Source organism: Podarcis raffonei, chromosome 10, assembly GCF_027172205.1.
Source record: "Podarcis raffonei isolate rPodRaf1 chromosome 10, rPodRaf1.pri, whole genome shotgun sequence".
In the NCBI taxonomy this organism is placed as follows: domain Eukaryota; kingdom Metazoa; phylum Chordata; class Lepidosauria; order Squamata; family Lacertidae; genus Podarcis; species Podarcis raffonei.
Window position 1 is genome coordinate 33,236,360 of NC_070611.1, and position 144,179 is coordinate 33,380,538.

At 41.8% G+C, this 144,179-nt stretch overlaps 3 protein-coding genes across 5 annotated transcripts; all 3 read left to right on the forward strand.

Moving 5' to 3' along the window:
• The first annotated feature begins 5,868 nt into the window (after positions 1 to 5,868).
• RAB21 (RAB21, member RAS oncogene family) lies at positions 5,869 to 18,813 on the forward strand. The gene is made up of 7 exons (XM_053405540.1): positions 5,869 to 6,253; positions 10,747 to 10,806; positions 10,953 to 11,060; positions 11,448 to 11,511; positions 12,346 to 12,400; positions 15,082 to 15,170; positions 16,975 to 18,813. The coding sequence occupies exons 1-7, from the start codon at positions 6,086 to 6,088 to the stop codon at positions 17,112 to 17,114; spliced, it is 684 nt and encodes a 227-aa protein (XP_053261515.1). The 5' UTR covers positions 5,869 to 6,085; the 3' UTR covers positions 17,115 to 18,813.
• A 3,042-nt stretch (positions 18,814 to 21,855) lies between these two features.
• TBC1D15 (TBC1 domain family member 15) lies at positions 21,856 to 50,936 on the forward strand. Of its 3 annotated transcripts, none has more exons than XM_053405095.1 (17): positions 21,856 to 21,976; positions 27,292 to 27,390; positions 27,582 to 27,656; positions 29,045 to 29,183; positions 30,233 to 30,443; positions 32,414 to 32,507; positions 32,933 to 33,130; positions 33,218 to 33,346; positions 35,017 to 35,120; positions 35,225 to 35,319; positions 37,514 to 37,630; positions 38,166 to 38,266; positions 38,893 to 38,992; positions 45,808 to 45,905; positions 48,144 to 48,260; positions 49,043 to 49,129; positions 49,548 to 50,936. In XM_053405095.1, the coding sequence occupies exons 1-17, from the start codon at positions 21,953 to 21,955 to the stop codon at positions 49,749 to 49,751; spliced, it is 1,992 nt and encodes a 663-aa protein (XP_053261070.1). In that variant the 5' UTR covers positions 21,856 to 21,952; the 3' UTR covers positions 49,752 to 50,936. The 3 variants fall into 3 exon arrangements, with proteins under 3 accessions (XP_053261070.1, XP_053261072.1, XP_053261071.1); XM_053405096.1 differs by lacking the exon at positions 21,856 to 21,976 and adding an exon at positions 24,609 to 24,628; XM_053405097.1 differs by lacking the exon at positions 27,582 to 27,656.
• A 2,747-nt stretch (positions 50,937 to 53,683) lies between these two features.
• Positions 53,684 to 112,621, forward strand: TPH2 (tryptophan hydroxylase 2). The gene is made up of 11 exons (XM_053406431.1): positions 53,684 to 53,863; positions 61,357 to 61,509; positions 63,986 to 64,169; positions 64,274 to 64,374; positions 67,804 to 67,871; positions 74,098 to 74,294; positions 77,060 to 77,195; positions 81,853 to 81,979; positions 108,450 to 108,545; positions 110,768 to 110,901; positions 111,015 to 112,621. The coding sequence occupies exons 1-11, from the start codon at positions 53,759 to 53,761 to the stop codon at positions 111,187 to 111,189; spliced, it is 1,476 nt and encodes a 491-aa protein (XP_053262406.1). The 5' UTR covers positions 53,684 to 53,758; the 3' UTR covers positions 111,190 to 112,621.
• Positions 112,622 to 144,179: the final 31,558 nt, after the last annotated feature.

The following is a 144,179-nucleotide window of genomic DNA, read 5'->3' on the forward strand; positions in this document are numbered from 1 at the left end:
CATTCCCATAATGATGAACAATAGTAGTGCTGAGGAGATAGATACGCAACTAGCTAAGTAAAATTCTCCATAGATATCTTAAACTGAAACCCCTAGCATTCTAAAGCAATTTATGGCATTGTGTGTCATTGGCAGCCTACTTCTGATAGCTGTGTTTCTCGTCTGCTCAAGGAAACTTTCTTATTTGCAGATCTTTGGTCCTTTGTTGTGTTCTTGGATCAAGCTGACTGGCAGGAGAATAAAAGCAGGTATGCCTCTGCTTCTCATTACTAGAGATGTACAGATCTGTCAGTTTGAGTTTCTCTCATCTTCTCATTCCCCCCAATCTTAAATTCGGTTCCCTACATCAGTTTGCAATTTTAAAAAAAAGTTATCATGAAGATTAATCAGTATTTAAATACTAATTTCTCCTAATATATGTTTGTATTCAAATTTGCCTAATATGCACATTTTCACCAAGCAATTTCCCCTATACTAATGTGTTTTTTGTTATTTTCACTAATACATGCACTTTATCCCACGACAGTGGTACCTCGGGTTAAGTACTTAATTCGTTCCAGGGGTCCGTTCTTAACCTGAAACTGTTCTTAACCTGAAGCACCACTTTAGCTAATGGGGCCTCCTGCTGCTGCCGCGTCGCTGGAGCACGATTTCTGTTCTCATCCTGAAGCAAAGTTCTTAAGCTGAATCACTATTTCTGGGTTAGTGGAGTGTGTAACCTGAAGCGTATGTAACCTGAAGCGTATGTAACTCGAGGTACCACTGTATATGTGCACTTTTGTACACATTACGTGGCTGGAGAAATGCATTGCAAAATTCAACAAAACATTTATTTGCAAGGATGCCTATGTTTCAGTTTTCATACTGTTTTGGAAAGTACAAATTAGGTCGGCTCACCTTTAAATGCAGATTGAATTGAAATCCCCCCCGCCCCGGAATATACACTTGGGTTCTCAACCAATAAATAAAAGTTATTTAACCCATCTAGGGATAATGTGATCAGATTTATTTTAAAGCCCTATTTGACAGAATCTAGTAGTATACCACACTTCGTTCTCTGCTTCAGGATGGCAAACTTGATATATGGTGTGATTCCGGCATATTTGCGGATATTCACAAATACATAGGGAGCTTACATACACATAGAAGATTTATAGAATCTGGCCTACATGTGGATGGGAGAGGCAGGGAGCATCTGAGGTATGGCAACCTGCCATGTAGTGATCTCTGATGATCCACTCAGACTGCCACAAGGGCACACGGCATTGTTTTGCTACCCCTGATACACAGGATGAGTTGCAGCACATGTTAAAGATTCTGGCAAAGAGGGTTCCTAGAAAACCAGCTACTATATTTTCTGATGCCAGGGCCAAAGAGACAGCATTCAAGGCTCAAATTCCAGCCATGTAGCCATTTCATCTGGAACAGAACCTGGTACCATTTCATGTACCTGGAACAGAACCTGCCTTTCGAATTGCAGACCTAAGAAACTGTGAACACTGCACCCCCTAAGCTGAACAACCTTAGAATGTTCTCCTTTTATATGATTCTCCCCTCTGTCAGGGACTGGTAGGGCACTGAGGAGAGGGTGGAGGAGGCAGTGGGGACAGAGGCTGACCCACGGGAAGGGGGCAGTGATTTGTGGGGTTCTGTGCCTCCTGTGAGGCAGGAATCAGAGCTGGGGGGAGGCGAAGAGTCTGAGCAGGAGGAATGGAGGATTAGGGTCAGCAGCCGGGACAGGAAGACGGCAGAACGCCCAGGAGCAGAGGAAGAGGTGGTGCCTGAGGGGAGGCTCAGCAGAATCTCCTCTGTCCCCCAGGACTGGGAGGGGAAGTTTGAAGTGACAGGCACAGCGGCAACTTCCCTGTAGGAGATGTTGCAGGGTTGCTTACGCTTGCCCTGTCAGACAAGGGTACTTAAGTTTGGGTGGAGGCATGGTTCTACTGTTGCTCCAACAATCCAGCTCGGATGCCAGCTACTTAGGCATCAGAAGTGTATGTTCTGTGCTTTTTAGGAACTACTGTTAAGTGTGTGCTTTGTCCATAAAGACTTAAACTAACACCCATTTGTCCTTGGTCTGGGTGTGCTGAGGACACATTTCCCCACTTCATAGCCATTTAGTCTTTACAGACCCAGTACCCCACCTCTACCCCCCAAGAGATGTAGTGGTGGGGAACCTGTGGCCCTCCAGATATTGTCATCTTAGTTTATTTCCTCTTCCTTATCAACCCCTTTTCCTTTTGTGTCCCGTCTTTTAGATTATGTATCTGAGAGCAGGGACTATCTTACTACACGTAGTTGCAAACTGCTCTGGTCGCCTGTGTTTGACTAAAGAGCAGATAAAAATGCTTTAAATAAAATAAGTGGCTTTTTAAAGATCTACAAAGGCATTTGAGCACTTTCCTTGTTTGTTAATGCATTTTTTAAATTAGAGATTTAATTATAAAATGCAGTGTCTCTTTCAGTAGCAATTTGTCCATATGTAGCAAAGGGAACATTTTAGATTGCTTCTCAAAACGCATTAGCAACAATGCAGCGCAAAGGCAACAATATAAATCAATTTGCTTCTCCAGCTGACAGAGCACCTGGCTGTTCTATCTAACCATATTATTTAAAGGTCATTCCTAAAAATGGATTCTTCGCAATCTGTTTCTGGTCCTTAAGCTTTGAAAATGGTTCTGTGATGAATGACTTTCATTTAAAATAGATGGGTCTGATATAACTGTTTCCTTTGTTTCTATAAGCGTGAGTATAGATATATTGCTCTAGAAAGACGAGTCGCTGTGAGCAAGCAGATGCAACTGCTTACAAGCTGGGTGTTAAAGCTGTGCAAAGTTAGGGTCTGATAAACCTGAACCTTAGTACGTAATCCAAGGGCCAGGTCTTAGCTCAGAAGAAACTCCTACTGGAATTTATAGCAGAAGGTACAAAGTAGTCTAAAATGGTTGGAAGAAATGTACTAGTGAGGAAAGCAGAGAGGCAGGCAATTCTAGTTCTACAAGCAAATTCAGTCCCGCCTCTTCTCCCAATAAAAGCAGCTTTGTACTAGCCAGATTCAAATCTCCTATGCTGCCTTTCATGTCTACCAACTTAACTGAGCTGCAAGCATTGCCTCCAACCCGCCCCCCTTAAGACACAGCCAGGTTAACATGGGTGAAGGCACTCCTTGAAAAAGCTGTCCCTAAACTACTTAGGGCAGGTCCCAGTCTCCTGCCTCAAGTTGTGTGCATGCATGGTCCTCCTTCAGGAGGAGTATAATTCCATCCAATATATGTTGTATCCTTTGATCCAGATCACTGCCTCCCTGGGACTTTTAGATGCAAATAAGAGATCAAGATGCATGTCATTAGTACTGTTTTCCCCAGCAGTTTCAGGCAGACATTAAATAGCACTGGGTCCGAACCAGAGTCCTACAGCAGCCCAAAAACCATGGAGCAAAGCAAAAGTCTCCTCTTCTAGGACCATACTTCTAGGACCACTGCAATACCATGCTACTTACCGTATTTTTCTATGTATAACACACACACCCCGTGTAAAACACGCCCCCTATTTTGGCGGACTCAAAATTAAGAAAACGGGGGGAGATTGCCCCTGTGTATAAGACTACCCCCCTTTTTAAACATTATTTTTCAGTAGAAAAAAACCCCTAGTCTTATACACAGAAAAGTACGGTAAACTCAATCCAGCTACATGACCCAGGAGGGCACAGTGCTGCTGAGAGGTCCAGGAGAATTAATAAGAGTTGCACTCCACCCCCACCCCAATCCACTCCCCAGCATATAATATTAAGGCAGTTTTACATCACATGTGTTTCTACAGGGCAGGGGTGCCAACTTGAATAAAATATGGGGGGGGGGGAGGTAAATCCCACCCCACATCCCATGATGTGGTGTATGCACACTATTTGAATGGCAATGCCCATCATCTCTGGGGAGGCCTGGCCCTCTCAAATATTTTATTGGGAGTCATTTTGGACGCACAGCTGTCCATGGAGGTGCAGGTTAATTCTGTGTCCAGGGCAGCTGTCTACCAGCTCCACCTGGTACGCAGGCTGAGACCCTACCTGCCTGTGGACTGTCTTGCCAGAGAGGTGCATGCTCTAGTTATCTCCTGCTTGGACTACTGCAATGCGCTCTACGTGGGGCTACCTTTGAAGGTGACCCAGAAACTGCAATTAATCCAGAATGCGGCAACTAGACTGGTGACTGGGAGTGGCCGCCGGGACCACATAACACCGGTCCTGAGAGATCTGTATTGGCTCCCAGTATGTTTCCGAGCATAATTCAAAGTGTTGGTGCTGACCTTTAAAGCCCTAAACGGCCTCGGTCCTGTATACCTGAAAAAGCATCTCCACCCCCATCGTTCAGCCCGGACACAGAGATCCAGCGCTGAGGGCCTTCTGGCGGTTCCCTCATTGTGAGAAGTGAGGTTACAGGGAACCAGACAGAGGGCCTTCTCGGTAGTGGCGCCTGCCCTGTGGAACGCCCTCCCTTCAGATGTCAAGGAAATAAGCAGCTATCTTCTCTTTAAAAGACATCTGAAGGCAGCCCTGTTTAGGGAAGTTTTTAATATTTGATGCTGTATTGTCTTTAACACTTGATTGGAAGCCGCCCAGAGTGGCTGGGGAGACTCAGCCAGATCGCTGGGGTATAAATAATAAATTATTATTATTGTTATTGTTATTATTGTTATTATTATTAGTGAGACGAAGCCCCTTCTAAGAGTTGGCTCCTATGCAAGAGGGCTTCTACAAAACTTATCATAGGATTGTGCCATTTATCACAAAGGTGGGTGACAACTGGTGGATTCCGGATCAAATTCGGCTTGAAGTCCTCCCCTTGCCAAGTGCAGAGATCTTGGGTAGTGTAGGAAATAGGAGCAGATGGGAGCAGTACAGGCGAAGGATTTTGCTTGCGCCTTCGAAAGCAAGTCCTAGGCAAATCTAACTGCCCACACATTAGCAATCAGGTTCCAGCAGCAGCATCTTTGTTTGAAGTAGCGGGGGGTCCTCAGGATCGAAATCCCAAAAGCCGCTTCTGAAGCTATAACGATGAATCACGAGAGCTTTCCCTCCAATCCCCTTGTCGCCGACTTCAAATTAGTGTTGGAATCAACGTCCGCATCGGGACAGGACTCCTTGCTTTCATCTACTACATTTATTATCAGGGCACCTTTCTCAGTAGTTGATGCGCGTTTTAATCTGTTAAGTTTTTGAAAGTTTTTCTTAATTTTTCTTTATTTTATTCTTCCTTCTGTAAACCGCTTGGAGGTTCTCTTTACAGTCAAGCGGTGCAATTTTTTTTTAAAATGAAATAAATCTTCAACGGCCTCAATCCTGCACACCCGTACTTACAACTGCGCCTCGTTACAATCAGCTGGACTTACACGGAGCAAGCGTGTAGCAGGGACCAGGTTTCAGAAATGCAATACACGCGCGCACACCCCACTCTTCCCCGCCATTTTCCCCAGGCCAGACGCCCAACGACGTTTACAAGGCACTTCAGAGGCTTGACGATCTGCACAGCGCATAGCGAAGCATCAGTTTCTTCCTCTTTCCCATCAGCTGGTGCTGCCGGTGGCACATTATTATTATTATTATTATTATTATTATTATTATTATTATTATTATTATTATTATTATTATTATTGCATTTATAGATTCCTATTATTATTATAAATCAACGTGACTGAAGAGTAGCTCTGCCAGGACGATGGGGCAATGTACCGCCCACCCCATGGAATTCCCCGTCCGCGGATCCTGCCAGAACCCCTTGAAGCTCTTCTCCGGCCCCGCCCCCGGCTGCTTCGCCCCACCCACAATTCTTAGGGCCGCGGCATCAACGGCGAGCGTCGCGTGACCGCACGTCGCGTGACGTAGGAGGAAGAAGGCGACGCCATTAGAGGGAGTCAGGCTGAGGCGGCCCCCCCTCCTCCGGTAACAGGGAAGTGGGTGTCTCTTTCCTCCGGTGTCCTCGTCTCCTTCTGCGCGGGGCCTGCCTTCTCTTCGCCGCCTCCCCACCCCCTGCTAGGAGAGGAGCGGGGCTGCGGATGTGAGGCCGCAGCGTCGGCGGCCACTTCGCTGCGGATGGCGGCGTCGGCGGCGACCTCTGGCGCGGGAGGCGGCGCTGCCGGCGGCGGGAGAAGCTTTTCCTTCAAGGTGGTCCTGCTGGGCGAAGGCTGCGTGGGGAAAACCTCGCTGGTCCTCCGCTACTGCGAGAACAAGTTCAATGACAAGCACATCACCACCCTACAGGTAGGTAGCCCGGCAGCAGCAGCAGGAGGAGGGGCGGCGGCGGCGGCGAGAGGCCGCTTCGGGGGCTTGACCCCGACACGCTCGTCTGAATGCGGTGACGCTGCTGCTCCACTTTTCCAGGCAGAGTTCTCGCAGGCTGCCGGGTCGAGGTTGCGTTTGATGAGTCCTAAGGGTGTGCACGCCTCGGCGGGGCTGTCACTTCTCGGTTATACGGGACTTCAATCTCTTCTCTTCCGAAGTGAGGAGTGGTGCTTTTAGGGCGTGAATGTGTCGCAGAACAAGCCGCGAGCCTTTTCCTACCACATCTAGCTCAAAGCCAAATAGTGCCAAATAGCTAGTAAACAATTTATGGTGATGTTGATTCACAGGGTGGCCCTCTCTCCTCTGAAGGGTATTTTGCGTTATCTCTTGTGATGCTGAAATTTGAGTGAGAACACATGGAAGCATAAAAGTTTTTTTATTGTGTGTGTGGATCTTTGGTGCTTGACAGATTTATGGGCACTTGTGGAATCCTCTTTCTTTTCAGGTACTAGAAGTATATTTGATAAGTGGATTCCGCTTCACAAAAGCTTATGCCACAATATGTCCCTTAGTCTTTAAGGTGCCCCACAAGAGCATGTGTTTCTGTGGTGCAAACAACTGGCAAGGAATATGAACACATTGCATGCTCTATATATACTAACTATATATAGAGCAGTGTGTTGTGAAATCTAGGAGCATTGTATGCATAGTTGAACCTATTTAAATCTAGTCTTCATATAGGTTACAGTGGATTTTTAAAGAATATATGTAGCCAAGGGACACTGAACAAGGCTGCTTACTTGGTGGCTGAGTACCCCATGCACTTCCAGAATCACTTATAGAAATGATTTCACATGTCACATGAACAGCGTCTGTAAATCATAAGTGCACCAAACATGTGAAATGTGTTTTCCATGGTTCATAATGTGCTGTTCCAGTTTCTTTGAACAAAAGTAACTTTTGTGGAACCCCCCCCAAAAACAAACAAACAACAACAACGACCCAACAACAACCCAAAGATTTAGTAACTGTTCCTGTATACTATCTTGTTACAAGTATTTGGGGCAAATGAGAGCAGAAAATGAAATAGTTAAAAGGAAGGTCAATGCAATTGTTGTTCTGAAATGAACACATCCATTTCAGAAGGTTTAAATCTGATTAGAAGTTTATTGATTCTTTAAAAAATCACTCGTTTTAAGGGGCAGGGAAACTTGCTGAATCATAGTCCCAAGTGTAGTGTTCACCAGATTTCTGTGTTCCTTTGAATTTAAACATTTTGCGTCTTGTACATTGACTCATTAGTTTGTGGTAACTTAGTTACAGTACAATTAATGCAAGATCAAACCTGTCACTTAAATTACTGTGAAGTCATGAGTTATCACAAGATCCACCATACTGACAGTGGTGGTTTTTGAAGTTCACTTCTTAGAACTAACTTGTGGCCTCCTTCTTTTAAAAGCAACATCTGAAGGTAGTACTGTAACTTTGTAGTGTGCTGCTTGCGGTGAGTAGCAGGGAAACAAAACTATTTATATTTGCTTAAATGCTCCTTCCAACACAGTCCTGCAGGTATGTAGCTTCTGCGTTTCCTGTTGTTAAGACTGGGAGGGAGGGAAGAGGGACAGGCAGCTGTGTCATGATTCAGTGCTATTTCCCAAGCAAGGGAACATCCATCAATCCAGTATTATGCGACCACGTAGTCTCATATTACTCTGTGATTAATACTAGGAGCAGGGGAGAGATGAGTGCCCAGGATAGCTTGGTTTCTCTGGTTAGGGAAATACTGTACATCTTTTGCACTCTCCTTTGACCTAATATGATTGAATTTGGAATCATACATTAATTATTGTAGTTCAACAGCTGTGTTTGCTAGTCAAGACCTAGGTAGAGAGAACATAGAAAACTGAAAGAGACACGCTACTTATTTTCCTACTGTTTTTACTTCATCAATTTAAGAACCTAAAATGGTTTATGTATAATTTGGCATATAAAGCTGCACTGTGTGCTATAGTTACTAAATGTAAATGTCATGGTTTTAGCGAAACATTAACTGTAAATATGCCCGGTGTTGGAGTGTTTAATCATCTGTTGGCCCATGTTGTAAGCTGAGCAAGAAAGACCCTGCTGTTGGTTTTACCATAAGTGGCTGTGGTCTGTTCTGTGGTGATGCACTTATGGTACCTAAGTTGTGGAACTGTCTTCTGTTGCAACTTTCTTTTACTAAAGGCACAACAATCTTTTGTTCACCTCCTTCTGATGCCTGTAAAAACAAACCTGTTGCTTCTGACATTTCAGGATAAATGAGCTTAGGGCAGGTTTGCCTACTGCAGGAACTATGTTCTGTTGTAATTTTGAGTAATGATTTAGTGTTGATTGATAGGTTGTATTTTTATTGGAATGTTTGCACACTGCCCTGATAACCTTCAATTTTAAAATACAATACAGTCGTACCTTGGATCTCGAACACCTTGGCTCCTGAACAAATCAGCTCCCGAATGATTGAAACCCGGAAGTGAGTGTTCCGGATTTCGAACGATTTTTGGAAGCCTAATGTCCAGTGCAGCTTCCGATTGGCTGCACTGCAGGACGTTCTTGCAGCCAATTGGAAGCTGCACCTTGGTTTTTTAACAGTTCCGGGAGTCAAGCAGACTCCTGGAATGCATTCTGTTCACGAACCAAGGTACAACTGTACCAAGGATGAAATGGCGAGTTACTTCAAGGCAGGCCTGGCCTGGGCAGAGGGGTGGGGGAACGGGGTACAATTGCCCTGGGCCTTGAAGGGCTAAGCTGGCCAGAGGGCCCTGCCAGACTTACACAGTCATGCCAAGAACACTCTGTGTCTCCCAGTAGACCGGGAACTCCTGCCCCAGCCTCAGATAAGTTCTGCACAAACCTGCCTCAACATACTGCTGTTGGGTTTTTCCATTTGAAGAAAAGGAGTGATGGCGTGGTCAACAAAAGGAAACTTATATTTGGGCTTAAGTAATATTATCTCTAGAAGCAGCATGATCCACAGTAATACCTTCCGCAGCACTTTACACACCAAACAATAACTTTTATACAGTTAAGGCCCAGGGTATAGTCTGAATAAATATAAGACCACCCAAAAAAAGCAGGATATAAATATATAAAGCAAAAGTACCACCAGTCTACAATAGAGAGGAACTGTAATTAACTTTTTAAAAAAAAGATACAAACTGCTGAAAGCTGTATAAAAATTATTATATCACTCACCAATTCCTTTCTGGAAAAATGGAAGAAAATAGCTTTTTGGAGATGGGGAGGAGGCAGAGACTGAGATGGGGAAACATTTTTTTCCATCACAGCTCCAGCAGCATACCTCATGTGTACATACATGTGTTGAGGCCCCAAGATAGGAAAGGCCCGTGGAGTCAATTGTGAACTGTGGGCATCTATCAAGTACATTTTGTTCGGTCTTTGGAGTTGCTTCTAAGTACCATATTTTTTGCCCTATAGGACGCACTTTTTCCTCTCCAAAAATGAAGGGGAAATCTGTGTGCGTCCTATGGGGCGAATGCAGGCTTTCGCTGAAGCTTGGAGATCGAGAGGGGTCGGTGCGCACCGACCCCTCTCGCTCTCCAGGCTTCAGGAAGCTATCAGCAAGCCTGGGGAGCCCGCGGGAGTTCCCACAGGGCTCCCCAGGCTGCGGATAGCAGCCTGCCGCCTGGAGCGCGGGCGCGCTGAAGCAGCGCGCCCCGCGCTTCAGGCAGATATCCTTTTCTCCTCTAAAAACTACGGTAGGTGCGTTTTTAAAAGCTTGGGCTTCCCCCGCGGCTGGGGGGGGGGGATAAAATTTTTTTTCTTTATCCCCCCCCCCAAATTAGGTGCGTCCTATGGGCTGGTGCGTCCTATAGGGCGAAAAATACGGTATATTGTGGAGAAACCAAGCTTTTAAATGCATGCATAGCTCTTAAAATTGATGCTCCTGATTGCATTTTGTTCTTGGATAGCTGTACTCTGATACAAAATGTTAAAATAAGTTTTACCATTTGAGCTGATTTTCTGTGCTGTTACTGTTACCTGTCTTCATGTTATGAAAGTTTCATAATTTACTATTTGTAAGAAAACTGTTTACTTCTTTAAATACTTATATTGACTTCCATAAAAGTATATTATGGTTGTTAACAGTGAAACATAAAAAAATGAATAATAAACAAACAGAGCAGCAATCAGGTTAGGACAAACTTGGCATGCTGGTATTAAATATAAGCAAAGGCCTGAAAAAAAAAGTTTTTAGCAATACCAAAAACTGGTATTGTTTGCCTTGCCTTTAACATATGCCTCTTGTTCACTATATTCTATTTTTGCAGTAGATAGATATCTTTATCTCATTGTAGATAATGCATTGAGTGTACTTTTATGACTGTAATTCTGCTGAATTTCTTCAACACATCATGAATCAGTTTTACTTTGGCATAAGGTATTTAATGTTCATATGTTCTTTATTGTAGGCATCTTTTCTAACAAAGAAGCTAAATATTGGAGGAAAAAGAGTAAACCTTGCAATATGGGTATGTGTTTATTGATTACATTTCTTGTGTGTCTAAAGATAGAACTCTGTTTATCATGCCAAAATATCAAGGCGTATCAAAATAGCACTGACTTTAATTTTACTAGCTTAAAAAAGAACTAACATAAATGTATTTGCTTCATGCAGGATACAGCAGGGCAAGAAAGATTTCATGCACTGGGTCCTATTTACTACAGAGACTCTAATGGAGCTATTTTAGTGTATGATATAACAGATGAAGACTCTTTCCAGAAGGTAACTATACCCTTTCCATTGAAGAAGTAAACTCAAAAGCTTCCATGTTGACCAGATCTTCTTGAAACTAATACTGTAATCATTTTTATTTTTATTTTGCTATGGAAATGAGTACAGTGTAGGACTTGAAGAACTTTGGTACCAACTTGGTTTCATGTAATGGTTGTGCAACTTACATAAAATCTCTTTGAGCTGCAGTCCTATACACTTACATACCTGCTGAGTAGACAGGGATAGGATTGCTTTCAATGTAGGAAACCAGGCAAGATGGGAATTTCTACCTGCTTGTATTTTACTGTTAGATAGATTTATGCTAGATTCTTTTCTGTCCTAGTGCTTACTATAATCCTGAAGTGAAATAATAGAAATTTCTTTTCATTCTTGCAGGTAAAAAACTGGGTCAAAGAATTAAGAAAAATGTTGGGAAATGAAATTTGTCTATGCATAGTTGGTAAGCTTTTGGTTTTCCACACCTTACTTTATGACTAGGGGATCTTGTTCAGTTTAAGTGCTAATTGTCTTTTAAATTATTGTGCAACACTTATCAAATGGCTTCTCTACAGCTTCATAAGGGTACACAGTTGTGTTTACTATTGCACAGTAAAAAGAAACTATATTTGTGCACCTTAAAAGTGAAGTGATAGTAAAGCAGAAGGTTAAATGGTGGTAGCAATAATGTGAAAAGCTTCCTTGAGCAAAAGATGACACATTTCTAAACATTTTGTAATCCTGATAGGGAATTGTTTCCTAGATACCCGTGTCCAAGAAAACAATGCAAAACCTCTTTGGGAACATGATACAATTTACTTAGTATTGCAAATGTTTAGATTGGTGAAGGATTTCCAAAAGTTGGATTATACTACAGGTGATACTGACATTTCATGTAAAAAAACTTCAGTATCTCCTTAAAACTGCCAACCACTGTTGCATTAACCACAGTTTCCTGTGGAATTGCAAAAGTGAGCGCATCTTGAAAAGTTCTTGCCTCTACAGAGTGGAGGAATGTGCTTTTTGCTTTTTTTAGCGGCAGTGTAAAGGGCTGCAGAAAGGTCTTGAAATCTTTCTGTCCACTCCCACTGCATAGCAATCTCATAAACAATCTTGGATGGTGTGAGGTTGTTGAGCTAAAGGTTGTTAACTGGCTAACAATTGGGTGGATGTAGCAGCAAAGACGCTAATGTCTCATGGGCTTGGAAATGGAAAAAAGAGGCTAGAAATATTGAAAATATTGAGCAGATGTGCTTTCTCATTTTTTGGACACTAAGAAACTTTGAATTCCTGACAGGTAACAAAATAGATTTGGACAAGGAAAGACATGTCTCTATTCAAGAAGCAGAAACGTAAGTTGAAGTCTCAATTTTAATAGCACTTGAAGATACTATCATTCTTTTCCCAGCTGCACTACATTTGGTGTGACTCCTGTTTTTCTCAGATTTAAATTTCTGGATTCCATGATATATTTTTAAAATTATGTTGCTGGTTGTGGTGAATCATCATTTTTTTCAACAGATTGCTGCAGTCCAAACTGCAAGTACCTGAGAATGAACCCCATTGAATTTAATAATAATAATAATAATAATAATAATAATAATAATAATAATAATAATTTATTTGTACCCCAGCCGGAGTCGGGCTCAGAGCAGCTAACGTCATATAAATAATACAATATGCATAAAAACAATCAATCAATTAAAATGCATCCCAAAATTAATTCAAATAAATTAAAATTAAAGTTAAAACCAGACAAATGACAATCCTCCTCAGGTTAAAATTGAAAGCAGTTAATACTTGTCAGGACCAATATGGCTGACTTCTCAGTAGAAATGGTTAGTAGAAATGGTTAGGATTGCCCTGTAAATTATTTTAGGCTTGGCTTTGGTGAATGTTTAACAGCAACGCAACAGCCCATTGGTTTTCTGTGCCCAGGCATGGCTTATATTCCTTTATAGAAACATGGGATGAAGTGCTTTAGTTCTTTTTAATTTTTTAATAAGGTTCTTACTTACTTTTCATGGTACAGAAGATACATTTTGAGTAACAATAGTTACAATAGCAAACAACAAGCAACTTGTCCCAATAAAATTACAAACTTTGTCATGCTATGTAATAAAGCATGACAAAACATGGATTACTTTAAAAGATCCCACCACATTTTCCCGTGAGTGTTGGGTGGAGTCTTGCCACAGTATGGACAATTTATGTATTCAGTAAACATTTGCCATATGTTATAAAAACAAACAGGAATTGTTTTGCCCTTTGCCTCTCTGACCTGACATGTTAATTTCTCAGCAAATGATACTGACCATAAGGATTCCTAGTTCTTGAGACTACTCTCTCCCTTCATAATACATAAGGGTGCCCTGTATCTTTCTAATTGCTCCTTGCACTCCTTTTCTTTGCTAAGCTTCTGGCAGTTAAGCCCTTGCACATGTGTGACTGCTCCAGGTTCTGGATTTCCTTTCCAACAGAGGTCTATCTAGCCCCTTTTCTGATTTTCTGCCAAAAGGCAAAACCATTTTTTAGAGTAGTCATGGGCCTGCACAAGCTGACTTGTGTAGCCACATGCTATGATTTGTTCAACTGCTTTTACATAGTTCTTAATCGGTTTTATTAATGTGTTTTTACCTGATTTTTGCATTTTGCTATATGTATTTTTCTTTAGGTTGAAGGTAGTGGTGACTACACTATGGAATGGGGCTTTGGCTCATGCAGTGGGACTTCCCCTTTCTTTATTCTGCCTTCAGTGTCCTGCATTCCTTCCAAATTCTGCTTTATATGATTGGGGGTGGGTCCAAAACTGATCGGGGAGGAGGTTTGAAAGGGAAGTCCCTTTGCATGGGCTGGTTGGGTTCCAGCCTTTGTAGCTTACTGTTAAGCCACTTTGAGAACCATCTGGTGGAAAGACAGTTTAACAAATAGCCTCCATATTAATTAACTGCAACTTCAAACATAACACATACTTACTTACTGCATTTATATCCCATCATTCTTCCAAGGTGGTGTGCAAGGAGAGAGTCAGTGTGGTGTAGTGGTTAAGAGCAGTGGACTCGTAATCTGGTGAACTGGGTTCGCGTCTCCGCTCCTCCACATGCAGCTGCTGGGTGACCTTGGGCTAGTCACACTTCTTTGAAGTCTCTCAGCCCCACTCACCTCACAGAGTGTTTGTTGTGGGGGAGGAAGGGAAAGGAGAATGTTAGCCGCTTTGAGACTCCTTCAGGTAGTGATAAAGCGGGATATCAAATCCAAACTCCTCCTCCTCCTCCTCCTCCTCTTCTTCTCCCTTTCCTCATTTTATCCTCAACAGCAGCCTGTTGAGGTAGGTTAGGCTGAGGGACAGTGACTGGTCCAAAGTCCACTCAGTGAGTTTTATGGATGAGGGGTGATTAGAACTGCAATCTTCCAGCTGTTAGTCCATCAGTCTGAGCATTACATCACATTGGCTCCCAAATTACTATCATGTTGGCATTTTCTGTCTCGAGAGACAATGGACTGAGTCTCTGGGGGTGAGGTCAAGCTGCCGGAGAATCACAGCACCCGCTGTGGTTGCAGAGACCAGTAACTTGTAACTGCTGCCTCCCATGTTGTTTTTGCTGCAATAGCAGCTCTGAAGGGACACCTCTGGAGCGCAAGCCTGGGCAGTATGTATGGAGGTCCTAGGGTGCCCAGATGACAAGACACTCTGCCCCCCTCTTGCTGATGTGGTCCAAAGGAAAGCCGAGCAATATATTTGGCACCAGCTTGGCTGCAGGAGTTACTGGAATGAGGCATACAAGATGCCATCCAACCGTCTTAAGGGACTCCACGTCAGATTTGTGTAGGGTTTACTCTTTTGTCTTTTCTTCTCCTGAATATGTCCTGCAAGGCTACTAATGTCCATATATTTCATCTATTTCCTCTATGCTGGATACTGAAGGAAATCTAAGTTTTATACTTAACTACAACATTCCCTTAAAATGTAGAATGATGTTTGAAGATTGCTATTGTTTTTTAGTTGGGAGCTAAAGGCTTTCCTTATTTCCAGGTATGCAGAATCGGTGGGAGCAAAACACTATCACACATCAGCCAAACAGAACAAAGGCATAGAAGAACTCTTTCTTGACCTGTGTAAAAGTAGGTTATTTTGTGTTGAGTTGCTAGTTATGTTACTGCTGTGAAATTGGGAAATTTTAATTGCAGCTCAAGTGCAACCAGTATTAAAAAGGGCTACCTGGTATAACTTGTGTTTCATAAACATTTAATCTATTTAGATGCAGCTGGCACAGCATTTCTGTCCAGATGGATGTTTTTCCTCTACATCGGGGTGGGGAGCCTCCAGCACACAGGCTAAGCTTGGCCCACCACTGGGTCAAACCTGCCTATCTGCCAATAAGCTATCACTCTGAGGGGAGGGGAGGTAGGCTGATGGGCAGAGCAGGGCAGGGTTTGATTTTGCATTGACTGTGCATGTTGGCTTCCCTGCTGGGAACTGGTGTACACAGCAAAATCACAGTAGGATTTAATCTCTGCTCATCAACTGACAAGTGGAGATTAAATCCTGCTCATTTTTGCTGTGTGTGCCTGTTCTTCTGCTGATGTCAGATATTTCGTTTTGAAGTCCTGACTGTTGGGACTGCAGAGTGCAGTGCAAGGCTATTTAAAAGCCCTTTTGCAAACAGCCATAGATTGCTGTTTAAATCTCTCACTTTTGGAAATCTATAGAGCACCATGGGGCTTTTTGGAAAAGAGCTTTCAAAGAATCCCATGTTGCACAATAAAGTCCTGATAGTCAGGGCTTCCAAGTGCAGCAGCATCTGATGCAACTGTGACACTGGGTGTTTAATAGGTGGACGACCTTGCCCACTTGCCCAATTTGGTCTCCAGGAATGTGGAAATAAGGATCTGGCCAGAAAAGATTCCCTACCCTTGCGGTACATGAATGTTAGTCGCTATGCAGTTTTGAATACTTTTGCACATTGTAGGATTTTATTGCATGTTAAACTCTTAATTGGCCGTCTTTCTCTTAAATAACACCTGCTGATATGGTTGTACTGCTTAATCTATACATCTGAGTTCCTTAAAGGTAAAGGACCCCTACTTAGCTGGATTCTTGTATTTCTATGAAAACTACATCTATGTTAAAATGTTGAGACTTAAGTTGTGTTGTCACCTCTTGGCCCAGGATTTTTTAAAAAATTGTGCTGGATAGTCAAGTTTTTCAAAAGTGGAGGTTGGCAACTTCTTGGGTAAAATTGCCCTGGGCTACAACACTACATTCTACATCATAGAACATTCATATTTGAGTTACTGTGTCCCAGTTGGATGGTGAAATTTTCCTCTGGTATGGTATTGTAAGTAATGCCCAATGGACACCCAAGTCAAAGCCTGAGGATTTTTTTGTACAACCAACAATACTGAAAAATTGTTGCTATACTCACTGACAGGTGGGACTGCTGGTGTTGAATTATCTATGGCTAGTGATCTCCAGTAAAATAGTAATCTACCGGTCCCATTTACTATCTCAGGGTAACAAAATGCATTTTTAATTGAATAAATTTGTAGGTAAACTTGTGAGCTATTACTGCATCTGAACTTGTACAACCTCCAGCAGCCTAGCTGCTGAACCTTATGGATTTAGAATTTGTTACGCTTTTGTAGTAGATAGTCATGATTAAGTTGTCCCATTCTTTTCAGTGGACCTTCTCTAAGCACGAGTTAATCTGAATCCAACCCTTTATCTTGGCCTAAGAACGTACTGGGCATTTAACATTAGCCTTCCATTTATAAATATTAGGATGGCTAGCTTGCAAATCTGTCAGAAGTCTCTCGCTGCTGCTTCTTCTGTAAAACATTATGAATATGCTAAACTGAACCAGTGTGACTTAAATTGCTTTTATGAGTGACTAATCTAACCTAATGCAATATCCTTCAATTCTAGGAATGATAGAAACAGCGCAAGTCGATGAGAGAGCACGAGGCAATGGTTCCAGTCAGTCAGGAACTGCAAGGCGGGGAGTACAGATAATTGATGATGAACCAGCAGCTCAGACCAGTGGAGGCTGCTGCTCATCTGGATAATTGTATAAGACTGTGTATCTTGCCCCTTAGTGAAGACTGCCGTATTCAAAGTCTCATTCTTTATCAGTGGAGAATCGGAATTAACAGTATTCAAAATCATTTCTAACAATTCAGTACCATTAAGTGCTAAACTAGTGGAGTATGTGACCAGAGAATTGGCATTTTCTACAATGGTTAACAAAGCAAACCAATGGCCTTTTTACATAGTTCTTCAATAATGAATAATATTGCATGTGGGAAAGACTTATGGCTTCATTTATATTTTAAATGAGATCATTATTTAATAACTTATATACACTATTGGAATGAGACATTTTTTGCAGCCCTTTGTATTTTGTGGTAGATTGAACTGTTATCACTTCAAAATTGCAAATTGATTTCTTTTTAATTAGCAGATACTGAATACTATTTTTGCAGGGTTGGTGTCAACCTATAACTGTCTGACTACTTTGATATATTCATTCTGTACTCCATGCTGGTAAAAATAAATTGTAAATTACATATTAAATATTTTATCTGCTTTTACAAGTGCAGGTGCAGAAATATGTACATTAGTCTTGTCAGTGATTATGAAGTGAGTAACAGCTGGTGAAAAAGAAACAAATTTCATTATTGACTGCTCACTTTTATTCTTGCTAGATTATGTCCATTCTTTTTGCTTGTTCTGAAGTTCACATATTTTGGGAGAAACTTTCTGGCAAGTATAGGTCTCTAAACACATAAGGTCTAAACATCTAGTTAGAATGTTGTGATTTGCTTCTACACTTGTTTCTTCTAATAGAAGTTTGACATGCCTAAAATATTGAACTGCTTTATAGCTGCTTTTGTCACACAAGAATTGAATCTTACAAACTTGGCTGCTTCCATCTGATAATCACTAAGCAAGACCTGATCACGAAACTTCTGTTCTTTTATCCTTGCTTCTTCTTGTCAAGCTTTTCTTCCAGTTAAAGAAATGAAAATAAGTGAAAAATAACTTGGCTGCAACAGTTTTCTTTGGGGGGTTTTTTAATAGGCCATTTAAATTGGAAAGAACACAATGTGTTTTGTATCAGCTTTGTTGAAATCCACTTGGTTTTTGAATAGGAGAAATTACAAATAAGAATATAGAAAGTATCTTCTGAAGGGACAGCGATTTGGAAAATAACCTGGAACTGTTCTTGTATTGGAACTAGAAGAGTAAAGCTAAAGTAGAATGCTAAAGAAAATTTCACTGAAGGTATTATTTGGTAAATGGGTATATGTTGGTGTGGAAATGGAGTACATGGTTTAGCCTTAGAAAACTGGCTTGTGTGATCCTCATACTAATGTCACGTGGTGCTTTGAATTTTCAGTAGTGCAGTGATCGTTATTCACATTCAAACCTAAAGATAAAGGTGCACTGAGAAACTTGATACCAACCTTATTAACTTCACTCTCCAAAACCTGGCACATAAGCTTTAAGGATTAGTCTTCTAAAACATTGCATGGATTTATTATCTTTCACAAGTTGTATGAAAATCAGGTGAGGCTTATGAGAAGAAACTAGCTGCCACACATGGCTATAATCTTATTTAATATGTACATTGTACTCTGTACCCTTGACCTTAATTGTAAGTTAGATGATCTGTTAAAGTGCATCTGTTTAGTTTGGTTACTGTGACTTAAACCATGTGCTGCTGTAAGCTACTCTATCTTCATTAAATATTCATATTTAGTACCTTTTACTTACAACTACTTTTCTCTAGTGGATACTGTTTAGCATGGTAGTAACAAAATGGACATAGGCTCAAACAGAGAGAGATCTGAAGTTTTTTTAGAAGGTAAGGCTTCTTTCCGCCAGTTATTTATTTGCATTAAAGTTAATGACTCTAAAAATTAGTCTTTGGCACTTGTAACTATCTCAGATCAAACTGCAAAGGAGGACAAGAAATTAGTGTATCAGTCTGAAAATCCTATGGTGGAAGAATAATTCCAGATGATTCAAGCAGCACCTTCCTGCTTCACCAGTCACTTAATTTTGACTGGGGTTTGGGAAGTCTTTGTAATCCTGAAGGTAGTTAGATCTTTAACAGAAGCAGAACCCACCTTCAGAAATCTATTTTAGGTACAATTCTGAGCCACCTAACATAACTGCACCTTGATCCTAGTTTACTGCATTCTTGCTCTCCTTCAGCTGGTTGGTGGTGTGAGTTTCATTCAGAAGCATTTGTCAAAGCTTATCAGACTTGTCCACAGGAGTGTTGCATGAATTTAGAAACCAGCATTCCCTTTATGTTTTGACAAGTGCCAGACTTTCCAAACTCAAACACAGATGAACATTGGGTAAGACAAAGTTGTGGGTTCATTTAATGGTTAGATTGATTAGATTTTTTCATTTTACATACTTGTAGGGCTTCCATGTAGGAATGCGCAGTAACACTTTATTCCATTAATAATAATAATTTTAAAAAAATACTATTATGCTTTCCATCTGACTGCCCCCCCCCACTTCATTACCACCACTGAGAAAGTCTGTTCCCATGTTGGCAAAGGTGATAAAAAAGCTTTTTTGCCTGCTGTCAAAAACAGAATGATGGTGCAAAGAGTGCCTCTTTGGGGAAAGCATTCCATAAATGGGGAGCCACCATTGAGAAGGCACATACTTGTGTCACCAACCTTGGCACAGAAAAGGGCCTCAGATGACAAATGCAGGGTCCAGGTTGGTTGTCCCTTGGATTAATTATTTTTCCTAGAACTTTTATTTGTTTTTTTAAATGTCAGTATATACCAAATGGGGGCTATTCAAAGGGAACCAACACTAGTTCAGATTAATTTAGTTACTGCCAGTTCAAATGTTTACTCCATGTTTACTTTTCATTTTGTATTTTTTGTTTCGTTCTCTTGTATTTGTGCATAGCGGTCAGGGGGTTGTGGTGGCATTTGTCACTGCAAAAATAGTTCGCTTGTGCAGATTCTTAACATATTACAATTGGAAGGAAAAATAGAAGGCATAAAGAGCTCTGTCATGCATGCTTGTGTGAAGTAAAGACATACAGAGGGGTAATTGAGTAGAGCATGGTATATTAGAGTCCTAGTGGCGGGGCTGAAGTGAAATGAATCACCTGTTTTTCCCACTTCAATACACTGTTACAGAATCATTCTGAAACGAATGATTAAGCACTGCCTTGTAAATTAGGGCAGGTCCTAATAGAAGTGGTTAAGTTCGTACTTGATTTTGTCAATTGCTGTCTGTTCTGAAATGAATTTGAGTCTCTTCCTCACTGCACACTCGTGTGAAAGTGCATGAACTATAAGTCCATCAGACATGCTAATATGGACGAAAGTTGAAACCATATTCTAGAAGAGATCTCTCCCTTTTAGGAAATAGAGATAAATGCCATGGCCACAGCCATTGACCTCATCAGCCAGAGTGCTTGGCTGATTGAACTCTGGACATTCATACTATAGTTGTGTAAAAAAAAAGAAATAGAGTTTACCCAAATGGCTGCTATAAATGACAGGATAATTACTTCAAGTTATTATCAGCTAAGAGCTGTAATTATTTTCTAGTTGAAAAATAACAGTTTAGCAGTGTCAGATTCACTAATACTCCATGCAAGATTCTGCAAGACCCTTGCACTTCTAGCACTTGTGATTAATAAAGGGGTTGTTTAGATGTACATTTTCCAAGAAGGTGGTATGGATTTTCCCACTGATGTGCAACTTCAGTGTGCACTTACAATGCACACACACAATAGGTGCTCTGTATGAAGGCCTGGATCTTTAGATGCTGATCTTTAACGATGTAAATACATGCTCATTGATTTACTGGTAGGTACAGTGCTTTTGGGTCTCACCAGGACTACTGAATGGCCAAACTGAGGGGTGTGTGATTGTGGTAGCTGTGTGCAGCAGGAAGAGAGTGCAGAGTAAGTCTTATAAGAAGAGATTAAGAGATAACGAGGGTCTCACACTGAAAAGGATAATAGCATGCGATGTGGTTTGCAGTGTCATACTGGCTCAGGCTCTTGCCTGGTACAGTCACCACATTGAGCAAATCTTTAGGAAACAAGCTGCCTAAGGTGAATGGCAGGTGCCACTAGTTAACAGCTTATGACCATGCTGCTAATATTTAGCGCAAGGCAGAGAGAAAGTGAGTTGAAAATATTTGTTGTTCTGGGCACCCTAGATGCATAGTTTGTAGGTTTTCTTGCCCTCTTTTCTCTCTCCCTTTCCATCTTTGCTACATAGCCACCTGTCCCTGGCACCTGCCAACTGTAGTTGCAGTGGCGATGTGGGAGGCCAGGAAGCAAACACCTCCAAAACTTATCTTCAGGTTCATATGGATGATGCAGGTGGCTTTTGAAGGCAGCATGGACCCAGGCCATTAATCAGGCCATTAATCAATTAAAAGAGGGAAACCATTACCTTTAAATGGAGCCTGGAAACAAAGAGGCAACCCGAGTAATCAGAATAAAATCCCAGTAATAGGCAGGGATCACCTCACTGATACTGGAGAATGTGTGTGGCTCGATGTTTCATAGAAAGCACGGAATTGCTTCCAAAGCACGCGTGATAAGATCGCCGCCTTAATACGAGCCACACTTTAGATCCGCCTTAAGAGGGAACGCCCACACTTCACGTCATCCAATCGAAGACTCCCTCCGCCGCCCGGATTCATGGTTTTCTCCCGTTCGGCAACTTCCGTCAGTTTCCGCCGGTACCTACTGCGCAGAACCCTTTTCTCCTTTCCTTCTCCCGCCTTCCCGCCGCGGTGCGCATGCGTCCCTCCAAGGCGGGGCCGGGCGGGGAGTTGTTGTGGAGCTGCTAGGGAGCACGTGAAGAGAGCAACGTCATCATAAACACTCGTAGCCAACATGGCGGCTCCTGGGAGCGGAAAGGTAAGAGGAAGGGAGGATGAAGGGAGCTTTTGACCCGCTGTGGGGAGGCAGTGGCGGCTGGGAGGGTTCCCTGAGGGGCTCCGGGGGTGGGAGAGGCTGCTTCTCCCTTCGCTGACCCCCAGATACTGCACAGTTGACGGGGGCGGTGGGGAGAGAAGGTGGGAATGACTCGGTGCTCCTGCCTGGCGGTGCGGGGAAAGGCCTTTGGCTTGGCTGGCGGTGGGCCGTTAGAAAGGGGGGGGGGGGTCTTCGGCGGGAGGCGGGCTGTTTCTTAACCTGATTGGCTGAGAGAGGTAAGATTCTTACACGTGGAATTGGTAAGGCCAGGGGGTTGTGCTACTGCGCTGAGGCTGCGTGAAGCCCTCCAGGCTGGAGGTGGCAGGCAACGCGGGTTTCCTCGGAAGAAAACATCTCTTAAGGCTGAATAATTTACACAGCCTTCGCTGCCATTCCTCCTTTTACACTTTTAAATTATTAATCCTGTTTTACAAGATAGCCGCTTTACACCAGCCTTCCCGGAGAGGGAAACTGTCCAAACCTTTTGCTGCTTTCTCACTTCTTGTACTCTGTGTCCAAAAGAGGAGTTTTTTTGTTTTTGTTTTTTAAAGCCTATTAGGAAGCCAAACTAAATCGGTCTTGTGTCACTAAAAGCTCTTGAACTACTGTTATCAGGAACCAGCTGTTGCGTTGTTAAAATTTACTGTGGTTGACATTTACTGTCAGAGTGTCATTATTATTTTCTGGTAAGATGATTCATGAGGTTAACTGGCTGTCTTGTAAAGTGAAATGCTCTTAAGAGGCAGGGCAGTCAAGAGTGCAGCTGAGAAATATGGCAGTTTGATGACCTGGTGGTGATTTTAATGTCAGGATGTGAAACACTGAAGGAGCAGGGGCATTTTTATAGAAGGTAATCTTTCACTACAGTGGTGTACTTTTCACAATGATTGCTTTAACAGTGTGATTTGGAGAAGGGACTTAGACACATTTGATATTGCATTTCCAAGACAGCATTGAGACTTCAGCACACTGGCTTCCATATGTTAATTACAAGTTATATGGAGAGGTACTTTCTTTCATTTATCATAAATCTACTCTAATTCACTTTATTGTATGACTTGTAAGTTCTGGTATTATAAAAGTGAGATAAATATATCTCCACTTCCTCCATGCCCTGCATTATTTTATAAACTTTTTTAATGTTCCCCATTATTCACATTTCTCCCAAAACTTAAAAAGCCCCAAATTCTTTAGCCTTTTTGATGGGAAACTGCTTCAGGCTCTTGACTATTTTGGTTGCCATGTTCTTCACTTTTTCAATTATTATTGTGTGCAATTGTGGTCTCAAAAAAGGATACAGTATTCTAAATGTGGCTGTGTATTGGTCTATATAAGGTATTGAGATATGGCTGTCTTGTTTTCACTTCCTTTCTTATCTGTAGCATGAATTTCACCATTTAAAAAACAAACAAACTACTACTGCTGCACAATGAGTTGTCATTTTTGTTGAGCTATCCACCACTAACCCTGGAACTCTTTCTTGGTCAGTCACGCAAAATTCAGACCCTCTCTGTTGATATGAAGTTAGGATTTTTGTAGATGTAGATTGATAAAGCTGTGTATTTCTGTACTTAACCCAGGGGTGGCTGGTGCCCATGGTATTGGTGGGGTGGAAAGCAGGGAGATTGACAGTAGGTGGAGCCAGAGCCAGTGGCCGGCAGAGCAAATTCTAGTTTGCTCTATCCTTCCTGCTGAATTCTCTAAAGCAGTGGTTCCCAATTAGCTAATTACTGAGGATTCCCTATTTTTCAAAAGCTAAGCCACAGACCCGCTACTTTTGAAAATTTTGATAACTCTATGGTAGTTACCTGTGCAATGCAATTTTTTTGAAGAAAATGTGGGATGGCCCCTAATAAAGAATTTTAGGTAAAAAAAAAAGACCATAAAATTTGCAGTTAGAAGTTCTTTTCCGTTAAAAAGTAGAGAGCAAGGGGAAGGGATCCCTTACATTTTTAAAATGATAAGCATGTGAACCTGCCCTGTGGAGCAAGCCATTTGCGCTCTCTCCCCCCTCTAATTGCAAGAGCCCGAAGAAACTGTGTCAGAGGTAATCCCAGCTCACTTGCCATCCAGCAACTCTTTCACAAGTTTTCCCCTGGCAGCAAGCAGGCACTGGTTGCTAGCAGAGGCTGGGTGATCCATGGATCACCATTGTGGCTTTCACTGTGCAATTAACAAGATAAGTGAGTCCCTGGCAGGGGATGGTGCCGCGGACCCCCAGGGGTCCCTGGACCCCTAACTGGGAACCACTGCTCTAAGGGCAACACTGAGGCTAAGGAGAATGAAGATCATAACCAGTGCCAATGAATAAGCTGGACCAGTCGCAAGTAACAAGGTAGGCAGGTAGGGCTGGCTAAGAACAGACTGAGTTTGGCGGGGCAGTGCCCCTGTTGCCTTAATGAATCAGCCATGAGTGACCTAACTCTTTAAGACACACAGAGGATAGAAAGGATTGTACATGTTTCCTAGTGAAAAACCTTTATCCAGGATGTTATATCGGACCATTGCCATACCTAATTTAACATGAGGGAAATTATAACAGAAAAGTTCATTTTCTTCAGGGCAGCAAGACTGAAAAACATGGGGAAGGTACAGGTATATGTATAATTTAGTTTGCTGCCGCAAGGCCAATTTTGTATTGGACTTTAATTTTACATTACCTTTCCTAGCTCTTTGTACGTACACCTTTTTTCCTTCTAAATTCCTTGAGGCATGCATGCTTCCACTCTCAATTGTCTTGTAATCTCTGCCTGAAATCTTGTGTATATTAGCTGATTAGTGCCTTGTGCTAGAGAATGAAATTAAAAAGTAGTCCCCTACATTTTCTTTGTTCGTCCCACTATCCTAATAACGACAAGTTTAAGCGAAACTTAATTCCTGTTTACTGCATGAATAGTTTAATTAGCTGATATATTTGTTCATATGCACCCACCTACAAGTGCTTTGATAGTGTACCTACCTGAGCAGAGGTGCAAGTGAATTTAATAAGAACACTAAATTAATAATTGGTCTATTTTGAGAAGGCAGCAGAAGCTGGCTTTTCCTTCTATCACTGTTACATTGAAACTGCCGTTCTGGATTGTTGCAGTGATTCATTTTGTTCTGTTTTGTTACACAAAGTATCAGTGTAATGCTTTCGAAGGAGAATAAAGATACTTTTGAAAACAGTTGTGACAAATAATACAGTTGTGGTAACGGTGAAAGCCGAGGCTGCCTGCTTCAAAATTTGTAGAATTTGTGTTTTTAATTTGCTCTGTTTGTTATTTTTTGATTTGCTACATTTTTATCCTTTTCCTGAAAGAAGCTTGAAGTGGCATATGTGGTCTTTCACTCCCAAATGTATTTTATTCTTGCCTTGAATGAGTTGGGCTCAGAGACAGTGATTGGTCAAAGTGACCTTCATAGTTGAGCATGCATTTGAGCCTTCCTGTACATTCAAAGTTAACAGTATGTATGTTAATAACTTTATAGGACCAACTGCCAAGTCACATGCAGGCAATAAGCAAGTTTCTGAGTTATGCAGATTTCTTCCTAGGCTGAAAATTTTTTTTGTGTGTGTGTGTGTTTGTAGTAGGCAGAAAGCTGGGGCTTTTTGCAATGGCCCAACAGGCTCTCTTTGGGATGCTTTTCTACATAGGATAGAGGTAGCTCCTTAGGAAGAAAAAGAGTGGGATACAAATTTAATAATATAAATAACAGTGGTACCTCGGGTTACATACGCTTCGTGTTACATACGCTTCAGGTTACAGACTCCGCTAACCCAGAAATAGTACCTCAGGTTAATAACTTTGCTTCATGATGAGAACAGAAAACGTGCTCTGGCGGTGCGGTGGCAGCAGGAGGCCCCATTAGCTAAAGTGGTGCTTCAGGTTAAGAACAGTTTCAGGTTAAGAACGGACCTCAAGAATGAATTAAGTACTTAACCCGAGGTACCACTGTACATTGTATTCTTGATTTTTTTTGCATTTGTTTATTTAGGAAGAGTTGCATTAATTTTTGTTACAGGCTTCTGTTCAGTTTGCTTCAGCAAAATTATTTCTTTTATGTCATAGTCACTCACACACTCAGTAGTCACTCACCTGCCTTCCTTCATTATCCCCCCACCACATCATCTTTAGTTGTTGGTTTCCTGGTTCAGATATAAGCAACGGTCCAGTGTTGTATGCACAAGCAATAGTGACCCTTCGACTCAAACACTTCTTTACGCTGTCTCCTCCAGTGTGGTCATGAGGAGATCAGAACACCTGCTTATTATTTTAATTTATTCAGAGCTTGTGGAACATTTTTGTATGAAGACCAGTTGACCAGGAGGACTATAGCCAATACTGGGTAGAGCCAGAGACAAAAGTGAGTGGAATTTGGAAGATTGTACAGTTTCTCTGCCATCCCATCTTTGCAGTCTGCATGAAGTTAGTTTGAGAGTTGCATATTTTCTCATAGCCCCAGGTTTACATTATGGGTGTTTTAACAAGCCAGGACAATAAAATGTGGTTTGATCCTGGGTTGTTTGAACAAATGATAGCTTATACCTAATTGGAGTTCCCTGCAGTTTGAACATAATGAAAAATGATGATTGAAGTAGAAGTGGATGCTTCTGATGTCATTGATTGACTGAGCTAGAGGAAGAGAGGAATTTGAAAGAGGAGTTTGAGTCCAAGGCTTGTTGCTGCTTCTACATATAACACTAAATCTATAACACTAAATCTATAGTTTGTCTGAAAAGCGACCAATTCACCCACACTTTGCCTGCCATTTATCCAGTATTGGTTTCTCCCTTTGTGAATGAAGGTAATTGAAGCTGATGTAGTTATTGATGCATTAATATTTTGATATTTATTTCTCTGTTCCTGAGTTCTAATGCAGTATTCATTGCAAACATGTAATTCTGTTTAATTTCCTGTCTGGATCAGCATATGAGGAGGCATGACCATAGCCTCTTGTAACAGAAATCCTACCCAGTTTCTTGCATGATTGTGTCACATATTGAGAAGAACAGGTCTTGTCACCCTAATTCAGAAGTGGGGAACCTGTGGCACTTTAGATGCTGTTGGACCAAAACTTCCATCACCCCGACTATTGTCAGTACTGGCTGTAGCTGTAGTAGGAGTCCAACAACATATAGAGGACCACAGGTTCCCCACCTCTGCCCTATTGGAAGTCCCCAGGTCGGGTTGGACCTGCCCCCAGAACCAGTTCAGGATATCAAATTGTCAGAAAATGCTTTTAAGAAACAACTTTGCTTAACTTTTTTTTTTTAGGTTGTATATGAACAGGAAGGAGTTTTCATTCACTCCTCCAGTGGAAACAGTGATGATCAGGATTGTTTGTTATCTGGGATACTGAGAGTCATAGAAAAGGTATTAAATCAATATTTTGTGTGTTATGTTTCTTGTGACTTTACCTTATGCCTTTCTATCCTGCAAAGACATTGTCTTACTGACCAAAATACATAGTGTGCAAAGTAAATGGAGGCTATTTTTGTAAATAGAAAAAAGTAAAACCTTAATGGCATTGAGTCACTTGAATAATTGCATAATTTGTGTTGTAGGATACTGAGGTGATAGTAGATTGGAGATCACTGGATGATTCATTAGATTCGTCTAATATACTATATGCTAGAAAGGTATGTTGATTACTTGCAGCAATCTTTTTTGAAAGGTTTGGAAAATTGATTTTTAAAAAAGAAAAACAAAATCTTCCTTTGATTCTCAGAAACCATAGCTGTTACATGGTAAAGTAACATAAAGGCCTAATTGTACTTTCTGATTGTGGGGTACAGGATCCATAGATCTTTGATCTGTTTATGTGATGGATGCTTTTTAAAAAATGCTATTATTAATATTGGTACATAAAACTGAGTGTATTGGTTGAGATCCATCTATTGCAAATGGAAAATATACATAACTAAGAAATGGGGACGAGACATTTATTTGGCTCAAATGGCCTTAATGGGGACCATCAGTAAGAATGGAAGGTAGGTTATGACCTGTACAGTACTTTTATGCATTTTTTAGTATAAAACTATTTGAGTAATATGTTGTATGTTCTCTAGATAGTGATCAGTGAAAGATAATCAATCCAAATCTGTTGCTTTAAATTACAAACTCATGTTCCTTGACTCCACCAGAAATACTGTTATTTTGTCCCAATCTTCCCCTCCTAATTAGGATAAATATGATGGTGGTTCTTGTTTTTAAATTTAATTTAATAGAACTGTCAAGGCAAGGAGTATGCCGTTTTTAAGTTCTTTAATTATATTATGCTATGACTTCCCCCGTCTAACTTAAGAATCTGTATACATGACATTTATCATGTTTTCTCATGCTGATCTTACCTCTAAACTAAAAAATCCCAATCTTTCCCAGAAGGGTAGTTGCTCCGTTCTCTCAGTCACTTAGGTTCCCCCTTTTGGAATCTTTTCCCAACTATAATCCTTTTTGAGGTGAGGAGATAAAAACTGTGCACAGTATTCCAGGTGTGGTTGTTATACTATAGATGTGTATAACAATATTGACAGTTTTACCTAATGATCCCTAGCATGTAATTTGCCTTTCTTACATCTGCTGGACTGTGGCTTATCATCTTCATTGAGCTATCCCCCATGACCACAAGGTCTCATTCCTGGTTAGTTGCTACCAGTTAAAACCCTATGAGCATATATGTGAAACATAGATTGTCTGCCCCAATGTGCATTACTTTACACATGCTTACATTGAATTGCATTTGCCTTTTCCCCCACCATTCACCCAGTTTGGAGAGATCCTTTTGGAGCTCTTCATAATTCCTTTTTAACCACCCTGAACAAGTTGCTATCATGGGCAAGCTTGGCTAATGCACTACTCACCCTTAATACTAGAACATTATGAACAAATTTAAAAGCACAGGTACCTATACTGATCTTTATAATTTTTTTTTATAAAAACAACAACAGGAAAATTTTGGGGGTGTCTTTTTTTATTAATCACTAGCTGCAAGTGAAACTATTTTTGATTGTTTCGATATCTTATTTAGGATTCCAGTTCTGTTGTTGAGTGGGCACAGACTCCTAAAGAGAAGACTCCACGAGGAACAGAACATCCGAACAGTTATGAGGCAGAATGGGATATGGTCAACACAGTCTCTTTTAAAAAGAAACCACAGTCAAATGGAGGTAAATGAAGAATACTGTGTATAATATATATATAAGCTATTCCAGTGGATGATCCCAGACACTGAGGTTTCTACATGTGGAAGAGACCACTGGGTTGGGCCCCTTTCCTTGCGCAGCTGAAAGCTGCAAACCTTTTGCTGTGCTTGTGGAGCTCCTCTCATCTGATAGTACTCATCACCTGTCTGTGGTGGAAAGGTGGGCTTTAATGCTCTGAAGCGGGGTGAATTTGTGTAAAATAATGCACTCTGAAAATATTCCATCTGTAGCAGGTAATGACCGCTCCCCACATCAAATGGGGGGCACCTTTTGTGTGGTCGCGCGCAACCCCCCTGGACCTATGCGGCACCTGGCAGTACAGCCTGGCTTCGCCTCCCCCCCAGCCGGACACCTGGAGGTCTCTGCCAGTTATCCTATCCCGGCTGGGGAGGCGTTGCCAGGAGATTTGGCCAGGTAAGGGGAGGACCGCCCTGCCCACACAATAGAGGGTGGAACTTACCTGGGAATTCTCCGTTGGCTCCAGAGCCAGCTGTGCATGTAGCATACTTCTTCTTTTTTGTCTTTTGGGTGTTAATGTTATAATACAAACTAAATTAGTGCCGGTGCTTTTCTAATGACAGTTCTTACTGTATGTCTTTGATAGGGTATGTGCTATTGGTTCGGCGAGAAGCGTTGAATGAATAAATACTTCAGAATTTGCAGATCCTAGTCAAGTTACATAGGAATATATCAACTGTGTTTTACTGTCAGACCATTGCTCCATCCCTGTCCATTGAGATAGAGAGTAATGGACATGATTCCCCAAGATCTTGGGCAGGGGATTTTCTTAGCCTTCCCACTTTAAATTCTTTCACCAGAGAATAAGCCTGGTGCTTTCTGAAGGCATACCACCACAAATAGTGGTGGAGCTAGCCACACTGAAGGATTGGATGAAATGTGTGCTACCATGATGTTAAGTGCACTTATTCTTGGAAGTAGTTTTCATATATTCCAGTGCTATGCATTGCATATTGGCTTTAGATCAAGAAAATAACATACTTTTTCCCCATTAGATGCTGCTGTTCACACAAATGGAGAGAACAAGTGGTCCTTCCTGTTCAGCTTAGCAGATCTAAAGTCCATTAAGCAAAACAAAGAAGGAATGGGATGGTCCTATTTGGTATTCTGCTTAAAGGATGATGTTGTCCTCCCAGCTCTTCACTTCCATCATGGAGACAGCGCCTTATTGATTCATTCCCTTAGAAAATATGTGGTGCTCTGTGAGTAAGTATTCATTGTGAGGAGTCTATTTGGTCAGTTATTCTAGCTTTACTGTTTGCATAGCCATCATAATGAATTGATCAACTTTTTTTTTTAAGCCAGCCAGTGAATAAATAATGCTTCTAGTCATAGTTTTTAAACCCATCAATAGGCTCAAGTTGTGATTTTAAAAAGAAATACTAAATTGTAATTATCAAGCACAACTCTGCGAAGAACCTGTGATGTTACTACAGGATGCATTTATTTATTTATTTATTATCTGCCCTTCACCCTAACGTCCCTGAGCAGGTTACAATATTAAAAATATACACCCCAAGTGTCAAAAGCTAGGGTAAAAGGTGCATTTTTAGTTGACATTTTGCACAGAAACTCATACATAGATGATTTTAAGATGACAGCCCAAGCTATAGCAAGCAGGTAACACTACATATGGAAGAAAGTAGTGGCAGGTACAGAATCTCCTGAAATACTAAATTCTCCTTCTGCTGGCTGTCTACAGTAGGGAGAAGGTGGGATGCAAAATAGAACACCCCAGCATTCTTTCTCCCTCTGCCAAGTGGCTGTAGCTAGCAGAAAAGCTGCAAGGAAATCCAAATGCAGCGCTTCTTAGTTTTCCAAGAATGGCAGCTTAGTTCACTTCTCCAGATGCTGGTGGCCAGGCTTCTGTAAACAAAACATCCTTATTGTAAAAATATCCTATAGAGAAGTCACTGCAGCCCTGTAGCTGCACTAGGCTTGAATTTGCAATTGACCAGGCCCCTAAAGTCTTCCCTCTCTTACCACTTGCATCTCCTAGATCTGACCCTTCCTGCTTTCAGGACTAATCTCTTCAATGATATTTCTCTGTTGGCTCTGCTGGATCAAAATGAGTGATCCAGGTAATAGGGAATAAATAATTTCTTTTGGAGACTGGTAATAAACAATTCACCTACGATAAGCTCTCCAGTAGTATATAAACCTAAGATTACAGTACCAACTAGTGAGTGGTTTGAGGGGAAGAGGGAATTTCTGTGATGCCCTGAACAAATACAAACCTAGGCCATTGGCTACTAACAATAAATATCTGACTGACTGAGATTGTTTCCTACATCTTGTATTTAGTCCCAGACCATGACTGGATATCGTCTAACTTCTCTTAAAAATATACTCTAAATGAGTAGGCATTTTCTAGTTGGCACTCAAATCTGACAGAAGCTTTTTTTAGTTTCAAGCAAGTAATGCCTAATTAGAGAATTGAAGTATACAAGAGAGTAAGTAGGATTTCAAAGTTTCTTTTTAAAGACTCTGAATTCAGTTTAATATTACTTGAAAAATATTTCCTTGGTACAATATCGTAAATAACTGCTCATAGCAAATAAAGGGATGCTAATTTATTGTGAATATTACTCAGGATGAGTTTAATTAAAATGGAAGTATCTTTAAGAGGTTTTCTTATTCTGATGGGTTAGCTAAGTATGACGCATCACAACCTTTGCTTTTTGGGCTGTATTAGCAAACCTCAGTTCTGGTTTATTAACAGCCGTGTCATCAAGACTGATTATATCGCCTCTTCTGACTTTAAGATGCAATCTGTTGTTGAATTTCATATCCTCTGGCACAAATGCTGCATCCTTCCATGCCAGCACTGGGAAGCGATAGCATTTATTAAAAGTCTTATCTTTAATAACAGAATAGGTGGTAGGTGTTCCAGGTAACAATGAATAAATGTAATGGTGTTTTGTTTCAGAAGCTAGTAATAGTGAATCCAACCAGCTAATTTCCTGAATAAGCCTGAGGTGGCAATCAAATACTTTCAACTTTTTTAATAGTGATGTCTTCTTTCCGTATATTTCTGTGTGCACATGCACACATATAATCCTCTTAAAATATTGCACAATGAATTCACTTTTCTCAAATGTGATGGCTATATTGTTGAATTTCCCAAAAGAAAGACTCTGATTCTAGAAGGGAAAATAGTTTCTTTTTGTTCACAGATCTCCACAGGACAAGAGAATTCTTGTGAACTGCCAGAGTATTTCACAGTCCTTTGAAAATCTCCTTGATGAACCAGCATATGGTTTATTAGAGGTTTGTGTGATTTCCTATTTGTTTAATATTCAGTTTAATATTCAAGATTTTTAAATGCCCAATTCTTGAAGGAAACTAAATTTCAAACCTGGGAATTTTCATGCTGGCAGATCCTTATTTTTCTTTGCTATGTTTTCTGTACAAAATGAAGTATGTATTTGATTTATTTTTAAAATGTCCTTATCAGTATCATGCCCTTCTTCCCAGTGGGAACACTGAACTGGTGAAAGAGGCTGTAATGCATTATTTTGGAGATGCATTTTTTTCAGCTTCCTGTAGCCTTTTGGACACAACTTGTATCAGTTATTACTCTTTGGGCAGCTTGCTTTTGAAAATTAATGTCGTACTATCAGAATTCCCCCCCCCCCCAAAAAAAAATTTGTGTGAGCCATTTCAGAATTTGTTTACCCCTGTGCTGTTCTCAGAAACTGAAGACTGATCCTTACACAGCAACAATGGGAAGATTTTCGAAAGTGACCAACTATATATTTGATAGTTTACGAGGAAGTGACCCCGCAACTCAGCAGCGGCCTCCCTCAGAAATGGCAGACTTCTTTAGCGATGCTATACCAGGCTTGAAAATAAATCAACAGGAAGAACCAGGATTTGAAGTCATTACACGAGTAAGCATTCTTGATAGCGAGGGTGGTTTTAAGATACAAATTAGTGGATTGGTAATAATTTAACAGCTTTTCTGGTGCATATTTTAGATTGATTTAGGAAAGCGACCCGAAGTGAACAGAAGACAACCAGTGTCGGTTGAAGAATGGACTAAGAATATGGATTCTGAAGGGAGAATCTTAAATGCTGACTCCATGAAACAAATGATATTCAGAGGGGTAATATCTTAGAATATCTCTTTAAAAATTGTACCATATTTGCCCAAATATAAGCCGTACCCAAATATAAGCTGCACCTTTAAAATTCAAGAGGGAAAAGGAAAAAAAGACAATACCCAAATATAAGCCGCTCTCTTAAAATTCCACAGGCACTCACACCTGTTCCGTTATACCGTATGTCTGTTTCAGCAGCGATATCATAAAAGCCAATTTTTGTAAGGTTACGAATTTAAGCCGCACTTTAACTTTTCACAGTCGGAATTTGCAAAAAAAAGTGTGGCTTATATTCTGGCCAATACGGTATTTGATTCCTTATTGCTAGGACAGTAGCTAGCAGGTACATGTATTTGGTTATCCCTCCAGAAAAGGTTAACTGAAATTCTGACTCATGCAAATAGCAATACTCCGAAGCAGCTGACCATCAAATCAGGGGTAGCTAACCTGTATTCCTCCAGAAGTTGTTGGATCCCGACCCTCACCCACCCCAGCCAGCATGGCCCATAATCATGGATGATAGGAGTTTTAGTCCAACCACACAGCTAGCCATGCTTGTTATATAAACCCTTTAAGTTCTGTTTTGAAAGCAGTGATTTCACGCCGTGGATTTCTAATGCCGTGTTTGGAGAAGCTCAGTACTTTTCATGTGTGTCGATACTGCCAATTGCAGGACTGGTCCTTGAGTGGCCGATACTGAATAAGGCAGAGTTATGTGAAAATACGTTGGAGTGAACAATACATAAATAAGAATTTAGCAAATAAAGAATGCAAATCTTTTAGGACAGAAATGAGGATGTTCTAGCCTTAGTTTAAGGTTTAAATGAAGTCCACTATGGCCTTAGCTTTTTACTCCATAGCCATTGATAGAACATGGGTGTCTTGAAGGAGTTTGCCCTAAGGCTGAGATGGGGAACTCATGACCCTCAGGGTGCTGTAGGAGTACAGCTCTCCTCTTTCTTGACCATGCTGCCTGGGGCTGATGGGAGTTGGAGTCCAGCAACACCTAGACATTACATCCTTGTGCACAGTGCCACTTGCCTAAATCTTTTCTAGATGGCTCTAGGTAAAGCCAAATAGAACTACCTTTAGAACTTGTTGGAAATTATTTGTAATGTTTTAAGATTTGCCTTCCCACAGTGACTTCAATTTAACCTGTTATAGATATTTTGGAGTAATGGCTTTAAAAGATAAATGGTTTCAGTATTTACACTTAAAGCTTTCAGATAAAGTTAGAAAATGTAAGTTTCTGTCTAAAGACCTATGAATCTGCATTTTAATAAGATGTGATATGAGAGGGAAGGAGGTAGGGAGCTTAGAAAGGGGGGTGATGCGGAAAAACATGTAATTTAATTAACCTCCAGGTTGATAACTTCAGTTTTTTCAGTGCTACGTTTATAAACATAATGCAGAAAAATATTAAGGTGGGGAAACAAACATAAAAGGTTAGGTCTTAATGAGCATCCTAAAAAGAAGTTGAAGAAACTAGGTGATTTCACAGCAGGGGAAAGAACCCCACCCCCCAAAAAAATATAATGACCAGAGGAAATCAAACGTAGGAAACAGTAGCAATAAAATTAGGTAATGTTAGCTTCTGCACAGCTACAGGATTTGAATAGAGTTGTTCTTATAAAGCACCTGATGTTGCCATTGCTATTTTATTATGTTCTGCTTAGGGCCTTTGTCATGCTTTGAGAAAGGAAGTTTGGAAGTTTCTTTTGGGTTATTACCCTTGGCACAGTACTAGGGAAGAAAGAACAAATATACAGAAAAGGAAAATGTAAGTACGGCTCCCTTAAAACAATGTCATAATGTGGAGTAAACTTTGCATACTTGCAAGACAACTGCTTACGAATATCATTACTACTATCATTTTTTCTTCAGAGATGAGTATTTCAGGATGAAGCTTCAGTGGAAATCTGTCAGTGAAGAACAAGAAAAAAGAAACTATAGATTGAGGGACTACAGAAGTCTTATAGGTAATTTTAAGAAACATAGAAGGCAAAGAGATATGTTAGTGATAAACTTTTACTCCTTTTTTAAAAAATTGAGGTGACCTCAGTTATCCACCATGTTTGTTAGACATTGTTTCTGTAACAAAATTATGACCTGTTAGGTTCAGTGTGTTAGGATTCATGGCTTCTTTCTCTTCCATGTCCTCCACTGTGAACAGAAGACAAATATAATAAAAGGATTAATAATGAATAAAAATGAGCCAAACAAACAAACTCACCATTCTTTCAACGAGTGATCTCAGGGCTGCCATGAAACAGTGTATTTTAGTCACCAAAGGCCTGGATAAACAGGAATGTTTTTAATTTCCTCTTGAAGTCAGCATGCATGCTGTGCAGCCATTTCTTTTCTGATCCTTGTAGTTGATGCAATTTTATTTTGCTGCTGACTGAAATAAATGAAAGCTGAGTGTGTGCTGAACTTGATTTCACTTTAAATAAGTTTCTATAGGTTGCTGACCATATGCTTTAGTAGCCTGTTATAAACTAAAACTAACATCAAACTTCATTATTCTCTGCTCTAACTAGCAACAGCAAACATTTTAAATGCTTTATAACATTAGCAATAACTCTTAAAGGCAAGAGGGAAAGTTTGAAACCAGAAAGCTAAGTTGTATGTTTAATGTGCATCACAGCAGGCATGCAGTCACACCAGTGTAAGAAGCAGAGTAATATTTTTAGTTTAAAAGCAGCAAAAAGGGAGGAGCATCTAACCTTTTTCCTTCTTGCTGCTTTTCCAAATTTCTTTCCTTTAGCTCCTACTGACAATCATGTATTTTGCTACTGAAAGCAGACACACATTCAGAATACTAAAATTGAGCTTGGAGATATACGTTTGAGGGAAGAAATAGCTAATGTCCTTGCTATTGGCATTTGAAGGCTTTTTTATTTTTTGCCTTTTAATACAACACAAAACGTATTAGAAGTGTCAGAGTTGAATGTAGACAAGAAGCTTTATTCTCCCGTAGCTTTACTATAATGATCTTATAGTTTGCACAGTAGGGTACTTTGCTCCTGCCCAGTCCTTTTTGCTGAGCTAAACCAGGGTTAGGCTTAGCATGTAGTCTAAGGCAGGACTCATGGTTGAGCACACTCACTTAACCACAAACTCTAAAGTCCTGGTTTAGCTCAGCACAGTGCAGCAGTACAAAAGGCAAGAGAGGAGCAAAATGGCTTCAAGATCCTCTCTGTGTCTTCACTTGCTTCTGCGGTTTGGTAAAGCATAGCTAGGTTTGATTCACACAAGAAGCTTAGTCAATGCATTTTAACCAGATTCTAATAGTGTGTGGAATGTTACAGTAGCATAAAACTATACAGTATATGCTCAGAGACTAAGCAGATAAACCAGGGGTCGGCAACCCAAGGCCCATGGGCCTCAAGCGGCCCATGGGGGTCGTTTAACCAGCCCAACGACCCCCGCCGCTCGCTTGCTCAGCTTCTGTGAGCTGTGCTAAACAGGCACGGAGCAGAGGGGACCGCCTTCCGCAACGGTGGCCAGGAATGGAAGTTCCTGCAGCCACTCGAAAGCTGCACATGCCTCCTCCGCGCCAGAAGGAGCGCTGGAAATAGTGTTTGCGCATGTGTGTGGCCACACTGCAGGACCGTGAACTGGCCCAAGCCACAAAAATTTGCCGACCCCTGAGATAAACTAACTCCTGTAGCAATTAAAGAAACATGGGGAAATGGAGTGTCCTAATAAAACATTCTCATGCTAAACCAAGCAATTAAACCTTAAAGGCTTGATTACATATCAACTCCTCACCATTAAATTTAATGTAACACCACATATCTAGTACATTTGAGTGACGTTTTACATTTAACATATCTCAAATAGACTCTGCCGTGTGTTAATTCAATGAAAATGTTTTACATTTTAATCAGGAGGTTTCTATAAAAAGTATACCATTTTCTAAGTGTTTGGAAATCTGCTTATAAGAAATCATCTTATTTGAGACAGGAAGAATTTGTCTTAAATACTCTTAAAAGCTGCTTTAATGCATTTTAAATGACACCCTCTGAATTTAGTTGTCTTTACTAGGCACTTCAAAGCTCAGCACAGTGTTTGAGAAATTGGAAATTTGAAGAGCATCCTGCATTTTTTAGATATAGGCTTAGCAGAAGCTGTTTTGAAAATGTATTAAATCTGTGTGCTGTTTTTCAGAAAAAGATGTAAACAGAACAGACCGAACAAACAAGTTTTATGAAGGTCAAGATAACCCTGGGTTGATATTGCTTCATGACATTTTGATGACCTATTGTATGTATGACTTTGATTTGGGTAAGTAGGATTCTACTTATGTATGTGTACTACTGTATCTGATCTAGTGTAACTTATTGTAATTACCCTTCAGAGAAGACTTGATGTACATTCTGTCTTAGATGCCCAAATTAATTATGTGTTTTATCCTTGGTTGCAACACGTGGGACCTGCAACAAACTTGTTTAGTTTCGGTACTTGTGTACTCCTGATTTTGGAAATCAAATAAATGTATCAAAAAGTTTCCATTGCTCGTATGCTTATTTGAACAAATACCATATTTTTCCATGTATAAGATGCCCCTCATGTATAAGACGCCCCCTATTTTGGGGAACTCCAAATTAAGAAAACACCCCTCAGCACTACCTGTGTATATGACGAGCCCCAATTTTAAACCTATTTTTGCTTAAAAAACAAACACCTCGTCTTATACATGGAAAAATATGGTAATTTAGGAAGAGGATGGGAGAAACTAAATACAGCAGTTACTTTTCAATCTTTTGGGTACAGTTTGCCACATATCAACAGTCCTCTCTCTCTCTCTCTCTAATGCAAGGCTATGTTCAGGGAATGAGTGACCTGCTTTCTCCGATTTTATATGTGATGGAGAATGAAGTTGATGCCTTTTGGTGCTTTGCATTGTACATGGATCAAATGGTAAGTCTTTTCATCTTCATTCCTGTTGTTAACTTCAATTACTGTTTCAGTGTAACTTATTTCTGTAACTTCTGTTTATCATTAAACTTTTGTTAGCAATTTATGTAGCATTTCTCTTGCAGCGTAGCAGCAGATATATAAGCAAGAGATGTATTTTCCATAATTATAAAGATAATGCTATGTTTCAATGTTGTAACCTGCCCTGGGACCTAAGGGTGAAGGGTAGGTAAATAATAATTATTCTTGGCATCTATCTGTCTCGAGAGACAATGGAAGAGTGTGCCTTCAGGGGGTAAAGTCAAACTGTTGAAGAATTACAGTGCCTGCTGTGACTGTGGAGACCAATATGAGAGAGACCTATTTTATTGCAGGTGGGGCAGATGAAGGTGTCCAGTCTCATTGGACTCCAAATTATTCTAATTTGCTTAATTCAATAAATTAAAATTATCAAATCATATCTGATCTTGAAAGCGAGCTGCATGGAATGCTGTTAGCATCCCAACAGGACCAAAATCACATTAATGTTTAGTTTTGTTATTATATATTTGTTTTGATTTAATACTCACCTTGGCCCTCATGTAGAATAAAAATATTCTAGATGCTGTTTCAATTTGTTTCCCATTCAGCACCAGAATTTTGAAGAGCAAATGCAGGGTATGAAGACACAGCTAATTCATCTGAGTACTTTACTTCGCTTGCTAGATAGTGGATTTTGCAGTTACTTGGGTATGTATGACAGCTCAGAACAACTTACCACTGATGATGATGATTATGTTTTTCATTTACACCTTTCCCCATTCTTATACAGTAGTTCTTTTTGACTTCCCACCCAGCATTCCATGACCGTTCTTTTTACATCTTGTTTGGCTGCATGTACATTATTTTTTTCACTTTATTTTCCACGCTTTCATGTCTTTAATCTTGTCAGCTGTTGGTCACAAAGTTACCTGGAATTTATATTTTAAGTCATATTTCTGTAAATATTCCCCCAAGTACCCCCACTCACTTCTCATCTGTTTATCATATTGAGTTCTTATTTTAGTTGTCACACTGGCTTCTGGTTTTGCCATGCAAAGGGAAAGCTGTGGCTCATTGCTCTCCTTCCGAGGGAAACCAGGCTGTCATGGAAGTGGGGGGAAAGTGTGGGCTCCGCGTTTCTGTTGAGTTTCTGTTAATTGGTTCTCATGGGAAACTTACAGATTCTGGCTTCACACAATTAACTCAAGGCAGTGTCAATTTACTCTTGGCAGAAAGCCAAGGTCAGCTTGACCTAGAAACTACTTACTCTGATTGGTTAACGACCAGCACTCAACTCTGTTATCTAGGGATTGCTAGCACAGTGTGATGTGGGGTGTGTTAGGAGTAGGAGTGCTGTGTGTGGTTAAGAGAGAGAGAGAGAAAGAAAGGATTTATTTTGCTTTGTTTTGTATGCAGAAACTCTGCTGGTTTTATTTTTTCCTTTTAATAAATCCTGTAAATAGTTATTCTGAGTCTAGCTGACTAGTCATTTCCACCTCAACTAGCTTCTTCGCTGTGCAGGAAAACTCTGCTACGTTTGGGCTAAAGCCATTAGAGCTATGCCTGACACTTCAAAGTTCCATGAGGTTATGGGCATTGTGCTGCCAGCCTGAGTTGCGGTGGTGTCAGCATCAACGGCGTTGGTTCCAGTAGTTCCAGAAGTTGTTGTTCCTGTTGGTGCAGCAGATGGACACTGGCTGGTTCCTGACTGTGGTGAGCTGGTGACGCAGTGGACACAAGGACAACAGCTGCAGCGTGTGAGTGCTGGGTGCTGTGGTTCCTGTTTTCTCTCTCGGTGGTTGTGAGTAGCTGGTTCCGGGTTCCAGGGACATCGCTCTCAAGATGGCCTCACAACCAGTTCAGATGGCTTTTGAGCGTCTGAATGACTCCAATTACTTGCTGTGGTCGGAACGCATGCAGGCAGTGCTGCAGAGGGATCGTCTCTGGCAAGTGGTGAGTAAGTTTCCTGCGAAGCCTGATGATGACCTCGATAAAGACCAAAGAGCAAGGGCCACAATTGTCTTGGGGCTGGAAGATTCCCAGTTGCCGTATGTGAGGGGAATCAAGACAGCTAGAGGTGTGTGGCAAGCACTTAAAGAACTCCATGTGCGTGAGACAGCGGTTTCCAAGCTGTTCATTCGCAAGGCATTGTACAAGGCAATGTTACAGCCTGGGGTTACAATGCAGGAACACCTACACAGTTTACAGTTAAAGTTTGCTGCGCTACAGGAAGGAGACTGTGCATTAGACCAGCAGGAGAAGGTGGCTATTATTTTGAGTTCTCTCCCGGAAAGCTGGGATAATTTAGTTTTGTCTCTAGAAGGCATACAGGAGCGTGATTTATCAATCAGTTACGTTACTGGGCGTTTGATTGAAGAATGGCAGAAGAGGCAAGAAAGGTCGTTGGCTGCAGAGGCTTCTACAGGCGGGCGGTTTGGAAGGAGTTCTCATGCCGTGCCAGGGGTGAAGCAAGAGCAGCGTGCCGGTGAGGAGTCTGCGTTTGCTGTTAGGCGTTGTTTTCGATGTGGGTCTTCAGCGCATCTAAAACGGCAATGTCCTGAGTTGGTCAAGTCTCAGTTGCCGGTGCAGAAGCAGAGACGAGATCAGCAGCAGCAGCAGCAGCAGCGTAAAAAGAAATTCTTCAAACGAAAACAGTCGGCTCAACTGGTGACCGCCGAGGTCAAGATTGCTGATGAGAAACAAGCTGTCTGGGTGGTCGATTCGGGAGCGTCTCGGCACATCGTAAATTCAGATGAATTGTTTGTTTCCAAGAACTCAGCACAGCGCAGCCAGGTGGCTCTAGCAGACGGAAGTACTTCCGAAGTGATTTCGGGGGGTACAGTTTTTGTTCCTTGTCTTCATGAATGCCTGCAAAATGTACTTTGTGTGCCGTCATTAAGGAGCAATCTGATGTCTGTAGATTGTTTGCTAAAAGCTGGGTTTAAAGTGCATTTTGAAGGAGACAGTTGCATTATTAAGAAGGCTGGTGAGATTTTAGGCACTGCTAAGTCAGAGGGAGGCTTGTTTTGGCTTAAAGCAGGATCTCAAGTTGCAGCAGTAGTCAGTAAATCTCAGCCTGCAGTGAATAACAAAGCTATACATGACAACTGTGTGCACTTATTGCATAGGAAAATGGGGCATGCTTGCTGGAAAAGTGTACTAAAAATGTCTGAATTGGCTGATGGGGGTGATTTAAAGAGTTGTAACAAGTACCTTGATTGTAATGTTTGTAAAAAGGTTAAAACCCACAGAGTCTCTTACCCCAGAAGTGACAGAGTTAGTGAGTCACCGCTACAGCTGGTTCACATGGACGTAATTGGTCCATTTGCTGTAAGCAGGGGTGGATCGCGTTTTTCACTAACAATTGTGGATGACGCCACACGTTATTCTTGGGTTTTTCCCATGAAGAATAAGGGTGACGTGTTCACTAAGTTTAAAGGCTGGGTGGCATCTGTGGAAAGATTTCTGTCCACTAAACTCAGAAGGATTCAGACGGACAGAGGTGGCGAATTTATGTCAAATGCTTTTAGAGATTGGTTACAAAAGCGTGGCATTGGGCATAGAAAAACGAACGCTTTTCCCCCAGAGGAGAATGGCGTTGCAGAGCGAAAAAACAGATCTTTACAAAATATGATGTTTGCCATGCTTGATGATGCTGATTTGCCCATGTCTTATTGGGGGGAGAGCATGCTCACCGCGTGTTATCTCCAAAATAGGCTCTTTCATCAAACAATAGGTACAACCCCGTACTTTAAATTGTTTCAGAAAAAACCCAAAATTGACCATTTGCATGTGTTTGGATCAAAAGCCTGGGTGTTAATTCCAAAACAAATGAGGAAGAAGGGAGATCCTAAGACTAAACAGTTAGTGTTTGTGGGTTACCAGGAGCTGGGAAAAGGTTTCCGCTTTGCTGAAGGGACAAATGGCATTGTGATCTCCAGGAATGCCAATTTTTGTGAACATAGTGGCTGGGAGAGACTACATGCCAATACTGAGGTTTGGTTTGAACCTTCCCAGGAGCTTCATGACTCTGAAGGTAAACATAGAGAATCAGAGTCTGAGGGGGAGGAAAGTTCAGATAAGAGCTCTCAAGAAAGTGGAGTTGCCCAAAGACCAGTTGTTAAGCAACAAAAGAGAGGTCGTAGTTCTGAGGAGGAAAGTGGGTCAGAAGAAAAATTTTCTCCCAGAAGATCTAAAAGACAAAACAAAGGAGTGCCTCCGGTGCGTTTTTCTCCAGATACTGCAAATGTATTTAGTGTAATTGCAGAGCCCAAGAGTTTTCAGGAGGTGTTAAAGTTACCAAAAGAGGAGGCAGAGCTCTGGGAGCAGGCAATGGAGGAAGAGATGTCCTCTCTGAATGAGCACAAGGTTTTTACACCAGTAGCAGCGCCTGAGGGGGCAAAGATTGTAGGCTGCAGGTGGGTGTACAAACTTAAACCTCTGGTGACAGGAGAGTACAAATACAAAGCTCGTTTAGTGGCTCAAGGATACTCTCAGAGGCCTGGAAAAGATTATGACGAGACTTTTTCCCCTACTGCTAAGGGGGACAGTGTAAGGCTGATTTTAACGCTTGGTGCAAAGAGAAAACTCCTGTTAAACCATTTTGATATCCAGACTGCATATTTACATGCATCAATATCAGAAGACCTGTATCTAGCCGAACCGCCTGGTTATGAGACAGGTTCCAATAGAGTGTTGAAATTAAACAAAGCTCTATATGGTCTTAAACAGGCTGCAAGATCTTGGAACAAATGTTTCCATGAGGCCTTAGTGTCATTTGGTTTCAAGCAGAGTACAGCTGACAATTGTGTTTATGTACGTGGTACAGGCAGTGATCAAGAGTTTTGTCTGATTTATGTAGATGATGTATTGTATGCTTGCAAAACAGATAAACAAACTAAAAGGTTTGCCAAGCAATTGTCCAGTAAGTTCAAAGTGAAAGACTTAGGCCCGGTTAGGACATATCTAGGGTTGGAAGTGTGCTGGGCCCAAGATGGCAGCTGCCTAATTAGTCAGCAGAACAAAGTTAAACAACTACTGACTACATACAGGATGCAGGATTGCAAAGGGGCAGTGGTGCCTATGGATCCAGGTTTCATAAAAACACTTCATACAGACGAGAGTCCTGAATTTGAACATCCTGATGTATATCATTCTGTGATTGGAAGTTTATTGTATCTAGCACAGTGGTCCAGACCTGATATTAGCTACGCAGTAGGCATATTAAGTAGATTGGTCTCAAAACCCACACTAAATGCCTGGAAAGGGGTAAAACAAGTTCTGAGATACCTCAAACAGACAATTGGCTATATGTTACAATTAAATTCTTCAGAGGATGAAATGTTGAGTTGCTACTGTGATAGTGACTGGGGAAATTTGCCGGATAGAAAATCTGTCACAGGACTGGTCATAATGGTCGGTGGAGCTTTAATCAGCTGGCGGTCACGCAAGCAAGACGTTGTAAGTGTGTCATCAACGGAATCAGAGTACGCCGCGTTGAGTGAATTGTGCAACGAGGTGATTTATTTCAAGCATTTGTTAACAGATTTAAATGTAAATTGTGGAGAACCAGTACAAGTTCACATTGATAATCAAGCTTGTATAACCTTAAGTAAAACAGAGGGTTTCAAATCGCGTTCCAAACATATCTCTGTAAAATACCAAAATGTACGTTGCTGTGTACAAGACAATGTAATCACCTGTACTTATGTATCAAGTGAAGAAAATGTAGCAGATGTGTTAACTAAACCATTGGCAAAGGTAAAGAACAAACGAATGTGCAAGGGTTTAGGTTTGCTGGAAAAATAATCTCCTACATAGGTGTATTTGATGTTAATTGTCCAGCAGAATCTGTGAGGGGGTGTTGAGTTTCTGTTAATTGGTTCTCATGGGAAACTTACAGATTCTGGCTTCACACAATTAACTCAAGGCAGTGTCAATTTACTCTTGGCAGAAAGCCAAGGTCAGCTTGACCTAGAAACTACTTACTCTGATTGGTTAACGACCAGCACTCAACTCTGTTATCTAGGGATTGCTAGCACAGTGTGATGTGGGGTGTGTTAGGAGTAGGAGTGCTGTGTGTGGTTAAGAGAGAGAGAGAGAAAGAAAGGATTTATTTTGCTTTGTTTTGTATGCAGAAACTCTGCTGGTTTTATTTTTTCCTTTTAATAAATCCTGTAAATAGTTATTCTGAGTCTAGCTGACTAGTCATTTCCACCTCAACTAGCTTCTTCGCTGTGCAGGAAAACTCTGCTACGTTTGGGCTAAAGCCATTAGAGCTATGCCTGACACTTCAAAGTTCCATGAGCTTCAAAAACTCCAGAGCTGAACTGGATTTCCTAAAGAGCTCCTGCAGCGCCAGAGGGTCTCCCCCCCCAACCACCTTTCACCAGGGGAAAACTTACCACTGTTCTTATCTAAAATCTAGACAGTGGCTGTGTTGGCACGCCCTGTTAAGTCAGACTTTCTGGCTTGTTGTGGTTTACTGAGAATGAGCAGCAAGTGCATGCTGCCCAGTTGCTCCCACTTCACGCCTCTGACATGACCACAATAAACAAATCAGGAAGCATTGGTTTCACATTACAGTGGCACCTCGGGTTATAGACGCTTGAGGTTACAGACTCCGCTAACCCAGAGATAGTACCTCGGGTTAAGAACTTTGCTTCAGGATGAGAACAGAAATTGCGTGGCGGCAGCAGGAGGCCCCATTAGCTAAAGTGGTACCTCAGGTTAAGAACAGTTTCAGGTTAAGAACGGACCTCCAGAATGAATTAAGTTCTTAACCTGAGTTACCACTGTATATCTGAACCAGGGATCCATGATCAGCAAGCCAACAACAAGCAATTTCTTCAGATCGGCTCATGATCATGGTTCAGATGTATTGGCTTCCTGGTTTGTTCATCACACTTAAGCCAGAAGAGGAATGGGAGCAAACAGGCAGTGTGCATTTCCAGTAAACCAGAGCTTTCGATTCCTGGTAAACACAGTAAGCCAGAAAGTCTGACTTGGGACATTCAAACACAGCCAGTTGCTTAAAATATGTTTCCTACACCAATTACTTTCTCAATTGTTGTAAAGAGAGTTCTCTGCTGTTTAGATACTGTTTCAGTCTTGCCTGTCCTCAGTTTTTAACCCTTACTTTCAGAGCCCTTTCGGTAGCAATGATTAGACTCCCACTAACAATTGATGTTCAAAGAGAGACTTGACTAGGGCCACAATCTCTCAGCCTAACCTACCTCACAGCCTTGTTGTAGGGATTCAGTGAGAAGGGAGAGAACCATGTGTGCCACTTTGAGCTCTTTGGAGAAGAAGGTGGGATATAAATGAAGCAAACAAATGAAATTACGGTCCATATTTTCCTCAGTTTTCCACCCCAATAAACTCTAGAACAGACTAACTTTTTGTAAGCAATTGTAGCCAGCAAAGCTGTTCGATGTATTAATATATTAAACATACTTTAAGTGATTCACAACCAGCATTTCTGTCAAAGATTTATTCATGTTCTTTTTTAAAAACTGTTTTAGAATCTCAAGATTCAGGATACCTTTATTTTTGTTTCCGGTGGCTTCTAATCAGATTTAAAAGAGAATTTAGTTTTCAAGATATTCTTCGCTTATGGGAGGTAAGAAATAGCTTTTTATTTTAGCACCTACTGCCTAAAATGCTGAAAAGATGGTTCTGGAGGAAAATACATACAATTTAGCTAAACTGAATCATGTTAAAGCAATGTATAAACAGTGGCATCTAGAGGTGGTAAGACTGTGGCCATTGGACCTTGAGTCTGCCACCTGGCTGTGTGCCTGAGGAAGTTCATAGTTGACCAAGAGGGGAGACTTATCGTCTCTGGTTTGCTCTTAAGGTATGCGGGTGGCACTGTGGGTTAAACCACAGAGCCTAGGGCTTGCCGATCAGAAGGTCGCGGTTCGAAGCCCCGCGATGGGGTGAGCTCCTGTTGCTTGGTCCCTGCTCCTGCCAACCTAGCAGTTCGAAAGCACGTCAAAGTGCAAGTAGATAAATAGCTCCGGCGGGAAGGTAAACGGCGTTTCCGTGCGCTGCTCTGGTCCACCAGAAGCGGCTTAGTCATGCTGGCCACATGACCCGGAAGCTGTACGCCGGCTCCCTCGGCCAATAAACCGAGATGAGCGCTGCAACCCCAGAGTCGGTCACGACTGGACCTAATGGTCAGGGGTCCCCTTCACCTTTACTGGAGGAGCATTTGTAGATGAACTAGTATAATCCCCTGCTTGGTGCAAAAACTCCAAAGTTGAATTTAGATTAAAGTTTAATTTAAAAATTAAAGAGCCATCCGACAGATGATTGCCCTATCTCTGCTTGAGGACCTCCAGAGAGGGAGAGCAGTTTGAAGTTAGCACCTTATTCCTCACAACTGTTATGTTTTTATTCCTATTCAGGATTTTTTCCTGCATGCACACTGTCTTATAAGGTGCTATTGAATAATAGTTCACAAGTTCTCATTACTATCAGCACCATGTAAACTTGTAAAAATGCACAAAGCATACCAGGGTGAAAGGAAATGTTTCTGCTTACAACAGGGCGGCTAATCCATGGGCCATATGTGCGCTCCCCATGGCATCTCAAGAATCCCCTCCACCATTTGTTATCTTTAAGATATAATAATGTGTTATGGTGTTTTAATTGACCACTCCGATGGGTTCCACACAATGGTGCCAAAAGGCTTTCTGTAGGTCTCCCCACAGCCCCCTCAAATAAATAAATTACAAGTAATGTTTAAAATTATAGGTCCCTGCTATGATACTGTTATGCCAAAATGTTTTTGGCTGTTCCCCAAATTTGTCCATTAAATTTCTAAAAGATATTTATTGCTGCCACTCTTGTGGGTTGGTTATGAATCAGTGCAGCCCTTAGCCCAAAGAAGACTAGCCACACCTGGCTTATAGCTCTGAATAACAATCTTAGGACCCACTTAATTGCTCCAATACTCCCTGATCTGCTACTGCATGGGTCTGTCACTTTTGCTGCCACTAAGAAGGTGACTTGCCCAGAATATCAACTGGTAGCACCGGACCCAGTTTCCTGGCAAATACAACCTAGTCACTGTAGGCAGAGTTTGTATTTCCTTTTTTCTGAAGTATAGAGTGTATTTCCATATTCCAGTTTTAAGAGTCCTGAAAACTTACTTATTCCTGAATAATTCTGTTAAGTCAATCAACCCATTTATTCCACTGCACTTTTAATACTACAGTCCTACCTTGGATCCTGAAAGTCCTGGAACGTGGATGTTTTGGCTCCCGAACGTCGCAAACCTGGAAGTGATTGTTCTGGTTTGCGAACATTCTTTTGGAACCCAAACGTCCGATGGGGCTTCTGCGGCTTCTGATTGGCTGCAAGAGCTTCCTGCAGCCAATCAGAAGCTGTGATTTAGTTTCCGAACGTTTTGGAAGTCGAATGAACTTCTGGAACTGATTCCGTTCGACTTCCAAGGTATGACTGTACTGGTTTTCTGATCCTGATTTTCAGTGAGGCATGAAGATCTGAAGGATCCACCCAAAATATCTGAAATTCATTGAGGGTGACAGATGCTATCAGGGCATAGCTCTACCGTTTGTCCTTGTCAAGATCTTCAGAATGTAGCATGAAATTAATTATAGTTATTAAGCAAGCTATTATGTTTTTCTGTCTAGATAATAGTTTAATTAGCTGGCAACCTCTACTGAAATATATAATAAGTTAGAAAACTATTCCCCCCCCTTCCTCTGATGTAATTGTAAGTTGCCAGAAAAATAAGTGTTTGGGGAAACTGTTAAAACCTTTTAGTACCTTACACTTGTGGTATCATGTTCAAGTTATTGATTCATCAGCAACTTCAATATTCTGCTAGGTAATGTGGACAGACTTGCCTTGTCAGAACTTCCACCTTCTCATCTGTTGCGCTATCCTTGAATCCGAAAAGAAGCAAATTATGGAGAAGCATTATGGCTTCAATGAAATACTGAAGGTATCTGTTGCATGTTACTCTAGATCCAAATTATGTTCTATCCTTTGTTTCCTGTATTTGAATACTATTAGCATTTCATTATGCAATCTTTATGTGAGATGGAACAAATGTTAATTCTCGGCCACATTTCTACTGTGATGAAAGATGCTCAGTGTAGCTTAGTTAGTAGATCTTAGTAATTTATTAACTCATCAGGTTGAGAGAAAGTAATATGAAACAGAGTTTTCATATAGCATATAGACTGGTTGTTTGATTTTCAGAGCTAAGAGGACTTACTGTTTATACTGAGGCTGTTTTAAGTGCTTAATTGGTGAGGTACCCTAGATTAGAGGATTCCAGTAGAAATAGGAAGCTCCAGTTGGACCTAGTAATTTGGCTTCAGGTTATGGTGTGAGGAGAGGCCACACACAGAAACACACAACAACCCACAATTCAAGACAAAACTATCCTAGAATACTGAGGATTGTGCAGGAAGATAGCAGTCCCTTCGAGACTTTTTCTACTCTTCTCAGCATCACTGCATAGAGATGGTGGTTTTGTTGGGTGGTTGCCCCTGAGCCTGGGGAGGTGCAGTGCTGAGGAACTACAAATCCAAGTAGCAGACATAATTTACATATTGCAATCTTAACCAGATGCTAATTATGCGCGTGTATTAATCAAGTTAGCATTTCTTTACTTAAGGTTATGCTAACACTAGGAGCCAAATTTCCGTGGCTCAGAAAGCTGTGCATTTAGCGTGACATCCTTGGTTGCACTTCGTCATTCTTTTTGTTCCGTTTTAGCATATCAATGAACTGTCTATGAAAATGGATGTTGAAGACGTACTTTGCAAAGCAGAAGCCGTTTCTATGCAGATGATAAATTGCAAGGTAAAAGTCAACCATATTTCATGAGCTTTGCATAAACAAATGAGATTTAACCAGGTTAATAATTATTGAAAGAAACCCTTTACGGTGTGTGTCGCCTATGATGCCTTCGAATGAAGGGCGGTATGCAAATTTAAGAAGTAAATAATGATGTCATAAACTGCTGCAATACTCAGAATGGTACTGTGCCCAGAGATAAAGTGAAATCTACCTATACCAATTTTAAAAGATACGGATTTTCTAGTCATCCTAGAACTGCTTATTGAACATCTTTTCCTTCTAGAATTAAGAAAAGGCATATTTTAGCTCAAACTTACATGCATTTAAGGATATGCTTCTTGTGTACTTAGCATGTTAACTTTAAAGAACAGCAGCAACAACTTAAAAGAGCAACCTGTGCCACATTTTTTCTTCTTCATAGGAATTGCCTCAAGCAGTCTGTGAGATCTTGGGATTAGAGAACAGCGCTGCAACAACACCAGATTCAGACACTGGGGAAGATGAAACTGCTGGTGGAATAAGTCACTCTGCACTAGCCTATCCAAATATCTCCAAGCCTGTTGCTGCTGCCAATGGAACAAGTGAAAGTATTGAGCAAGTGACCCCCACTGTGCTGACAGATTGAATCTTGCACAATTATTTGTCTGCATTTTTGAAGAGACACTTTATTATACCTGTTTTGTTTCTTTCAAGCACTTGAGGTGGATATTTAAGTTTTTGTTTTGATTAAGCTTTAAAGATTTGGAAAACAGATCATGTACTGTAATACTCTTACATCAAAGCTTTACAACATCACCTAATTATTTTTGTAGTTTCTTCTACCAAAGTAGCCTTCCCCCAGATAACATTCCTTAATACTTTTGTAGCCAAGTGCATTTTTTTCCTTTTTGGTAAAATGGAAATCAGATGAATGTGAATGGCATGGAAATAAATGCTTCTGTATCACTTTTGCTTTGAGAAGTCTTGAGCATGGATGGTTCTTGGATATCATAAGATTCAAAAGTCTTCTATACTATTTCCTATGTGAAAAGATGCTAACTTCATAAACAGTGCTTTGTAAATGAAAGGATTATGTCCTTTCTCAAATGTTTACAAAAACACTTGTTAAGTATTTGTGGTTGTTGAATGTAGATTTGCAATGGAGATTTACATTTGTGCAGTTCCCCGATCTTGAATTTTGTAATCCAGGGGGTTGGCTGAACAGTACATTTTTACATTTTAACACCTCTACACTTATACATATGTATAAATTAGTTACATATTCAAACTTGTGAGTATTAAAGGATAAATCTATTTTTGACTAAGTAAACTTGGCTTTTCATTCAGGCAATTTTGACCAAATTTTAATACATAACTGTAAACCTGCCTATTTTTGAAAAATCTTTTTTTCTTAAGGCTATATTCAGGTTCTGAATTACTTTTACAATGGCTTTCTCGCTTACTTAACGAATAACGTTTCTTTGCTGAATAGTATAGTAACTGATTTAAAAAAATCGGCTTCAACTGCCTTTATGCTAGACTACTTGATTAAATAAAAGCAGTTAAAAATAAATGCAAAATACTAATTATGTTGGGTGTGTTTCCCTCATGTAGTTCTGCATAAGCTCCCATGGAGGGCACAGATAGAACGGAAGATTCTTATGGCGGATTGTGCCCATTGTCCTTAATAAATGACTTACATATGAGAAAACTCTATGCTTATATGAAACCATTCTTTCCATTTTTATAGTAATGTGGGATCTGACATAGATTCAGTTGTATTTGTTCCTGAGAACCATTGTACATATTATGAAATAAAATGCAAAAATTACTTAATGTTTTTCATTTAAAACAATTAAGAGAATCTTGTGTGGGAAAAAGCCTTCCTAGATTTCAGTGATTTGCACACAGATTTCAAGTATACAGTGAAGAGCTATCTAACTTTCCTCTGGCAGAACACTTTGCAGTTGACAGGTGGCAAAAATGAGGAGAGAGTTGAATCGTCTTGTCCCCTTCAAATCATTGGAATTGTGTATGCAACCAAACACTTCCGTTTGGGTGATTTCAATAGAATTGCATCATGTTTGGCAATGTGGGTTCCTGCTGAAAGTCATCTTTATAAGGCAGCCGCCTAATCTGAGTATTAACTTGAGCGTTCCTGGAGAGGTCACAGCCCTGGTGCAGACAACATCCAAGCCAAACCATGACTGGACTCTAGGAATTCCCCTGTGTTTGCCAAGTCATGTTTTGGCTTCGCCTGGCCTGTGAATTAGGCTAATCAGGGTAGCTGCAGGAGGAGCGGAAGGAAATTATTATGTTAAGGGGTGACAGTTCTCTCCCAGAGGTGAATTCATCAGCATGTGGGGGAGGGATGTGATTTTTTTATTCTTTTTTTTTGCAATTCTTTCCTCTCCTCTACAGCACCCCACAACTCTTCAAAATTAGGTTCAGAGGGTGTGGGGGCTCTGGAACAGATTTAGGGGTGTTCATGTTTCTGTGGGGAATTGCCAGAAATTGCTTCCTAGTGTTTGTGATGGATTGCTTTTCTCAGATGTCTCTTTCTGGGGTGAAAACCAAAATCCCAAATGAGTTAAAAGCAAATGTTGTATATATGGACTTGGTCACTTTAGAAGAGAGTGGTGAGTTGTTGCTGCATGAACATGAAAGAACTGGCGCAACTTTCAGTTACGAGCACATAAATCAGAAGGTGAAATCTCTTCAGTCCTTGGCTTTAATATCACCGGCGTTCTTATCTTTTATCAGTTAATAACTAAAGAGCCCATTCTGCAAATGCCAACAATTCAAGGCCCAGCAGCTGTAGGCTTTCATTTCCTGCTTACAGGAAATAATTTTTGAACCACTTGCCCCTGTTCCCTCATAGAGCTTTGGCATTTGCATTATGTTGTACACAGAGCATAGAATAAAATACCATTTTATGATACTGAGAACTTCACACAATTTAATGGATATCTACATGTGTTACTGCTGGAAATGGGGAGAGCATTACATGGTGTGGCTTCCATGTGTATGCATGTATGTATACATCTTTAGATCTTAGTTGTGATTTTTTTTAAAAAAAGTTTTAAGTTTCAGTAGAACTGGTGTAAGTTACTTTCACAGAAATGTGCTAGACACTAAGTGTGACAGCAGGTTTGGGAGCTTCTAAAGGCATCAGCAAGCATTTTTATGCGCACAGTAGAGTTTATTTTAATTTTATATTATTATTTATTGAAATTTATAGTCTATCCTATTAAAACAGTGTGCAGGATGGTTTTCCTCATTAAAAAAGATCATATTCAACAAGATAAACTTAACAGTCATAAAAGGTAAGACATCTGTTGCCAGTAATGTGAGAGGCAGTTTTGACAATTTCTCCCTCCTGTAACCTTCCACACCTCTCACGTTTTTCTGGGATCCCCAAGGCCTCCAGAGCATCCTTTTAGAGAGCTGCCAGAGGGGTGGGGAATGAGTAAAAATAACCTTTCCTCACCCCCAATCCCTTCCAGACTGTGTTACATTTATGTCAATAATGGAAGGTAATTTTGCATGGTCATGCTTGCATTATAACTGATAACAATTTACATTTCAGGTAGCCTAATCCTAAAGTAGTAAAAGTCTGCCATTGGTCTAATAATGACTGATGGCAAACCTCTATATCCCCCTCCCTTTTTAAAAAATGTCAATTTTCTCATTGACATACTGAAACTATCATTTGTAGCCAGATCATGGCAAATCAAGCTGGAGAGGTGGTGGAGAAGCAGCCTTGTTTGTACAACTTCATCATTAATCTTCACAGATTAATTGAATTGACCAGATCAATTGGTTCCTAAGAGCATTTGGAAGAGCGGAATATAGCTATCGAGAGTGCCACTGTGAAAAGCAGCAGACAAACATAATGCAAATTGATTTCCCCTTTCATTCCTTTTGTAAAATATCAGCAATCTTTACTCTGGGATGGAGTGATCTGGGTGATATGTTGCTTGTTCGTGGCAGCATCAGATATAGGCGCCCCAGCTTGCTTTAAATAGCAAACTCCAGTACCAACGGCAATCTTCGCGGAGCTCTGGCCCAATGGTGGCCAGTGGCTTGAATTTAATTAATTTTATAATGAATGATTTTAGAGTGTTGTTTGTGTTGTACTTTTGTACTGTTTTATTGTTGTTAGCCGCCCTGAGCCCGGCTTCGGCTGGGGAGGGCGGGATATAAATAAAATTTATTATTATTACTATTATTTATCCAAGTTTGTTGCACTGTCCTCCTTCAGTAAAGAAACACATTGCCAACGCTGCAATGAGTTATTAAAAACATTGCAGCTAATGTTCAAAGCTTATCAACTTCTGACAAAAGGAGCATCTGGAAGAAGCAGCCAGCAGCCTGGGATTGCTAGTTAATATCCTGCGTTTGGAAGAGAGCACGGTCAGTGTGTGGAAAAGAATATTTCCCTGCCGCTGTGGGGCTTTAAAGGTGCCAGCTCTAGCGAGGCTCTCCTAATCAGCCTTCCATCAGTTCTTGCCTAGGCGTATAAAAACCTTCACCAGGGGGGAAATCTGAGATTGCTCCTTGTTCAGCACCAGGAACTGGGGACAGCTCTCTGCAGGCAAACCTGAAGCCCGTTTCCCCCTGCTGTGGAGAGAGAAAATTGCACAGGCCACTATGCAGCCAGCAATGATGATGTTCTCCAGTAAATACTGGGCAAGAAGGGGCCTGTCTCTGGATTCCGCTGTGCCCCTGGAACACCCACTACATGGCAACGTAACTGTAAGTATCATGGGCTGCGTCAATCTAGGATGAATAAATCTGATGTTTAAGACAGCTTTGGGATTTCCCAGCAACTTTTTGGAACACATGCAGGATTCTTCTTTAAACAGATTTGCTTGCTCAGGCTACGGCTATGCTGGGTTGGCAGTCAGTTTTCTCCCCCCCCCTGTCCGCCAATCTCATAGCTAGCTCAACCTATTTACACACAAGTAATCAAGAAAGGATTTTATGGGAAACAAGCCTTTGCAGGGAGGAGATGTATCTCACACACATCCTTTGAGGGACTTCAGTTCTGTGCCTAGATACAGAATTTAATCCGCTTTTGTGCTGAAAGCTCACTTGCCTCACCTTGGGATTTGCAATATCTGCTTGGTGATTTTTCAAAATAATTTTTACTTGTGAAGTCTAATTTTTTCTCTTATGACAGCCTAAGGCTATGATCCTAAGCACATGTGCTCAGAAGAAATCACATTTGAATTAATGAGAGTTTCCTCCAAGTAAAGCTGATGGAACTAAGGTGTTAGATTTATTTCTGAAACCAGTAATACCTACAGAAATTCAAAGGGGTGTGTGTGAGAGAGAGCTGTCCTGGTTCAGATGCAGTGATATGTCATGCTTGATAACTGTTGGCCATCACTGGTGATGTCATTTAAAACCAAAGTAAATTTCTGAATGATTTAGAGCTATGTGGACATAGCTTTAATTCTGGAATGAGAAGGGAAACTATTTTCAGCTATTTCCCCTCTTCATGGCAGTCTCTGCACAGCCTTAATCTGCTTGACAGGGTTGGGGCTTCTCTAGCCGAGCAAGACCATTAGGTACAACCCAGTGTCTCTGCCATAGCTCTGCATTCGAAGGGTAATCAATCTTTCCCTGCAATGAACCTTTCTTTGGGATTTCTTTTTTCTAAAAGACTGGTGAATATTTGATGGCGACAGCAAAGCAGTCTCCTGCAACAATGAACATGCCAATAAATGTAGCAAAAATACACAAAATGAAGAACAAGGTGTTAAATGTCTTAATCTAAGTGAATTCTGCACATACATACCTGTTATTAGAAAGCAATTGAATATAAGAAAGTCCTTTCTGTTATCAGGTGTTTTTTGTTTGTTTGTTTTAGGAGATACTCACATTTTGTGATTCAGATCTTGGAAAGGCGTAACTTTTTGATTGTGTCAGTGATTTGTTAGTAGATGTATATCTTTTGTAAATGGTCCTGCAAACATATAATCTAGTTTGACCTTACGTTTGTAGCTTCTGCAGCAGTGATAACCAGTGTCTGGAAACTTCCTAAGTAAATGCTTAGATATGTTTCCTGCCAAAGCAGGAATAATTTATTCCTTTGTCAGTTTTATTTGGTGGCAATATCACTGGGTACACTTAAAGAGAGAGACGTACAGTGGGTCAAATTCCACCATTTCATTCTGTCAGGGATTCTTCAAATGTGATGAATTTCTATCTTCCACACAGAACACTTGTGTGCATGAAATAATGAAAATCATTCTGGTTTAGCTGCATATGCTGCTGGTCCCCCTGAGGAGCCACAATTTGACACAGCATCTCAACATGCCTACATTATGTGCACATGTAGCAGAATAGGAAAATCTCTTACTAGTGAAACTGTATTGTTGTCCTTAAGCCAATTACAGTAGCCACAGGTTCTTTCAGATTCCACTTGAATGGAGATGAAATTACGCAATGCCCGGTCAGGAGTTTATGAACGGATCGTTCTATTTTAGAACATTACCATAACACACGGAGCAGAAAACAGATAATAAAATGATCTATATTTTATGTAGATCATGTGTCATCCCTCTGGGTTAGACAGGGGACAAGTCTTTTTACCACAGCACCAGAAAATGAAGCTAGATCTGGTCTTCAAAGACACCCAACATTGTTTCTGCTGTTTGGTTTTGCAATGGTGGAGAGCAGGGAAAGAAATGCCCGGTGTTCATACTCCCCCCTTTAATGAAGGTTTCTCTCTCTGCTTTTATACCTTCCTGATTCTCTCACCTGATTTCAGTCCTGGCTGGTTCTTTTAGGCTAAACATCAAATCAAATATCTTTAATACGGTCAGTGACCAGGAAGCAATTTATAAAAAATATGACATTAAAAGTAGTATTGTGCTACAAATAACAGTAGAAATATGGCCAATTTACAGAATTGGTGCTTATATTTATGACCAGGTTTCGACTTTTAAGGTTTTAAAAATTCAATTCAGGTGTTGCTACTGTTTATTATCGTTCCTTCGATGTTTACAATTTGAACTCCGTTGTTGACATCATTGCTCGTCTTATTCTTGTTGCAATGTAACAGTACTTTGCCATGGACCTGTTAATTTCGGGCTAAACATCATTTACAGTCGAATATATACAAATGTCAACAGCAATTTCTCCTAGCAGCAGCTTTCACATGTGGCTTTGAGCAAGATGTCCTGGTAGGTTTAGGCATCCTGGTTGCCCCAGACATGACCTTCATCACACCTGTTGCATTTTCTATATGTCACACCACACATAGTCATTGTTTGTGTAGTAGCTAAATCATCTAAGTTGCGGCAAGTTCTCTAATTCCCAAGGTGTTTCCTGTGATGGGGTTCCAAGAGAGTGAGCATTGACCAACTTCACAGCATGTAGAATATCTAACTATATATAGACAGAAAATTTCAACCCCCCAGAGTCCCTCTGATATGGCAGTTTCTGCTTAGATCCATGTTCTCAGATTCTAGGGACTTGTTTCAGTCTGAGGGTTTGGGAAATCTAGCATTGTTACACTGTCATATGTAAAAGCATTTCCCCACACAGTATCTTACAATAAATCGCAACCTGTTTAGGAAGTTTGTCATGGTTGATGTGGCCCTGAGAACCCTTTGATTAAGTGTTTTATCTTGTTTGCTTTCGTTCTTTGATTATACTTGCAATTTTCTAACAATTAGCAATTGTAGAGAGTGGCTTTCAGTGTATTAAGGCTTTTTATCTACTTCACATATTAGTTGTCTCATACATTAATGTGCATTCATTGACTTTAATAGAAACAACCTACTGAGTGCCCTCAAGTTAAATGAAGCTGAGTATCCCTATCATCTTGCACTAAAGAGTGCTAATTCAACATATCCTCTCGTCACAATGTGAGAATAAATACACAGTGGAAAATAAATAGGCACAAAGTAGGGGCGTGTGCTAAGCAAAATATTCAGCTGGAACACAGATTTGGCGCTTTGGAAAATGCCCCTGTCCAAAGCACTTTGGAGACTACCTGATTTGTCTCAGGGTCAAAAGCTGTATCTGTTTCAGGAAAATGAAGCTTTATTCCCATCCCACTTATTATTATGGGGAAAGATATTTAAAAAGTTGTAACTTTTTCCATTTTGGCAGAATTAGCTGAAATCTACAGGCATGTGGCCCTTTCAGAGGGACTAAAGCCTGCTGAGATAGACAAATAGATCCATGGGTATTTGTGTTGGTCATCTTTAAGATTTAATATATTTATATATTAAAGCCCTTTAACTTTTCCATATTGGACAGAATTGGATGAAATTTGCCATAGGACAGGGCAGGAGGAGATCAGAAGGGGATGTATCAAAAACATGGAGTTCATCATGGTATGTGTGACTGTTCTAGGTGAAGTCACACCGCCCACAAAATAACAGGTTTGCATCCTGTATCTGCACCCGCTCTTTGGAAGCCATCATCAGTGCTTTGTATCAACTTTACCTGATATATCAGAAGTGATGCCTCCTGCAAAAACCACAGTTATACAGGCCCTCATAACCTCTTAACTGGTAGTGTAATGTAATAGGTGGGATTGTCCTTAAAAGCAGACCGGAAACTACAGTTTGTCCAGAATGTAGTAACCAGAGTAGTGGAGCATGTTACACTATTGTTGTAAGAGCACCTAGATTAAAGCCTAGTATTTAAAAGCTTTAAAATCTCATATAGTTTAGACCTGGGCTATGTGTGAGGGAACTTTTAGAAGACATCTGAAGGCAGCCCTGTCTAGAGAAGCTTTTAATGTTTAATAGACTATTGTATTTTAATATTCTGTTGAAAGCCGCCCAGAGTGGCTGGGGAAACCCAGCCAGATGGGTGGGGTATAAATAATAAATTATTATTATTTATTATTATAACATCTCCCATATGTGCCTCTTCGCTCCTTGAATGAATCTAGCATCACAATCTTGCAATCTGGTGGGCAGTGGCTGTGCTTTTAATTTGTAGGAACACGGGGGGTGCTGTGGTCTAAACCACTGAGCCTCTTGGGCTTGCCGATCAGAAGGTCAGCGGTTTGAATCTCTGAGACAGGAGTGTGCTCCCGTTGCTCGGTCCCTGCTCCTGCCAACCTAGCAGTTGAAAGCACGCCTGTGCAAATAGATAAATAGGTGCCACTGTGGCAGGAAGGTAAACGGCGTTTCTGTGTGCTCTGGTTTTTGTCACTGTGTCCCGTTGCACTAGAAGTGGTTTAGTCATGCTGGCCACATGACCCAGAAAGCTGTCTGTGGACAAACGCCGGCTCCCTCGGCCTGAAAGTGAGATGAGCGCCACAACCCCATAGTCACCTTTGACTGGACTCAGCCATCCAGGGGTCCTCCCCCCCTTTTGCCTTTAGTTTATGGTACAGTGGTACCTCAGGTTAAGAACTTAATTCATTCCGGATGTCCGTTCTTAACCTGAAACTGTTCTTAACCTGAGGTACCACTTTAGCTAATGGGGCCTCCCGCTGCCACCGCCACACAATTTCTGTTCTCATCCTGAAGCAAAGTTCTTAACCCGAGGTACTGTTTCTGGGTTAGCGGAGTCTGTAACCTGAAGCATCTGTAACCCGAGGTACCACTATATAGTGACTAGTAGCTATGTTATGCATTAAAAAGAGCAGCAAGCTCTTGTTGTGAGTGGCAATTCCATCAAAGGTGAGGCTGAATTCTCTTGATCTGCTAAGTAGTGTTCCCCTCATTTCTAAAATTTCCTTCCAACAAATCTTTGACTGCGTGGAATATTTCAGCCATGTAGGCATGCCATTAAGCTCTGTTAGGCAGGCTTTGAATAATTGTATCACCACGAATTTCACCATTTCAGTCTTTCTTGTGTCCCTCTGACTAATTAAGCAAGGTCCTGACCTGCCCCACCATAGCTTCCATATTTAACCTGAAGAGTTCCTTCTAGCTTCCAGCTATAGGCTGCTAACTCTGAAAACACATTTAGCAAGTCATCCATATGATTAAACAATCACTTCATTAAACGTTTAGCGTTAATTGTGTTTTAATCAAAGCAGGTCCCTCAGGAAGAGTACTCAGTGCTGAGGACTTGACTGTCAACAATTCTGCATTATTTTGACATCACTGAGGAAATGATCCCCCCCCCCTCAAACAGCTATATGATTCTATGTGGAATCTCATTTTCAAGCAAAACTGTTCTTCATATATCTTCCAAGCGTTACTTTTAAGGAAACATGTCCCAATCAAACAAGGGAAATCTGTGAATAGGTTCAGGTTCCTTTGCTGGGTTAGGTCCTGCACAGAAAAAGGGATGCTTCAAAATCCACACAAAGATTATTAAACGGTTGGCAAAGAGAAGCACCCGACAGAAGTAAGCACAATAACATTAAGAAAGAGTCTGCAAGATTAGGCAAATGGCCCAACTAGTCCAGTATCTTGTCCTCGCAGTGGCCAACCAAATGTCTATGAGAAACCCGAAAACAGGACCTGAGCACAATAGCATTCTCCCCATTTGTGAGCATAAGGTTGTCAATGGCTACTAACTCTGATGATTATGTTCTGTCTCCACTATCTGGGTATCAGGAATGAGCCAGCTCCAAGTGAAGGTTTTCAGCCAAATGCAGAAAGCAGCCAGGAACAGGGAGGCTTTGATGTTAGTCAGATAAGGGAGAGCTGGCAGCTGCAGAATTTGGTTCTTCCTGACCTTGACGGGCTGATAAGACAGTAGCTGACAGCAGGCTAGAACACAGCCAAAGCTCGCCGGAAGCTCAAATAGACAAGGAGACTGTCGGAAAAGGAAGAGGTTGGCACTAATCCAATCTCTCTGAGGAGTCGGTGAATAGGAGGGCTTCTAGACAGGAAGCAAAACAAAAGACACAAGGGGCGTTGGTTCAATATATTCTGTAGATACAGGAAGGAATCTTCAGAAGGGTCATCTTGAGTAATGGTGCTGGAGGCTTTGTTAGAGCCGTCTGGAGCTATCTGTTTGTTTTTGCAATAAATTCTCCTTTTTAATTATCTACACTTACTGTGTTATCAAGCTGGGAACCTGGACTCCTGACACCGAGGCAGTATGCTTCTGAATGCCGGTTGCTGGGAGGGGAGAATGTTGTTCAGCTCAGGTCCAGGCCTGCTTGCGGGGCTTCCCAAAGGCTTCTGGCTGGCCATCATGAAAACAGAATGCTGGACTAAATGGGCCACTGGTCTGATCCAGCAAGCTCTTCTTATGTTTGTATTTGATTCCAGAAACTTGTATTCATAGACACACAGTGGAGGTAGGACAATGTGGTAGGACATTATAGCCTTAGGCTCCATAAGGCTACATTTCTATTGAATCTCTGCAAGGACGGCGAAAGATATATTGAGTATCTATGGAATAATTTGGTATTGTTTAACCCTTTTCACCTGCCATCTCCTCTTCACTTAGGATCATTAGAATTTAAATAAAAACAAAACTATCATAAATATGCAAGGCAGGATTGTTCCAGAGGGATACTTCTAAGATGAAGGCAAAACGCAGATAGCAGGCATCTCTCAGGGTTCACCATCCACTGCAAAAGGCCACCTTGCCTCACAAATCTCGTTAGACCATTTACCGATTTTCCATGCTCTAAAGAGGAAGATCTTTCCAAACTCCAAAGCCATTACTAAAGCACAACTATTTTTTGTATTTAAAAAATCATAGCTAGTCTTTCATTTGGCTTATCCAAAATGTCGCCACTTTCCTTTTTGACAAAAAGGGCTGTAAAGTAACCTCTAACCTTCACCCAAAGCCCCCCCAAACCCCCCCCCCAGATGTGGAAATGCTTCAATGGGAGAACAAGATATAAAAGTGCAATTTTCATTTCCATCCAATAATAGGTAATCAAGCAAAGGTGCAATCATGAAATTTTGTGATGTTCTATGTGTGACTCACATTTGAGTTTATAATGCAGAACTCAAGAACCATAGTTGTTCTGCAAAGCTTGTGAAGTTTGATTTCTCATTGGCAGAAGATCTAAGCCGGAGTTTTATTAAAGAATTATAATAACCAAAGTTGTAGCAGTAGGATAACATGCTCCATGATGCTATTTCATTGATCTTTTCTGAAAGAGTAATCATTCATGTCTGCTTGTAACCTGCAATTCTTCTCCTGAGCACACCTTTCAAAAGGGAAAAGAACCTCTCTTGTAGGAGATATCTAAATACTAAAATCAAGCAAGAACAGTCTGCTTGAAAGGAAAGCTTAACATTTTCTGAGGAGTGCACAGAAACCCTTCTATTTTGCAATGTGTTTTCTTTCAGCTAAACAGAACCAGTTCTGGTAAAAATGATGATAAAAAGGACAATAAAGGTGCAAGCAAGAATGAATCAACATCAGAAGGAGGAAAGACCGCTGTGGTGTTTTCTTTGAAAAATGAAGTTGGTGGCTTGGTGAAAGCTCTCAGACTTTTCCAGGTAAAAAAACAAAACCATCTTTTTAAAACAGGTGATTGGAAAAATCTATTGTGTGGCTCTATTATGTGTTTACTTCAGGCCCGGCCTTCCCATGAGGCAAGGTGAGGCAACCGCCTCGGGTGGCAGGATCCACAGTGGTAGGAGACCCAGCCTCCAAGGAATGCATTTTTGTGCTGCCGCTGTGGTGGCATTGATGGCTGTGGCACACTCCTTGGAGGCCGAGTGCGCTGCCTTTATGGCAAGCCCCCTCACGCCTATAGGATGTGCTGTTGGTGTCTTCCCTATCCCCTAGTTCCCGGTATACAGCTTCACTCCCCCCTTCTTCCCTGGTGCCCCCTGCTATTTTGTGGCTTGCCTAGCATGCCAAAATATATTGGACTGGCCCTGGTTTATTTAAATCCCAAGACACTTTGTGTATTGATAGCTGTTAATTTGAAGCTTGAGCCAGACAAGAGGAAGAAACTGAAAGATCATAGTCTCAGCTTGAGGGTCTTCCTGGACCCAGTGCTACCCTGGGGCCAGTAGCTAAATATGTCGTTTGCTGACTTCACCTAGTGCACTGGCTGCAGCCTTTCTTAGAGAAACACAGACCTGGTTCCAGCCCTTTCATGCCGTAGTTATATCCCAATTAGACTACTATATGCGAAGATACCTCTGGAGTTTCCAGACTGTCTCCAATTGGTACAAAATGCAGCTGCTGAAATTTTATAGGGCCTATTGATTGGATCACACCCCTCCCTCCACTGGCTACCAATTTGTTGCTGGTCTGAAAGCTCTAAAGTCAGGGGTCAGCAAACTTTTTCAGCAGGGGACTGGTCCACTGTCCCTCAGACCTTGTGGGGGGCCAGACTATATTTTTTTTTGGGGGGGAATGAACAAATTCCTCTGTCCCACAAATAACCCAGAGCATTTTAAATAAAAGGACACATTCTACTCATATAAAAAACACGCTGATTCCTGGACCGTCCGTGGGTCGGATTTAGAAGGTGATTGGGCCAGATCTGGCCCTTGGGCTTTAGTTTGCCTACCAATACTCTAAACAGCCTGAGAACAGAATACTTTAAGAACTGCCCCCTTCCACAGGAATCTACTGGATTGTGAGGTTGACATTTGAGGCCTAGCTCTTTCCCTCTGATATTTGGTCAGCAGGTACAAAGGTGGGCAGGCTCTGTAGATTATCTCAGGTGTCAATATCCTCCTGGTGTCAATACACCTAGCTCCATCACTGCCCTGAACCCCCAGCCTATCTGGCAGCAGGTCAGTATGTCAAGTCCAAAGACGGGGGGTCAAGCCACATGAGCAAAGTCCAAAGGTCAGGAAACACAGTCCAGGGTCAATCCAAGTAGCCAAGTCTGAAGTCCAGCAGTCAGGATACAGTCCAGAGTCAAACCCAGGCACAGTCCCAAGCCAAAGTCCATTAACATGGGCAGTAGAGCAGACACAGCACCTTAGCTCTGCTGCCCTTTCATACTTTGCATGCTGATTGCAGCACCTGTGCTTGATGAGACATGTTTCCCTCACCTGTTCCAAGCCTACTCCAGCTGAGGAACCACACACCTACTCCCAGAGCTAGCAAGCTCCACCTGGCCAGCTAGGGAGCTGGGCTGTGGGCTCTTGCCTGGCTCAGCCTTCAATAGCACCCCTCTTGCTACTCCCTATGCCTCAGAACCCACCTTGTTTGTGGGGTATGGCGTCCTCTGCCTCTGGTGATGGGTCCTGCTGCTCTGGTTCCTGTGCACTGAACTGCATTCCTTCACCATCCTCCATCAGCCTGTGAGTACCTCCTTCGCCACCCCCTGCTTGCCGTGGTGTGTCCCAGTCCTGACTACACGCCATGATGGGATCCTCTTCCTCCTCCCCATTGCCCTGCCAGTTCATGACAACCATTAGTAACTTTTTCACATGGCACTTGAAGTGAATATGTGAAAAAGCAACTACTTTGTTGCAGAACAGAATATTGTTTCCATGCTCTTGATGTGGCTGTTTCTTTGTAATATGTTTATGAATGCTATTTGGAATGTTATCTTGATTATTGCTGATAGCAAAGTGGGGTAACATTGTTCAGTTAGACTAAAGTAGATTGCAATAAATACTTTTCTTGTATCTTCACACTATTTCATTTCTTGTCCATTAATTTAACTTGTCTATAAATTGGGCATTGAGTAGTATAATTTTTTTTTACAGTGAACACCTGTTTTATAAGAAATGGCCATGGTAAATCACCTTTAATTATCCTACAATAGTTACAGTTTTCGGATATCTAATAAAATGGAGCAATTAATACAAGCATAATTTTACAGCACACTTATTGAACTAAAAATAACAAATAAGTAATTTAATACAGATGAAGGATTTTCTTAACTCAAATGCCTTTATATGCACATTAAACTACATCCTGTTCAGAACAACCATTAAACCACTTCTCTTCTAAATGAATTCAGTGAGTCAATGAACCAATCTTTCGTTCTGTCTACAGGAGAAGCATGTGAGTATGGTTCATATTGAATCAAGAAAATCCAAGAGAAGGAGTTCAGAGGTAGAAATTTTTGTGGACTGTGACTGTAGCAAGAAAGAATTCAATGAGCTCATTCAGTTGTTAAAGTATGAAACGAACATTGTAACTCTGAATCCACCGGAAAACATCTGGACCGATGAGGAAGGCAAGGCTATTGTTTTCTCTTTCAAAATTTATCTTGAAATTAGCAAAGCTTTGTGAAGAAGCAGTGAGAATCTGATGCCTCCAATCACTCTGTATTTCCTCCAGAGCTTGACTGTGTTCCTTGGTTCCCCAGGAAGATTGCTGAATTAGACAAATGTTCCCAAAGAGTTCTAATGTACGGCTCTGAACTGGATGCAGATCACCCTGTAAGTGTTCAGTAAATGCAGCCAAGGTTGGTCAAGTAAACATTTGTGACAATTTGATGATAAAGAACTGAACTTTCTTCTTCTTCAAGTAATTAGAACTATTGCTATAATTAACAAATTATTATTAAATATTATTATTCAAAAGAACTTAAGTAGCTTAATTTATATCCTCTCTTTCCACCAAATGGCACCCAAGGCAGTTCCATAACTATCATTGGAAGAAAATACAAAATAACAATGGAATAAAACATTACAGAGTTGTTATACAGTGCATTATGCAGCCCATGTTGTTTTTTACTTACTCCTGTTGTAGAAATGATAAATTGCTTAGGATGAGATACAATGTCTTGTTGGCAAAGCCAAGCCATGAGATGTACAATATAATAGGCAGTGGTATTTTCCTAGAACTGGATGCATTTTTTTATTAAGTATGCTTGATCCCTTCAGCTCATTTCATAACCATGACGCTAATTCCAGTAACATTCACTGAATGCAAAAGGGCGGTGGGTTTCTTTAGAAATCTTTTGTGACAACGTATGATACGGAAGATATTTCAGGAGTTTCCTTGAACCTGCCCCTTTGCAATGACAGTTTGTTGCATGGGCCAATGTTGTAGAATTTGTTGTAGGCTATCTAATTCAATTCTCTGCTTGATACTGGAAATCCAGAGCTGTCAAGCTTCTGCTTGGAGTTCTCCAGCAATAAGAAGTCTACCAGCATCCTAGAAAAATGGTACTGTTGTTGAACTGCTTTTAGAAGGAACATAGGGAATGATCTTTTACTGCAGGGATGGAGAAGCTATCACCTTCCAGATGCTATTGGACTGAAACTCCAATCAGCCTCCCATCAGCATGGCCAATAGCCAGGGATAATGGGAGCTGCATTCCAGCAACATCTGGAGAACTACATGTTCCTCATCTATGGTCTATGCCAACTGACAGTGGCTCTCTAGAGAGGGATTTAGACTGGAGTCATTCCCAAACCTACCTGGAGATGCCAGAAATTGACCCTGGGCATTTGCTCTACCGTTCTTTCCCTGTTCATATTCGTACAAAGTTGCTTCTAATGTTCAGCTGAAATCCACCATCCTCTACCTCAAGTTCCTTAGATCTAGCAGGAAACAAGCCATTGCCCTTTTCTGCTTTCTGAGGACTGATTCACCACTCTGATTTGTCCTGCCACCTGACGCACTTCACTATGACAGACTGATCCCAAAAATATTCAGCTAATGCATTTCAGATTAAGGTGCAAATCCACTCAGGTTGTTTTCATGGTCTACAACTTCTGCTTAAAAGAGATGCTTTAGAAGACTTGGGATAGATCTCTTCTGCCTGCTCCCCACCCCTGCCAGCTATTATACTGTATTTTCAGTATGACAGAGCTACACAAGGTATCGCAAAATAAATAAATAAAAATGACAAACTATCCCATTGCTCCCCCCCTTTTTTACCTTTTAGATTACTTTCCCCCCTTTTTAAATGGTGCATATAAGTGTTGCTCTCCAAAATCACCCGAGTACTTAAAGTCATGCCCACTGCTATTTCACTTAAAGAATATAGATATTAAATGAGCATTCCTAGCGGTGTGGGAGGGGAAAGAAGAAGGTAATTGAAAAGCTGCTCACACTCTGGGAGATAATTATGAGGTAGAAATCATAGCATCCTTTAGGCTCAGCAGGAATGCAGCCTCCATGCAGGTTCCTTGTGTTTCATCCCTGTTTTTAATACGGCAGCACTGTTCCAGCTCATATTTCACACACACTGCAAGGCCCACGTACTGCCAAAAGCCACGACTCCAAAGCTGGGGGAAATTAACCTCTTGCCTTGCCTTTTTTCTCTCTCTCTTCAGGAAGGGAAGTCTGCTCCACTTAACTGTGGGGAGGAGTTGCGGTGGGCCACATGGCCACCCACTCTCCTCTGGGGGCGGGGGACAAAGTCCCACTTTGCTCGGAGGATCCTGGCCTTGTCATCAACCAGCCAGCCAATCCCCTGGCTGGGGATGTGTGGCCGGGACCCATTTAAGCAGAGACACGAGCCGGGGCGCCCTTTCTGCTCTCAGCTGGCAAGGCTATCTGCCGGACTTCAATCATCACATCATAGGGTGCACAGAAGTGGCACAGAAGGTGCACATGCTGGGTGGCCGGGTGATTGTGCACCCCACCATTGTTTACAGCAAGATGGCCCTATTTTGAGATGATGGTGTACACCTTTCCGATTGGGGAAATGATATCTGGTTGGCTGATATTGCAGAGGGCGTGAAGGATTGGTTGCAGGTTTGAGGGTATTTGGCGGTGAGCCTTTGGGCTCTTGTGGCGGTTAGGCATTGGGTGACCTTATGATGGGGAGGGGAGGTGTGGACATCACCTGTCCCCCCAAGCTTAAGGGTATTCTGTTAAAGGAATCTTGTCCGAAGCCGGTGTGGATCTTGTCCGAAGCCAGGGGCGGGGCTAGGGCCACGCCACGACCCCTGTGGGAACCCTGGGGGAGCTCAAGTTGGTTTGCATCAATGGGGCTCCCCCTTCCGGTGGTTTACCCTTACCGGACTCCCTGCGCAATGGGCAGGAGTCAGATATAGTCAGGTCTGTGCTACATGGGTATATGGAATGTTACATTGTATGTGTGCTGCTTGTGCACTGACTATGAACAATACACTCATAAGGCTCTCTGTCTTGCGCTCTCTCTCTCTCTCTCTCTCTCTCTCTCTCTCACACACACACACACACACACAGAGAGAGAGCAAAGTACTAATAAAGGCAGACATATAATTCATACCTATCCTGCTGTTGACTAGGAAATACAGTATAGTGCTGCATTTTGATGTGTTCCCCGCTCCAAACCAGCTTTGATCTGAAATAAGAAAAAGAACAATATAACTGCATTTTAAGCTGGTGATGTGTGCATAGTCTTAGTCAAGTTTTGTTGTAGTAAAGGGCTTCTTCTTGTACATCTTGTTATGAGTTTGTGGATGCAAGACACCAATAATTCCTGCATTTACTAAGTGTTAGAAGTTAATCAGGGCTTGGAGTATCAAGATGGGCTGCCAGACACTGAATTTAGTAGCGTCAAAATACAGGCCAAACCAGTTTTTTCCATGCTCAGGAAATCACCTGGATGAAGAGCCATCATGGAGAGCAAAAGAAAGGTGATTAACAAAGCAAGTTTTATATATGGGTACATAAACCATATATCATAAAGACACCACAGTCTCTGCTGTGCCTCATTTCCAAAGGAAACGTGAACCCCTGGAATCTCTTGCCACTTAGAGATTGGAGTGGCATGTAATAATATCATTATGTTTGCTAACTGTTCCACAGATGGCATGAATTACAATATTAATAAGCGTTACTTTAGAAACCACTTTGATTATTGATTTTTTTCTTCTGTTGTTAATTCACTTTGGTACGCATTCATTTTCTTTTATCTGCTTTAGGGATTTAAGGACAATGTGTATCGGCAGAGAAGGAAATATTTTGTCGACGTTGCCATGAATTATAAATAGTGAGTACAGAACTTTGTTTGTTGTTGTGGAATTGCTACTGATTCAGAAAAAAAAGGACACCATCTGCTTGGGTGATAAACAAGCAGCAGCCATGAGGAGTGGCCCATTTACACAACTGAATTGGTAGGGTGAGCATCTAAACTGGGCTTATTTGGAGTTGAGCTGTGGAACGTAGGAAATTGACTTCTACCAAATCAAGCCATTGTCCACTTGAATGCAAAGGCTGAGCTCTACCACTGAACCACAGCCTTCTCCTTGACACTTCTGGTCATCACTTTATTTATTGATTTGTTCATCTCAGAAATGGAGAACCTCTCTGTCTGGCTCTCTCTACTTGCTATACTCCTCCTAAGCCACACTCCTGCTTTGAAACTTCCTTGAGAATTTTCGCCTAACTGGCATGTGTCCTTGAACTCTCATAATGCTTCTTGCTTGCCTGGTTGAGAGAGGTGTGTGAGGGCCAGGGGAAGGGGAAGAACAGTGACCTCCCTGCTCACTCCCCCTTCATGCAGTGTGTGTGTTAACTCACATAATGGGCTATGTAAAGGTCAAGTTAACAGAAAGTTAACACCGGGAATTAAATGACTGGCAGTTTGTTTGTTTGTTTGTTTGTTTGTTTCATAAGATAAGAAGATGTTAAGGATCCTAGTGTAAACAAGGGGATACCAAAAGTTGTAAAACAAGCAAAATACTTTATGGTATGACTAAGAAGTTAAAAACTAGTATGCAGCTTGCTTTCTCAAAAAATCAATTTAAATCTTGTAACCTGACAGCACCAATTAAAAAACGCAGGTGTAGAAACAGCGCAAGAGCACCTTGCAATGCAACTGTAGATGAGCATTTGGAGAGAGTGATTTGGAGAGAGTGATGATGGGAACAATATGCATAAGCTTCTTGTTGGAGCCAATGAGATTAAGTCCTTAACTGGATAAAATATTTACTGCATAGTTGACTTTCTTTTGGAAATGTACAAAATTGCTTGATAAATACACAAGAAAGCTTTCTGAACGGTGGGTTCACAGGGCAACTTTTCAAAGAGAGAGCAAATGCACAGCACCTGGAAATCATACTTTAGAACAGGACAGCCTTTGTCCCCCCCCGCCCCCCAGGATTAAACTAATGTAAAAAAATGCATCAAACATAAGGGTAGCTGTCATGAAAAACCCACCCTGAATGTGGGAAAGTACTGAGTGAGCAGGCCTTATTCGCTGAAATTTTCAGAGGCTTCTATTCCTAAAATGCTCCTGTTCTCAAACAAGATGTCATTCTTTAAATGGTCACTCTCATTGTCAGCCATGTCACAAATTAAAAGGACAATCAAAAGAAATAAATTCAGAGGGCTAGGAGGGTGAAACACAGCTGGGAGGCCATCATTTGCCCCACCCTCACTGTGGGGCTCTTAGAAGAGCTGCTATCATGCCTTGTCACCTCTGCTGCTAGCTCAGCACACCAATCACATTAAATGGATTATGGCATGGGTAGGCAAACTAAGGCCTGGGGGCCGGATCCGGCCCAATCGCCTTCTAAATCTGGCCCACGGACAGTCCAGGAATCAGCGTGTTTTTACATGAGTAGAATGTGTCCTTTTATTTAAAATGCATCTCTGGGTTATTTGTGGGGCATAGGAATTCATTCACCCCCCTTCAAAATATAGTCTGCCCCCCCCAAGGTGTGAGGGACAGTGGACCGGCCCCCTGCTGAAAAAGTTTGCTGACCCCTGGATGGCTTCCACCACCACATGAAAGGTCATGTATTTCCCTTACCAAGAGCAAGCCTGCTCCTCTCTCCTTCTCTCCCATCCCAACTTTCTCTTTGAGTCAGGCTAACTCAGTTCACAGAAGTGTGTGTGTGTGTGTGTGTGAGGTTTCCACACAAGGATTTTTTCCCAGCCAGAACTCACCAGAACTGAGTTCCAGCACCTCTCAGGTGGTTGCCATTGCCATTATAAAAGAACAAGGGAGGTGTTCATGGTGAGTTCCAGCATTTCTTGTTCTAGAAAAAGAGCATTGGTTCCACATTTTGGATTATATCTTGGCTTCCATTTTAGCTCCTATCTGCTCTAGAACCTAACCAAAATCCTAAAGAGCTCCAGCTAGAGCAAATTTACCATAGGATGGCACCTTTACATGAGTGGCTTACCCTGTAACGAATAAAACCACCTCCAAACGCTACACTTGCATTTTTATTTTTTTTAAAAAAGTATTTGCAGATCAAGCCTACATTTTGAATTCATTATGATCCCCAGGAGTTAGTAAATTTTCAGCGCTACCTACAAATACCTGCTGCTTTTTGCAATTTTCTTGTCACGCGAGCTTCCAAGTCAAGCTAATTCCAATCACATTCTCATTTTACTCATAATGGGCCAAACTCTTCACATTCCCGAGAAGGCACATGCTAATTTGATGTACTTTTCTGTTTCATGCTTTCTTTTTTTAAAGTTCTCATTTCCCCCTCCCTCCCCTGTTTGTGGTTTCTGCCTACTTCTTTGAGTTCTCTAAGCGCACAAGGAGGGAGTGGGGGGGAGAGATGAAAACATTTATTTCCCCCTCAGCAAACAGTAAAACTTGGCAGGAAAAGAGCATGCTTAAAAGCCCATAAAAAGACACACACACACACACACACACACACACACACACTTCAGAGTAAGGAGAGGGAGGGCATTTGTGTCTTGTGAGCAGAGGCAGCAATTTCTCTCTCTGGATAGATCACTGCTGTTCTATTAACATTTTATATGGATATGGATCTCCTAAATGTTCCTTTTTGCAAGTACCTTTTGCATATCTCTGTTCAGCTTCGGCTGTACTTGACTAGTTTCAAACCAGCCAGAACCATTCCCCTCCCCCCCTTTCTACCCTGCTGTGCTGGTGTAAGAAAATGGGGAAATGTTTAAATGTGTATGCAATTCAGCTTAATTAATGCATGCAAATGAGCCATGACTCCCCCAGCTTCTGAGTAGGGGATGCCTACGGTTGGCAGCTATTGTTATTTACCCAGACTGTATTTCTGAGGTTGCTTTGGCCCTGAAATTCTGTTTGCTCCATAAGATGCAATCAGCATCAGCAATCAGCATCAGTGACTGGTCATTTCTAGAGTACAGTAAGCCTTCTTTGACTGTCCTTAATGGTTTCTTGTATAGCAAGAACCTGTGCGTTGAATGTATTTATCATCTTTGATTTGTACCCCATCTTTCTTTCAACATGAGACCTAAGGTAGCATGCATGAGGGCTGTCATCCAGGGACTGGCCATAAAAAGACCTGGTTAGGTTCAGCAAGATGGTAGCTTCATGTGGCTTCATGATTTGTTGGTGGGAAGGCTGGGCAATGTTTGCATCACCACGTTCTCTCACACTTTACAGTGCATTTTCCCTCTCAGTTTCTTTATTGCAAAAAGCCCAGTGTTTGGGAGAAATGGGCTTGTTGCTTATAGCTTCGCAATCAGCTTTAATTGAGTGACCTGAATTTTATGGTATGTAATTGAATCCCACCCAGAAATAGTGGCAGCATGAAAGTAGTCAACTCCTAGGAGGTACGATGGAAAGGCCCAGGTATGTTTAGCCTGGAGAAGAGAAGATAAAGGTGGGGGGGAAGAGACATGAGAGATGCCTTCAAACCTCTGAAGGACTGCCATACTGAAGAAGGCTTGGTCTCTGTTGCTTTTCCAGAGGATACTATAATCTATGGGTGGGAGATTATCAGGGAGCAGATTCTAACTAACATGAGGAGAGCTTTCCTAATGGTAAGGATTGATCAGCCATGGAACAGACAATTGGTGGGTTCCCCTTTGCTGGAGGCATTGCAGCATCTGCTAAGCAGCCATCTTCCAAAGATGCTGTGATTACAAGAGCATTGAGCAAGAAGTTTAGGTTCTGTGACCCCCAACTCTATGATTCATTTCAGCCTTCTGTGTACTATCCATTCAGTTCCACCACGGCTTGCTAACAACATCCGCCCCCCACCCAGCTAAGCAAAACCCTTGTTGTAATTGTTTGTTAGTGAAAGAAAGAAGTGAAGGTGGGAAGAAAAGAAAGGAAGACGATTGTGCTTAATGAGAATTTCCAGGCTGAATAGGCAGCCTCAAAGCACATTAATTCCAGACGATTCTTTCTCCACAGAGGATACTTATTATTGGAGCAGCTTCTATAGTGAGGATTGGTATCAGTTCCTGCATCTAAGAAACATACTGAATAAATCCTGCTTTACTGGAGTTGAGAAAAGGTCTTGAAAGGAGGGGAGAGTAGAGGGTTCGTCTAGGCAGCAACGGGCCTTTCAGTATTCAAAGTGCTTTATGATTGTTATCACATTCACAATAGCCTTCTGAGAAATGTCATATTCTAGGTAGGAGACTAAGGTCACAACCACACGATGCATCTAAAACCATGCTTATGAAGTTATGGCTTCCCCAAAGAATCTGGAGAACTGTATAGTTTACCCCTCTCCTCAGAGCTACAGTTCGCAGCACCCTGAACAGTTCCCATGATTCTTTGAGGAAACAATAGTTTTTATTGGTTTGTTTAGATGCATAGCAAAACATAGGTAGCCAACTAAACCAAATCATAACCATAGCTGTCAACGTTTCCCTTTTTTAAAGGGAAATTCCCTTATTCCGAATAGGATTCCTCGCAAGAAAAGGGAAAAGTTGACAGCTATGATCATAACACTTCTCCCGCCCTCCCTCCCTCCCTGAATCTTGCCAGCTACCTGGTAGTATTCATGTCCTTGTAATATTCATTGCCCTTTTAATTTTCTACAGGATTCTCCTATGTTACTCCATCTGGGTTGTATGGAAGCATCCATCATAGCTATCAACTTTCCCTTTTTCTTGCAAGGAATCCTATTCAGAATAAGGGAATTTCCCTTAAAAAAAGGGAAACGTTGACAGCTATGGTATCCATCCACAGCACGGTCATCTCCAGCTGGAAGTATCAAGAAGTCAGTGTCTTAGAATTCTTCTTTTATCTCTTCCGATCATGCCCTTGTGTTTAAAACAGAGAATAACCATTTACAGGCACAAGGATAGCATTAGAATAGCCTTTCAGAGCAAGCAAAAGAAGACATTCTATTAAAATGTATTGCTCCAGATGTGTTATATTATTTTGAAACTATTTCCTGCTTCTATTTGGGTCTTTCTCTTTCTCTCTCTGTAATAATACTGTACATATCATTGAGATTACTGAAATTAATGTGTATGGCATACTCCAAATATGTAGGAAAACTACTGTATCAGCTTTCCCTAACCTCTTGCCCTCTATATGTTTTGGACTACAACCCCATCTGATGGCAGTTCAAATTAACTAGAGAGACCAGCTTGGGGGAAAATGTTCTATATTGTAACTTTTTTAAAACCCCTTTGGATTGTGCACAGTTGATCTCAGATCCTGAGGGCATAGATGATTCGGGCAGCAAAATGTCATGGGCAGGCCCTTATCTCCACCTTCTCTCTGTGTGATGTCTGGCTTATACAGAAAATCCAGCTATTTCTAAGAAGTGCGTTTGAAGGGGGAACCTGTCACATGAAGACTATGTGAAGAACTAGGAGTGGAAGGGAAAAGATTCTTCTTAAACAGGGCTGGGGAACCTTTTCAGCACAAGGGCCACATTGCCTCCTGAACAGTGTTACGGGGGCCACATACCAGGGACAGGTGAGGGAAGATGCAGAAGTAGGTGGCGCAATGGATATAAGACTTGACTTTCATACAGCAGGCTGCATTCCAGGTATGCACACCTCTCTATCCTCCATCCAAGCAAGCAAGCAAGCAAGCAAGCAAAACTTATTATTAGCATATTTCAAGGAAGACACATTCCACTCAGGTAAAAGCATCTGGGAAGGCTATGACACAGGGCAGTGAGTTGTGTGGCCTGTGGAGAGTCTTGAGAGCAAGATAAAGAGATCTGGAGGGCTGCATTCGGCCCTGCCACTGTGGTTCCTTATTCTTCTTCTGCATCTGACCCACTGCTCTAGCTGAAGAGAGCATGACTTTAAGATCTGTTTTGGCACTAACACTAGGACACGCCTGGGGGATAAGACAACAGCCACATCAGGCTTTTGCTGGAGATGATAGCAGGCATTGGATGTAACTTGCCAATGGGCTATCTGTAAAAGAGTTATTCCTTCTTTTGAGGTACCAGTCCCTGTCTATGTTAGGGGGGTTTGGAAGGGGCTTATGATGGGTTGGTGGGAGAGGCAATTGTTTTCAAAACCTTTGTCTTTTGTATTTTTTTGCTTAGTGGCCAGCCAATCCCTAGAGTGGACTATACACCTGAAGAAATAAAAACTTGGGGAGTGGTGTTCAGGGAACTGACCAAGCTGTATCCTACTCACGCCTGTCGAGAGTATTTGAAGAACTTCCCTTTGTTGACCAAGCATTGTGGCTACCGAGAGGATAATGTCCCTCAGCTGGAGGATGTTTCTATGTTTCTTAAAGGTAAGGGTCAAATCTGGCTTCTAGCAGAACAGGGTGCTGTAAAAATAATTGTGTCGCATTTCAAGTTTTACACAATTGGCCAAGTAATGAGAGCTGTTTATACCTTTATTCTTCGCACGACAATTCTGTACGTTGAATAAGCAGTTATGAAACAAATCTGTATGCAGGGAGGGGGAAAAAACCCCATCAGGAATCTCTACTGTCTCTCCTCTAGGGAATTGTTACAGCTGAGAAAATTCTCACTGTGTTGAAGGAGTTTTGCACAAAAGTCCTGGCTGACCCCCAATCCCTTGAGAACGTCTCTATTATGACATGTGTCTTTTTGACTATACATGCCTAAACCCATCTGAATACAAAGCAAAGCAGTCAGCTCTGTGTTTGGAACAAACCAGTGCACTAACAGTCTTATATGGAATATGAAAAATGCCTCCTTATTCACTACATTTTGTATTTTCAAGATGGGGACTCCATATGTCCTGGGTAGTAAGGTTTGCCTGGTTGAATGTTTGTAAAGCAGCTGGAGGTGGTGGGGTCAAGCTTCTCCTCCAAAATGGGCCTGTCGCCAGATGTTCCCAGCTGACTTTCCTGAAGTCATAACTGAGCTGGAGGTTTGCACACTTCCAGCAACAACTCTGAACTTGGCTGGAAGGTGTACCAGTTGGTCTGCTCCCAGCCTCCTTCTCAGATGTGGGATTTCTCGGTGGATTTCTGCACAGCCATTGTGACCTTGATGCAACCCTGCATGAGGCACACAGGTGGCAGGATGAACTAATTAAACGGACCCATTTTTCCCCCTCAGGAAGACTGCATCCAGAACCCTACGTAAAAAGCCATTTTAAAACAAGTCAAAGGGGGATTTGTTTGCAGCTGTTCTTTCTCTCCGTTTGGATTGAAACTGGCTTGGGTAATCACACATCACCACACACAGTATTTAATAGGAAACCAAAGGATAGACATGGCTTTTGGCTAATATCACATGTACACTGCTTCCCAGACCACTGGTGGGAGCATATCAGGTGTAGAATAAATGGGGTGTGTGTGTAGACACAGCCTGTGTCGAATGATCCACCAAGGCCATAATCTTCCCTTATCCTTCCGGAGATGCAATGTGGGCACGTTAGTTTTAGCCAGGGCAAACATCACTGAGGTCGCATGTGCTGCAATCTGCAGGAATTGCTGTGGGAAGTCTCTGATGCTGACACAGTTTTTGTCAAAGAAGATGAGGCAGATGTCAGACTTATTTGCCCCTTATCTCTGGGTTCAATTTGACCTGGTTGCTTGCGCCTTCTCATTGTTCCAGGCCCTGGAAGATCTCTTTTGAGTTTCAGGGAGTTATTATTAGGGCTGCCTTTTCCGGTGATTTGGAGTGCTGATATTTCTTACAAATATTAAATGTTTAAATTGGGGGCAAGGGAAAGACCCACCCCCCACCAAAACAAGTTCCCACTATGACCGCAGAAAAGTCACAGCAAAATATAGTCCTAAGAACCTGAGAAAGATTTTTCCGATCAAAAATAAAATATTGTGTATGGCTTGAAAAGCTAACCTGCCCCAGCTCCCATTGCTTCCTTTATTCTGACTTTATGGCTACTAGCACTTAACATTAATTGGCTGACTGCTCTTTGAGCTGGCTTGCATCTTTCAAAGGTGCATCTTGCATTGTTCTCTGGATCCCTGAGGAAGAGCGCTGAAACACAGTTGCTTTTTTTCCCCTTTCCTTGAAGGTAGAAAAGCACTCCAAGGTTCAAATGTGTGCTCTCAGCCAAAGACAACAGTCACAATTTTTTTCTGAAGAGGACTAAGCTTAGCTCATTTAATTCTAAGCAGTAACTAATGAGATGAGAAAGAGCTTGAGAAAGAACCGTTCTGTTCATAAGTGAATATAAGTTTTGGAGTGGTGTCAGCTGAAGGCATTCCTTTTTTTCAACAAGCCTTTTGAGTGGAGATTTTTTAATCCCAATCTGTATTGGATCTGGGGTTGTTAGTTGTATGAAATTTGTTTTGATGGTTAAATTGTTTTGAGATAATTTTATAGGAAGCACTTCATAAATGGAATGAAATGATAGACAGATAATAAGGTAACTTCCCCCATCTGACCTTTTCGGCATTTCCTTTCCTTTTGACCTCAGTGTTTACAATCAACCCCACATCATCACTCAGGATAACACTTTGTGCCTTTGGTCCATAAAAGCTTATGCCATAATAACATCGTCAGCCTTTAAGATGCCACAGGGTTCTTTGCTGTTACAGAAATGTTTGCCGATGATTTCCAAATGAATAATGTGCCATCAGATTTCATGAAAGATCTGAGGCTATTACACATAGAGGTAAATCAATGTTTGCACCAAGTATCCACCCAGCACGAAATTGCTTGCTGTTCAGATAATTTTTGTATATACTACCTGCATGATACACACAGCTGGCAGCATGTATTTGCTCCCCCTTAATGTTGACAATTTTATGAGGATACTAAAGATAAAATGCTTTGTTCAAACCTGTATAATGTATAAAGTGGCCCTGAATCCCCCCCTTTTAATCTGCTGCTGTAGATAAAACAGGAAGGTGATTAGTGATATTGGCACATTGTAACCTTGGTGTTTTCCCCTCAGCTAAATGATCTGCATCAATTCATACATTTTATTTTCTTAAGGAATGTCGAGTTGGTACAAACGGCGTTTGATTCTGTAGGAAAAATATGGAATAGTTTGTGTTTTCTGTTGATTAACACATATACTCAGATAATTTTGGTTTTTCTACCACTTCAGAAAGGTCTGGATTCACAGTCAGACCAGTTGCTGGATATTTGTCGCCTCGTGATTTCTTAGCTGGCCTTGCCTATCGAGTTTTCCACTGTACTCAGTACATACGCCATGGCTCTGATCCTCTCTACACTCCAGAACCGTGAGTATAATTTCTCATAACTTAGCATTTATTACATTTATTTTTTCCATGTTTCCTCCAAGCAGGTGATGATGAGGTGCATGGTTCTCTTCTCTACCTCCCCTCAACTTTTTCTTCTCATAACAGCCCTGTGAGGTAGGTTAGGCTGGGAGAAAGTGACTGTCCCAAGGTTACCCACTGAGTTTCATGGCCATGAAGACCACAGGGTGACTTTGGGCAAGTTCCTGTCTCTCAGCTTAACCTGTCTCACAGGGTTGGGATGAGAATAAAATGGGGAGGAGAGGAAAACCACTTAAGCAGCCCCGATCCCCTTGGAGGAAAGGAAAGGCAACATGAAAAAAAAAGTAACAACACTACTTGGCTTCTTCAGTTAGAGATGTTGCACAGTTCCACAAATCCCATTTAATTTCAAGCCTGTGGTTCTGCCTCTTTGAACTGTTTCATGCTTCTGGACCAGCTACAGCACACCCTGCCAAAATCATGTAGGTTTGCACAATACCTGCCTCTTTTCTCCAGGGCAAGGCCCAGCTGCTTCTGCGTCCGCCACTGTTAATGGTGTGTGTAATGACAGAGAAGCAACTTCCATGAAACTCACCTGACATTCCAAGGACTCTCATATAGGAGGGGAGAGAAAATATCCTCATTGTCCTGGGGAAGGAAAAGGTTCAATCGGCAGACCCCTGTCCTTTACACCATGGTGTCTTTCCTGTATCTAACCAAAAGGAGGGAAGGTGCAAAGCAGCAAACGGTGTGCTCAGGCTCCAGGGATGCAGGACATTCACAGAGCGTAAAGGGTTTTTGAAAGGGCTCAGCTTCCTCTTTCTCTGTAGCAAATGCTCAGGACTGCTGTGAAGGCCAATCAGTTATTAAACAAGACGATCCCTTGTTGCTTGAGCTTGTTGTCATCTGGCTTTTATCTGTGTAACAGCAAGCACCTCAAGAGCGTCACTCTGTGTGCGTTAATTCTAACCCCACTGCACCTTCTCTGAACAGAAACCCATCTAGAGACTTACATGAACCCCAGTCTCACATTTGCAGCCAATATTCTAATTTCAACCTCTTCCGAGGGATTTCTAGATCAATTAATCTCTGCCAAGTCTTTCCTGAAACCAAATCCTGGTATTTAAGACTGGCAGTGATGAACATTCAGATGGCTTCACACCCCCACCCCACCCAGTCCTGGGAACTGCATTTTGTTGAGGGGCAAACTAGAGTTCCCAGGATTCTTTGGGGCGTGGTATAAATGCGCTTCAAATATATAGTGTGGATGTGACCAAAGGGGTTCTGTTGTAGTGCCTTCTATTAGCAAACTCAGATAGTGAGAGCCAACAGGTATGGAGTGAGACGGGAGACCCTGAGAAATAAGACGGCAGTACCAGCATGCTCAAGGGAACTCTAAAGTCTGCAGCAGCAGAATTATTTATTTTTTTAAAAGCCCTGAATCAGGCAAGCAAGCAAGCAAGCAAGCAAGCAAGCAAGCAAGCAAGCAAGCAAGCAAGCAAGCAAACCCTTAGCTCAATGAGGATTGAGCATGCTCAATAGTCACAGAATAATGAGTGTCACTTGGAAAAGAAAACCAGAAAAATAGGCCTCCACATCTGGTGCCAGTCCTGAGTACTGATCATCATGTACAATCTACCTGGGATGGAAACTGAGCTGCTCCCTCTGTCCTTCTGCAATCATTGTTTCAGCTTATGCCCACAGCTTTTTGTTTATTCTCTACATCAGGCATAGGCAAATTCTGACCCTCCAGATGTTTGGGACTACAATTCCCATCATCCCTAGCTAACAGGACCCAGTGGTCAGGGATGATGGGAATTGTAGTCCCAAATTATCCGGAGGACCAGAGTTTGCCTATGCCTGCTCTATATGTTCATTGTTTTCTCGCTGGCATTTCAATATTCTTTCGTTCTATTTTCCCATCTTTTTTTTAAATAGAGAAAATAAGCCCAAAGGGAATTCTATTAATATTGATGGCTCTTTGTTGAAATATCTGCTGTTTTTGGCACTGAATTATTTTATTTCTTTTTTATTGTAATGTCTTTTGACTTGCACCAGTGAGCACTGACATTGGTGTTATTTCTGTGATATCACGTTTGGTATGATCCCCAAAGCCATGATGGATTTAGAGCAGCCATCGGTAAGTGCCCTAAACAGTATGATATTGTGAAACAATCCATATCCTAATAGACACATGAGCAATCCCAGAGCACGGAGACGATGTCAAAGACCACCAAGTGTCCATGGACAAGGACTTCACAGGTAATCAGCGCACTGAACCACCTGTCCATGGCCATCATCTCCTGCATCCGGGATTGATCATGTGCATATTAGGATATGGATTATTTCAAAGTATCATACTGCTTTGCTCTAGGATATTTTCATGCTAGCAACAAACGGTAGCTTGACATTTGTTTTTGTTTTTTGCTAACCTAGAAACTACTCAATATTGATCCAGAGCAGAACTCTGATGTATAGTTAGCAGAGTAAAAACTTAAACACGTTGCAGGATTCCCACAATATAGATCAGAGGCAATTATATTTCATCCAGCAGAGCTTTACTGCTACTATAGGCAAATGAGCATAATGGTCACAAATCCAATACATTCAGGATTGGCACTGTCCATAAGAAATCCAGTTGCAGCAGACTTAACTTAGACTTACTATAACTTATAATAAGTCTAAACCTTAGCACTAAATACAGAACACCACATCAGATGGAAAAAGAGACAGAAAGAGAGAGTGGAACTCAGGTGCCTTCTGGCCTATTATAGCCAGCATGACCTTGACTGAAAGAGACAGTGCTTTTTTATATATATAAAAAAATGTTTAGGGGGACTCTCATTTTCCTACTCATATTGAAATACTGCCCCTCAATGAGGCCAAACTTAGATTCACAAAATGTTTAGGGGTATGCGTACCCCTGCGTCGTCCCCCCCAGAAAAAACAACAACACTGGAAAGAGATAACAGAACCAGTTTAAACCAGCTGTACTCAGCTTCTCTGAAGGAGTAACCCAAACATCATGAACCTTCTGCTTGTTTCTTCCACACAGAGAAGCTTCCAGAACCATTTTAAATTAAGTAGAATAGGAAATATCTCTAAACATCAGATCAATACTTTCCGCACTAAGAAATGCAAACTGACATGACCTTCAGAGTTCACATTTACAAAAAAAAAAGAAGGAAAAAAGCACCTGGACCTGTAATAAAATGTTTCCGTGTGACTGTTCCTGTTCAGTGTTCCAGCCAGCCAGCCAGCCACGCCTTTCAGGGCACTCCATTCCACACTTACCTGCTCCAAACAAACACTCAGTGTTTTGTGGCTACTGAGCATGCTCAGTACTTGCTAGGTTATTTTGGGGGTGTTTCCCAAGAGGTTCTCATTTGTATTTCTGCCAATGAAAGACCTGCCCAAGTCATGCAGATCTTAGAGGGTCTTGTTTAGAAAGGTCTCTTTCAGCCCCGCTGGTTGAAAACCCTTTCCTGGCAAAGCCCGACACTGAACTTGCAGCAAAGCATGATTGCTAAGCCAGTGTTGGTCATACTCAGAGTAGATCTATTGAAGTCAATGGGCTTCTATCTATTAATTTCAGTAGGTCTACTTTATGACTTAGTTGGATGTTCGTTCCATGAAAAAAATGTAATAATAAATAAATAAATTGTTCTGCCATTGAGACTGCTGCACCTGTAAAGAAAGGTTATGGCAGGAAGTCAAGTTCCGAAATCAGTTGAGGCGCTCATGTTCCACTCAAGAGTGTTCTCACATATTCTTTAGAGAAATGCTTGGCATTGGGTGAAAAGTGGGCATTGTAATGTGAAACTTGACACATGAACTTGTCACCTGCAGGAGAATTAGGATTATTGTTCACCTGGTAACAAAGTGGCCCTATTCCCAACAGACGAGCCTTTCACAGGAAGCACAAGGTGACAGCTCTGAATTGAAAATGAATGCTGAGCCTTTAAGACTTCGGCTCCATTCACAATCCCCATGATGTCTGTTTCCATATTGTCCAAGACATATGAATACAAAAAACAGACAAACTGGGAAACTCCTGCTTGCTTCCTATTGTCCTGCTCATGCATAGCATATTCCTGGTGTGCATGTCTGATTCAGTGAACAATAGTGGATGGGCTGGCATGAATAACTCAGGCACGTGCTGTGCTCTTTTGATGGGCAGTATCAGGAATATAATGGGGGAACAGAGCATAGCATTAAAAAATAGGAATACATATTCCAAGTATTGTTTTGCCTGAAAACAGAGGCAGTGGGCTCTCTTTATTTGTACAAAAAAAAATGCAAACTTGCTTTTTCCCTCCTGAAGATGTTGCTCAAAGCAACTAACAACATGCAAAACACAAAAATAAAAACACATTGGGGTTTTTTTTAGCGCTGCTTTACAGTGTCAAATTTGGACGAAAAATACTTTAATGCGAGTCTGCATGGGAAGTTTAAAAACCCCCACAGTATTCTCCAGTTACCGTCAAAGTTTTATTTTTGTAAATAAACCTTTTAATACTTATGACAGCAAGATTCAATTTTTTTTTAAGCCCACTGAACTGCTTCAGGTTTGGCTAAGAGGTTTGCATGCATCAGTTCTCTGAGTCCAGTGATGCTTTTATACTCCTACTAACTTTGCATTTTAATTCCCTTGCAGGGATACATGCCATGAACTTCTGGGGCACGTGCCTCTTCTCGCTGACCCTAAATTTGCCCAGTTTTCCCAAGAGATTGGACTGGCCTCCCTGGGATCTTCTGATGAGGATGTCCAAAAACTTGCAACTGTGAGTCACTAAGTTTTAAAAGTGTGAGTTTTGCTTGATTCTTCAGAATCTGTCAAGTTTACTAAAGTGAAGTGTTTCTCAGTGTGATGACAAAACAAGTCACCCACTTTCTTTGGCAACACCTCCTCTGACTGGTTTGTGGCTGAGGTATGCATGCTAGCCTCAGTGGCCCAGAAAGACCTGACAGCTGTGTGTGGTTGTGTGATTGAAGGTAGTGGTGCAATGAGAGAACATTGATTTTAACACTTCCCCCTCTTTCTTTCTTTCGCCTAACATCTCTGAAATACAGAAATGGTTTGTAGCTGTAGAATATAAAGATATGGGACAAGGTTTGCACTCATTACACTGTGTTATTTGTCTCAGTGTGCTTTTAGAAAAGGTAAAGGTAAAGGGACCCCTGACAGTTAAGTCCAGTCATGAACGACTCTGGGGTTGCGGTGCTCATCTCGCTTTACAGGCCGAGGGAGCCAGCGTTTGTCCGCTTCCGCAGACAGTTTTTCTGGGTCATGTGGCCAGCATGACTAAGCCGCTTCTGGTGCAACGGAACACTGAAACAAGATCGGTGCACAGAAATGCTGTTTATCTTCCTGCCAGAGTGGTACCTATTTATCAATTTGCACTTTGACGTGCTTTCGAATTGCTAGGTTGGCAGAAGCTGGGACCGAACAACGGGAGCTCACCCCGTCGCGGGGCCTTCCAATCAGCAAGTCCAAGTGGCACAGTGGTTTAAACCACAGCTCCAGCCGTGTCCCCTTTAGAAAAGATCACCGTAAAGGATTATTATTATTATCATCAATACCACATGGGGGAGATGGGTGAAAAGCAAGCTAATTGTGAAATGATGGGTGGAATGAGAACAGGATAGCATCTTGGGATCGAAACAGCCACAGCTTTGATTATAACAGATGTTAGTAGGCTTTGGCGTAGGCATTGGGTATGGGTCCTAAACAGAGAAGGGAAGGCCTGGAAAAATCCTGGAAAAATCCTGAATCAACCTGACCATTTGCTGGTTGATTAATCCTTCAGAGTCAGTTCTGGATTTAAGGATCACTTTACAATGAGAGTCGATTCTGGGCAATCCTTCCAGGACACCATTGGGAAGTTCTGTGGCCCATAAACCCTCATCTGGGCCTTCAGACAGAAACTTTCTCCTGGACCCCTTTACCAGGGTGTCTGATACTTTGACTGGAGTGATGAGGGGTCTCTTACACACACCCTTTTTCTGGACTTAGGATCCAACCCAATGCCCCCCCTTTTTTACCAACAAGTTGTAACAGTTGCTACTAGGTAAGCAAAACCTCCAGACAGGCCCAGTTTTGTCTGCCAGAGAACTCTTCTCTTGCCCCAAATAGCCCCATAACAAGGTCTTAAGCACATCCTGCCTGCCCACCCCAGGTAAAGGCAAAATTATAGAGAGGAGGGGGGGACACCCTATGCTGACTGTGCTGACCAAGCCACACACTGCTGATTTAAAAGGGATTCGGCAGACCTGGTTGAAGCCAGCCAGCTCACCAGCCAACCAGAACCACCCCACAATTCCCACCACCAAAACCAGCACACAATTGGTTTGACAGGGTTTTGAATCTCACAGGCAGTTCCCAGCCTCCTGTGCAGATATCCAGTTCAATAATGACATCAGGTGGCTGCGCAGGAGAGGAACAATTTGCACCCCCAGGTTGCCTGCGCCCATGTTGGGCCACAATCAAATAGTAAGTGATCTTTGCATGCATGAGGAATGAGGAAAGGCCTTGCATGTGTGGAGCTCCATGTCTGATCAGAGCTGTATACAAGGAACATCTGAACCAAGAAAGAAGCAGCTCCCTCCTTCAAAACTGGGTTGTTGTTTTTTTGCAGAGATTCACATAAAGACAAAAGCCCTAGTATTCCTTTAAGTGCTGAATTCATGGCACTGGCTGCTAGAAAATGTTATTTATAAATGGAGGGTTTGGAAAGACTATAAATATTGAAATAAAACTCCAGTGCTACTTCCCAGGTAGTTTTAGAAAAGGGTTTTAAAAACCATGGGAGGAGGAATCAGAAATATTTCTGAAAGTGTGTAACAATGCAGGAAACAAGTGGCTAATGTGCAAGCACTGTGTGTCTATCCCAAGCAAAAAACTGGATATTTGGATGTGTGAACTTTCTGTTTACACCATGACAAAAATTAGCAGCTTGGATGAACATGCACAACTCCACTCATGCAGATGTTTCATAGTGTTTTCTTCAGTGAGCTGAGAAATAACTGGTGTTTTCTTGCAATGGAGAATCTATATATGTGCCTGGATATGCCCACCAGATTCATGAGGTGTCAGAAACACCCAGTACAGTTATACTTTGGTTCTCAAACGGAATCCGTTCCAGAAGTCTTCCGAAAACATTCAGAAACCAAGGCACGGCTTCTGATTCTCTGCAGGAGCTTCCTGCACTCAATCGGAAGCTGTGGAAGCAGTGTCAGACGTTCAGGTTCTAAAGAAATGTTTGAGTCGCAAGGCGTTTGACAACCAAGGTACGACTGTATTTATAATTTTGGGGAAATGAGTGTCTGCTGTGTACTGCCACAGTTCACAAGATGGTTGTTTAGTGATTGGTATGTTCTATCTTTATCCTTTTTTGGTTGGTCTACACTATTTGGGTAAATGTATCAGTGCCCATTACTCTGGAAATGAAGATGTTAGTATTTGGTATACAAGCCTTCTGTGGCTTTTTCTATTACAAAACTATCTGAATATCTGTCCAATTAAGGAACTGCTGTCAGGAACTAATTGGTTTCATTACACTCTTTCAAGCCCCCCTCCCAATCTTTAAAGTAGCTTTTCAACCTCTGTCTTTAAAGTGCTAAAAACTACAGTCTTCTCCTTCTTGGTAACATTTATTGTGATATTTTAATCTACTGCTGAGGAATGAAAACCAAACAACTTTTGCTCTTTTGCCACTGCACTGTGTACAGAAATCTGGAGAAATTAATTGCTTCTGAAGCTGGGAGAAATTGAGGTTTTTAAAAAAATGCTTACAAAGTTCATATTTATTAATATGGATGATTTTGAATGTCATATATCTATATATAGCCAACCTCAAAAGGAGGTTTACAAAAGGAATGGAATCATCAGTGAAAAGCAACTTAATTATTTAAGAATTATTAAAACCAACGATAAACTAAAAAACAGATTAAAACACTTGTCAACATTTCACATGCCTGGCTAGGGTTGCCTGAGCAAAAATGTTCTTAGCGGGACCCAAAAAGAGTACAGGGAAGACACCTGCAGAGAGCTCTCAAGTCCAGGTGCTGCTACACTTAAAGATCAATTTCTCACCTTTGGAGAACAAGTATTATGTGCACCTGTAATAGTGCTAGTTCCACGCCAGTTTACAGTGTAAATCAGTCTTGGTCCCTAGTTGTTAAGGGCTTCGTAAACTAATAACAACACCTTGAAGTTCACCTGGTAGCAAATTGGCAACCAGTGCACGTCTTTGCTGACAAGACTCCTGTCCGCAGTCGTACCACAGCATCCTGAACTAACAACAGCTTCCGGATCAAGCCCAAAGGAAGCCCCACACAGGAAGCCCCATTGCAGCAATCCAACCTTGAATGAAGCAATGCATAGACTACTGTGGCCAAGCTTTTCCGGCCCAGGAACGGCCATAGCTTTTGCTAGTAGCAGCTAGTAAAAGGCTCCTCTAGCTATTGAAGCTATCTGGGCCTTCTCCAGGGACAGAGCTGAGTTCAGAAGCACTTCCAGACTGTGAGCCTGCTCCTTCAGGGAGAGTGCAACCCTGTCCAGGGTAGGCCAAATTATCCAGCCCGGGAGCCCCTCACCCACAATGCCTCCATCTTTGCCAGGGTTCAAGCTCAGCTTGTTTCCCCTCATCCATTCCGCCACTGCATCCAAGCACTGGCTTAGAGAACTGCACGGCTTCTCCCGATTCAGATGTCATTGAGAAATAGTGTCATCGGCATACTGATGGTGCCTTGCCCCCAAACGCCCCATGGCAGCTCCCAGAGATTTCATATAGACAATAAATATATGGATATTAAAGCACATGTATAGATATTATGTTATTATTTCATATGGATAGTAAATAACATGGGAGATAACAGGCCTTGGGGAATATGCATATCTTGGCTGAATATTGTGCAGCCGTTAACAACTTGGGGACCAGTTTACCTCACCTCATCGGTCCCATGTGACTGCTTCAATTGTTGGAATTGGCACTTTTACAAATGTCCGCTTCACAACCCCAGCACGTCTGTAAGGACTCTGTTGTTTAGTGTGGCATCACCTGTACTTTGGAACTCCCAGCCTATTGATATCAATGAAGGTGCCTTCACTGTACAGTGGTACCTCGGGTTACAGACGCTTCAGGTTACAGACTCTGCTAACCCAGAAATAGTACCTCCGGTTAAGAACTTTGCTTCAGGATGAGAACAGAAATCGTGCTCCGGCGGCGCGGCAGCAGCAGGAGGCCCCATTAGCTAAAGTGGTGCTTCAGGTTAAGAACAGTTTCAGGTTAAGAACAGACCTCCGGAACAAATTAAGTACCTAACCAGAGGTATCACTGTATTGCTTTTGGCACCTGCTGAAGACATTCTCGTTTAGACAAGCCTACTCATGTTTAGAAACTTTGTAGGAGCTTTATTTTGTTTGTCTATTTTACTGCGGTTTTAACCTGTTACGTTTTAAATGACGGTTATAAATCTTTTAGTGATAATTTTCCTCCTCCTCCTCCTCCTCCTCCTCCTCCTCCTCCTCTTCTTCTTCTTCTTCTTCTTCTTCTTCTTCTTCTTCGTTGTAAACCACTTTGAGGTTTTCCTACTGTCTAGTAGTATGTAAATTTTATGAAATATCAATCAATCAATCAATCAATCAATCACACCACCACCCAAAACACGCCTTTTGCTGCAGAGTGCTTAAAACAGGAAGTGCTCTCTGCTATTCCCCAGTCAAGTGGGATTGTAGGGAGAGGAACATTTTACACCTTCCCTCAATTCTAATGGAAATGTCCCCCCCCTTCTATTAAACTCAACAGCATGGAGTCAGTACTCATGGCAATTGCAGGGGAGTGAAGATTTTAGCAGCTGAGAAAGGGTTGCCCACCAGGGAAAAGATGACTAGGAGATCAAGAGTGTGAAGTAGTTCTGATCCTGCTCACTGCCTTTTCTGGCTCAGTCTACCTGCTGGCAAATTACCTGCCCCTGGCCTTTCACCCCAGGTGGCAGTAAATGTTCTCAGTTACACTAACATGTTTGTTTGGGTGTGTGTGTGTGTGGCAATGGGTCTATATTACAGTACCTGTTGCGGCTTTTCAGAAGTGGATGTAAACCCTAAATCTATAATGTTTTCAATTCCCTGTTTTGAAGTGGAAGTTTCTGGCATATGTAAGCCCAGAGTATGTAATTCAGAAATGTGTATCAGGGTGTGATCTATGGCCTGACAATAGTGTGCCCCTCTTTTCGTCTTTAAAGCACAAGAGCATCTGCTTCCTTTCACCAGCAAAAGATTGGTAATTCAAGGCTAGGTTGAACAGATATCAACAGTGGATCTGTTTTTAAAGAACCCACTATTTGCAAGCCAGTTGCAATTTGGGTAGCATAATTGGTGTTTGTTGAACAGCCAAGACTGGCAAACCTCCCTATTCTGTAGCAAGGCAATTTCCTCTGCTATGTAGCCATAGTCTTGATGTCAAAATACCATCCTCTCAGTAATGACTGCGGTATTTGAAGTGGTAGGAGTCTACCACGCACATGGAAACTAGACATCATTTGTAAAGTCTGTGTGAAGTCCTGGAACTTGGAGCCGGGCGGGCGTGATGTATTCATTATGATGAGCATGTCTCAATTTATATTCTTCAGAGTTCCAGGTAGAGGAGAGCAGAAAGCAACATCTAGGGCACTGCAACATTTCTCAGATCACAAGTGACTGGAGATGCCAGGTCAAGTGAATCAGAATTCTGTAGACTTACTTAGCATTTATATAGCACTTTGTATGCTTAAAATACTTCACATAACTTTATCTCAGTAACCTTGACACCAACCATGTAAGTCTGCCAGTACTGATACCCAGCTATTGAATAATAGTTTTTTTGAAAGCAGGGCTGGGGAATCTGTGGTCCTCCAGATGTTGCTGGAATCTAGCTCCCCTCATCTTATCACAGCCAAGGTTTGGGAATTACAGTTATGCAAAAGGAACGGTTTGATCATTTAGTTGTTAAAAGCTCTGGGTGATATTATTTATAGTTTAAAACCACACTTGCACTAATAGAAAGTGGCTTTCACCAGTCACGAAACTGGAGAGATGTGCAGGGGGGGAAGACACGAAAGCTATCCAGAAATTTAGCAGTATTCAGCACGCATTTTCTTGATGCTTTATGGCAATGTTTTCCGAGGGCCCCCTATAATGAGCATTAGCCTGCATGTCAACTTTCAGGCACAAAAACGCAATAGATCTTGATATTCGAGTTAATAAGAGAATAATGTGAGCCTGACAAAGCATTTGCATGCTCATTATGTCTGCTGTTTTCAGGGGGAAGCATCATCATCATTAAGAAATTGCCGAATCGGCAATCACAGCCCTCGGTTGAAGTTCAATCGCTCATGCTGTGAATCTGTGATCTGTCGGAGTGCGGCTGTGAGAGGAGGGGAGGAAAGAAAAAGAAAAGCTCTTAAAATGAGCTTGATGAGTTCTTCAGTCGTCAGGAGTAACTGAAGTAATTAGTTGAGTAACTAAGGTCATACCCCTAGCATTCAGCTCTTGTAGGAACATTTCGCCTTGTTTTCATTTGCTTGTTTTCTATTGTTACATATGGAGTAGATATCAAACTAGCAAGGAAATACGTGTGAGTGAAAGAGTGACCCTCATTAACACAATCAAGCTCTTTTTTTTTAAAAAAAAAGACCAGATGAAAGATTAACTACTGTTCTGCATTAAACTACCAAAAATGTATTGGTTCATAGCCATTCTGAGTTTATAATTACCATGGACGGTATCCAACAAAGTACTTCTGCTAGCACAAGGACTTTTGGCTGTGCAACATAACTTCTTCTTCCTTTCCTCTTCCCCAAGTCCCCAAATCGGCTCTGGAAGGTTGGAGAAAACCCCAGAACAGATTAGCTTAAATAGTCAAAAAGAAACCAGGATAAATTCTTTGAACCAAAGTGGGGCTGGCAATTTGTACATGAATATGCGGCATTTCTTACCTGTTTTAAAGGTATAAAATGGATAGCCGTACTTAAAAAGGAAGAGGAAACAACGACTTTGCAAAGAGGTGTAACTGGAAGCAGCCCACTCTTGCTTTGAAGGCTGGCATGTGTTTGTTCTCCAGGATTTAAAAACCTGCCCCTTTTTTGAATTCTCCAGATTGACTCTGCTGAGTGACTATGTTAGGGCTAGACTTCAGAGCATAGGGCACAGTTGCCTGAACCTTCCCACCACCCAAAAAATAAATGCCAGAGGAGACCACAGTAGTGGACCCAGAGGGGGATTGTCATGAAACAGATATATCAGGGCAGACACCAGTTACTCCACTATCCCTTTTCTTTAAAATTAAGCCAGGCAGGTGCCCTGCATAGCACAATACCTGCTGCTAAGGCTCCAGACATATTTGCCATCTTAATTTTCCCACAGTGCCCAGAACCTGCTCCTGAAGGACTCTGTAGAAATTACGATGGTATGCACACCTGGAGCCTCAGCACTAGACGCTTTTATGGTGCAGGGTACCCACCTGACTCTATCTACCTACCTACCTATTTAAAAGGGACCTCTTCTAGCTTTTCTTTACCAGCTTGGGGGTGTGGAGGAGAGGGGTAAGAGTGGAAGGACCAGGCAGTGAGGAAGGAGCATCTAGGATGCCCAGTATAATGGGGTGGGGAGAGAAGGTGGCAGTGATGAAGCAGCCAGGGTGATGAACAGCAAAGTAAGGATACCCACAGTGGGGAAACAGAGTCCCCTTGCCCATAGACCTCTTAATCTGACAGTGTCACTGACTGTTGCTTTTCAAGTAAGACGGGATATGAGAGATGTTTGCATTGTGTGGAGAAAGTGATGAGAGAGCTTGTCTGCACTTCCACTTGTCCCGCTGCTTCCCTCTGGGAAAACTCACTGTTGACCACTGAATCGGAACAAGCACCAATTGGTTTTTCTGCAGATATTGACATTTGTTCCCATTCAGCAGCAAAGAACAGGTTTTCCTGGGGAAAGTGGTGGGACACATGAAAAACTGCCTGGAACCATTCCTATAAAGCACAGGACAAGCGGAAAATGTTTTGGACCTGGGCTTTCTAGGCACAGGAGAAGCAGAAATGTGGATGAGCCCGAGAGAGATGTTTCCTTCTTTAGTCGAAATACTAGAACTCATGATCATCTAGTGATCACGAAAGACAAAACGAAGTGCTTTTTTTCACATAGCACATATGTAAGCTATACCATTCTCTCCCAGGTATGGTGAGGGCCACCAGCTTGTTGTGGTTTGAAAAAGGATTTGAACATTCCTGGAGGATTTGAAGCTATCAGTGCTTAATGCCTCCAGTACCAGAGGCAACACACCTCTGAATACCAGTTGATAGAGGGGGACAGAGAGAGAGAGAGAGTGCCCTGCTGTGCTTGGATCCTGCTCGAAGGTTCCCCAGAGGCATTTGGATGGCTACTGTAAAGGCAGGATGCTGTCTTTGGACTAATCCAGCAAGTAACTTTTTATGCCCCTTTGTTCTTAGAGACAGAATGCTAAGACGAGCGCGTGGCTGCTTTTAGTCAGTGGACGGTCTCGTCTGAGTTAATAATGTGAATGTTTGAAAACTTATAAAATTGAAACAACAGGTCAGACCAAAGAAATAATTTCATAAATCCTGTATAGCAGTATGGCTTCAAACATTCGGGTCTGCAAAGAAAGATTCAAGCAGTTATGGTTCTTTTCAGCCATTGAATCAAAGTTATTTTTCTTCTTGGTGGAAAATAGACTCCTCTTAGTATTCAGTGTTGCTGTATATTATAGGAAATTGTATTAATCACTTTCCACTGTGAACAACCAAATCAAATTTGTGCAACCTGATTCTTTCTCTCTGCTTGATGCTGGGTAGGGTGCTTTTGTTTCTCTGGGTAGCTGAACGAATGAATGAAAATTGGACATAATAACCAGAAAAAAGCTAACTATTTGTCTAGGGTATGGCTTAATTAATTATTTGATGATGCAGCTTAGAAGGATTGGCATCTTAGCATTAAAGGGCACCAGGGATGGATAATGGAATATAATCTTCAAAAATTTTAATGGAGGTGTGATATGATCTCTTTGTAAGAACGGCTTAATGAAATTTTTATAAACCCAGCTGTCCCTGCCTAGAACCAAAGAGGAATTTTGCCATTGTCTTGAGTTCCCTTTGGAGCAAATATTATCTTCATTTACATTTAGTAGCTGCATAATAGTAAACTATACATATATAAATGAATGCAGAACACAGCCCTGCATTCTTTATTGTTCTATTCTCAGAACGTCATGTATATATTTTTAGAGCTGAAAGAAGGCTGCTTTATCATCTTACTCAGCACCACAACATCCTTATTTATAGCAAAGAATACCTTACTAAAGCTATAATGTTTGGTATTTGCAGCACTGAAATGATCTGGAGCAGGTGCCTTAAATTCGAACTTCTTCCTGTTGTTGTTTAGTCGTGTCCGACTCTTCGTGACCCCATGGACCAGAGCACGCCAGGCACTCCTGTCTTCCACTGCCTCCCGCAGTTTGGTCAAACTCATGCTGGTAGCTTCGAGAACACTGTCCAACCATCTCGTCCTCTGTCATCCCCTTCTCCTTGTGCCCTCCATCTTTCCCAACATCAGGGTCTTTTCCAGGGAGTCTTCTCTTCTCATGAGGTGGCCAAAGTATTGGAGCCTCAGCTTCAGGATCTGTCCTTCCAGTGAGCACTCAGGGCTGATTTCCTTAAGAATGGAGAGGTTTGATCTTCTTGCAGTGCATGGGACTCTCAAGAGTCTCCTCCAGAACCACAATTCAAAAGCATCAATTCTTCGGTGACCAGCCTTCACTTCTTACAAACATGCAAAGAGAGACAGCTGAGAGAGAATGTCATTCTAGGCTTAGGTGGGAAAAACCTGATTGTATTTTTTTTAAAGGCTCTGCTATATAACTACTGAAAACTAATGGATAATCATGGCATAGAATTAGAGAATCCTCAAGTTGGAAGGAACCCCAAGAGTCATTTAGTCCAATCCCCTGCAATGTAAGAATCACAGATAAAGAATCCCTGACAAATGGCCCCCCACCTCTATTTAAAAACCTCCAATGAAGGAGATGTAGACCCTTGCACTGTCAAACAGCTCTTACTATCAGAAAGTTCTTCCTTATGTTTAGCTGGAATCTCCTTTCCTGTAATTTGAATCCATTGGTTCAGGTTCTACTCTCTGGAGCAGCAGAAAACAAGCTTGCCACCATTCATGCAACAGCCCTTCACACATTTGAAGACAGGTATCATATCACCTCTCAGTCTTATCTTTTCCAGGTTAATGTGCATTTATTTCCTAATGCTATGTTAATTAAGCAGGCTTAGTTAAACAGATCTGTGGAAATATTTCTGCTAGAAGAGAAGGGTAATATCTATATCTTGCTCCAAAAATTGTGACAGCCATTCCTAAATTCAACCATGCTTTGACAAATCGAAGACTTGTTCTCCTGAATCTTGGAAGGGTTTTGGTCATGGATATATAGAACAAGCAGTGTGTATTGTCTGTTTCTGAGCCCAAACATTTGCAGTTTCACCACATTTAAGCCTTTCATGGCAAACCAAAACACACAGACCCAAGAATGGTTATTTGTGTATCATTGTGTATCTATAAAATCAGTGATGTGAGACAAACGTGTGAACATCCAGCACCATGAGTGAAAGCAATCAATTGACAACACTGAGGGCACTGGAAGGTTTTCGTCAAAACTAAGGAGATGGAGCTCATAGAACTAGACTTTGATGTGTAAGTATAGGACTCTTCAGCCTGTCCCTACCCCAGCCAGTGCCAGAAGAGGAAACAGAGGAGGCAGAAGATGAAGGGAAGCAGTGCAAAACAGATCAGGGTGTCAGTACCTAGCTTGGGCTGATTTCGGTCGAACTGGTCAGACAAGAGCAAAGCAACCAGTTAGCATGGGAGTAGATGGTAGATCAGCCTCAGTGGTGAGTGCTGGTGGTTGGGGAGTGGCCAGGGCAAGGGACCCCCAGGGCCATGATGACTAAATGTAATGTATGAAACTCAGTTGTAGTTTCTGACCAATGAATGATTTGTTTTCTAAATAAATGTACCCCTCTGTTTCCCCATATTGATTCTACCAAGATGCCGAATAGATCCTTTCGTCCACAAGATTTACTTGTTTGTTTCTGAGAGTTTACAGTACGCCATTAACTTGCCCAGCGTGGTACATACAAACTCTCCTCATTCTACTTTCAACGTTTCCTCAACAGGACTTCTTGACACTCAAATGTTGGACTTTTCATTGTCACTAATGAAAATACTGGTCAAATTAATGATTTCCTCTTAACCTCAAAAAACATTTCTGACTGTCTGCTTTTCATAATTAAGATGACCACTGATGATAGACCAGGTGCAAACTTTGTCATGAAAATCTTATCTTTGCTTTTGCTTTTTATTTTGTTTGTTCAGCTCCTTTATAACATGTTTACAGATTCTGACAGGTAACTCAATGGTGAGTCACCACTCAAATCTGTATTTATGGCACATTACTTCAGGCATACATTTGCTGCTGAAAAACATCCCAGCAGATTTTAAATTCTCTTTGAAAAAAATGTTTTGTATTAGCGGTGTCAGTTTGGCGAATTTTCTTAATAGCGTAATTAGAAGGTGCATTTAAAAAGATACATCCTCTTTTCTCCTCACAACCTACGAGTTTCTCTGTTGATGCATTGTTCAGATTCAAATGAGGAAACTTATATCTTGATCCGGAAGCATCACAGTTTTTACAGCCAATCACAAACAGAACCTTCCCCAGAAGACCCCAGAACAGCAGCCACCAATCATGGCAGCCAATCAACAGCAGTGTTTGCTGCAGAAGCCAATCACCAACCCAATTAGAGAAGCAGCAGCCAATCCAAAGCAGCCCTTCTAGCAGCCAACAATTGCCGCTGACATGTTTCTGCTTGCAGCTGCAGCCAATCACCCGTCCACCCCATTCACTATCCTTGTATAAGACGAGGCACGTTTTTGAACATAATTTTAGAGCAAAAAAACTTTGTCTTATACATGGAAAAGTATGGTATATAGTTTACCATCTTTCAGAGCAAAGCCCTCCCCAGGCTGCATAAAACATATAGCAGGAGCATGCATATAACAGGAACAGCGTACTTCCAGATGATTTACAATGCAGTAGAATTCACTTGCAGTGCTTCCAATCCAGATAAAATATCTTCCATTTATCCATCCATTCCGCTGCATCTATCCACAAAGCTGTTGCCAGCACTTACCCTTCGTCCACTCAGGGCTTATCTCCCTCCTTGAATTGTCAGGTGCCTTACTTAGTCCATGAAATTTTGTTTGAATGATGAAAAAAAATTGTTCCAGAAGAATAATGTCTCGACCATGATACCATATATATTAGAAACGTATTTGTTTAAACAAAGTGGAACCATTTTAATTAACCTGCAATTAATTAAAACAGGGTTATATGAATGTTACCATTATAAATACACACCCTGATACTTGCAACTTTGTTGGACAGTGTCCTAGAACTTATCATTAAAATGTATACCTTACCAATTTAATTAAAATGAGCAATTGCTATATTGTTTTTGTCAGAGGCATCATTTTTTTTTATATGTGCGTGTATTTGTAGAAACAGGGCCATAAGATGCAGCTCAAACAACTGACAAGGTGGTTTTTCCTTGTTAGCGGCTAAATTAGGTCTCATGAGATCACCCAAATGAACTCACTATTCATGACCCGGTGTCAGGTGACACATTCAGCAGATTCTGAAATCCTCTTGACATTGTTCCCCTGGGCGTAACTTCCTAAGCAGCAACATGAACATGGCTATTATGTTTTGTGTATACTATCACAATGGCTGTGAAGGCAAGATTCCACACATTAATGCCTTGTTTTTCTTTTGGGTTTTATATGCAAAGCTCTAGTTATGTCTGAGCACATCTGCTTCCTAAATGTGAAACCTAAACTTCTAGGTGGTGCCAACTTTATTGTAGAATCTGAATGCCCATGAAATTTTACCTTTTTTATTTCTTGTATGTGCCTTTCTTCATTTTATAACCTGCCCACATGCTTATTGCATGGGAGCATATTGATACCTGTATTAGTCCAGAAGGGATTAACAAAATATAGTTAATGCTAATGGAGTTGCCGTATTGATCCTAACATGGAATTGCATCTTGATAATGCTCACATGTTGCATGAGAAGGGCTGCAGCATCTAGGTTTGCCCTTGTAGCAAGAGACAAAAAAGTGACCCGCCCCCCCAAATATTCTCACACTTTGGTCCTTGTCAATAGTAGTTGCTGAGTAGGGCAGGGATACATATAATACTTGATGACAATGTGTCCCATGGTGACATCTTAAATGTTATATTTCCATATTGATGCCAGCTAGAGTGAGTAATAGGTAAAGGTAAAGGTACCCCTGACTGTTAGGTCCAGTTGTGGAAGACTCTGGGGTTGTGGCGCTCATCTTGCTTTACTGGCCAAGGGAGCTGGCGTTTGTCTGCAGACAGCTTCCAGGTCATGTGGCCAGCATGATTAAGCCACTTCTGGCGAACCAGAGCAGCACACAAAAACACTGTTTACCTTCCCGCCAGAGTGGTACCTATTTATCTACTTGCACTTTGACGTGCTTTCGAACCGAGCAACGGGAGCTCACCCCGTCGTGGGGATTTGAACCGCTGACCTTCTGATTGGCAAGCCTTAGGCTCTGTGGTTTATATATGTAATGCAAATTGAAGAAGGGGGGGCATTCATGAGGCACAATTCTGGCTCCTAATGTATTCATGTATTCATTTCAGTTTACTTTGCGTGGGGTATTGTTGCTGTCCTCGGAAAGGAACGATGGCAGCTTGTATTTTTCACAACCGAGAGAGCGCAATGAAGTCCTCCAAAGTCAGCTGAATGATTCTTACCCCTGCCCTGCAAAAGGGAAGTGATGTTTCAATAATTTTATGGAAAGCAGAATCCCCCAGTGAAGGGTGTGGGAGGACAAGGAAGATGCATGTTTACCCTGCTTTTATTTTGTAGCTTGGCATTCAGAGGATCCCTTCTTTAGGAGCCCTGGAAAGAATGTCAAAAGGCTGATTCTGCTTCCCTTGAGATAAGTGTGAACTATTTTCGACAGCCAAAACTAGAGCAACAGCTTGAAGAAGCAGCGACTTAAGCTACTCAAGAGAACTTTGAATATAAATGAATGTGACACACTTTTTAATGTCAATTGGAAGGGGAGTTGTTTTCACAGCATATTGTTCTTGCTTTGGAATGCCAGGATAAATTAATGACATTAAATTCCAAATCTTTGAACCTGACAGAGATAAAGAAACAAATGGTTAGGGAATGAAAACAGGACTTACAAAAGCTTTCAAATATCTGCACTGGGGTGGTCTGGCCCAGGAGAGCCAGATACATCGTTTTGCTACTGGATTCCCCTCCTACCACCCATCAAATGTGAAGCTGCATTGTTGAGTGAGGAGGAAATGTGTGTGTAACTCATTCTCTTGTCAGGCATTATCTACTCAAAAGCACCTGCCACCTGCTATTCTTTCTAGGTTGTTTTTTTTAATGTTTTCTCCTGCACCAGTGGTGGGGCACTTTTGAGCTGACATGGAAATGGTTAAACACGCTCCCCCTTTCTTCTCAGCAGTCACTCCCACTACAGGTTTTCCGCTAAACCCCAAACTACTTATAGTTGTTTTGCCTTAAAAAAGCAAAGCATTGGAGAAATAATAAAAATAAAAATATCACACAGCAGTTGCTAGATGTAATGTGCCGGCCCTCAGAAGTGGCTATTACTAGATTATACTGAGAAAAGTATACTTGTGCTTCAGGCCTTATACAGTCATACCACATGTTACATTTGCTTCATGTTACGTTCTTTCAGGTTACGTCCCGCGTCAACCCGGAAGTACAGTGGTACCTCGGGTTATATACGCTTCAGGTTACATATGCTTCAGGTTACAGACTCCGCTAACCCAGAAATAGTGCTTCAGGTTAAGAACTTTGCTTCAGGATGAGAACAGAAATTGTGCTCCAGTGGTGCGGTGGCAGCAGGAGGCCCCATTAGCTAAAGTGGTGCTTCAGGTTAAGAAGAGTTTCAGGTTAAGAACGGACCTCCGGAACGAATTAAATACTTAACCCAAGGTACCACTGTACTGGAAAGGGTTACTTCCAGGTTTCACCACTCACGCATGCGCAGAAGTGCAAAACGACATCATGCGCGTGCACAGAACCAGTGAATCACAACCTGCGCATGCGCAGATGCGTTGCTGCGGATTTCGCTCTTTTCATGTTGTGGACGGGCCTCCGGAATGGATCCCGTTCACAACCAGAGGTACCACTGTACAGATTTAAAAAGTGTGGGGTAGAGCAAGCTTAAATAGCCTGTCACCACTTCTCCCCATTGGGGGAAATTGTCCTCAGGTCATCACATTCTCCTCTAGGGAGATACCACCTCTCCTCTTCTTGCAGGGGTGGAGGGGTGTGGCAACTTTGTCCCTCCAAAATGGTGAGAATGGCATTATACTGAGTCAGAGAGCAGGTTCAGCTAGTTCCTGGGTTTCAGACAAGGGACATTCTCACCTGGAGATGCCAGGGGTTGAATCTGGGGACTTTGGCACACTAAACAGATGCTCTACCACTGAGCTACAGCTCTTCCCTTGTTAAAAGACCCAAGTCACTGGGCTGGTTTAAACAGCATGCTCAAAGTCATTGAGGTTGAGGGAAATGACTGTTTGGCCATGATGAATGGAGAGTTGTATCCACTGCATTGCGATTTTGCATCCTTTCATAGGCTGAGTGATCTTGATCTTGTAATAAGGAACATTATTGACACTACACAGGGTTTGTTTGTTAGTTAAAAGCAGGTTGTACCAAGGGGCAGGCAGAAGATTGATCTGGGCTTTACTGGAAGATCTCTGGCAGGTTTGCAGTACATCCATGAGGGTTTCTGACACTGAATTGTATAAGAATGAAAACAACAAAATGGCTTTCCCCCACCTAAATTAAGTTGCTGAAAGGAAGAAAGCTAGCAAAGTGTGGACTTCTGTGTCAAGGAACTGTGCACTCAGTTCAGTTCTGGTACTGGAAACAAATTCATAATGTGCTCAGAGGCACCCTGTTGTTTAATTTTAAGTAGAATTTGTGGTTTGTTTCTTTAAGAGACATGTCTCTAGTATGTACAGTGGTACCTCGGGTTACATACGCTTCAGGTTACATATGCTTCAGGTTACAGACTCCACTAACCCAGAAATAGTACCTCAGGTTAAGAACTTTGCTTCAGGATGAGAACAGAAATCGTGCTCCGGCGGTGCAGCAGCAGCAGCAGCATGCCCCATTAGCTAAAGTGGTGCTTCAGGTTAAGAATAGTTTCAGGTTAAGAATGGACTCCGGAACGAATTAAGTACGTAACCAGAGGTACCACTGTAATAGAAACTCTTCTCTCCTCTCTGGCTGTTGCTCGCTCCATAGCTGAGTGGGAATTCTTTGGAACTTTAGCCTTACCTATGTAGCAAGTCCTAATTGCTATGCTGTTCTGTTGTCCATAAAGAGATGCTGCTGAACTTCTCCAGCTTCCTAGCATTAGGGCAGCCTCATTGCAAGGTTTCTTCACATGGTGAGTACCCTTTCTCAAAGCCATGTGATACTACGCACTTGGGAATCAGCCTCCAAATTATATAATATATATTTTGATTGTTTAGAAGCTGCAGAAGCTATCCCAAACAGGCACCGGTCATTCCTAACAGAAGTTGCACTGGAAGATTCCCTGAGAAATGATGTGAGGCATTGGACTGCACTTTAGCTGAGGCACTACAAATACTTGTGCAGCAATAGCTAATGCCAATATATATGTTTTAGCTACCTGGAGGAAATTCTGCTGAAGAAGCATAATGGAAATGCTATAGTCTTTCCCCTTTCCTATTATTTTACCAAGTCTTGCTATAAAAATAACTTTTAAAAAAAGATCAAAATAAGTTTGAATGATTACCCTCTCCCACGTCTGCCACAATACAAAAAACAAAACAAAAACAGCTCACTCCATTTCTACCAAATACAAAGTCCATTGACAGTGTCTGTCTATCCCAGTTATTCATTTTTGAATATGGTTCATATCTTATTTCTTTTTTTAAAAAACTTTTATTTTGCTTTAAACAAGTACATATAAATATAGACAACCAAAATTACAAAGGAAGATTCCTTAATAGTAATGAAAAAAAAACTTTTAAAAAACTACAAAAAATATTGAAGTACATGACACAGAACATAAGCAACTATGGGAAAGATAAAAGAAAAGAAAAAAAAAAAACAGAAAAAAAGAAAAAGAAAAAGGAAGATGAGCCAAAGCAGGAAAGCTCATCTATTGTAAACTTCCATCAAGCTCACAACAGATCATTATTCTTATCAATTCTCTCTATCTGCATTCCAAAGGGATCCCTCATCTTGGTATCAGGGAGCATTTCTCTGTGCGGTATCATTCTAAACATAGCCAGGACTTTCTTGTTGAGCCCTTGTCCCCTAAATAATTATTTAAACATTCCCATTCATTTCATACCAGAGTCCCTTCGCTCTTCTGTGACACTGCTTTTCTGAAGTTAGTTGGAAGCACAATTAAAGCAGGGGTTCCACAGGAAACTTTTAATTAATGGAGGCTGGGATCCAACAGCGATGCTTGAGGGTGAGGCTGGGATCAAAGGATGCATGGCCTCTTTCTTCTGCTTTCCTCACTGAGCTGCCTTCCAAGGCTGGGCTCAGTCTAGCCTTGCAAAGCGGCTCAGGATTGGTGTTGCTCTGGTGGCATTGGTGGTGAGGGCTGGGCTGGCACATGGCAGACTCTGTTTGTCCTCCACAGCCCATGCCCTGCCTCCCCGGTGCACAAGTGCCCAAGGCAGCACGAGAAGACACAACACCACTGCCAAACACTCCATGAGAATGTGGCCTGTGAGTTGATCGTATGTCCTAGTTGCGTAAACAGAATTTTATGGACAATTTTTATTCTATTCATGTTACTGTTTCCAGTGTGTTTATCTTTTATTTTTTTCTTCCTTTATAATTTCCTTTCAAGAATTTTAATTACTTTTGCATAATGAGAGTTTGGAAAGTTCTGCTGAGAGTTACACTTGACTCTAAAATAGATTATAGATTAAAAAAAAGGTATGTACATAGAAAAATTCACATGCTTCAATGTCAGTGTGAAAAGTAATCATTCTGGCTTTGCTTATCTAAGAATGTAAGAAGACCTCTCGACATTTCTCCGATGAAAATAGGGACGTCCCATTCCATAATGATAATTTTACTATTTATACCTCACACATCTTACTGTGTAACCTCAGCCATTCTGGGCAGCTTCCAACATACATGAAAACATAATTAAACATTAAAAAACTTCCTTAAACAGGATTGCCTTCGGATGGTCTGGGGGTCGGATAACTCCATACCCTCCAACATTTCTCCAATGAAAATAGGGGCACCCTAAGGAAAGTGGGACATTCCGGGATCAAATCAGAAACCAGGATGGCTTCTCTAAATCAGGGACATCCCTAGAAAATAGGGACACTTGGAGGGTCTGAGAAGAAGCTGCTGGAGCAGGCCTGTGGCCTATTTAGTCCAGCATCCTGTTCTCACAGTAGCCAACTGAACGCCTGTATTATAAAATACAAGAAAGCAACACCACACTTGCTCAGTGTTCTGTTTTTGGGGGGTTTTATTTTATTTTTTATACAAATGAACTCTTCCAAAGTGTGTGTTAGCAAAAGCCCTGTGCAAAGTTGAGGGAGAATGGAGAGAAATGGAGTGCTGTTACGAAAAGAGTTGTGTTTGGGGAATCACGAAAGAAGCCTAAACACCTTTTACGGTAGTAATTTGCAGTAAATGGTTGAACGAAAGAATGTTATGAAAACATGCTCTATTTCATTTGTTTTATTTAGAAACCAAGTTTGTGTTTTAAGTGATTTTATTTACAAGTGAATTTTGTCAAGTTCTGATTACAGTGGTACCTCAGTTTACGAACTTAATCCGCTCCGGAAGTCCGTTCTTAAACCAAAGCATTCTTAAACCAAGGCGTGCTTTCCCATAGCAGTGGGGGACTCAATTTACAAATGGAACACACTCAACAGGAAGCAAAACATGTTCTCATTCCAAGGCAAAGTTCACAAACCAAAACACCTACTTCTGGGTTTGCGGCGTTCTTAATCCAAGTTGTTCATAAACTAAGCTGTTCTTAAACCAAGGTACCACTGTAGTTCACTCTGTTAATGAATGACTATTATTCAGGATTACTCCTGGATGTATATGAGATACAGAGTGAGTGAGTGAGTGAGTAAGAGACAGACAGACAAAGAGAGAGAGAGACTGGGCACATTTTTCAGATTTAAATATTTCACAACCTATGGCATATTGATTAGTTTCCTCCACAATATGATATTATGGAAATTTTCTCTTCATGATTATGCAAACCACCAAAATACCCATAATTAATTTAACACTTCCAGATTTTTACTGCAATCCACGTGCCTTTCAATATGCAAATACTACAGGCATTTAAGATTCTAATGTGAAAAGCAATGATTAAACCACTGCCACATGCATTCCTGCCAGCCATGTTAGGTAAAATTGAAGACTGTCTCTAATGTTATGTTGAAAATACATGGTTGTACTCTTGGGAGAGGCAGTCATATTTATGACAATGTAATGTCTGACTGATAATAGAATAGATTGTAGATAATAGTAGAGTAGATTGCAGAGTAACTCTGGAGGTCTTGTGTGTCCTCTCCAAAAGAAGTGTGCATTATTGTTCAAGCATGACATTGCCACAGACGTTTAGGAATATGAGACACTTGAGAATAATCTTTTGTAAGTAATGTTTAAAGGCACTGGTAAATGTATTGGAAGAAAGTAAACATTAGAAAACTACTGTGGCTGATTTTCAAAAAGTAGCAGTAGCATACTACTTAAGAGAGTTTTTTAGCACTTCTGCACATTTTCAGCTTTAGTTTGTCAATGTAGACTGCCACTTAAGCTCAAAGAGTGTTTGCTTCATGAACTATTTCATCCATGGCTCTGTAAAATGTCATGAGATTCTGGACAATTTATATCTGTTTTGCTACTATATTCATTTGGGGAAAGGTTTTCTTTATGTTAAGATGGTAATTCCAGCCACAAAGATGTGCGTATTATAATATTTTGTAAGCAGTTAATTAGTTATTGCAGCCAACAGATCTTTGGACCATGTTTTGGCACTATTAATACCATAGGTATCAACGTTATATTTATTGTAATTTGGAGCTGATGTAGAATATATTGTATGGAAGAGATAAGCAAAGTTTCTACTCATTTGAAGGGAATGTTGCTTGCAAGGAACAGCGTATCTGTTTGGCTATTAAGCTGCAGTCACATTGGGACTGGCCTAAGCAACACCTCCACTCAATTATAACAGAATTAACTCATGAGTTACAAACTGAATGATCCTTCCTGTTGCAGTTCCCACAGTATCCAGTTGCTGATGGGAGACTCTTTGATCCAATGGAGCGATCCATCAGTGGAACAGGGTTCAAGAAGACCTTTAGTGAGTGAGCCTCCCTCCTACACTACACCCACCTGCTCTGGAGGTGACGGGGGAAGGAGTTGCTAAAGGTTCCCTCACTCCTCCTTTCACTAACAGAAGACTCTGCTGGATCAAAGAGCTTTCCATCAGAGGGTGGGACACCAATTGGATAACCCCCCCCCAAATCTTAACTACAACGTATATGTTGTATATGTTGTATAATAGAAACGTATATGTTTCTATTTGCTTTATTGCATACTTTCGAATTTTTTTTTATTGTGCCACAAATTTTTATTTGCTTACACATGTATTTTACATGCTTTTTCTTATGACCTATGGTCAAGACAGTGAAACTTCTTTTCTCTCAGTAGTACCAGTTAATTTTAGCTTCAGCTACAACTTTGACCCCCCCCCAAAAAAAACCCCTGCTGTACTGGTGCCAACCCATTTCCCTTACTTCAGCAATGAATGTAGCATGAATAGTGTTTCTAGCCCTCTCTTGTGCTGTGTGCTTCTAGTTCAGAAGTGACACAGACAAGACTCCCTATGAGAAGAGAGGGTGATGCTGTGGAGATATAGAAGTGGAGGCCAAGGATACATGAAAGGTCAAGGTAAGCTTCCCTCTTCTGTTTAGGATGGGAGGGAACACAATTCTGCTAGAGCTAGGGATCTGGCAATGCCAGCAATTGAATTGCTACTGTTTCTTAGTGCTATAAAATTACGGGTATTTTGTATCTTTAGGTGAGTGGTACATTGTGTCCAGTTCTTGTCCTCTTCCACCCAAAGTTACACCATTGATATCAGTGGGTCGATTTCTAGAATATATGCTTAGCATAGGTACTAAATCAATGAATGATCTGAGAAGCTCCTATGCTGTTATGAAGGTTTGTGGATTTCTGTCGTACACACTCATCTTTGAAATAATCACCTTCATATATACAGTACCTCAGAAGTCAAATGGAATCAGTTCTGGAAGTCCGTTTGACTTCCAAAATGTTCAGAAACCAAGGTGTGGCTTCTAATTGGCTGCAGGGAGCTCCTGCAGCCAACTGGAAGCTGCGTCAGACGTTCGGGTTCCAAAGAACATTTGCAAACCGGAACACTCACTTTTGGGTTTGCGGCATTCGGGAGCCAAAACATTTGACTAGCAAGGCATTTGGGATCCAAGGTACGACGGTATATATATTTTTAATAATGATCTGTAGCCCCAAAATGCTGCTTCAAGTAAATGCCTTCCAGCCTCTATCAAATAAATGCATAGTAGAGTAAGAAACTTTGCTTCCTTTTATCAGGTGAGCTTCTCCTGGCCCAGCGTGTTGCATTGATCATTTCCACAGGAGGCCCCAATTTAATGGCTCGACAGAATAAACTCCCTGCCGATTGTGCATTTCTAGGGCTTCCTCTGGTTCCTACTGACATTAATGGGGCAATTCCCACTGGCCCATATTCAAGAGACATTTGAAGGTGTAAAGATGCCTTCATGCATGAGGAAGCATCACTTATGCTCCTGTTTAGGTGAATTTGGGCAAAGGCCCTTGACTTCAGTTAAAGGAACAGGGATGAGCATTTTTAAAAGCATTTTCTGATGGGATATGATAGGTGCATCTGCTGTTATCTCAGTTACTGAAACTATTAAGTTTAATAGGAACTCTACGAGCTGCACACCTGATGTGTTTGTGCACTTTTGATGGACAGGGAGCCAGTATTTCAGAATACCTTTGTATGTTGAAAGGCATCTAAATTGAGAATCACTATTTATTTCTCTACTACATTGTTTTAGTAGCTGTGGAAGGAAGCAATAAATATAACCAAAGAAAGGAGAATCTCAGATAATTGAATTGGTTTGAGGAATGCTTTTAATTACCCCCTTTTAATTTAAGAATACTTTAAAAAAAACTTTAAAAGGCTTAGCAGAGAATAACTCAGTATATGTTAAAGAAATTAAAGAAAACAGAGTGAAGCCTGATGGGAGCCTATTCTTATTTAAAATGTGAATCCTCTATTTTTAGTTTATCTTTTCTTAATTAGAATGGATTTATTGCCAGAATAGTTCTCCAAAGCAGTGAAATCAACAGAATATTCTGCAAAGGTTAAAATAATTGTATTAAGGACTAATGATCTGAAGATGGCAGCATTGGGCGAGATACTTCATTCTCTATCCTAACAAAAGCTTTGTGAATCAGAATCTACCATAGATGCTGCATACAGGAAATAAATTACATTTGCAGTAGCTTTTTCTTATTATTCATATGAAGGGTTGTTCTAAATATACGGTATTGATAAAAATTAGAACTTGGCAGATACAAATTACATTTTACCATCTGGACATTTTATCTTTAGTTTATCTATCTATATATATTCTCAAAACTCAGGCTTTTCAAAGACTGTTATCCCTTATAAAATGAAAATGAGTTATTTTGGCATGTATATACGGTGATGGAATACAGCCCCTTTAAAACACTAATTCCACTAGTTCTCTGTTATCGGCAACCTTACGCATAAGCATAAGTGAATTAAATTCTAGAGCATCTTTGGCAGACAGGTAAATAATACCCCATTTCTACAAATGAATAGATGTGACAAGAAGATTACAAACTATTCCACACAATGGTTTGGATCTTAACTAGGCATCCACAAAGAGAAGGGCTTCTACTGTTCACAAAGAGAACTGGGATCACTAGGATCCTGCTAACAGAACTGGGGGAGGTATTTGCCAATTCTCTTTTCTCCTGGCTCCTGCACAGCCTCTTGTGTTGTTCCAGAGGGTCCCCTAAATCTCCAGAGAAGATTTTCAAAGGGCAGAAGAGGTGAAAGGGGAAATTGATGGAAGCTGCTTCCATTGCTGGGAGCATACTAATGCTAGATGAAGCCTAGGTAGGACCCATGCCAATGTTATTTCTAGATCCTTTATAATCTATAAAATGAGGGAGGGGGCTAGTCAAAATGAAAGGAGGAGAAAATGCTGTCACCTACCTTAGTTACCTTGGCTGCTGGCATTAAACCTGAGATGGCTTAGATCAGGAGTAGTCAACATTTTGCATGCCAGATGTTCTTGAACCGCAGTTCCCATTATTCTTGGCCATTGGTTTTGCTGTTGTGTATTGTCATTGTACAACATCTAGAGGGCTCAACACTGGCTATTCCTGGATTAGATTGCATTCTCTCTGCAACAGAAATAGTGACATCAGATAGAACAGGAATTAACACCATGACTATACAACCATGTATCCCTCTCCAGAAATATGCCGTTATTCATTAGCCTGTGCTAATTTGTTTGTCTGCCTGTCTTTATAGATGACTTAATCACATAGAGTCAAAACACACTCTCCCTGTACTTCCAGATGCTAAGATGAGTGCAATGGCCATTGTCCCCCATGACAACCACTCCCTTTCATTTTTAAATTTATTTTGGCCAAGCACATACAAGCTGAATTTGCACCAGTTAAAGGAGTGTAAAGTGTGAGTCAACTGTATTCAGAGTAATATGATTAATTTATATATCTTGAAAACCACAGGAGATAAAGGCCATGATCTATGAATGTGGAACTAGCTCTGTGGGCCTGAGGGACTTTTTAGATTTGTTTTCCTCAAACAGCAGCTCCTGATGCCTCGTGGCAAACTGATAGAAGCATTCTAAAAAGCACTTTCTGATAAGCAATGGAAGTCAGCTGTTCCATGAAAAGTCCATTATTCCACTTGGCTAGTGCAAGCCCCGTATGTGCGCTTTAAACGGCTTTTGGGATCCCTGCCAACAGTGGATCACATGGAGAAGGTGGTTAAAATCAACAGCAAAACAGCCTGGCAACCTTGTGTTTCTTCCTAACGTACTGCAGAAACACCACCTGGTGGTAATCATACTATACTATCAGGCTAACTTTCGGATTATGTGCAGCTCGACCATTCTGTTAAATAAACTGTGCTGGTTCAGGCTTTCGGGTTTTCAAGAATACCTACACATTCGTCTTGACTAAGATTACAAATTCAAACCTGCAGGTTCTTTCACAACTCTGCTACAGAAGGTCTTTTTGCTTCTCATTTTTCACACAGGTAAACAACAACAACAACAATTTGTTATTTATACCCCGCCCATGTGCCTGGGTTTCGCCAGCCACTCTGGGCGTCTTCCAACAAAAGATTAAAAGTACATTAAAACACCAGTCATTAAAAACTTCCCTAAACAGGTCTGCCTTCAGATGCCTTCTAAAAGTCATATAGTTGTTTATTTCCTTGACATCTGATGGGAGGGCATTCCACAGGGCAGGTGCCACTACCGAGAAGGCCCTCTGCCTGGTTCCCTGTAGCTTTGCTTCTCGCCATGAGGGAACCGCCAGAAGGCCCTCGGCACTGGACCTCAGTGTCCAGCTGAACGATGGGGGTGGAGACGCTCCTTCAGGTATACAGGACTGAGGCCGTTTAGGGCTTTAAAGGTCAGCACCAACTCTTTGAATTGTGCTCGGAAACGTACTGGGAGCAAATGTAGGTCTTTCAATACTTGATTATTTCCATGGCTGCAGGGCTTATTTCAGGCGGAACTCACTGGAACTGAGTCCTGGCACCTCTTTGCTGCATTCTGTCACCTCTGCAGTGTTGCTGTGACGTTTCCCTGCATGGCGCTTGGGGCAGCATGACAGAGGTGGCAGGCATCATGGTGTTTTTTTGGGTGCTTCTCCCCAAAAAGCTCAACCATCCCTGGATGGTTGCAGTAATGCCACCAACAACTAATGGAGTAGGAAAGGGTGGGTGGGAAGGAATGGAAGCATTTTCAGAGCAGGATGCACCAGGCTAAGCGATGGCCCCTCCTGGCATGGGCAAGTGACTGAGGTGATCTTGAGGCCTTCAGGTGTTTCTATTGTTTATTGTTTGTCACTCCATAGAAGAACACTGAGAAGGAGGAAAAGAATCAAGCAGAGGCTCGACACTCCTTTCCATTTAGTGGGTTCCTATTTCCTGGCGCTGTGGGTAAAACCTCAGTTTACAACTGAGTTCAGCGGAGCTTACTCCCAGGCAACTTTGTATAGGATTGCAGCCATGCCACTTGGCTGATCAGGGATGTGAACCTGGGACTCCTCAGCTAAACTTCAGCATTGTAGCCAGCCACTACTCGACCATTTGCAGCTTCCTAGTCTATGACTGTCAGTTGATTCTAATAACTGGGTATTACACCATGCACTGCTGCTGTTTTGGATGTCTGTGTGCATTAATATTATATATATATGGATCAATACAACTGCCTGCATTTTGGATTCTTTCTTTGTAGCGTTTCATGATATGCCTGCATTTCAAAACTGTATATAAGTGTATGTATATGTATATGTATATATAACCTGTGCCTTTTTTGTTGATTTTGTGTGTATGTGGGCGAAGATGGTTTGGAATAATTTAACATATTCAAGCAAACACTTCATACTTACTGACTGCTACAAAGGTGCACGTGTACTGCCTCAACCATAGGTGCTTCCTTCCATGAATCATGCTGATTCTAATGGCGACACTTCTTAAACAGATTTAGGACGGAGCCGGAGGAAATAAATCAGAGCGTCCCTGATTTTGCCCTTTGTGGGAAAATTACATTTAAAGTACTGAAATGTGTATGTCCTTGATTGAACTTATTTAAAAAACATGAAATTCTGAAGTAGTGGTGTATGCAAGCGAAAGCCCTGATGACATGCGTTCTTTGAACTTGTGCACACATCCGGACTCAGGGGCATCTGTTTCTCTTTCTTACAGTGCTATTTTTTCACTATTGAATTTGGCCTTTGTAAGCAAGACGGGCAACTCCGGGCTTACGGAGCAGGGCTTCTATCTTCCATTGGAGAACTCAAGGTAGGAATGTAAACAATAAATATACATAAGCCTGCATTATTTATGGCTAGTAACCAGCTCTCTGCTGCATAAAGATACATATTTCTTGTATAATTTGAGGCTGATTGTATTTACCTATTTCTAAACGGCGCTGGTAGCCATTAGTACATGTGTTTTGGAGTGCTTGAAAAACGCATTTCAAAAAGGGGCCCGATTCCAAATAAAGCATGCATTCCTTTTCCACAAGTGCATGGATTTGAAAGAAACAGAGTGGCAAAAAGCAAATGGGGCAGTGAAGTCCTAACCTCCAAGCAAAGCCATTGGAGAGTATTGGAATGAGGCAGAAATACCTCTCTTCCAGGCTCTACCAGAAGCAGGGTTCTGCCAACATGTGGGCTTTTGCCAAAAGCACATTGAAATGATACTGGTAAATGACATAAAGTTGAGGCCGGGGATATATTTTGGGGGCTCTTGATCTTTAAAAACTCCTTCCATTTGTGTAAACAATCTATAACATTACATCGGTCTAAATTTTATTTAAAAATAATTCTATTGATGTTGTAAAACATTTCTGGCAATCTGAAAACACGCCATCCAAAAATCCCTGTTGCCATAGGCAACCTTCCAACATTTAAGTGTGTCTTTTCCAGAAGGTTTATTTTCTCAAGCAGAATTAAAAAAAACCACAATTAAGAAACCTACAGTGTAGTGAGGCTAGCAACTTGCAGCGTGGTTTAACAATCAATCTCTCTTCACATGTAACTCTGAGAGTTGTAGCTCTGTGAGGGGTATTGGGAATACCCTCTAAGCGTCCCAATTTTTCAGGGACAGTCCCGGAATTACAAAAACCGTCCCAGTTTCGGATTTGATCCTGGAATGTCTCTATTCCTCCTGCCAGTGCTGCTGCTATTTTTACCAATATATTCATTTCAACACACACTTTCTGCTAATATAAGCATTTTTATAAACATTATCGGTTGGAGAACTGCATTACAAAAACTGGGTATGTGTGAATTGCAAATGGATAGCTGTGTTGTTTACATATTGTTCTAGAAAGTGTGAATTTAATAGATTCACCTTTAAATTAGAGCTGAGTTGAATTTCTATCCCATCTGCATCTCCACATGTTTTGAACACCATGTCTGGAGAGGAACAAGTGTGGGAATGTCTGATTTAAAGTGTGCCTGCCTTTGATATTGAACACTTAAAAACATATATATACAGGCAATCCCTGATCTGCATAGGGGTTGTGTTCCAGATCATTTCGCATGACGGCAGAGAATGTATAAGCCTGTTATGCCCCGCTTTTGGCTAGCTTACAGTTTATCGTATTGTCTGACCCAATGAAAGTTATTGTGCTTTGTTTCAAACAAGCCAATTTCAAACCATAGTTTCCAAATCTGGCCTCTTTAAAGCCATCATAGTTAAATGTTAAACACTATTCTGGCCATGCTGACTGTGGTGAAGCCACGCAGAGGAGCATCTGGGATCAGACTGTGGGGACCCTGAAAGAGGCTGGGCCTGTTCATGCTCCGCTAAACTATAGTTTAATATGGTGTCCAAACACAGCAAGTTCATTTCTCTTTCTTATCACAAGGATGCTGTTCAATTGCTCTTTTGGAAATACATGCATGTTTTCCTTTGCTTCCTCTTATCACTATAATCTATCTATCTGTTTGCCTAGTCCTTCCCTAGCAGTATTTGCGTGAAAGGTTAATAATGTCTTCTATCAACATACAATTTTTAAAAAATTATCAACTGTTCACCATATATCTATTTCACTTGTAGACCGAAATGCATTTTCAAGATACGATATTGACTGTCACACAAATGGCATAAGTTGTGTGAATAACATCGTAAGATTAAATTTTACTTGTAAAATGGGCAAACGTTTATTGCCTGGAGAAGCTGGTAATTTGCGCTACCCCAGTAATTCTGCTTGGAATATTTATTGATGACTGTCTCTTCAAGGTTGATGATTTAAGCCGCTTATGCATATGGGGCAGAGATAGCTCTTAGTTGTTTTCGATTATGTCATCATTTGGGGGAAAGGCTCTTACAGCAACTAACAATTTTTTGAATAAAAATTGATTCAGCCTATTGATGATTAAAGACCACTCTACATAAAATGAGTGAGACTAGCAACTGTGTTTGAGAGCATACTATGCTATAAAAGCTGGGTGTAAAGAAACACTTGAGCATTCTGTAATATAATTTAACAGATGATGTCGTGTGTTTTGCAGCACGCTCTGTCTGATAAAGCCAATGTGAAAACATTTGATCCAAAGACAACCTGCTTGCAAGAATGCCTTATCACGACTTTCCAGGAAGCTTACTTTGTCTCTGAAAGTTTTGAAGAAGCCAAAGAAAAAATGAGGCAAGTTCTCTCACTTGACCCTTAAAAACAACCCCCAAATCTAATTTTCTCTTATCTGAAGGCACAGAAATAGGAGTTAATTTTCTTTCTTTTCTTTTTTTTAAAACTTTCAGGGACTTTGCAAAATCAATCAACCGTCCCTTTTCAGTATATTTCAACCCATACACCCAAAGCATTGAAATTCTGAAAGACACCAGAAGTATTGAAAACGTTGTCCAGGATCTTCGGAGTGACCTGAACACAGTGTGTGACGCTTTAAGCAAAATGAACAGATACTTGGGGATATGAGTTATCCAGTGTTGTGGGATTTGGAGTGTAGCTACCTTAACACCATTATACGATGCGATGTCTGTTCCTTCTCTGTTGCATGACCGTTACATTTCCTTAGTGTGTGATATTATCCGACTGTAGCTTCAGATACGCCAGTGCTAACACGCAGATCCGCAAGGAAGTGGAACATGTATCCTTTGCTTATTTGTTTAAATGTTTAGCTTGCCACGCAGCTTTTAAAAAGCTCCCAGGGCAGCTTACAAGCACATAAAACGAACACACTTCAATAAAAAGCAAATACGTCAATAAAAATGCACATATTAAAGACAAAAAAAGCATCCATCATCATCATCATCAAGCAATAGCAGCTGTAAACAAAATTACAATAAGAACTGCATTTTTAAAAAAAGTTTATGTTCTCTGATACTAAATGGTTCTCACTAGCCTAGCAGACAGACCTGACGACTTCAGTTGAGGGGATTGTACCATAAACGTGACACCACAACAAAAAAGGCACTGTCCCTTGTACCAGCCACCTTGATCTCAGGCAATGCTGGCCCAAGCATGCCTCAAAATGGCACTCCGCTTCCCACCAGCAAGGAAGGGACGAGTGAAGATCAGGAACAGGGGGCAAAGGAGAGAAAGATTGACACTGGAATCTGCTGCCTTTGTGGATCTGCCGCCTGAGATGATCACCTCCCCTAGCCTCATGGGTGGGCCGGCCCTGTACTTAAAGCAGGGCCAGAATGGGGAAGTTCATGCAGAGAGTACCTGGGAATCAACCTATTTAAAGATCTAAAAGTTTAGTCCAACACTTTAAATTGTGTCCTGAAACAAACTGGGAGTTAGTGTGATTCTTTCCACATAGGCATAATGTGCCACCGAGCGATCCAAAACCTTGACAAGGAGAAGCACGGTGGGGGACATTGGCAGATGCACTACAGCACCCAGCGCTCTGCCACCTTCTGAACCAGTTGATGTTTCTGGAAAGTTCTTAAAGGTAGCGCCATGCACAGTACATTACAACAGTTCCAGTTTTGAGGTTATCAAGGAATCCATGGCCACGTCACTCTCCTCTAGAACTGGTTGCACAGATGAAGCTGCTGAAATGAACTTGGGTCTCTGGGAGCACAATAAGGTCCAGGAGACTGTCTAAGAATATACTTCCTTGATATAAGCCTGCAAAGCCCTGATATAGCCAGAAGTTCAGACGTGTTTATGAGCTGGTTTACACACGTTCACTCATTCATCACTTTGCTACTTCAGCTTTGAGTGTTGATTTGCATGTCTGACCCAAATGAACACCTCATCATGAGCTCAACCACAATGCTTTACAGTGCAGCCCTCACTTTCAGCCGTGGGTCATTGAGTGTTGAGTAATAAAGTGATGTACAGAGATATGCTAGGCCACCCTTAACACCATGCATAAATGTGGTATTGAAAAACCTGACTTGGAATTGATTTTGTTTTCTTTATGACGTGGTTGTTTTTTGTTTTAAAGGAAAATGTAACAAATGTCTCCTCTTTTTTGTTAGCAATGCACATTCCCCTCTTCCCTCACATTTTCACAACCACTGGGTTCCCACAACTTGAGCAGCAAAGAACTGCAATCTTTTTTGTTTTCCATGTTCAGTGGAGACATATTTCTTGCTTGGCTGGTGATGACTGTTTCTGTCCCTGCGCCTTTAGATTCAACTGTGGTTTATGTGACATGGTGAAGAACATAACATGTCTCTGTTAAATGGCCTTTGGGGTATAATATACATAATGGACAGTTATTTCCAAACATTGAAGCACCTTTTCATTTTGTGTGTGTAGCCCTGTTCCACTTGCATATCATACAGAAATCCCTAATTTATAGATCCCACCAAATAGTAAAAAGATGCACAACATCATTCTTCATATATTTTTCTTGAAAGATGGCACATAAGAAATTAAAGGCTGCAATCTTTTGAACTCAGCAAGCTTGCTTCAGAGTAAATATGCACTTAGTCAGTTATCTCTGTAATTCTTAACTAATTGTTATATGAAAAGAATTATTACAATTCATCAATCGATAGTAGTAACGCCTTAGTAGGATGTTTAATTAGGCACAATTTTTCTCAACTAAATAGGAGATATCTAGTTGCTTGTTTGAAAATTCTTCTTAAATCATAGCCTAAATCAAGAGATATAATTTATGATAACTCTGTGTGTCCATGTGTATGATTAGCTATCAAGAAAGAGTCTGTCTTTCACAGGGGGCAGCTATGACTACAAACAGCTTTTTTAAAAAAATAAGGAAATCTTAATTTGTAATTGAATGTGACAAATTAATCACAAAATGCGCTTGGCTCTAGAGAAATTGTAGATTCTAAATTAGCTGTGGAAATCCTGACATGATTTCCCCTTGCTTGCAAATGATCTGTGGCCATCATATACAGTGGTACCTCAGGTTAAGTACTTAATTTGTTCTGGAGGTCCGTACTTAACCTGAAACTGTTCTTAACCTGAAGCACCACTTTAGCTAATGGGGACTCCGCTGCTGCCGTGCCGCTGGAGCACGATTTCTGTTCTCATCCTGAAGCAAAGGTCTTAACCTGAAGCACTATTTCTGGGTTAGCGGAGTCTGTAACCTGAAGCGTATGTAACCTGAGGTACCACTGTACTCCTTGCTGCATTATCCAGAATATTCCAATGGATTTTTCTAGATGTGTGTACGGTAAGTGGTGTTTATTTAGTGGGTCACTTTCACATGCACAAAAGAGGACTGTTAAAGCTGAAGAAATTTCGATTCCTTACAAGTAAACGGATGAGCATGGAAGTCATATTTTTGTAACAACAATTGTGGTCTAATTTCTGAAATGAAAACAGTCTGGGCAGCCTAGGTTAGTAGGAACAGTGCTCCAGTAGCACTTCAGGGATGGATCACTGATATTTTTTGAAATTGCTTGTTCAGATTAGAATAAGTGCTCATGCACTAAAGCAAGCATCAAAAGTAATCTTAGTCCCATACAGCTAACTTTTGGGAAGACTGACAAGACCCTAATGAACAAACATTATGCTCTGTCTCTCTGGCTTTCCATCTTGCTGCTTTACTTCTAGGTCACATTATTGCTAATTCTCACCCCTCTACTCTAAACTCTGGCTTTACCTGTTAAGGGAGGGCCCCTCACCCATTTGCCATCGCCTGCTGAGCCTTCTTGATCCCTTTGTTCTCTTAATGGCCATTCACCCAGGTGCTCACAGGAAACTAGACTGGCTTAATTAGATTTTAACACTTGCTGGATCCACAGATTAGAGAGGTCTGGCACCTAGTTTAACATCCCAAGCCTTGATTAAATTCTAACACTTGCTCAATTCAGGGATTATAGGAAACTGGCACCCACAAACTCATGATACGTCCTAGAGTCCATCCCTGGCATCTGCAGGTAAGGTTGGAAATACTCTAGTCCAAAACCTCAGAGACCTGTGGCCAATCAGTGTAGGCCATACTGGTGCCCTCCAAATGTTCTGGGCTACAGTCTTTCATTGTCATGAACTGGCAGGATACAGGGGAGTTGGGAAAGGAGGACAAGAATCCCAGCGCCAGGTGTAGCCAGGACTGGGGCAACTAGGGTAAGCAGAGGAATGGGGAAGGAAGTACCCGCGGGGTGACGAAGGATGGCAAGGAGATGGGTGTCAGTGCACAGGAACCAGAGCAGCAGGACCCAGAGCCAGAGGGGCCCCTGTCTCCACAAACACCGTGGGCTCTGAGGCAGAGGGAGGAGCAAGAGGGGCGCTCTTGGAGGCTGAGGCAGGCAAGGGCCCACAGCCCAGCTCCCTAGCTGGCCAGGTGGAGATTGCTAGCTCTGGGAGGAGTGTGTGATTCCTCAGCTGAAGTAGACTGAGGACAGGTGAGGCTCACATGGCTCATCAAGCACAGATGCTGCAATCAGCATGCAAAAAGCAAAAGGGAAGCAGAGCTGAGGTGCTGTGACTGCTCAACTGCCCATGTTGGTGGACCTTGGCTTGGATGCTCCTGGACCTCTATGGGACTGTGCTTTGGGTTTGACTCTGGACTGTATCCTGACTGCTAGACTTCATATACTGACTCGCTGCCAGGTAGGTCAGGGGTTCAAGACATTCAGGGATGATGGGAGTTTTTACTCAAAAGCATCTGGAGGGCAGCATGGCTGACATAGGCAATACTGAGCTAGATGGAACAGTTGCTTGACTCAGTCTAAGGCTGGAATAGCCAAACTAGCTTCTTGGTGAGGTGATGGGGAATTAAGGGGCTTGGTGTGAGGTGGTGAATGGGTGGACAAACAAAGCTAGAATTTGGAGTAGAGAGTTGGCCAGATGTGAACCAACAAGCTGGAAGAATGCAGAGAGACAGAATAATGATGTCTGTTTGAATCCAAGGCTGTGACTATGGGAAAAATAAAATGCTTTGGGATGTTGATGTTGGGAACCCCTCCACTGTAGGCTCAGGTTTTATATATGTATAAGTAAGCCATATATCATAAAGACACCACTGTCTCTGCTGTGCCTCATTCCAAAAGGAAACATAGAATCATAGAATCAGAGTTGGAAGAGACCACAAGGGCCATTGAGTCCAACCCCCTGCCAAGCAGGAAACACCATCAGAGCACTCCTGACATATGGTTGTCAAGCCTCTGCTTAAAGACCTCCAAAGAAGGAGACTCCACCACACTCCTTGGCAGCAAATTCCACTGTCGAACAGCTCTTACTCTCAGGAAGTTCTTCCTAATGTTTAGGTGGAATCTTCTTTCTTGTAGTTTGGATCCATTGCTCCGGGTCCGCTTCTCTGGAGCAGCAGAAAACAACCTTTCTCCCTCCTCTATGTGACATCCTTTTATATATTTGAACATGGCTATCATATCACCCCTTAACCTCCTCTTCTCCAGGTTAAACATGCCCAGCTCCCTTAGCCGTTCCTCATAAGGCATCGTTTCCAGGCCTTTGACCATTTTGGTTGCCCTCCTCTGGACACGTTCCAGTTTGTCAGTGTCCTTCTTGAACTATAGTGCCCAGAACTGGACACAGTACTCCAGGTGAGGTCTGACCAGAGCAGAATACAGTGGCACTATTACTTCCCTTGATCTAGATGCTATACTCCTATTGATGCAGCCCAGAATTGCATTGGCTTTTTTAGCTGCCGCGTCACACTGTTGGCTCATGTCAAGTTTGTGGTCAACCAAGACTCCTAGATCCTTTTCGCATGTACTGCTCTCAAGCCAGGTGTCACCCATCTTGTATTTGTGCCTCTCATTTTTTTTGCCCAAGTGCAATACTTTACATTTCTCCCTGTTAAAATTCATCTTGTTTGTTTTGGCCCAGTTCTCTAATCTGTCAAGGTCGTTTTGAAGTGTGATCCTGTCCTCTGGGGTGTTAGCCACCCCTCCCAGTTTAGTGTCATCTGCAAATTTGATCAGGATGCCCTTGAGTCCATCATCCAAGTCGTTGATAAAGATGTTGAATAAGACCGGGCCCAAGACAGAACCCTGTGGCAGCCCACTAGTCACTCTTCTCCAGGATGAAGAGGAACCATTGATGAGCACCCTTTGGGTTCGGTCAGTCAGCCAGTTACAAATCCACTGAGTGGTAGCATAGTCAAGACCGCATTTTACCAGCTTCTTTACAAGAATATCATGGGGCACCTTGTCAAATGCCTTGCTGAAATCAAGGTAGGCTACATCCACTGCGTTCCCTTCATCTACCAGGCTTGTAATTCTGTCAAAAAACGAGATCAGGTTAGTCTGACACGACTTATTTTTCAGAAATCCATGCTGACTATTGGTGATCACAGCATTCCTTTCTAGGTGCTCACAGACTGTTTGCTTAATGATCTGCTCCAGAATCTTCCCTGGTATTGATGTCAGACTGACTGGGCGGTAATTATTTGGGTCCTCTCTTTCCCCCCTTTTGAAAATAGGGACAACATTTGCCCTCCTCCAGTCTGCCGGGACTTCGCCTGTTCTCCAGGAATTCTCAAAGATGACTGCCAGTGGTTCTGAGATCACATCTGCCAGTTCTTTTAATACTCTTGGATGCAGTTCATCTGGCCCTGGAGACTTGAATACATCTAGACTAGCCAAGTATTCTTGTACTATCTCCTTAGTTATTCTGGGCTGTGTTTCCTCTGCTGAATCATTTGCTCCAAATTCTTCAGGTCGGGCATTGTTTTCTTTATCGGAGAAGACTGAGGCAAAGAAGGCATTGAGGAGTTCAGCCCTTTCTGTGTCCCCTGTTTGCATTTCACCATCTTCTCCTCTGAGTGACCCCACGGTTTCTTTGTTCTTCCTTTTGCTACGAACATACCCAGAAAAGCCTTTTTTGTTGCTTTTAACCTCTCTAGCAAGCCTGAGTTCATTCTGTGCTTTAGCTTTTCTGACTTTGTGTCTACACGTGCTGGCTATTTGTTTGAATTCCTCTTTGGTGGTTTCCCCCCTTTTCCATTTTTTGTACAAATCCTTTTTTAATCTTAACTCAGTTAAAAGTTCTTTAGATAGCCACCCTGGCTTCTTTAGGCACCTTCCATGTTTCCGTCTCATTGGTATTGCCTGAAGTTGTGCTTTTACTATCTCCCTCTTAACAAACTCCCAGCCATCATGAACTCCCTTTCCTTTTAGTATTACTGTCCATGGGATCTCACCCAGCACTTCCCTAAGTTTTATGAAGTCGGCTTTCTTAAAGTCAAGAAATTGAGTCCTAGTATGCTTGGTTGCTCCTTTCCGCTGTATAGTAAACTTCAGAAGAGCATGATCACTCGCGCCTAATGATCCTTCCACTTCTACCCCACTAACCAGGTCATCAACATTGGTTAGGACCAGATCTAAAATGGCTGTTCCTCTTGTTGCTTCTCCCACTTTCTGGACAATGAAGTTGTCTGCAAGGCCAGTGAGGAATCTGTTTGACCTTATGCTCTTGGCTGAGTTTGACATCCAACAAATATCCGGGTAATTGAAGTCCCCCATTACTACTATCTGCCTTCCTTTTGCATGCTTGGCCATCTGTTCCAGGAAGGCATCATCTATGTTCTCCGTTTGGCTTGGGGATCTATAGTAAACTCCCACAATGAGGTCCCTGTTATTCTTCTCTCCCTTAATTTTGACCCAAATGCTCTCACTTTGGCTTTGAGGTTCTAAATCTTGGATCTCTTCACAGGTACACACATCCCTGACATATAACACCACTCCTCCTCTTTTCTTGTCTGGTCTGTTTCTCTGAAATAGATTGTATCCCTCCATTATTACATTCCAATCGTGGGACTTATCCCACCAGGTTTCAGTGATGCCTATTATGTCATATTTAGTTTGCTGTACCAAGAGCTCAAGCTCATCTTGTTTATTTCCCATGCTTTGTGCATTAGTGTACAGACATTGAAGTCCATTAATCATTCCCCCATGTCTCTTATTTAAGGATTTTTTCCTCCCACCACTTGGTCTGCGTGCTGTTTGCTTCATTTGGTCTATGACATTTGGATGATCATCTTCATCAATTGATAGACTCCTACCTTCAGGAGCACTGTCTCCCTCCCCCACATTAGTCAGTTTAAAGCCCTCCTGATGAGGTTTCTGAGATTTTTGGCAAAAACATTCCTCCCAACCGTTGTGAGGTGCAGCCCATCGCTTGCCAGAAGTCCGTCTTCAAGAAACTGCAGTCCGTGATCTAAGAATCCAAACCGTTCCTGTTTACACCATTTGCGAAGCCAGCTGTTCACTTCCACTATTTTTCCCTCTCTCCCTGGGCCACGTCGTTCAACTGGGAGGACAGATGAGATGACAATTTGTGCATTTAATTGCTTCAATTTCCTGCCCAGAGCCTCGTAGTCTCTTTTGATCTTCTGGAGGCTATTGCTTGCAATGTCATTGGTTCCCACATGAACCAAGAGGAAGGGGTATTTGTCAGTGGGTTTTATGATTCCTTGCAGTCGTTCAGTTACATCTTGGATCTTAGCCCCGGGGATACAGCACACTTCCCGAGACATCTTGTCAGGCCCACAGATCACTGCTTCTGTTCCCCTCAGTAGGGAATCCCCTATCACCACTACACGCCTCCTCTTAGGTTTGGTCGGGGTTCTTCCGTGAGCTGTCCGTTCCAAGGACGCCTGCACATTCCCTGAGGTTTGACTTTGCTGCTCGTCTTCATATACCTGATCGACTGTAATGAGGGAGAGATCCTCAAATGGAGTCTGCTCTCCGTCTTCCATGCTAGGGGAGAGGACCTCAAAGCGATTGTGTATTTCTAAACAATCAGAGTGAACCCTGGGCCTCCTCCTTCTTTGAGTCACGTTTCTCCATATATCTGGCTCCTGTGTTGGTGAACTAGCCTCCTTCTCAGGGGAGTCCCCTGTCTCCTCCTTGGTGGAGACGGTGTGCTCTGTTGCTTCCAAGAAGCGCTCCAGCTCTCTAATTCTTTGGAGCGTAGCTACACGTTCCTCCAGTTGCTGGACTTTGTCTTCTAAGAGGGCAATCAACATGCAATTGCTGCAGGTAAAGCTGCCTGCAACCTTTGGCAAGATGGCAAACATTGTGCAGGAACCACAGGTGACTGCAGCTGTTCCCTCACCCTCCATCTTGAGAACGTGTCGTTGGGGGTGGCTACAGCGGTCCTCCATCATAAAAAGCGTGAAGACAGGACAAATAACTCCCCCCCAAAAAACCTAGGTCTCCCCCAACAAACGTTTGAGACTAGCTCCTCTAAATCTAAAGGATGGATCAAACTGCGTGCACCGCGAGGCGCGCGCCACTGCCCTGCAAGCTCTGATAAGCTCCTCCCACAGCTAATCACCTGCCTCAACAGAAACCCTGCCCCCTCTGACCCTTGCACAGGGAGAGCAGCTAATCAGCCACAAAGAAACACACACACACCAGAAAACCCTTTTTGCTCCTTCTTCAGCTGCTGCCCTGCAAGCTCTGATAAGCTCCTCCCACAGCTAATCACCTGCCTCAACAGAAACCCTGCCCCCTCTGACCTTTGCACATGGCCTGGATCCCCTGGAATCTCATATCGTTTGGAGACTGGGGTGGCAGGCAGCACTGTTTTAGTCCTCACACCAGGAGCAGCCACTGAAAAGGAGCAAGCGAGCCTTGGCCAGAGGTTTTACGGATTTTGTTGTGTGTCACGCTTAAAGAGCACCTAACAACTCTCTTGTAGCTCTTCACCAGGAAATTGCAGGTTATCGAGATTTACTTCAGTGGCTCTCAAAACCTCTATGACAGAAATAATAGGATTTACTTGACTTCATCAGGTAATCAAACACAAAAGAATAATGACCGTAAAGCAACCTACCTCCACTCTGAAAACAACTAGGGTCAAGCTGTCCTTGATGCTTTCTCCTCTTTTAAAAAGTAGTTGTGAGGAAGAAGCTGGCAGGCTGGCTGCTTGCTCATGAGTAGCCTCAGCACTAATTATCATAGATGGGCTCTGGTGAAGTAGGGTAGAGGTTGATGAGAGGCTATAAGCCTTCAGACTCCTCCCTGAAAGGTTATACAGTGGTACCCTGGGTTACATACACTTCAGGTTACAGACTCCGCTAACCCAGAAATAGTACCTCAGGTTAAGAACTTTGCTTCAGGATGAGAAGAGAAATCGTGCTCCGGTGGCGCAGCAGCAGGAGGAGACCCTATTAGCTAAAGTGGTGCTTCAGGTTAAGAACAGTTTCAGGTTAAGAACGGACCTCCAGAATGAATTAAGTACTTAACCTGAGGTACCACTGTAAGCCTCAGAGGGAGTCCTAAAAGGAAGGAAGGTTGCCTCCAGAGAGCCAGGGTTGAATGCTAACACAAGAGCACTCTTGCTCATCTCTGCCCCAAATATGCTTGGGTGGGACAGCATGCAGAGAGAGAGGAAAACTGTTCCATCTGGCAAGTGGAAATGCTTGCACTGATGCAACTATTCTCTTAACACAGTGTTGAATTCCACCCTCAGTATTTTGCAGCAGGGATTCAATTGCCAGGTCTGCGCCATTAAAGATAAATGAAAGTGCTCTGTTGTGGTGGTGCAACAAATCCGCTTACAAAAATCAACACCCCCCTGGAGGGTTTTGCAGTTAGGAAACTAATGGGGAGATGCATAGAGAAGTGTGGGATGAATGAATGATTAATGGGAAGATGTATGACTACCACACAAGCGGATTAGGATGAATTCAGGGTAAATGTTCATTGTCATATAATCCTCTCACAAGCAAATCAGAAAAATAATATCTCAATGAAGACAGGACATAGTATAACCTCTGAGTATGCCGTGTGCAAGCAAATCGGGATGGATGCACAAGAAACAGGTTGTCTGGAGGAATCCAGAAGCTGCTGCTTGAGGGATGATAAAGGAGCTGATGGGGTGTGGAGGGCTGGAATATCTACTCCACACACTCACTGGTGACTGAGGGGAGGGCAGCCTGTCCTTGTACTGCTGCCCTCAGTTCTGAGACCCTGGGACTGTGACACTGGCATTATGCAAAGAAAAGCCTGGACTAATAATTATATCGCCAGGATTCGTTCTAAGCTATTCTGAAAGTGTCCACAGCCTTTTGCTTTTCTCTAAAGAAGTGGCACATCTTAATTGCAAATAGTTAAGAAGTAAATCTTAGTATGGATTAGAGACCAGCAACTGAAATCCCACAGACAGTTTAGGACAGATGAAGTCAACAAAGCTGTCTTCTGTGAGGATGTAGTGTTGTCACTGAAAATGGACCATTGTGGAAGCATAAAGGATTCCTGCTCCTAAAAAAGCATGCTTAATGCATTGGTTTGATTTAATTAGAATGCAATAACAATTAATGAAATGTTATGGGATGCTGTGAGATGATTGCTTACTCTTTTCCATATTCAAATGCTTAGGGATGATACGTGTAGGATGCGTCCAGATGGAAGACTGCCATCTTTTTTTGGCCAAACTAGATGTTGTCTTGGCAAATGTATGGTGCCAATCTATGTTTAATGATATAACAGGAGAGGGAGAGGGAGAGAAAGAGAGAGAGAGAGAGATGGGAGGGAGAAATCAATGATCCTCAGGGTCCCTTCCAATTGTACAATTCTATGACTCTATGATACAGGAGAAAAATGGGGGCAGAAGTGGTGCTTAACTCCTCCCATGTCTTCTATCCCCCGCCCCCTGCAATTGTGGTCATTTATCTCTTTGCTGTGATCACTCCAATGGGAGTTCAGCAGGGGATAAACAACGACCCTGGTTTGTGGAGTGGTATTGCGCAGAAAAATGGCAGGCAAGTGCGGGGTTAACCCTGCAGATTCATCCATGCAAATGCTACCAACCAAGCATTAGTCATGTCATGGATTCCTTTCATAATGTGTGTGCTGCTGTTACCCTCTTTATGTCTCCATATGGAGAGCAGCAAAAGTCATTCCACCCCACCCAAAAGAGAGGGTAAGGATCAAGAAGACTGAAATAGGGTATCTCACCACGGTCCACATTTCAAATTTGTAGTTTAAGCCACAGGCCTACCACAATGCCATCTTTAATGTACAGCCTTGTGAGTTGTGAACAGAAAGAAGATTTTCTATTTTAATTCTGAATGTATGTTTTCTACATTTCTGAAAGGACACCATGCTGGCTCCTGTTATGTACTGAAGTTCTCACCCTGGCCCAGCAGGGGGATACTGTAGATAGTTCAGGTCCACATATACAAATAAGGGATCGAAAGTGATTTCGCTCAGTGTTTCAGCTCGGTGATTCAGCTCAGCTCAGAGGATGGCTTCATCTGGCTGTGCTCTGTTGTCCATTGATCCCACCTTCGTCGCCAGGGTTAAGTTGTGGGTGAACATATCAGACAACACAGCGATTCTTCAAACAGCTCTTGTTTATTCACAGGCCAGAACAGAACTGAAGGGTTCAGCCAGCCTGCTTATATAGAGCTCCACTAGAATGCAACAGTAACAATTTTCTGTAACTATCCAATCGCTGAATGTCACTTTCGATCCCTTATTTGCATATGTGGACCTGAACTATCTGCAGTATCCCCCTGCTGGCCCAGGGTGAGAACTTCAGTACATAACAGCTCCCTTGGGGACTTTTGTGCCAACACCCTCCTCTTTTTGCTCTGATTGTGATGCACCTACCCTGAGAAAGAGTCATATGAAGCTTGCTGGTTATTTTGCAACATTTTGGTTGATCCTAATTAAGGAAAGATTCCACTGAAGTTTTGATTTTTTAAAATTGTCATTCTATTGAACCACTGCAACTGCACAAACAGACCAATTCTTCCCCAAGCACCATTTTTCTGGCCTATTTCATTGTGACATCAGGAATTATCTCCACCAAAGACAAATTCATATTTGATAGACAAAATTGCCTAAGGATGCAATTCTAACCCCACCCACCTGGGAGTAAGCCCCACTGAATTCACTAGGACTTACTTCTGAGTAGACATGGTTCTGATTATACCGTAAACCATTTTTTCACCATACAGTCAAATGTGTATAGTTTCTGATGTGTGCAAGCTTATGGAAATGTCTTTCAGCTTCTGCCGTAGTCACGGGCAGTGTGCTAAAAATCAGTAGGGCAATGAAGGCTAGTTTCAGTTGCTTTTGTGTGTTTGTGTAAATCTCATTTAATAAACTAAATGGAGCAGTTCATATTCTCTTCCAGATGTAGACTTGGAAGACCCCCCCCCCAAATATGGAACATTTTACAAGGAAAATTCTCAAAATGATCTGTAGGACATTTGTAGACATATAGAGGGTTCTATTATTTGTATTTCTAGGCAGGCATAGCAGGAGTTTGTGCTCATGTGTGCATGTGAACTATGTTGTACTCTACCCTGGTTGGTCCTGGTAAAAGATAGTACACAAACAGGCAAACAAGCAAATGCTATACATTAATCACATATAATTGGGGCTTATATACAGGATCTGTAACTCCCACTGCCCCAGGGATCAAAGTCCCTGATTATTATGGCATGTTGTCCCTCCCATTAGCTGTCTATCCTTCCTGACTAGGCACAAATAACTCTGATTCTGGTAGCAACTGAGCTACCATGTCAAATAGAGAAGCAGAAAATTATCTGTCTTTCACAGAACAAGTCCTAGTTTTACTATTCAAGCACACTCTGTTCTAGAAAATGCCTGGGCCACCAGCTCACTGTTCAGAATATTGCTTGTTCTCCATTGACTCCAACAAATCTCATAATATCTGGAACAACAGGAACATAGATAACACAAACTTTCTGGAACATAGTCTACAATTGTCTCGTCTCCCTCCAGCCCCCATTATAGTAAATGAGATTGCAGTCTGGGCCCAGGACTCTCTGATCTGATCTCTGAACTCCAGTGAAGTGTACCCTTCCACCTGCATGCTGTCTCAAAATGTTAAGTCATATCCATGTGCTCTTAGAGAAAAACTAACCGTTCTAAAGGTGGCGAGTATGCTTTTTAAAAAAGTGTGCTGTGCCTTTATGACTCAGATAGTTTTATCTTAGTTGCAATATCTTCTCAGACTTTTTATTAACAAATTAAGATCAACCATCCAGTAGTCGTCTTGGTTGACAAACTCATTTAGCATAATGAGGGAATTATCGACAGTTATCAAATTGCACTCTCATTCCTTTGGAAATAGGTTACATTTATCTAAGGTGTTTCACTTAGCTTTAGTGATCTGGACTCTGGAAATTGGGTTTCTGGCTCAGACTCATTTATTTACTGCGTAACTCAGAATGGATGCTTTACGGGTATGAGATATAGGCAGGCACTTGCTTTGCTCGCACATAGCAAATGGTCCTGGGCTTAATGAATGTAAAGGATTGCAACGTTTACAGCCGTACAATGTCTAAAATGAACACCGGCGTATTATCAAAGGGATGCACACCAAATTGCATTTGCAAACAAAGAGATGGTGTGCCACATTTTTGTTTCTTTTGTTGGAAAAAGTCATTAGCAGGCAATGCTCCTTAGCTCCTCTCCGTCTGAGTGCCTGTGAAATGAACTATGGGGGAAATGGTCGGGAGACCTTAATGAAATCCACAAGATCCATTTAGGATGGCTACTCACACATTGCCAAGGTGGAAATGTATCAGGAGAAAAGAGGACCAGAGAGGATACAGATTTACAAATGCTAACTTTATATGTACAGTGGTACCTTGGGTTAGGGATGCGGGTGGCGCTGTGGGTTAAACCACAGAGCCTAGGACTTGCCGATCAGAAGTTCGGCGGTTCGAATCCCCGCCACGGGGTGAGCTCCCATTGGTCGGTCCCTGCTCCTGCCAACCTAGCAGTTCGAAAGCACACCAGTACAAGTAGATAAATAGGTACCGCTCCGGCGGGAAGGTAAACTGCATTTCGCCAGAAGTGGCTTAGTCATGCTGGCCACATGACCCGGAAGCTGTCTGCGGACAAACGCTGGCTCCCTTGGCCAATAAAGCGAGATGAGCGCCGCAACCCCAGAGTCGATCACGACTGGACCCAATGGTCAGGGGTCCCTTTACCCTTTACCTTTTACCTTGGGTTAAGTACTTAATTCGTTCCAGAGTTCTGTTCATAACCTGAAACTGTTCTTAACCTGAAGTACCACTTTAGCTAATGGGGCCTCCTGTTGCCGCAGCACCACCGGAGCCCGATTTCTGTTCTTATCCTGAAGCAAAGTTCTTAACCTGAAGCACTATTTCTGGGTTAGTGGAATCTGTAACCTGAAGCATATGTAACCCGAGGTACCACTGTATAGGTGTGTATTTAGAAATAATCACTAAGGAAGATACAGCTCACCACAGTGGAGAAGACTATGAGCAGATGGCATGTGTACCTGCTCAGTCTGCTAACCAGGAACTAACAGCTGATGGACAACTTCAAGGCCCCTGCTCTCCCTTCTTATGTTTTTTAGTCTATAACTTGGACCTGGACAGGACACCCCTCCAGAAAAGGCATGTTGTCTGTGAAGCAGAACCCCTGGCTCCCCTAGCTCCGTATCCTGAGTTCTTCTCAATTTTATCCAAATAACATTTCCCAGGAATTTCAAACAACAGTACCTAAAGGGGCCATCACAAAAAACTAAAGGGCTGCGCTGGATCCTTTCTCGTCTCCTGTAATTCATGCTCTCTTTATTTGGAGCCAGATCAAATGCCGAATAAAGTCAGTAGGAGTAAAATTTCCATTAATTGCCAATGTCACTCCATTTTTATGTCTCTGTTTACTTTGTTATGAAATGAAATAGCAAAAGAAAAGCTACATGGATACCAGCAAAACAAGCAAGTGAACAAAAAACCCTTCTTCCTTTCACAGGGTGGCTTTGAAAGGATCTTCTGGAAGATTTGGTAATTCCAATCATGTCTGCTGATTTCAGAAGCACAAATCTATTTCCTTCAGTGCCAGAGAAAACTCTGAGGTTGAAGCCCGGTAGCTAGGTTCTAGCCTCAGGTCAATTAGATTTCTTTGTTCAAATCCCACATTCCCCAATAAAAGACTCTCAGATTTCTTACAGACCAAAACATGGCAGCCAGTCACTTGTTATATGGAGGAGTCAAGTGTCCATTTTTCTAGGAGAAGGAAGATCTAAAACACTGAGCTGCTCAGCATCAAGAACATGGCATCAAGGAAAACCCTGCAGGAGGATCAGACTAAAAGCCTGTTCTGCTTTGTTCAGCATCCTGTTCTGCACAGGGGTCAACCAAATGCCTCTGAGCAGCCCACAAGCAGGTCACAAAGACAAGAGCCTCTCCAGTTGTTGCTCCTCAGCAGACAAACAACTTCTGAATCTGGAGGTTGCATCTACTCATCATGATTGGTAGTCACTGATAGACACATCCTCCATGAATTGAAAGCCATCTAAGCGATCCATTGCCAATCGCCCACATATTGTGGAAACAAATCCCAGCAATTAATTAAGGGCTGTGAGAAGAAGGTACAAATCCTTTTGTCTATCCTGAATCTCCTCCTAATTTGTTTCATCAGAGGACCTTGAGTTTATCATATCAAGGCAAGGCACATGAAAAGTCTGGCATCCTGCTTAGTCTGTGTGCTATGAGTGTGTCTACAGCTTGGTAGAGATTTGTATATGGTAGTCATAGATAAACCCCTGCGATTGTACTTTGGATTCTTGTGTGTTTTCTGGAGAGCACAACCTAGGGATGAACTGCACACAGGAAGTCCACCATATCCCCATCCATACTAAGCATGCCTAAGAGCCATTACACACATTACCAAGTATGAGGACATCCTCACACTTATTACTTATGAAAAGTCAAAAGGACGCAAAAGAGCCACACTGAATCGGACCATTTAGTCCAGTGTTATGTCCTCACATTGGCCAACCAGATGGCCAACAGAAGACCACAAGCAAGACATGAGCACTACAGCCCTGTCTCCATTTGTGATGCCCAGGAATTGCATTTCAGAGGCATTCTGCCTCCAGCACTCAATGCTAGTAGCCACCATGCTAGTAGCCATTGATAACATTGGGCTACATTTATGAATCTCACTTATTCGGGAGTAGGCCCCACTGACTTTTATAGGATTTACTTCTGTTTAGGATTGCAATGCCAATCAGTCACCTTTTTTCTGTGGCTACTTTCTCTGTTAATGCTTTAGTACTGGAGTACTGAACCCCAAGCTTAAGAGGTCCTGTGCAAATGAAATGTATATGTAATAAATTCGTGGATTAAGTGCCCTTTTCTACCCTGCCTTCCCTACTCTCCTTTATATTTACCTCTCTCCATCTGTTTTATTCCTCACCATTTATCAGTCTGTCATTTTGCTATGTTCTTTCCACAGTATAGTGGGCATGGCATATTGTCCAGGTGGGGAAGGGACAATTATGAGCTTGCCATTTTTTCAATCAACCTCCCTCCCCACCCCCATCATTTCCCCCATCAATTATTGAATCTGCTCATGTCATTTTTAACTGAGGCGATGTTTTGAATTTAATTTAATTTTTCAAGGGTAGGCTAAAAAGTGTTTTAGCACCAATTAAAACATCTTCAAATGTAATGGTGCTAAAATAGCATCGCTTGTAAAGACAGCATGTTTTTAAAACCCTTTTTTTAAAAAAAGGTGTTAAAATGCCTTTTCTGGGCAACTTGGAGATCAGTGGGCGATATTATATTATAAACTGTTTTATTATAATGTGTTTTTAAAAGGTGTTATCCTTGCTGTGTTGGCCTGCAAAAAAATCAGTAAAGAAAACAAACTAACTAAAATCAGTAAACAAACAGAGCATATAATATGGAGTCAATCTCTGTTGAAGGATTTAATGGCTTGGGTCCTAACCATAGCTGTCAACCTTCCCTTTTTTGCGGGAAATTTCCTTGTTCCTGCCGCTTCCCGCTGCTATCCCGGATTGTTAGATATCCCGTAGACTGTCTCCGGAACAGGTGAGGCTGCTGATCCCTTATTTTTGAGGCTGCTGATCCCTTATTTTCAAATCTGAAAGTTGACAGCTATGGTCCTAACTAGGTTTCTGCTAGCAGATGCCTCCCCTGAGCAGCACTGCATTCATGGGACACATTCAACAACTCCTCCTCCTTCCCACAATCCTTTGTGCCCCTCAAAGGTTGTGGCAGACCAGCAGCATGGTGTGTGTGTGTGTGTGTGTGTGTGTGTGTGTACACAGGGAGCTGCAAGGGAAGGAGGAGTTAATAGATTTTGCCTCCTCCCTCCCCCTCCCTTTCTGCCAATGAATCTCCATCTCACATGTGAATGGGAAGAGCCACTCCATGCACAGTTTCTTTTCCTTTTTTGAAATCATTTTTATTTGATTTCACAATACAAAATTCAAATGCATATCCATATATACAGAGATTCCTCTCAGTCCCATTTTAAACATTAAAACTGCATCTTCTTCCATACTCTGACTATTATATCAATCCATGTTTCCATGGCAATTGTTACACTACAAGTAAAATCAAAATCCCGCCAATGTTTCCACCTGCTTACAGTAGTCCTTTAAATAATTTATAAATGTTTCCCATTCTTTTGTAAAGTTTTTGTAAACTTCCTGAGTTTTCCAGTCCACTTTGCCATTTCGGCATAGTCCATCAGCTTGGTTTGCCATTCTTCTCTGGTAGGGACTTTGTCTTCTTTCCATCTCTGGGCTAGTAGCATCCGAGCAGCTGTTGTTCCATACATAAAAAGTCTTTTCTGGTCCTCTGGGATATCGGTAATTCCTCATAAAAAGGCTTCTGGATTTTAAACAAGAGTTTTTTTTTTTTAAATAAATGTTTATTATGGTTTTACAAAACAAAAGATTCATCATTTCAAAATGTATCATTTCCATACATAAAGCTCATATAAAAAACAAATACAACAGAAAAACAAAAATATATAGCAGGAAAAAAAAGAAAAATAGAAAAAAAGAAAAAAGAAAAACCCACTTTCTTAAATTTATAAAGTTCCATGCCCCTCTGTCTTGACCTCCTCACATCCCCCTTTTTTGTGTTCCTCTTTATTCTAATCAAATTCAGCAAATTCAAAACCTTATTTAAACCATACTTAATTTTATATTCTTCTAGTTATTATGTCCCAATTTTTCATTATTTTAGTCCATACCTCATCTTATATACTATGACATAATAATGTTCTGTTCATAGCCCCCTATCCTTTTTAACATTCTTCTTTTCATTCACATTTAACCAAATCACACAAACCCTGTTACCTTCACTTCCCACATCATATTAACACTCAAAGATTTTACAGTATTTTTGTAAATAGTCCTTAAACTTTTTCCAATCCTGTTCAATCAAATCTTCTCCCTGATCACGGATTCTGCCAGTCATTTCAGCCATCTCCATGTAGTCGATCACTTGCGTCTGCCATTCCTCCACGGTGGGTAGATCTTGTGTCTTCCAGTACTTGGCAAGAAGTATTCTTGCTGCTGTTGTTGCATACATAAATAATGTTCTATCTTTCTTTGGCACCCATTGGCCAACTATGCCCAAAAGAAAGGCCTCTGGTTTCTTAGGAAAGGTAAGTTTAAATACCTTCTTGAGTATTGGACTTCCGGGGGCGGCGCGAACGGCAATGGCGGTCCCCTTTCGTTAGTGAAGGGGAAGCTCCGCAGAAACGGGTCGTCCGCTACGGCAAAGCGGAGACCCTCGTCGGAAACCCACAGGTGGAGATAGCCTGTGGTCGTGGGACTCGGCGGGCACTTGTAGCGCTCCCCTGTTGCGTGAAGGGACCCCGTAAGGGGCTCCGGACCGTGTCGGGGGTGGCGCGGTGCTGTGAGTCGATCGCTCTTTTTGCGGAGTGAAGCCGCTAAGCTGCTGTCGGTGAGCGCTGACCCTTTTCCTGGGAACCATTCGGCTACAAACTTCAACCCGTGAGTAGGGGAATGAATTAGGATTAAGAAGTTAAAATTTACGAATCTGGCATACAAGCGGGAGACGCAACCAGGAAGTCCGTCTCCCGGGTTTTGTTGTAAGATCAAAGCAAAGACTTTTAAAAGAACCCAAGCCCCAGACTTGGAGTTAATAAGCTTCAAACTCTCACATTAAGTTTAAGACCTCTCCTCAACTTACTGTGGGGTGGAGGAGGTGAAAAATCAGCCTTTTCCTACCTATTCTTTGAACTTTCGGACTGGAAAATATTGAATCTCTGGTTACTGAGCTGCCAGGGTTGGAATTTGAAGGCTGCTTTGGCACTGTTACTTAGTATCTCGCATCTTGCTGGGACAAGCCAATTTGTTAAAGAGTAACTCTGTGGAAATCTAAGGGATTTAAGAGGAGCCTGAAGGTCTTTTTGCAACTGGATATTGTTTAATTTCTAGAGGGCACTTTGTAACTTTTATGAACTGCGACATTTTTGAACATTCTTGAATACAGTGTCCCTCTAATGGAACAACTTAGTTTGGCAACCTACTGGGGGAATTTTCCATCTGTGGATTTGGGGATTTCCATGAGAAAGACAGACTGTGAGACTGACCTTGACGCATAGATAAGAAGGGGTATGAGTGGAAGGACAAGATCAGCTAAAGCAAAAACAGTGCAAACTACTTTAACTTCTCAGCTACGCAGATCATCTGTCCCCACGATTCCTGTGGCACAAGTGGAAGATATAGAACAACCTAGGCCGGAAGGAATGGCCTCAGGAGGGGACTTTACTGCAGTGCTAAATAAAATTTTGGAAAAATTGGAAGGTTTAAGCAAACAAGTGACTGACCAGTCAGCTAAGATAGACCAAAATACTGCAAGTATCAACAACTTGACCCAACAAGTAAATTTAAATGCACAAACCATTGGAAAGCTTGTGGAAGATACTACTGCAAATCGTAAAATAGCTGAGGAGGCAAAGCAGAAAGTTGAAGAAGTTCAAGGAGAAATCAAACCTATGCGTAAACAGATAGGGGAACATCAGACACTGCTGTCTATGATCGAATTGAAAAATAAGGAAAATAATCTGAGAATCAGATCTGTACCGGAAATTGATAAGGAAAATTTAATTGAGTACCTCACAAAAGAATTCACAGAATTTTGGTCTCTGGAAGAAGAAAAGGACTTTAAAATTGTAAGTGCATTCAGATTGGGAAAGGGAGGGAGGAAGATTAAGTCGAGAGACCTTCTGATCTCCCTTAGAACGAAGGAAGAAAGAGATAAGATTCTGAGTGCGCACTTTAAGACGCCTTTAGAGATCCAAGATTCAAGGTTGGAAATTTATAAGGATATTCCGAAACATCTGTTGGAGCTCAGAGTGAACTATGGTGATCTGGTGCAACTACTGAGGAGCAACAGGATTATCTTCAGATGGGAATTCCCCCAGGGGATATCCTTTACCTTCAGAGGGAAAAAAGTTAAAATTAAATCGGCGGAAGACAAGGACAAATTTTTGAAGGACTACGGAGAAGACCTTCAGAAAGGGATTGAAGAGCCAAGCGACTTAGGACCTGGATCATCAAGCCCAACACCTACACCTGGGGGATTGAAAGATCCCGAGAAAGAGACGCCACTTTTGGGAGCAACAGGAGGAAAATAGTACTATTTCGATATGTCTCTGCAATTATTAAGCTGGAATATTCATGGTTTGAATTCCCCTTAAACAAGAGTTATTTTAAACACTCCCACCCATTTCATTATATATCATCTCCCAGAAAGCTTTTACCACCTTACAAGTCCACCACATATGACAAAAGGTACCTTCTTTTCCTTTACATTTCCAGTAGATATTTGAACTTGTCCTGTACATTTTTGCCGCATGCACAGTTTCTTAGTTAGGGTCCATGTTATCATTGAACAGTCTTGTCTGGACAAATTACATAGCATGGTTCAGATTAATTAGCTCTTTCTTTTTTATAAAAGTGGAATTTATTTATTTGTGTGTGGGTGCATTTCTTATCACTACATTGCCTGGGGACATTTATGCTTCTCCTGCATGTGTGGAAATGTTTGTCCCTCATTTCCCTGAAAGCACGCTTGTGGTCACTTTATTCTATTAACTCCTGCTAATTAGCAGAGACCCGGAACCCTGCTGAGTCAGTGGCATTATCCATCCTTAGAATTTGCAAACTAATGAAAGCTTTTTGTATATGTTCCCTGATTCCAATGAATAGCTAATGAGGCCAATTATTGGTAAATGTGTCTAAGTCTAAGAACACATTGGATATGCCGGCACAGCAGAAAGCACTCCTGAGAATCAATTTGGATGAATTCCCTTCTGATAATTATATCTGATTGATCATTATCTATGGAACTATGGGAGCACAAGCTTCTCAAAATCAGACATGTGCTTAGGATGGAGATCTCAGCCTTGCAAGGGCAGCACATATTCCGTAATGCATTTTATTTTGAAGGCTGATCAATTAAATTAAAATTTGCTTGAAAAAGCTCTTTTAGATTCAGCCATTGCATTCTGGTTTTGGTTCGAGAGATGGATTTTAATCTGAGCCATAATTTATCTGCCAAACCAAACTTATTCTGATCTCTTGGGACATTAAAATAAAAAAAAGTTCTTCCTCTAAATAAGTAGGGATGGAGGAAATGGATTCTAAAGAGCCACACAGTATGCTTTTCCTGCAGGCTCTGGCCAAAGTTGTTAGGTCCCCAGAGAACATATCTGTAAATATCAGTAAATAATTCAAAACAACAAAAATCAACCATTGAGCAAACACAGAACAAATTCAATCTTGCAAAAAGAGTCCACACAATCTAGGCTTAAGTACATAAATACAAAGCAAAAACAAAAGTTAACCAACAATAACGTTTCTGGTACTGGTCTTGCCACACTCCAGGGAACGTGGCTTAAATACAGTTCAAATGTGGTGGGTAGTCAATGACCTGCAGTCGGCTACCATATCCTTGCTCCAGAGGAGGCTGACAGCAGCAAAGGGCAAATGTTGGGGACTACCATGGTCACAAGATCCTTCCCTAGCCTCCTGGAAGTACCAGTGGTTCTATCCAATGATAGAACCACCCTATCCATGTCTAATCAGTAGTATGTTCTGTCGAGAGCCAGTGTGGTGTCATGGTTAGAGCTTTGGACTAAGCACTGGGAGTGAAGTGTAGGTGGGTTCCCATGAGGCAAGACACAGTGATAACAGCAAAAACCTTTATTGAACTAACAGAACTGAGGCAAAGCAACTGCTTATATACATTTCTGAAAGCCTGGGTCACTCCTACTCCCAACGTGATTGGCTGTCTGAACTTCCAATCTGCGAATCATTACTCAGAGTTTAAGGGCCAATGGCAGAGGCCCAAATCCTGAAATGTTCTGTGATTGGATATCATGTATCGAATCAGAACACAGAGGCTCAGAATCCTTAGTCCAGACTCAAGCTCAGGCAAACACAGACCACTGAATACATAATAAGGAATTCCAGTCCCCACTCAGCCATGAAGCTCACTGGGAGACCTTGGGCCAATCACTGTCTCCCAGCCTAATCTACCTCACTCTCCTCTGTGCAACCTTTATGTGACATTCCAAACTGTTTTTTTCTTTTCATCTTTATCTCATGGGGGAACGATGAAAAATTAATTATTATAAAGAGAAAATCATATATTGGAATTCCTTTTAGTTTGTCTAACTGAAATAAATGGGCCAAGTGCATTTCATTTTTCACTCATTTTAAAAGTAAATGCAACTAGTATTAAGAAATGCACATGCAGGAGTGAATTAGCTCAAAGACTATAGCTCTGTGGCAGACACACACTTGGCATGCAGAAAATCCCATTTTCACTTCCTGGCATCTTCAGCTGAGGAGGGGAAAGCCCCTGTCTGAAATCTTAGAGAGTCACTGTCTGTCCACATAGCAGCTGACTTGGTATAAGTTGCTTCCTATGTCCCTATAGAGAAGTGGGGCATGATGGCAAAGGGATATTCATCCTCTGTTGTTAGGATGTGAACAAATAAGTATGTGACAGTTAATTGATAAACTGGTAGAAAACAATACAGCCTTGCATTTTTATGACATGCCCGGTAGGCCTCTTTGAAAAATCTGCTTCCATATCCAGGGCGTTCTCTAGCATATTTGCCAAGCAAGTAATTTTATAATACTCACTTAAAATTAAATATAGCATTACAAAATGGGTTTATTCAGCAGACTTACAATTGAAAGCACTAAAAAAACCAACAGCCCTCATAAACACAAAGTGTATAACAAACAGTCTCATCATGGCTGGCAGACTGGATGGCTTTTAAACTATTGGCTGACATTTTAATCCATTTATGTGCTAAGGTCAGTGTGTTTTCATTTTTCACATGTCATTCCTTTAAAGCCCAGGAGAATCTGAATGGGTGACATTTGTAGCCATTCTAGTATATGAAATATCATACTAGGCTATGTCTTTCCCCTTGCCTTTCCTCAGATACCAAAAAAGGGAGGTGGTAGCACATGAGACTGGCGGGGGGGGGAGGGTGGAAATTGGTATTCACAATATTATGAAAAGGCTGTTGTACTCATAATGCTCCATTTCACAAAGCAACTTCAGTCTCTCCCTCCCCACCAACTTCCCGTTAAAAATGAAAACCTGGTCCAAAAGGAGTGCATTAAGTCTGTAATGTAAATGTCCCTGTGTTTGCAGAAAGGGAAATGCTAAATGAATATTGGGAGATGCTAAGTGTTGGGAGAGCAATTCTTTCTAGCTGTGGAGCTAATGGACTGAAGAAGGGAAAAAGTGAACAATTTGTTTCATATGATGATTCACTAGCACTCCAACTGACAAGGTTTCAATTTCTGTGCCCTGTTTCACATTCAGCGCCTTGTTTTACAGTGCAATAGTACAATTACCTGCCTATCTGTCGAGTGTTATAAACAGGGATGGATTGGACATGGAATAAGAAAAACAGACATAAATCCTTGCTGTTAGAGGCAAAATTATGTTTGTGTAGACAAGGGAATCCACGCCTGTTAAGCACCTCTGTAACTGAAATTTGAACAGCTTTAATTTACCTTTAAACTTATTTTTCAAAATTACAATATATTATAACTTAGGCGGCAGCCCACGGTAAAACCTTATCAGATAATATTGAAGTCAGAACAGCAATACTGGTGCAGCAACAAAGGCAAAGGACCTGCCTTGACCCCCAGCAATATCAATCCAGAGGGGAAGTGTAGGTATGTATGGGGACTTGTTTTTCCATTTCTGTTCAGCATTGAAATGCCTCCCTCCCTCCTCTGCCTAGTTTCTCAATGAGAATCACAAAGTGCTTTGTGTTTGAGGTCACTTGGCCAGCTGCCAGGGGTGTACGCGGGGCCCTATTACAGAAGTGAATTGACAGTGCAAAGCTTTTAGGGGAACTGAACGGTGATCCCAAAGGGCACTGATACAGCGTATGTCAGCACGGTTGCCTTAGAAAGCCACCTCTGTGACTTGCGCTGTATTGCCAGCTTTCCTGACAATTGGAAGCCACCCAGGCTAATCCTCATTTCAGATTTCAATGCGTAAATGTTTTCGAACCTATGCATTATGCGCTGAGGCAGGAATACGGTCAAGATACAAGCCATGCAAATTGGTATACCTAGATGGTTGCCCCATTTGTGACCTCCCTAAAATACAACTCACCTGCTGCAATCAGGCTTGAAAGGACTCTTTTACCATAGCCAAGGGAAAGCTTCTCTTAATCCTAGTTGTGGCTACTGGGGACATTTTTGGCAGCTACTAAGGGGAGAATTACTGGTTTCAGAGCTTTCCCAGAACAGTCAGCTTATGTAATGACCCTAGAGCGATCTTTGGTTTCAGTGTGCAGACATAATCAACTCCATCTCTCTGAGCATTTCACCAACACTTGCAGTCTTTTCTCGAAAGCCCTGTTCTGGTGATCTCCAGGCACCAAGCCCATGACCAGAGAAAGATTGAGTTGTATCACAAGGCTGACCTCACCCTGGTCATCCTGCATGATGTTGGCCTTGTCTCTTTGATAGCTGTGCAAGTGATCAGATATCCAGGAAGCAGGACCAGCATCAGGCAGGTTACCGGTGCCAAGTCCCACAGCCCCCTTCTCCAACCAGAGGCTCAATAAGTAGAGAATGCCTGGACAGGGGCTGCTGCCACTGCTTTTCACAGCCACTTTTCTCCCTTCCTTGCCCTGGGGAAGGGCAACTCTCCCCTTCCCCCCAAGTCACAGTCAAGAGACAATGACTGCTAGGAAATAAAGTCCTTAGACTCATTAATCACATTATGATCAAACATTTGGAACCAAGAACCTTGTTTTGTGTAAGTTATCTTAATTACCTACCAATGTGAAGCCAAAGCTAGAATTCTGGATTTGAACCACTTGGTATGTCTCAGTCTAACCTACCACAGGGCAGATGCTTCTGATGGGTTGGACTCTATTCCACAAAACTTTGTCATAATAAAATTGGTTAGTCTTCAAGGTGCCACAAAACCCTTGGTGGATTATACTTCATGGAGCGCTGTGTTGCTAAAATGTTACCTTGATTATCTTGAAGGAAAAGTGGGATGCATATAAATACATTTATGTTGATGAACTAGTTTGCCTACTAGGTCAGAGTATGAGCTATGAACTGCAAATGGAAGCATGGAGTACACTGACACATTTAGAACTCAGTTGTTTGGCCCTCAGACTTCATTCTAAGCACATATGTAATATGGGGATTAAAAAGGTGGCCTGCTTTATAGGGTTATTATAAGAACCATTGGGATGTTTGGGAAGTGCTTTGGACATTTAGAATAAGCAACTGTATAAATACTAAATACCTACATACCTGTGTTTTGTCTGTTTGTCACAGTCTAGCATGACCACAAAGCTGCAGCATGCTAGAGTCTCCCATTCAGTTCTGTGAAAGAAGGTAAATAGGACAGAGTTCAGGGCAAAACCAAGCCAAACCTTGTCACCTGCTTCCATCACTGCTGCTAAGGGCTCCCTAGAGCATCCAGGCCTTGCCTCCTCGCCCACTCCCTATCTGTCATAGTGGCAGGCCTTTCATTAGTTATTAAACTCACCTTGGGGCTCTTAAATATGGCAAGGCTATTGAGATTTAACTTGGAGATATTTAATTGAACAAGGCTAGCTTGATTTTCAAATCTCCTTGCGGTAATTGCAGCCCAAGGTTCTGTAAAAATTGCTCATGGGATTATCAAGCAAAAAGCAGAGTTGACATTATTTAACTAACCCGTATTGACTACCATATGCCTTGAAGTGTAGCAGACTTGTGGTAGCTAGCTATGAGCAGGAACTGTTTCACCACTTTTTGACATTTTCCCTCCGATACGTTGTGTTGTGTCCTTGCTGCAAATCAAGGCATCCTGCTCCACAATCATAGGGACAGATGGACAATGGGTTTTTTTGTGGCATCTTTACATCCAACACATCCTATCATTTCACTCATCATATAACAGAAGGATGGCAACCAATTAGAAAGAGCTAACAGCTTTAGACAAATGCTTATTAGATCTCTGCACAATATAGTTTTTTTTAAAACCACAGCCAAACTTTTCACATTCTTGCTGAATGAGCAGTTTATTTGTTTCATGGTACTGTAGTTGTAGCAATCATTACATTGCCTAATTTCCCCCACCCACCCTACCACCTAATTTGTGTGCTCTACAGTTAGTACTCTCAAAATCCAAAAATGGATCACTTACATTTTATGGGGATTCAAGGTCCAAGACCAGTGGGTCTCTGTGCCAGCATCAGGAACAGAATCCAATGACAGCTACACCAGCATAGCATCATAGAAACATGACTGTGACCAGGAGCTTTGCTATCAACCCTGCATGAGCCAACAAGGGCTATTTGGGCCGCTTAACTGGGATAGACTGGTGCAACAGCACTGGTAACTTATTCTGCAAAAATGTGTTGTGCTATATTGTGTTGTTGCACAAAAATGGATGGGGAAAAGTTCATTTACTACATTTATAACCCACCCTCCTCCAGGGGCCCAAGGAAGTGTCCATTGCTCTTCTCTCCCATCTCATTCTCATTGCAGCCCTGTGATGTGTGTTAGGCTCAATAGCCCAAAGATACCCAGCTTCATGGATGGGTGGAGATTTGAACCTGGGTCTCCCAGTTCAACACTCTAGCCGCTCTCTCGCACTGGCCCTTAATATGGAAGAAACAACAGAAAGAATTCCATTCCATGTGTTCAAAAGGGCATTTGCTCACTGCCAGGCAATTCAGACTGAATCAATTACCCTTCTCTTCCTTCTGAAATGTTCAACTATTTAGACGGATATCAGGAAATGAGGAATAACAACTGTTCAGTCTATGGGTTATGGGCAGCAGGGCAGGTTTAAACAAAGATTTAAAGTTGAGAAGGGGATATAGCTCACTGGTAGAGCACGTGCTATTCCTGATGTCTTAGTTACAATAACTATGGGACCTTGTAACTTCTCGAGATAGAACTGTCTCAAATAGCAAGGCTGGGTGTGTGAAAACAGCAGCACTGGGCTAGGTGGGCCAATGGCAGCTTCATATGAATCTTTTATTTGTGGGGGAGGGGTGGTCAACCAATTACATAGGCCAAAAGGTAGAAACAGCTAAACAACAAATTCTCAGTTCACCCAGTATAGTGCAATAGGCACCCAAATTGGATGAGCTATTCGTAGACCCAGATGGGCCCTCCTGCTCCCCAAGGGTGTCCCATACCATGTGGCTTTCAACGCACCATGTCAATCAGGCAACACATGAAGTGAGCCATGGCATTTCAGCATCATCCATCCCGATTCCTATTCTTCAAGTATGACAATGGCTGATGGCTGAAGACAAAGAAAACTATTTAATCTTAGGGATGGTGGGGGGAACATCCTCCCACACAATAACTCCTATTGGCATAATCCTCAATTCTGGCAAAGCTGTTGAGCATGAGGGGCCATTTATATACCTTGTGCTATTTGTCTGTTGTGCCAGAGCAGCATGCATTCCTTATATCAATTATTGGTTTTCTGGTCCTCATATCACAGATTGATGTAACAATCTCTCAGAGGCTCTAGTAATGCATATAAGTTCATTACGTTATTCCTCTGCTAGACAGTTCCTTAACTGACATAATCCATATTTGTGAGAAAAACAAAGAAAACAGTGGGGGAGGTTTATGTACACATGATGCACCAAAATCTGCATGGGAGGGGGGTGGTTATGTTTGATGCTCTCCACCATGAATACAAGGCATGTCCCCTAAGACACTTGGGATCTGTACATACTCCCATTTACACTTAATCCAGTGCATTCCCGCTGGTGGTTTGTGAAGCTGCGTACGCAGGACATTGATCACAATGCACATTTGCCCTGCAGTTTCTTGAGAAAAACTGCATTTTGATGTGTTTTGCCCAAACTAGTTCAACCAGATTTGAAAATATCAGCCATATGAAGACATACACACCCCTTCTCTGCACACTGGTGTAGACAGACAATGGGAGATGTGTACAATGATGTACCCACAGCCTCTGGATAAAACTAAAGTAAAACAGAATTACCGGTACCTTTGAGTAATTGCTAGAGTTAGAGCTTATTGGAGAAATTCTGGCTTTTAATCATATCCTAGATTAGTTTGGTTTTTCTTAATTAATGAATCTTGCAAACAATGTTTTTTTCATGCTCCAAAAAGGGATTATTTCTTAAGATCTAAAAGAAACAGCAATAATTCCCAACTCCATGTCTAGTACAGAAGAGATTCTAAAATAGTCCATAAATAAGTACAGAAGAGATTCTAAAATAGTCCATAAATAAGTACAGAAGAGATTCTAAAATAGTCCATAAATACCTGACTTTCTTTACACATAAATTCATGGGTATAGTTGTACACCTTTGGTATCTTTGGCATAGTTCAGGAGTGGGGAACCTTTTCTCCATCTAGGGCCATTGACCAATAGAGGGGGGGAAATCACACAATTAATTAATTAATTAATTAATTGTATTATTATGCACATCTCGCTTTCCAAGCAGTGAGAGGCTTAAGGGGTGCCAGCACAGACCTCAGATTCTGTTTGCTTAAAATGAGGCTCATTGAAGATTATGGTGTTTTAGGCAAATATATGTTAAGAGGAATGCGAGTTCAGTAGGTAATGTGCATAACAACCAGCCATTCTGCATATTCACCAATCCTCATGGAGAATGTGCACATAATAATTCCACAAAGAAGGAATTCTGAACATTTCCTGGTCCCACAGAGCAATGTGCATAGATGGACTGAATTTTGTACATTCTCTGGCCATTATGCATAATCTCAAATAAGCTGTCATAGCCTGGATATCACAGGAGGTGGAGCATCAGTGCTTGGGGACAGTGGCATTCATCATTGGTGGCACCATGTGGGAGGGAATGGGAAGCTTGTGCCACTACCTGCAGCTACCTCTGCTGGTTTTGCAGACTGGGTCCGGTTCTTTCACCACCACAAGAGCTGCAGTTTCACACTCTTGTCCCCCTTTGCACCTATCCTTTCCCATTTTGCTGTCCTTGTTGGTGTGCCAGGCCTGGTGCAGAGCTGCCTTCCTCAGCCAGGTAACATTTCACTTCCCCTTAAGAGGAGCTTTCCCTTTTATGCTGGTCTTGGCCCCGAACCATCACTTTATCTGCCATCTCAGTGATGAAGAGTCTCTAGAATTGTCAGAGAGCTGGCATAAAGCAGAGACCAAGGGTCAGAAGTTCCCCATCCTTGTCCAAGGTGGTAAATTCCCATCCCACGCAAGACAACTCATAATGTCCCATTAACATGTAACTACGGTACTTACTCCCAGATAAGTATTTATAGTATTCCAGTCTCATTCTAGGTTGAAACATTACAGCCTTCAGATGGGGCCCTCCCATGTTTTTCTGTACAATCTTTCTCCCCACAGACCCGCCAAGTACCCCTTTTTTCCAGGGGCTGTCCCAAATTTACAGAAGCCATCCTGGTTTCTGATTTGATCCCTATTTTCATGTTGGAGCGCATGGAGTTATGCAACCCACGAGCCAAGCAGATAATTCATCTTTAGAAGACCCCTGAAGACAGCCTTGTGTAGGGAAGGAATGTTTACTATTTTATTGTGTTTTTATATATGTCGGAAGCCACCCAGATTGGGTGGGACAACCCAGGCAGAACATCATCATCATCATCATCACCATCAATTAATTAATAATTTTATTTGAATAGGATGTCCCTATTTTCACCAGAGAAATGTTGTAGGGTATGTCCCCACCCAGGAGCAAGGCTTGGCTGCAACAGTTTCCCCAAATATGTAGTTTTCTGTGTGTGGAAATTTGTTTGCGCAGTCTGAAATTGTACAACCCAGGTACCGGCATATCACCTCAGTGAGAACTAGGCCTCTGTTACAATTTTATATTGTTTACTAGGTAGAAAATTTTTCTCATTTTTTTCAGACCCTGTATCGGAGGGCATATCTGACTAAGAAATAAAAGTGAAAGGCCATCATAAATCTTTGTGATTAATTTCCCCTTTCTCTAGGAATATGCCTGCAACTTCTAAAGAACAATAAAATAAGAAGGGCATAAGACCCACTATCCTAAACTACCCTGCTGAAACCATCCCACAGTTTCATCCTTACAAGATCAAGGCAATAACCCTTCACCATGCATTTGATATTCCAGTGAGATAAAGCCTCTGTTGCAAGTTACAGAAATAGCATTTTAATTTTCTTTGCAAAGGAAAAAAAAAGTCACTTAAAAATAACTCCTTGTACTTTTAAACTCTGCATCAGGCAGCCGAATAGCTGTAATGAACTCTGAAGGGCTTTTAATTGAACAAAATAAAGATGTTAACGAAAAGCAAATAAGAGTCATGTGGTGCAAAGAAAAAGGAAATGAGATAAAGCTGTGCTTTTTAAAAAAGCCCTTGGTGATTTGTGGGTTTGTTCTGTACTTTGTGAGAAGGCTTAAGATTTATCTAGGCTCTAAATATTTTATAAGCAAATTATCACAAGCAAGGCAGGCTAAAAGGATATGGGGATGATGCAAAACTACCAGCTAGGGACCTGAACATCTTTGACCCATATTTCTAGGTGCAGAGAACAACCCATTCTTTTCTGTTGGTATCCACATAGGGAGCATGGGCCTTTAAGATGTTTAAAGGGCTCCAAGTAACATCACCTCCAGCTAGCATAGCCTGTGGATGGGGATGATGGGAGTTGTAGTCCTACAGCATTTGGAGGGCCATAACATTCCCACTCCTGCCTCACAAACAACTTGCAGACCACACAATGGGAAACAAGGGTGTCTATAACAAGGGTGTCTCTGGAACTTAAATTGAGGCTCATACAACAATAAATACCGTATTTTTCCCTCTATAACACGCAGATTTTTTCTCCTAAAAAGGAAGGGGAAATGTCTGTGCGTGTTATTGAGCGAATGTGTGGTCCCTGGAGCCGAAAAATCAGGCAAAAATCAAATCGCGCTTCACGGAGAAGGGAAATCTGAAGAGGAAGTGGCTGCTTTCCTGCATTCTGCCTCAGGGTCTTACTGCCCACCCTCCTCTGTTTCCTTGCTGTGTTTGCTGAAACGGAACAAAGAGCAGGGAAAGCCCCTCCCCTCCAGGCAAGCAGAGAGGAAAGCAGACTGTGTTCCTTCTATTTCCTCTCTGTGCTCCGGTGCTGCTGGGGGAGAGGGAGAGAGAGAGAGGGTGGGAGGGAGAGAGAGAGAGAGAGAGAGAGAGAGAGAGAGAGAGAGAGAGAGAGAGAGAGAAATGGCTGGGGTGGGGGGAAACGTTTGCCTTTCTTTTCTCCCTCCCGTTAAATCCCTCTCCTGCATTCTTAGCCAGCTGCTTCTCTGCACACCACCTCATGTCCCTTCTTTGTTTTTCCTTCGCTCCCCATTTAAAATGTGGTTACAAAGCATAGATCCACATGGATCCTCAGGATCTTTGCATTGGGTCACCCCAAATTCACCATCAGATCACATAGCATGTCCATGGCTACAGCCTGCATCAAAAAAATCACGCACCCACTGTTGCCTGGGGCTGCAATGGTGCAAAAACGTGGTTACAAAGCATGGATCCACAGGGATCCTCAGGATCTTTGCATTCGGTCACCCCAAATTCACCATCAGATCACATAGCATGTCCATGGCTACAGCCTGCACCAAAAAAATCACGCACCCACTGTTGCCTGGGGCTGCAATGGTGCAAAAATGTGGTTACAAACCATGGATCCACAGGGATCCTCAGGATCTTTGCATTCGGTCACCCCAAATTCACCATCAGATCACATAGCATGTCCATGGCTACAGCCTGCACCAGAAAAATCACGCACCCACTGTTGCCTGGGGCTGCAATGGTGCAAAAACGTGGTTACAAAGCATGGATCCACAGGAATTCTCAGGATTTTTGCATTGGGTCACCCCAAATTCACCATCAGATCACATAGCATGTCCATGGCTACAGCCTGCATCAAAAAAATCACGCACCCACTGTTGCCTGGGGCTGCAATGGTGCAAAAACGTGGTTACAAAGCATGGATCCACAGGAATTCTCAGGATTTTTGCATTGGGTCACCCCAAATTCACCATCAGATCACATGTCTGTGGCCACAGCATGAAGCACAAAAATGATACATCCACTTTCATTCAGAATGTTTTTTCCCTTGTTTTCCTCCTCTAAAAACGATGTGCGTGTTATGGTCAGGTGCGTGTTATAGAGCGAAAAATACGGTAATATCTAGAATATACTGGACCCCATTACGTTTGTTTAAAAAAGAGCTATCTAAGGTATCT

Excerpts from the sequence above, each read along its gene's own strand:
- RAB21 (XM_053405540.1), top strand. The coding sequence starts at position 6,086 with ATGGCGGCGTCGGCGGCGACCTCTGGCGCGGGAGGCGGCGCTGCCGGC. Across the intron at positions 10,807-10,952 it reads GAGTAAACCTTGCAATATGG|GATACAGCAGGGCAAGAAAG; the intron begins GTATGTGTTTAT and ends TGCTTCATGCAG. Across the intron at positions 15,171-16,974 it reads CTTTCTTGACCTGTGTAAAA|GAATGATAGAAACAGCGCAA; the intron begins GTAGGTTATTTT and ends CTTCAATTCTAG.
- TPH2 (XM_053406431.1), top strand. The coding sequence starts at position 53,759 with ATGCAGCCAGCAATGATGATGTTCTCCAGTAAATACTGGGCAAGAAGG. Across the intron at positions 61,510-63,985 it reads AAGCTCTCAGACTTTTCCAG|GAGAAGCATGTGAGTATGGT; the intron begins GTAAAAAAACAA and ends TTCTGTCTACAG. Across the intron at positions 108,546-110,767 it reads CTTCCATTGGAGAACTCAAG|CACGCTCTGTCTGATAAAGC; the intron begins GTAGGAATGTAA and ends TGTGTTTTGCAG.
- TBC1D15 (XM_053405095.1), top strand. The coding sequence starts at position 21,953 with ATGGCGGCTCCTGGGAGCGGAAAG. Across the intron at positions 33,131-33,217 it reads GATTTGAAGTCATTACACGA|ATTGATTTAGGAAAGCGACC; the intron begins GTAAGCATTCTT and ends TGCATATTTTAG. Across the intron at positions 45,906-48,143 it reads ATATTCTTCGCTTATGGGAG|GTAATGTGGACAGACTTGCC; the intron begins GTAAGAAATAGC and ends ATATTCTGCTAG.